Here is a 144,179-nt window from a genome sequence, read left to right on the forward strand (position 1 = left end):
CAGAGGAAAAAGACGCCCCCACTTCCTGCAGAGGCAAAAGATCTGCCCCAGCTTACTGTACAAAGGAAAAAGACCTGCCCCGCTTACTGTACAGAGGAAAAAGACACCCCCACTTCCTGCAGAGGCAAAAGATCTGCCCCAGCTTACTGTACAAAGGAAAAAGACCTGCCCCAGCTTACTGTACAGAGGAAAAAGACCTGCCCCGCTTACTGTACAGAGGAAAAAGACGCCCCCACTTCCTGCACAGAGGCAAAAGACCTGCCCCCCCTTCCTGTGAAGAGGCAAAAGACTCTCCCCCCACTTCCTGTAGAGGCAAAAGACCTGCCCCAACTTACTGTACAGAGGCAAAAGACCTGCCCCCACTTCCTGCAGAGGCAAAAGACCTGCCCCCACTTCCTGCAGAGGCAAAAGACCTGCCCCCACTTCCTGCAGAGGCAAAAGACCTGCCCCCACTTCCTGCAGAGGCAAAAGACCTGCCCCCACTTCCTGCAGAGGCAAAAGACCTGCCCCCACTTCCTGCAGAGGCAAAAGACCTGCCCCCACTTCCTGCAGAGGCAAAAGACCTGCCCCCACTTCCTGCAGAGGCAAAAGACCTGCCCCCACTTCCTGCAGAGGCAAAAGACCTGCCCCCACTTCCTGCAGAGGCAAAAGACAAGCTCCCACTTCTTTCGCTTCCTGTAGAGAAGCAAAAGACCCGCCCCCACTTCCTGTAGAGGCAAGAGATCAGCCCCCACTTCCTGTAAAGGCAAAAGACCCACCCTCACTTCCTGTGGACAGGCAAAAGACCCGCCCCCACTTCCTGTGAGAGGCAAAAGACCCTCCCCCCACTTCCTGTAGAGGCAAAATACCTGTCCCCACTTCCTGTAAAGGCAAAAGAGCTGCCCCAGCTTACTGTACAGAGGAAAAAGACCTGTTCCCATTTCCTGTAGCGAGGCAAAAGACCCGCCCCCACTTCCTGCAGAGGCAAAAGACCCGCCCCCACTTCCTGCAGAGACAAAAGACCCGCCCACCCACTTGCTGTAGAGACAAAAGACCTGCCCCAACTTACTGTACAGAGGCAAAAGACCTGCCCCCACTTCCTGCAGAGGCAAAAGACCTGCCCCCACTTCCTGCAGAGGCAAAAGACCTGCCCCCACTTCCTGCAGAGGCAAAAGACCTGCCTCCACTTCCTGCAGAGGCAAAAGACAAGCTCCCACTTCTTTCGCTTCCTGTAGAGAAGCAAAAGACCCGCCCCCACTTCCTGTAGAGGCAAGAGATCAGCCCCCACTTCCTGTAAAGGCAAAAGACCCACCCTCACTTCCTGTGAAGAGTCAAAAGACCCCCCCCCCACTTCCTGTAGAGACAAAAGACCTGCCCCCCCACTTACTGCAGAGGCAAAAGACCTGCCCCCACTTCCTGCAGAGGCAAAAGACCTGCCCCCACTTCCTGCAGAGGCAAAAGACCTGCCTCCACTTCCTGCAGAGGCAAAAGACAAGCTCCCACTTCTTTCGCTTCCTGTAGAGAAGCAAAAGACCCGCCCCCACTTCCTGCAGAGGCAAAAGACCCACCCTCACTTCCTGTAGAGACAAAAGACCTGCCCCCCACTTCCTGCAGAGGCAAAAGACCTGCCCCCCACTTCCTGCAGAGGCAAAAGACCTGCCCCCACTTCCTGCAGAGGCAAAAGACCTGCCCCCACTTCCTGCAGAGGCAAAAGACCTGCCCCCACTTCCTGCAGAGGCAAAAGACCTGCCTCCACTTCCTGCAGAGGCAAAAGACAAGCTCCCACTTCTTTCGCTTCCTGTAGAGAAGCAAAAGACCCGCCCCCACTTCCTGCAGAGGCAAAAGACCCACCCTCACTTCCTGTGAAGAGTCAAAAGACCCCCCCCCCACTTCCTGTAGAGACAAAAGACCTGCCCCCCCACTTCCTGCAGAGGCAAAAGACCTGCCCCCACTTCCTGCAGAGGCAAAAGACCTGCCCCCACTTCCTGCAGAGGCAAAAGACCTGCCCCCACTTCCTGCAGAGGCAAAAGACCTGCCTCCACTTCCTGCAGAGGCAAAAGACAAGCTCCCACTTCTTTCGCTTCCTGTAGAGAAGCAAAAGACCCGCCCCCACTTCCTGCAGAGGCAAAAGACCCACCCTCACTTCCTGCAGAGTCAAAAGACCCTCCCCCCCACTTCCTGCAGAGGCAAAAGACCTGCCCCCACTTCCTGCAGAGGCAAAAGACCTGCCCCCACTTCCTGCAGAGGCAAAAGAGCTGCCCCAGCTTACTGTAGAGGCAAAATACCTGTCCCCACTTCCTGTAAAGGCAAAAGAGCTGCCCCAGCTTACTGTACAGAGGAAAAAGACCTGCTCCCATTTCCTGTAGAGAGGCAAAAGACCCGCCCTCACTTCCAGCAGAGGCAAAAGACCTGCCCCCACTTCCTGCAGAGGCAAAAGACCTGCCTCCACTTCCTGCAGAGGCAAAAGACAAGCTCCCACTTCTTTCGCTTCCTGTAGAGAAGCAAAAGACCCGCCCCCACTTCCTGCAGAGGCAAAAGACCCACCCTCACTTCCTGTGAAGAGTCAAAAGACCCTCCCCCCCACTTCCTGCAGAGGCAAAAGACCTGCCCCCACTTCCTGCAGAGGCAAAAGACCCGCCCCCACTTCCTGGAGAGGCAAAAGCCCGCCCCCACTTCCTGTAGAGGCAAAATACCTGTCCCCACTTCCTGTAAAGGCAAAAGAGCTGCCCCAGCTTACTGTACAGAGGAAAAAGACCTGCTCCCATTTCCTGTAGAGAGGCAAAAGACCTGCCCCCACTTCCTGCAGAGGCAAAAGACCTGCCCCCACTTCCTGCAGAGGCAAAAGACCTGCCTCCACTTCCTGCAGAGGCAAAAGACAAGCTCCCACTTCTTTCGCTTCCTGTAGAGAAACAAAAGACCCGCCCCCACTTCCTGTAGAGGCAAGAGATCAGCCCCCACTTCCTGTAAAGGCAAAAGACCCACCCTCACTTCCTGTGAAGAGTCAAAAGACCCCCCCCCCACTTCCTGTAGAGACAAAAGACCTGCCCCCCCACTTCCTGCAGAGGCAAAAGACCTGCCTCCACTTCCTGCAGAGGCAAAAGACAAGCTCCCACTTCTTTCGCTTCCTGTAGAGAAGCAAAAGACCCGCCCCCACTTCCTGCAGAGGCAAAAGACCCACCCTCACTTCCTGTGAAGAGTCAAAAGACCCTCCCCCCCACTTCCTGCAGAGGCAAAAGACCTGCCCCCACTTCCTGCAGAGGCAAAAGACCTGCCCCCACTTCCTGCAGAGGCAAAAGACCTGCCCCCACTTCCTGCAGAGGCAAAAGACCTGCCCCCACTTCCTGCAGAGGCAAAAGACCTGCCCCCACTTCCTGCAGAGGCAAAAGACCTGCCCCCACTTCCTGCAGAGGCAAAAGACCTGCCTCCACTTCCTGCAGAGGCAAAAGACAAGCTCCCACTTCTTTCTCTTCCTGTAGAGAAGCAAAAGACCTGCCCCCACTTCCTGCAGAGGCAAAAGACCCACCCTCACTTCCTGTGAAGAGTCAAAAGACCCTCCCCCCCACTTCCTGTAGAGGCAAAAGACCTGCCCCAACTTACTGTACAGAGGCAAAAGACCCGCCCCCACTTTCTGTAGAGGCAAAAGACCCGCCCCCACTTCCTGTGGAGAGGCAAAACACCCGCCCCCACTTCCTGGAGAGGCAAAAGACCCGCCCCCACTTCCTGTAGAGGCAAAATACCTGTCCCCACTTCCTGTAAAGGCAAAAGAGCTGCCCCAGCTTACTGTACAGAGGAAAAAGACCTGCTCCCATTTCCTGTAGAGAGGCAAAAGACCCGCCCTCACTTCCTGCAGAGGCAAAAGACCCGCCCCTCACTTCCTTTATTTTGTTTCAGACGGTGAATTGCATGTTAATAGGGAGTCGCTTGGATTATTTTGCAGGTAAACAGGCTGCCAATCACCCAATGAAATTACAGCAACTATTTAAATATTTTTCAGACTATAAGATACACAAAAAGTTTAGGTATAAGAATTCATCCCAAAGCCTCCATGAACCATAAGGAATTTTAATTTAATAACCTGTGAACAGTGGCTGACCGTCATGCTGCTCATAGATTCCTCCATGGGAGCGGGTTGCATATTGAAGAGAACATTTCTTTAGCATAATGGCCATTAATTTGTTTGAGTCGTTTCATAGACATTTAGGTATGATAGGGTAATTAATGCTTTTGTTACATAAAAAATAAAGGAAATCTGTCAGCACAAAATAAGAGAGTACAGAAGTCCTGTGTGATGGCACATACCGTATGATATGCATTACTGACGGATTTATTTCTGAATTATCTGCTCTCCGCTGAATCATTCAGTCTCTGCATTACTACAAGAGTCAAATCAAGAAATACCGAGAAAGTGACTAAAATGCTGTGATTTAGAGTGGATCATACAGCGGGTGACCAAAGCCAAGCAGATAATGCCATGGGTAAGAAATTATCGTCATTACTGCCATCCGTACAGTGCCGCAAGATATGTTATACAAGTACCGTATATTCCGGCGTATAAGACGACCTGGTGTATAAGACGACCCCCCTACTTTCCTGTTAAAATATCGAGTTTAGGATATATTCACCGTATAAGACTACCCCTTTTCCAACGCATACCAAACACCGGTAAAAATTAAAAAAAAACAGATTTGAATTTAACATGGTCCTTTTTTAATTTAAATTCTTATGACATGCAGGTATATAGCAGGAAAACTGTCACTCATAAACATATTAAAATAGGGGGGACCCCACGTCATTTTTTGGGGGGGTCCCCCATTCTAATAGCTAGTAAAGGCTAGGTATTCAGCTGGGGGCTGATATTAGTAGCCTGGGAAGCTCCGTGGGTATTACCCCCTTCCCAGGCTTCAAACATCTGCCCCAGCCGTCTGCTTAACCTCCGCTAGAGACTATAATGATGGGGGATCCCACGCCAATTTTCTTTTTAAAAAATCCTTTATTTTAACACTAAATGACAATTGAGGGGTTAATAAAGATGCAGTCCCTAAATTATTATTAATTTTGTAATTAATTTTTCCCAAAAATGTTGACGTGGGCTTCGCCATATTTTTGTGTCCAGCCAGGTACAGCAGGCAGGAACGGGCTGCCCCCAACCACCAGCTGCCTATTTGTACCTGGCCGGACACAACAATATAGGGAAGCCCTTTTTTTTTTAATTATTTCATTAAATAATTTAAAAAAAAAGACGTGGGGCTTCGCCCTATTTTTGTGTCCAGCCAGGTACAACTAGGCAGCTGGGGGCTGGAATCCGCAGCGCAGGGAGGCCCAAGCTTTCTGGGTCCCCCCCCCCGCTGCAAATTGCAGTCCGCAGCCACCCCAGAAAATGGCGCGTTCATAGAAGCGCCATCTTCTGGCGCTGTACCCAACTCATCCAGGGCCCTGGTGCGGTGGCTCACTGGGTAATAAAGGGGTTAGGGCCAGCTTGGCATTATCAGCTGGCCCTAAGCCTGAAATTCATGGGGTCACGCCAATATTAGACATGACCGCCATGAATTTCTAGTAAAGTAATTAAAAAAACCACAACACCCAGAATAAAGTCCTTTAATTGAAATAAAGACACAATTTTTTAATGTTCTAAATTAAACCATACTTACCATCACGCCCATTCCAGCTGAAGCCAACGATCTCCTGCAATAAAAGTAAAATAATAAAGCAACCTCATCCTTACCTCTCCATGGTTCCCAGGACCGGTCCAGCTCTGCTACATCGAGATGACAGGCTGGACCGCAGCAGAACGCTGCCATCCAGCCTGTCATCCCGCAGACACTGAGAAGCGCAGGCATGCTTGTGCTCCTCAGTGTCTGACTGTGACGGCATCCAGATGAGCCGAGATCATGTCCAATGAACTCAGCTCACCTCATGCACGTCACTGACAGCGTGGGAAAATTCTCCTGCTTCCCGCATGCGCAGTAGAAGTTTCCCACGCTGTCAGTGACGGACGTCCAGGAGGTGAGCTGAGTTCATTGTCGGCTCATCTGGATGCCGTCACAGCCAGACACTGCAGAGCGCAAGCATGCCTGCGCTTCTCAGTGTCTGCGGGATGACAGGCTGGATGGCAGCGTTCTGCTGCGGTCCCGCTTGTCATGTCGATGTAGCAGAGCTGAAGCTGTCCTGGGAACCATGGAGAGGTAAGGATGAGGTTGCTTTATTATTTTACTTTTATTGCAGGAGATCGTTGGCTTCAGCTGGAATGGGCGTGATGGTAAGTATGGTTTAATTTAGAACAATAAAGAATTGTGTGTTTATTTCAATTAAAGGACTTTATTCTGGGTGTTTGTGTTTTCTTTTAACTTTGACTATGGGGTTAGTAATGGGGGCGTCTTATAGACGCCTCTCCATTACTAACCTGGGCTTGATGTCAGCTGGCATTATAAGCTGACATCAACCCCAACCCTATTACCCCACTGCCACCGCTACAGGGCAGTGGGAAGAGCGAGGCTAAGTGCCAGAATTGGCGCATCCTAAGGATGCGCCATTTCTGGGGTGGCTGACGGCTGGTGTTTCTAGCCTGGGAGGGGGCCAATATTCATGGCACCCTTCCTGGGCTATTAATATCAGCCTCCAGCTGTCTGCCTAGCCTTTGCTAGCTATTAAAATAGGGGGGACCCCATGTCATTTTTTTGGGATCCCCCATTTTAATAGCTAGTAAAGGCTATGTATTCAGCTGGGGGCTGATATTAGTAGCCTGGGAAGCTCCGTGGGTATTACCCCCTTCCCAGGCTTCAAACCTCTGCCCCAGCCGTCTGCTTAACCTCCGCTAGAGACTAAAATTACGGGGAACCCCACGCCAATTTTTTTTTAAATAAATCCGTTATTTTAACACTAGATGACAAGTACAGTAACCAGCACTGTCACTGTACTTCATATATATGTGACTGACATGTTTCTATCTATCTAATCTATGTGTGAAGCTCTATTCTGTCTGTTATAAATTGTCGGGTACCGCTGCTGAATTGCCGGCCGGCTTTTTTAAAGAGACAGTGCATTAAAACACTAATATTTGTTTTAATAAATCCTTTACACTAAATGACAAGTACAGTAAGCAATACTGTCACTGTACTTCATATATATGTGACTGACATGTTTCTATCTATCTAATCTATGTGTGATGCTCTATTCTTTCTATTCTAAATTGTCGGGTGCCGGCTTATGCCGCTGCTGAATTGCCGGCTTTTCATATATTGTCACAGAAGCGATGCGAACTTCCCTGCTCCGGACACAGCGCAGCGCTTCTGTGACAAGTGAAAGCTGTCGGCACAGAAGTCCTGCGCTGTGTCCGGAGCTGGGAATACGCAGCGATGTGTCAGTTTCAGCACAGAAGCGCTGACTGTCTGGACCTACCGCCGCCGTATTTTAACTCCCTCCACCTTATATGAACTCCGACATGGCAGGGATACGGCCACGGCAGCTTATTAACACCCCCAGAGTATCCCCGCATGTCAATTTCTGAAAGTTCAAAAGCATTACTGGCGTATAAGACGACCCCAGACTAGACAGAAGATTTTTCAGTCTTCAAAAGTCGTCTTATACGCCGGAATATACGGTAATTGGAAACACTGAGACGTCACTGACGTACCATTCACAGGTTAATACGTTCAAGTATTTTTACAAGTTGTGTGTTCTTCAATATTCCTTGATGATAAAGAAGAATATGAATTCCTGTTTTCATAACCAAGGTAATAAAAATCCATTCCTAAAAGTTAAAGGAACACATCAGGAAAATGTATCTACTGTGTTGTGTCTAGTGCTGGATTCCTCCTTTCGGGCTCTGTACTGGGTATAACTTGTGGTATTGCAGGTCGAGCCCTGGTTCAGTCGCATTGACTATAAAATCAAAAAGAGTGGGGCTGATTCTGATAGAAAACAATCATGAATAATAATAATGATTTTTCCAGTCTCAAAGATCCCTTTCAAGGATATGGATACATTTGGAGGATTTTTTTTTTATTTCTACTTAAATGCATTTGTATTTTGAGCTAAAATCATTTTGCACTTGGGTTTGATTCAGTATCTTGTAGTGTTTTACAGGCTTTTATCTGGATACAGAACGAGTTATTGAAGGCTCTGTCAGTGAGCTCGTTTTGGTCTGATGAGGAATCTATTATATACAGTGGTGGCCAAAAGTATTGGCACCCCTGCAATTCTGTCAGATAATACTCAGTTTCTTCCTGAAAATGATTGCATACACAAATTCTTTGGTATTATTATCTTCATTTAATTTGCTTGCAAGGAAAAAACACAAAAGAATGAAGCAAAAATCAAATCATTGATCATTTCACACAAAACTCCAAAAAAGGGCCAGACAAAAGTATTGGCTCCCTCAGCCTAACACTGGGTTGCACAACCTTTAGCCAAAATAACTGCGAACAACCGCTTCCGGTAACCATCAATGAGTTTCTTACAATGCTCTGCTGGAATTGTAGACCATTCTTCTTTGTCAAACTGCTCCAGGTCCCTGATATTTGAAGGGTGCCTTCTCCAAACTGCCATTTTGAAATCTCTCCACAGGTGTTCTATGGGATTCAGGTCTGGACTCATTGCTGGCCACCTTAGAAGTCTCCAGTGCTTTCTCTCAAACCATTTTATAGTGCTTTTGGAAGTGTGTTTTGGGTCATTGTCCTGTTGGAAGACCCATGACCTCTGAGGGAGACCCAGCTTTCTCATACTGGGCCCTACATTATGCTGCAAAATTTGTTGGTAGTCTTCAGACTTCATAATGCAATGCACACGGTCAAGCAGTCCAGTGCCAGAGGCTGCAAAGCAACCCCAAAACATCAGGGAACCTCCGCCATGTTTGACTGTAGGGACCGTGTTCTTTTCTTTGAATGCCTCTTTTTTTTTCCTGTACACTCTATGTTGATGCTTTTTCCCAAAAAGCTCTACTTTTGTCTCAACTGACCAGAAAACATTCTTCCAAAACGTTTTAGGCTTTCTCAGGTAAGTTTTGGTAAACTCCAGCCTGGCTTTTTTATGTCTCAGGGTAAGAAGTGGGGTCTTACTGGGTATCCTACCATACAGTCCCTTTTCATTCAGACACAGACGGATAGTACGGGTTGACACTGTTGTACCCTCGGACTGCAGGGCAGCTTGAACTTGTTTGGATGTTAGTCGAGGTTCTTTATCCACCATCCGCACAATCTTGCGTTGAAATCTCTCGTCAATTTTTCTTTTCCGTCCACATCTAGGGAGGTTAGCCACAGTGCCATGGGCTGTAAACTTCTTGATGACACTGCGCACGGAAGACACAGGAACATTCAGGTCTTTGGAGATGGACTTGTAGCCTTGAGATTGCTCATGCTTCCTCACAATTTGGTTTCTCAAGTCCTCAGACCGTTCTTTGGTCTTCTTTCTTTTCTCCATGCTCAATGTGGTACACACAAGGACACAGGACAGAGGTTGAGTCAACTTTAATCCATGTTAACTGGCTGCAAGTGTGATTTAGTTATTGCCAACACCTGTTAGGAGCCACAGGTAAGTTACAGGTGCTGTTAATTACACGAATTAGAGAAGCATCACATGATTTTTTAAACAGTGCCAATACTTTTGTCCACCCCCTTTTTTAGGTTTGGTGTGGAATTATATCCAATTTGGCTTTAGGACAATTCTTTTTGTGTTTTTTCATTGAAGACAAATTAAATGAAGATAATAATACCAAAGAATTTGTGAATGCAATCATTTTCAGGAAGAAACTGAGTATTATCTGACAGAATTGCAGGGGTGCCAATACTTTTGGCCACCACTGTATGTCTACTTCTGCTGCTCTTAGTTTAAAGAGAATCTTTCAGACTCTTGGATTTTTTGTGACTTGGTGCAGCTGTTGCAATGCGATGCCCTTCACTTCTATAACGCCGTGATGTGGCAGTGACCCCGAGCAAGCTTCGTTCGCCCGCAGACTGTTTTGGTCAATGTTGGCTTGTAGTCCTAACCTAATGCTGAAAGTATAGTTATTCTGGTGATAATTGCTTACTGAGCCAAAGGTGTGTGGGCTGAAGTCCCTAAACAGTGGAGAGGCGAAAGGGGTAATCTCATTCAATCATGAAACGCAGAGGAAAAACCAGAACACACAGAGGGAGAAGAATTCTAAGATGGCGACTGCATGGTTGGAAGATAAATGAGGCAACAGGAAGTCAGAAGAGACACTGTGGTGACCAAGGCTGTGGAGTCGGTAAGCCAAACCTGCGACTCCGACGCCTCAATTTCCCTTACACCGACTCCACGACTCCCACCTAAATTGCTTATATTTAAGTGAAAAAATTATTGTAGTACAATGTGAACATCAGACATTTAATCATTTTTATGATACAATAATCAAGATATTTAGATAGAACATAATATGTATTTATTGGAATACAACTTTAGAACACAAAAAACTAATAAATTGTAAATATGTAATACACAATGTAATATCGATTACATATATATATATTGTGTATACTATGTAATAAACTATGTAAGTGGCAAAAACAGTTTTCAACAAAAACATACTAAATAACATTTGTGCAGTCTATGAATTTTTTCTAAGAAATAGAATTGCCTCCATCAGATCCTCCTTCATAGATGACCTCATATCTGACCTAATAATTTTAAGGCTGGAGAACAACCTCTCTACACTAACTGGGGTGGCGGCAAAGCCGTAACCACATGGGCAACATCTCTAACAATTTCCGGGTATAAAGGAATTGCCTCATGCACAGTCATTTTTGATGAACGGTTGAATTTTTCTATTTCTTTGAGAGCAAGTGAAACATTTTGCTGAAATATGGTCAATCTGCTTGCTATAGGAGGCGGAGTGAAATCTTTTTCCTTGTGGCAACGCTTTGCCTGCTCCATGTCGTCCAAATACTTGTTTATTGAAAGTTTAAATATGCTTTAAGAAGTAATTACCTTATTCTTGTTATCCTGTTCACTCTAGCAATTCTTCTGAGATGAGTGCAGGCCTTCCTTCTTTCTGAGTGTTTACTCTTTACCCTTGGCTGTAGAGGAGGAGCTTCACTGGTGCTGGAGTGCAGCACTGACTTAGCTAAGACAAAGCCTAGATCTTCAGGCTACATTCACACCATGGGCGTAACCAGGATCAAAACTAGGGGGGGCAGAACCTCATACTGTTCTGCAGAACCTCATACTGCACACCTCAGCTGCTGCAGAACCTCATACTGCACACCCCTACACTTGAAAATAAAGCCTGCACCTTAACAAGATTTGGTGAATGTAGTCTATTTATTCCAACTATCAATTGATGTTGATGTGTTACTGAAGACGAGCAATGCCTGTCCTGGGCGTCCTTTTGGGCAGCTATGAGGTATACCTGACTGGTGCTAAAAAAAAGGACTGTTAGTCTGTGTGCTACCTGGCTCAAAAACGGATCCTCACAAAGAATGAGCATGTCAGTTTGTGCGGCATTTTTCTAATTTGCTTTTGCTATTGAAAACATTATCTATAAGCTCAAAAACCTTTCAGGTGATGCGGTTTTTTAAAAAGCTAATCTGCTTTTGCAGCTGAAAAACGTATCATCAAAAAACGCAGCAAAAACGCTGTGTGTGAATGTAGCCTTAGATCAGGAATAGAACAGCCATTTATAGGACATTTCTTTCCCAAATTCCTATGAAAAAATATTCAGCACATTCTGCATTGAACTACTGTACCCAATTTATTATATATTTTAGGAGTCCGAGTCGGTCCATTTTATACCGACTCCAACTTCACCAAAATGAGCACCAACTCCGACTCCACAGCCCTGGCGGTGACGCTGAGACAATTTGCCACAAACTACGGACGTCGCTTGTCTCTCGGCAGCGGGTTCTCCCGCGGTCAGAAAGACTCGCTAAGTGGATCCTGAGCCAGGAGGGAGAGGAGGAGAGAGAGTCCCATCCGCCACTGATGACACCGGCCCTAGCAGGTGAGAGGACATGCAACAATATCCCGTCAGCAGTGAACATGTGCAATTCCCCCCCTAGTTAGGGTATGTGCCCACGTAGAGTTTTACAAGCGTATATGCTGCGGAATTTCCGCAGCGTAAATGCTTGTGAAATGCTTGGTAATCCGTCCCCCATGGTCCCCAATGAGAATCCACAATTTCAATGCCCATGCTGCAGATTTTTCCGCAGCGCTTTTGATGCGCTCAAAAATCCGCAGCATGTCCATTAATTTTGCGTTTACGCATGCGGAATTGCCTTGTCAATGCAATAAAAAACGCAAGGCAATTCCGCATGTCCCAAACGCATCATAAACGCGTGAAAAACGCTTGTCAAATTACGCAAGCGTTTTTCCGGGGAAGGACATGCAGAAATGAAGCAGAAATTTTCTGCTTCATTTCTGCAACGTGGGCACATAGCCTTACTCTGACTGGCCATGTTGGTCATGTACAGGAGTCTATATCCAATAGACGGTAAGATTTACAAAAGGTGGCAGAACGCACTACAGTGCGGTGGAGGACAGAGAAATCGAGTTAGGGGGCAACATTCCTCCAATACCCAGAGATGTACAGGCGCAATCGCAAGCAGTAAGGACACTATGAGCTAAAACAGACTGAATGATATCAGTCTGGTCGGAGAGCCTGAAAGGATCGAAAGAGGTCACCTCTTGGCTGATTCACCTGTTTTGGAAAGAAGTTCTTACCCCATTATTCCCTGTAGACCGAGCACATAGCGTCACTATGAGGCCTTAACCAGTGGGACAACCCGCAAGACATTTTGAGAAAGGTGAAGAATGCCAAAATATCATGCTAAATGGGCAACGTATATTCTTCCCAGATTACTCAGAGAAGTCCAACGTAAGCAGTCCCTATTTCTGGACATAAAAGGCTGGGAGCAAGTGGTGTTCAGTACTCAATTATTTATCTTGCCTAACTCAGAGTGGTGGCACTGGTGTCCCCTTCATTCTTCGAGACCCCCAAGGCACTTAGGTGGTTGGATTGGTATGACCAGCAACTTTGACAAGCGGTGGCAACTCCCATGTGAGTCACCCATCAAGCCAATTCTTGCCTTTGTGGCGCAATGTTTCTCGTAGCCTTTATCTCTTCACTGTATTATACTTGTTTGGGGATGATGGGGAGAGGAGGAGTATAACGGATACACCAGAATTCATTGACACTGTTATTTTGTGGTGGGCCTCTTTGTCACATGAACATTCTCAGAGGGGCTTATCTGGTAATACCCACGGGGCCCAAGAGGTAAGGAGGCCACTTATACCTTCAAAGCAGCAAACCATAATCCTTTCTTGCACAGGGGCCCTCTTATATCCGAGTCTACCCCTTGAAGATACCTTTCATTGTCCCAGCTGGTCCACAGAAAGACTTTGGTCAGGGCCCCTTTGCGTATAATGAAAAGTTTATTGATGTTCTTCTGTTGGGTTACAAAGTTGTGGGTGGTGTTGAGGGCGAGGGAGAGTTATGCAACTCATTTTGGGGAGTGATGTTCATTGGTGGAGGGGGCCTCTAAGTGATCAATTTATGATAAACTAGAAGCTAAGGGGACTCTGGTGAAGTTTTTGTCTGGGAGTTGGGGAGATCACCAAATGGCATGCTATTTTTGAGTACCTTAAAAAATAAATTCCACGGGTGATAAGTCTCCAGAAGCCACACTTAACCCAGGAATCACTTTATCTAGTTCAAGAGACGTGGCTTTCCACTCATATTATTTCGGCTACTCTAGAGGGGCGAGTCTCTTTATCCATAGACATATTCCTTTCCATTTGACTTTCAGGGATTGTGAGTGTTGTTGTGTTGGGGTGCGTTGTACACTAGCGCACTTTGCGTCTATAATTGTGATCTATGTGCCTTCTCCTTATTCTTATTTCAAAATACTAGGTTCCGAAAAATCATGCTGGATTGCCGACGGTTAATACTTTATGGGTAGTTTTAATAATGTCATTGATAAACAGGTGGATAAAATTCCAGATTAAAGTGTGGACTGATGGGGGAGGTTTATACGCCATTTAGCCGTTTGATACATGAGAGAGGTTTTGTAGATGTCTGGAGAAAACAAGCTCCCGAAACGCGATGTTAGTTGTGCACCTCAGCCACTTTTCTGTCCCTGTCAGGAATAGATATGATGCCTTGTTCTAAACCCCTAATCTAACTTATTACTAAAATGGAATATCTTCCTAGGTCACTTATTTTACACTTCATATAGCTTCTTTAAGTTTACATTCCCCTTAGGCTGAAAATTGAATCCAGTTTGGATTAAATTGATTACAGAAAATCAAATTAGAGGGAAACCAGTAGAGCACTTTAGAGTTTTTGTTATGTAATCTGAGAGCAGCATAATAAAGAGGCTGAGACCTTGAATCCAGCAATGTGTCACTCACTAGGCTGTGTGTTGCTGTTTCAATACAATCAGTGATTTATCAGCAGGAGATTATTACTACAGGACTAGGTGTCTTGTGCCTCCTGGTCAACTGCTCGGTGTAACCCTGCCCCCATCACTGATTAGAAGCTTTTTACGTATGCAGTGTTCACAGAAAGAAGCCAATCATTGGTGTGGGCGGGGTTATACAGGGCTCTGCTAGATCCGCAGCAGAGAAAACTGTGATTTTATCAAAATTACAGCATGCAGACCAGCAAGTGAACATCACTGGAATCACAGTCTCTGACCCGACATCACACTGCTCTCAGATTACATGGTAATGCTGAAAGTATTCATACTCCGTGAAGTTTGTACTGGAAAACGGGGGAAAAAATTCCAAGTGCAGTGAAATTGCAAAAAAAAGTGCAATTCCACAATTGGTTTTTTTTACCATGTTCACTAAATGCTAAAACTGATCTGCCATTATGATTCTCCAGGTCATTACGAGTTCTTAGATACCAAACATGTATAAGTTCTTTTTATTTAAGTGGTGAAAAAAAAATCAAAGTTTAAAAAAAAAAATAAATAAATAAAAAAAAAAAAAAAAAAATGGCGCCATGTTTCGAGACCCGTAGTGTCTCTATACTTCGGGATCTAGGGCCGGGTGAGGGCTTATTTCTTGCGCGCTGATCTGATGTTTTTATTGATACCATTTTAATATGATACCAGTAGATACAATGTTTTGATCGCCCGTTATTGCATTTCATTGGGCGATTCCAAATATGTGTATTTTTTTGTTGTTGTTTTATTCTGATTTGGGCAAAATGGGGGTGATTTGAACTTTTATATATTTTTTTTAAAAAAAATTTTTAATTGCTTCAATAGCGATTCCACCCAGGGCTGTTAGAGGCGCTGATCAGCTGATCAGATCAGCTGTCATATGCTTGAAAAGATGCGGGCTGTGATTTTCATGGACCCATTGACTTTGTCCATTTTTTATTTGTACTATTGACCGTCGCCAAAAAAAATACAGACATGTAAACAGTTTCATAGATTATAATGGCCACATGTCGTATCCATGAAAAACACTGATGTGAAAAACGGACAGGTCTGCATGAGGCCTGAGCTATAGATATATATTACACAGAACCTTCAGGCATTAAGGTGTCGGATTTATTGTTTTCTTTCTCTAAGCCTCCGCCTGTCAGTCACTATGGATTGTCCCTCCGCTCCTTGCAGGGTAATGGGATCAGATACAGGAGCAGCAATGTAACCTAAGAGATCTGGAGAAGAAAGGTGCAAAGTCATATGGGGGGATCCTGTCGACACTTATGTTGGGCAACCCCATATTCCTGATTTTAGGGTATAACCTAGAGCAGTGGATCATTATTCTTTCTTTTCAGCACAGCTTTGGAAAAAGCGAGGATTCTGGATTACTGTTGTCTACGTCGTTCCAATAAGGGAATATAAAAGGAAGGGCCCCCAGCTTCTTCTCCAAGAGGGGCCATAATTTGGACTCCAGGAACTGGTTGCCTTCATCTGATAAATGGAGCCCATCAGACAGGTACAGCGTGTAATCCTGAAATCAACACAACAGAATAAACAGGCTACAAGTGACAGATATGTACGAGGATTTCACGTCGGCTACCCCAGAAATCAAAGTCCATATAAACCCCTTCTTATAGTTGTATAATGAGAAAACCTTCCGTTCTGCTGCCAGATGATAAGAATGTCCTGTTGGGTTTCACAAATCTTCAGATTCCCATTTAATTAACATTTATTTTATATAAAACTCAACATTAGAGTTGAGGAAAACGATTCGCAGGAGCCTGATACAGCGGCCACATGAATTCACCCTAATGCGTTACTGTTTTTCAGCCACTAGATGGTGGTATAATCTTTGAATTCTCATTAACCCTTTTCCAACAAGCACTGTATATGTATGGCATCTGCCTCATGTAGGTGTATGTGTCTGACTGCGCTCGCTTCATACAGGACGGGTGCCGCCTGTGTTATACAGCCAGCATGTGCCTTTTAGTTGTAGGCTTGTTGCCCAAAAGTGGCATGGAAGGCAGAGTAGTTACCCATCAGGGGGAGGTTACCTCGTCGTGGTTAATGGGCACACATGAATTGGTCAATTTATGCGCTAAAAACCTTCGTTTTTTGTAAGTACTTGTTGCTGAGCAAAACAGTATAGATCTAATATTTTCATTGTTAAGAGGCATCTTGGCCATATGGAGTGCTGCTGCATTCTTTTGATATATATCTATATCTATATATACAGTACAGACCAAAAGTTTGGACACACCTTCTCATTTAAAGATTTTTCTGTATTTTCATGACTATGAAAATTGTACATTCACACTGAAGGCATCAAAACTATGAATTAACACATGTGGAATTATATACTTAACAAAAAAGTGTGAAACAACTGAAAATATGTCTTATATTCTAGGTTCTTCAAAGTAGCCACCTTTTGCTTTGATGACTGCTTTGCACACTCTTGGCATTCTCTTGATGAGCTTCAAGAGGTAGTCACCGGAAATGGTCTTCCAACAATCTTGAAGGAGTTCCCAGCGATGCTTAGCACTTGTTGGCCCTTTTGCCTTCACTCTGCGGTCCAGCTCACCCCAAACCATCTCGATTGGGTTCAGGTCTGGTGACTGTGGAGGCCAGGTCATCTGGCGTAGCACCCCATCACTCTCCTTCTTGGTCAAATAGCCCTTACACAGCCTGGAGGTGTGTTTGGGGTCATTATCCTGTTGAAAAATAAATGATGGTCCAACTAAACGCAAACCGGATGGAATAGCATGCCGCTGCAAGATGCTGTGGTAGCCATGCTGGTTCAGTATTCCTTCAATTTTGAATAAATCCCCAACAGTGTCACCAGCAAAGCACCCCCACACCATCACACCTCCTCCTCCAGGCATGTAGAGTCCATCCGTTCACCTTTTCTGCGTCGCACAAAGACATGGGGGTTGGAACCAAAGATCTCAAATTTGGACTCATCAGACCAAAGCACAGATTTCCACTGGTCTAATGTCCATTCCTTGTGTTCTTTAGCCCAAACAAGTCTCTTCTGCTTGTTGCCTGTCCTTAGCAGTGGTTTCCTAGCAGCTATTTTACCATGAAGGCCTGCTGCACAAAGTCTCCTCTTAACAGTTGTTGTAGAGATGTGTCTGCTGCTAGAACTCTGTGTGGCATTGACCTGGTCTCTAATCTGAGCTGCTGTTAACCTACAATTTCTGAGGCTGGTGACTCGGATAAACTTATCCTCAGAAGCAGAGGTGACTCTTGGTCTTCCTTTCCAGGGGCGGTCCTCATGTGAGCCAGTTTCTTTGTAGCGCTTGATGGTTTTTGCAACTGCACTTGGGGACACTTTCAAAGTTTTCCCAATTTTTCGCACTGACTGACCTTCATTTCTTAAAGTAATCATGGCCACTCGTTTTTTTTTTACGTAGCTGCTTTTTTCTTGCCATAATACAAGAAAATTCTATAATTCTAACAGTCTATTCAGTAGGACTATCAGCTGTGTATCCACCTGACTTCAGCAAAACACAACTGATGGTCCCAACCCCATTTATAAGGCAAGAAATCCCACTTATTAAACCTGACAGGGCACACCTGTGAAGTGAAAACCATTTCCGGTGACTACCTCTTGAAGCACATCAAGAGAATGCCAAGAGTGTGCAAAGCAGTCATCAAAGCAAAAGGTGGCTACTTTGAAGATCCTAGAATATAAGACATATTTTCAGTTGTTTCACACTCTTTTGTTAAGTATATAATTCCACATGTGTTAATTCATAGTTTTGATGCCTTCAGTGTGAATGTACAATTTTCATAGTCAGAAAAATCTTTAAATGAGGTGTGTCCAAACTTTTGGTCTGTACTGTATGTATATGTATGTATATATATATATCGTATTTTTCGGACCATAAGACGCACTTTTTTCCCTCCAAATTTGGGAGCAAAATGGGGGGTGCGTCTTTTGGTCCGAACGCAGAGCTTACCTGATAGTTGCGGTGGTGGTGCAGCGGGATCACAGGGCCCTCCGTTCCCTCCCTCCTTCAGGAACCCAGCGGCGGCAGAAGAGGTGACATGCTGCGGGCTGGTGTCTGGCTGGGGGCCAGTGAGCGGCGTGGCAGAGCGGCGTGCGCGGCCATCTTCCTGAAGCTGTGATCTACAGGAAAATGGCGGCAAATGCGCAGACTGGTAGCTCGGGTGGCCACTTTACTGTAGATCACAGCTTCAGGAAGATGGCCGCGCACGCCGCTCTGCCGCGCCACTCACCGGCCCCCAGCCAGACACTGGGCCTCAGCCATCTCACCTCCTTTGCTGCAGCCGCCAGGTTCCTGAGGGTGGGAACGGAGGGCCCTGTCATCCTGCTCCACCACCACCGCAACTCCTTGCTGTTGGAACACCGGCTTCCTGAAGGACCCTGCCTCCTGTGACCCTCGCTCCACCGCCCCCCAGGTAAGATACCTATTCAGACTATAAGACGGACCCCCATCTTATAAAAAATATATTTTTTCCCATATTCCACCCCAAAATTTGGAGTGTGTCTTATGGTCCGGTGCGTCTTATAGTCCGAAAAATACTGTATATGTGTGTGTATATTATAGTACTGTAGTGTGTGTATATATAATCTTATTATATATGTATAGTATTACAATATATATTTTTTTAATTTATTTAATATTTATTTATTTATAAATATAATGTTATAACATTATAATATAATATTTATAAATATAATATTTATTTTCTATATATTTATAATTATTAATTATAATATTGTCACATGCGATATTAATAAGGTCCCGATTCCTCTTACCGAGCCCCCATCCTGCATCAGTGTCCACAAATCCACAACATCTGCCCCGTATTCATTGCCAACTTGAGCACAGGCCTTGGCATAGGCCCCGGTCACAGAGTTCAGACGATTTAGCTTGGAACCTTTAAAATTAATGAATGGACAGAGATATCAGCGAGGGTAAATCTATGTAACCTGTACGCATCTGGTATTAGGGTTAGGGTGAGACCAACGTTCTTCTATAGGGCTGCTCAGATGACAGTTTTTGCACACAAACCGAAAAATGTCAGCTATTCTGCGCTAAAATGCGCCATTCTCTTTGGTAGTTTGGATCAGATGCGCCCATTCAAATCTACGGGTGCACAAAAAAATTGGATCCCTAAGGATCATCCATGTAGAATGATTTTTACGGCTACGTTTCCATTAATTACATTGAGGTTGTAAATTTTAATCACAGCTGATGTATAAGAACAAACCCATGAAAAATCATCCATTTTTTTTTTCTGGATGAAAATTGGTGGATTTTTTTTATATGCACATGTGAACTCAGCCATAACTTTGCAACTGTCCCAAAAGTTTGGAACCTCTGCGATACATACACGGCTGCTTGCATCTTTTCCTATGTGACTAACGGAGCCGGGGAAGCAGCATGGCAGCAATCAGGCTGCCATGTAAATTAGATGGAGAGCCTACTTTAAGAAGCGTGAAGGAGGATTGATGGCGCTCAGCGGTCTCATCTTGACGCTAGTACCTTTCGCGAAGCACTGCTTCTCCCAAGACGGTTCATGAATAGGTGGCGGCGTAATCAAAACGATCTTCTCCTGCTTGATACTGACGCTCATCAAATACTGGATCATGCTTCTCAGATTCTCGGTGTATTCTTCTAGAGGGACATGCTGCTGAGGGTTTTCTTCTAAGTAAATGGAAGTAAAAGAAAAGAAAATGAAAAGTAATTGTGTATTATTGCCGGCATGGCGCTGAGCGGTGGAGCGATGTTCCCAGCAAGGGGCGTCCTCATTACTTGTGAAGGACGTTTTGCAGGCAGAGTCTGGAGAGATGAATAACAGAGAGTAGAGGAGAATGGAGCAGAACAGAAGAGACATTTTTGGGGATTATCAGTAAAGTCGGACAAAATTGGACGCATAATGTGAAAACATTGGACAATGGTGGAGGTTGACCATTCCCGCACTAATCATTTTTGGATATTTGAGTAACTCTCCTTGAAGCAAATAGGGAGAACCAGACACATGGGTATTTAATTTGCTACCTAAGTTACCGGCCACTGCTGCAGCCTATGAGAGGTGGCCCGTCTTCTAAGCAAGGAGCTTGCGCTTGCTGATGGATCTGGCCAGGTTCCGTTTCTCTGCGCTCTTCCAATGCTGCCATTGGTTGCAGAATCAGCAATCACACATTTTGGGTCAGCAGTATGACCCTGCCACTGGTCTGAACTGTCAATCATCAGGAGCACGGCGCGCCCCGGCAGGCAGGAAGTAGAGGCTGGGGAGCAGCGTGCTCCTGATGAGAGATGAGGAGATCAACACTTCAAAATAATTCTATAGGTTATTACGGTCATATAGACACCTACCTAAGTTCAGGATTTTGGGGCTTTTTTATGTAATGATTGGGGAAAAAGTTATTTTATACTTTTTGCGTTTTTTTTTTTATACTATTATTATATTTCATCTTTGATCACGGATTATGTAGAATCCGTAAATACATCGCATCAGGTATTACCATATTTTGTGCTCTAGATTATAATTAGTGTCATTGTGAGACAGGGTGGTATTAGATTAACAGTTAAGGTTTATCCACGCGTAGCGTTATTACTGCATTTTTTCATTCAGAACAAACGCAGAGTTTTACAGTAGCAGCAAAATCACCCGAATGCTTAAAATAATCGCATAAAAAAAAATGAAAAACGCATGCAATGTACGCAGAATTTTTCCTGCTAACACTCAGTTTTTCATGCGGAATAAAAAGCTAAAAAAAGCAGTATGTTTGTATACCCTTATACAGACAGTCCCCAGTTGGTGAGGGTATATAGATGCCCCAGTCCCTAATCGAGTTATTGGGAAACCCGGTGACCTGAAGAAACGCCAGAGACCCCCTTTGATCATGCTGTGGTCACTCTTGAGCAAAGAATTAAATGGCTGGGATAAGAGATTTCCCCGATCTTGGCCATTAGAACAGGGGTTCAGCAATCAGTAGACACCGCTGGGGCACCGATGCAGTATCTTTAAAAAAAAAAATAAAAATGGGGGTTTCACTAGCAGAAACTAAATAGTCGATACCAGCATTGCAAAACAATTGTTGTTTTGCTGTATGGTAGTCGGCCACATGGCACAGTACGACAGCCCGTGATCCCAGCCTGCGCCCTATATAAGAAGCCATATACAATGATGTCACATAAAGTGAACTTACCTTTTACAGAACCGTCATTGGCGCCGAAGAAAATGGTAACGGCTGCAATGTTCTCAGCATGGGAACTATTAGGGATGAGTTTGGGCAGGATGTGTTTAGCCCACCTGGTGTTGTAGCCCGACAGACCACGGTTGAGGACATCACACTTTCTGCAAAAAGAGAGAAACCGCATTATATACCCGTCCAGCATATGGATGAGGTCACAAATTGTCGCATTTATTGAGCTTTTTCCATCAATTGCGCCGGTTTGATAAAATGAGGACAGGGCTTCAGAACGGCACAACTGATGCATACGGTAAATGCTGCAGGAGAGGAAAGCACGGTAAATAGGCTGCCATGAGAATAAGTCGCCCTCTTTATGTCCTAGGTAACCTGTACTCACCTTACAAGCTTATTAGCCAGTGTTGCTCCCCAGCCATTTGTTTCAAAGGCAAACTACAAATAAAAAAGGAGAATATTACAGATTCGTGTTAATAGCTTAGATATCCTGCAAACAAAGAGACAATATGCTTCATACAGCTGGGACTGCACAATTTTATGGGACTACGTCAATGTATTAATATTGCCTGAGGGTTCAATCCTAAAACATATGAACACCCCCAGAGGCAATTTTTTTGGTAAAACGCATGAATTTTGGGCAAAAAAATATTTTTTGCAATTGGGTTTTAATAAGACTTTTGCATTGTTTGTATTTTATAAGCTTTATTTTGCTGCAGACAGAATGAGTTAACTAAGAATCTGTCAGTAAGCTCTGATGAATGTTTGTAAAGGCTCATTCCGATGTTCGATTTTCATGTACGAGTGCTATCTGTGGTTTTCACAGAAAGCACTCGTACCTGTGATAGTCTATGGGGCCATTCACATGTCTGCGACTTTTCATTTTCACATCAAAATCAGCCATGCAAGTCAATGGGTCCAGGAGCAAATTTGACCACACTCAGATGACATCCGAGTGTTGTCCGATTATCACAACCGTCAGAATGGAGAAACTTTTTTTTTTTATTCCTCCGCATATGAGAAAAACTGATGACCACACTCTGATCAAAGTCTGATCAGAATAATCAGTCCATTTCTCTCGTACATGGAAAAATCAAACATGTGAATGAGCCCTAACTCTTCTATCTTTTTTGAGCTCCTCTCGACTGATCTATGACCACATTAAAGTTCTGCTCTGCTTTGATATTGTCATAAATCAGTACAAAAGAGATCAGAAATGAACTTCCCATCAGAATAAGCTCACTAACGGATTCTCAGATAACTCATTCAGCAGCCAGCAATGTGCAGGAAAACAAAGAGCCTGTCAAAGCCAAATGGAGCAATTTTTTTTAATAAAATCGAATTGCAAATTTTGCACTTCTGTACAACAAATATAAAACAAGAAATCTGCATAAGTGAAGTATGCCAGTCAGTTGCTCTGTAAAAACTCATACTAGGAAGCCCCCTGTGACCAGTGGAGGAAGACCGCGGCTGCCCACACCGTTCTACTGTAGTTGCCAAACATCGGGTATTAGCACCTATCAATGGGATAGATGATAACTGTTAAGATCTTTGTGGGCACCTATCAATAGGATAGATGATAACTGTTAGATCATTGTGGGCACTTAGCAATAGGATAGATGATAACTGTTAGATCGTTGTGGGCACTTAGCAATAGGATAGATGATAACTGTTAGATCGTTGTGGGCACTTAGCAATAGGATAGATGATAACTGTTAGATCGTTGTGGGCACTTAGCAATAGGATAGATGATAACTGTTAGATCGTTGTGGGCACTTAGCAATAGGATAGATGATAACTGTTAGATCGTTGTGGGCACCTATCAACGGGATAGATGATAACTGTTAGATCGTTGTGGGCACCTATCAACGGGATAGATGATAACTGTTAGATCGTTCTGGGCACCTATCAACGGGATAGATGATAACTGTTAGATCGTTCTGGGCACCTATCAACGGGATAGATGATAACTGTTAGATCGTTCTGGGCACCTATCAACGGGATAGATGATAACTGTTAGATCGTTGTGAGCACTTAGCAATAGGATAGATGATAACTGTTAGATCGTTGTGGGCACCTATCAACGGGATAGATGATAACTGTTAGATCGTTGTGGGCACCTATCGATGGGATAGATAACTGTTAGATCTTTGTGGATCTGAGCACTGGGAACCCCACAGATTTACAGAATGGGGGTCCCGTGGTGTGAAGACAATGAAATGGAAACTTTCTACTCCGGCTAATAGTAGGGCCCAAAGACATATAGAAAGGGGGCGTCTGTGTTTAAAGTCAGAGCTGTGGCGGTAGATTTTCATTGCCAGGGAGAGGTGCACTGCGGGAGCTCAGATAATCCGCCAGCGATGTCTTTATAGTGACACGTTGAGGCTGCAGAGCGGTAATGATTATAAATGACGCTCTCCGGACAGGACGGGGTTTATACATTGAAGCGACATCTCAGCACTTTCTCCCACTTACAGCGACTGCAAATCACGTTCAGTATGAAGACTGCGGATGCAAGCAAGCGGAAAATCTCCTTACCTGGGTGATTGAATCTCCGAAGAGGAGGATGAGTGGCCAAGAAGTCATCTCGATGTTCAGGGTTGAATTCTACAAGACGCAGAGGATGGAGATTAATAACGGCCGCTGGCGGGTCTGCAGCGTTATCAGTGTACCACATATTCCCAGAAATCTTCCATGCAAAAGACCGGCGAGCAGAATAAGTCATAATGAAGGGGTGACACCGGGCACCTCACAAGGGGGTCATGTGAAGACCCCGCATCCTCATCCAAACCCTGAAATAGATTCTCTGACTCCTCGATGCTGCAGGGCGACATCGCCCGACATTCACTAATGCACCAATTTATGACGGTGCACACTAGCTGACCTGTTTGGTACTTGTTACATGTAGTTAGGGACTTTGTGTGTTAAAGGGGTTCTCCGACTTACAAAGAAATAAGCAAGAAAGGTTATCTAATAATGAAAGAAGGTACAATCACTGCGTCTAACCCACGTGGTCTCAGCACAGGCCGCTATGGTGGTCTCCACCAGGCCTGATGATGTCTTAATAGCTGAGGCCTGAGATTTACTGCAGTCTGGTAACTGGGAGGTTTTGTCGTCAGTGTCGCATCCAAAGAACTGGACGTTATCCCCCCTGGACCAGTGCAGATCACCGGAGAGACGGGGATGGGACAAGACATTTTCCAAGGACAATCCCTTCTAGGCACCTGACAACTGCAGCCAATCGCAGCCCTGATAGATCACGTGACTGAAGAACCGAATGTCTTTGCTCCGCTGGGGCATCTGGGGTAAGAGCAGATCCGTATTACTTCATATATATTACATGCTCTGCTTTTTCGGAAAAAAAAAATGTAATTCAGACTATCACTTTAAGGAGATTTTCCAGCCAAGAACAGTCTGGGCTTCTCTTAGTTGCTGGACAGTGTGGGGTTAGTGACGGCTGACCCATGGGGTGCCCGTTGCAAAGGGTTAAGTTTGGGTAGCAAAAGGCAGTGATGGGGTTGAGGCTGCTGTTCCAGGTGAGCAAACCCAAATTTCTACCTTGGTAACAGTGGGTCATTGGTTTAGGAAAACCCCATGTGACCCACTGCTACCCAATAAAAGAATGTGTATGGGGGATTTGGACTTTCATTCCCAAAATTCTCAATTCATGAGTAAACTCAGTCTTCGGTGAATACAAACTTTACAATTACATATATAGGGAAAAAAAATCAGTTGGTGCTCATAAGGTTCTATGGAACTTCCAGCAGAATGTCTGTGTTCTGCTAGCTCCTCCCCCTCCATAGAATTGTAAAAGCACCAACTGTCATCTCCTATCTTAGTAATGGGGAAATCTTTCTTCACCAAATACACATTTTACCCCTGAATTGAAATAGAAACATTAATCAAGGAGGAGACAGAAGCGGATTTATCTGATAAGATTACAAAGTTTGGTGGTGATGTAAAAAGGAGTGGGGGGTGACGTATAACGGAGCAGAGGATGGCGTATAACGGAGCCGGGGTGACGTATAAAGGACTGGGGGGTGATGTATAAAGGAGTTGGGGGTGACGTGTCAGGGCTGTGGAGCTGGTAAGCCAAACCTCCGACTCCTCAATTTCCACGACTCCGACTCCCTCATACATGGCTCATGTGTAAGAGAAGAGAGAAATTTACTGTAGCACAGATTCATCTCAGCTAAAAGTCTAGACCAGGGGTCCTCAAACTTTTTAAACAGGGGGCCAGTTCACGGTCCCTCAGACCATTGGAGGGCCGGAATATAGTTTTTAAAAAAAACTATGAACAAATTCCTATGCACACTGCACATATCTTATTTTGTAGTAAAAAAAACAATACAGGAACAAACACAATATTTAAAATGAAGAACAAGTAAAGTTAAATCAACCGGTATTTCAATAGGTAGGTAACTGTACCCAATAGGCAGGTAAATGTCCCCAATAGGCAGCATAGGTCCCCAATAGGCAGGTAAATATCCCCAATAGGCAGGTAAATGTCCCCAATAGGCAGCATAGGTCCTCAATAGGTAGGTAAATGTTCCCAATAGGCAGCATAGGTCCTCAATAGGTAGGTAAATGTTCCCAATAGGCAGGTAAATGTCCCCAATAGGCAGGTAAATGTCCCCAATAGGCAGCATAGGTCCTCAATAGGTAGGTAAATGTTCCCAATAGGCAGGTAAATGTCCCCAATAGGCAGGTAAATGTACCCAATAGGCAGCATAGGTCCTCAATAGGCAGGTAAATGTCCCCAATAGGCAGGTAAATGTCCCCAATAGGCAGCATAGGTCCTCAATAGGCAGGTAAATATCCCCAATAGGCATGTAAATGTTCCCAATAGGCAGCATAGGTCCTCAATAGGCAGGTAAATATCCCCAATAGGCAGGTAAATGTCCCCAATAGGCAGCATAGGTCCTCAATAGGCAGGTAAATGTCCCCAATAGGCAGCATAGGTCCTCAATAGGTAGGTAAATGTTCCCAATAGGCAGGTAAATGTCCCCAATAGGCAGGTAAATGTACCCAATAGGCAGCATAGGTCCTCAATAGGCAGGTAAATGTCCCCAATAGGCAGGTAAATGTCCCCAATAGGCAGCATAGGTCCTCAATAGGCAGGTAAATATCCCCAATAGGCATGTAAATGTTCCCAATAGGCAGCATAGGTCCTCAATAGGCAGGTAAATGTACCCAATAGGCAGCATAGGTCCTCAATAGGCAGCATAGGTCCTCAATAGGCAGGTAAATGTCCCCAATAGGCAGCATAGGTCCTCAATAGGCAGGTAAATGTTCCCAATAGGCAGCATAGGTCCTCAATAGGCAGGCTGTTTCCCCCTTATAATGCCCCATGCAGGATTTCCCTCCTTATTATGCCCCATGCAGGATTTCCCTTTCTCCCCCCATATAATGCCACATGCAGCATGTCACCCCCCCCATATAATGCCCCATTCAGGATGTCACCCCCCCATATAATGCCCCATGCTGGATGTCACCCCCCATATAATGCCACATGCAGCATGTCACCCCCCCCATATAATGCCCCATTCAGGATGTCACCCCCCCACATAATGCCCCATGCTGGATGTCACCCCCCATATAATGCCCCATGCAGCATGTCACCCCCCCATATAATGCTCCATTCAGGATGTCACCCCCCCCCCCATATAATGCCACATGCAGGATGTCACCCCTAATATTATGTCCCATGCCTCCATACATTAAAAAAAAAAAAATCCAATACTCACCTCCCTCCTCACCTGCTGCCGCTGCTCAGGTCTGGACTCCAGCGTCTCCGGCGTTGTCCCTCTCTGCGCTGCCTGTGACGGCACTCGGGAGGGCGCGGTGTAAAGACGTCACCACACCCTCTGACCTGAGACGTCACAGGGAGCGCGCACCAGGAAGACAGTGGATCTGCGAAGGCACGGGGAGAGGTAAGTACCGGGCTGCCGGGGCTCTGAGCAAGCGGCGGAGAAGGGCGGGCACTGACACCGCTCTTCTCTGCCCACAGCCCGGCGGGCCGGATAAAAGTCCTCCGCGGGCCGCATGTGGCCCCCGGGCCGTAGTTTGAGGACCCCTGATCTAGACCCTTAGATCAGGAATAGGACAGACATTTATAGGACATTTCATAACTTTCCCAAATTCTTATGAAAAAATATTCCCCACAAACTGCATTGAACTACTGTACCCAATTTATTATATATTTTAGGAGTCGGAGTGGGTCCATTTTATACTGATTCCTACTTCACAGCCCTGTGACGTATAATGGAGGGGGAGTGAAGAGTATAACGGAGAGGTGGGTCACATATATAACGGAGTCGGGGTAACGTATAATGGAAAGGGGGTGACGTACAATGGAGCGGGGGGTGATGTATAACAGAGAGGGGGTGACGTACAATGGAGCGGGGGGGTGATGTATAACAGAGAGGGGGTGACGTACAATGGAGCGGGGGTGTGTGATGTATAACAGAGAGGGGGTGACGTACAATGGAGCGGGGGGGTGATGTATAACAGAGAGGGGGTGACGTACAATGGAGCGGGGGGAGAGGGGGGTGATGTATAACAGAGAGGGGGTGACGTACAATGGAGCGGGGGGGTGATGTATAACAGAGAGGGGGTGACGTACAATGGAGCGGGGGGGTGATGTATAACAGAGAGGGGGTGACGTACAATGGAGCGGGGGGGTGATGTATAACAGAGAGGGGGTGACGTACAATGGAGCGGGGGGGTGATGTATAACAGAGAGGGGGTGACGCACAATGGAGCGGGGGGGTGTGATGTATAACAGAGAGGGGGTGACGCACAATGGAGCGGGGGGGTGATGTATAACAGAGAGGGGGTGACGTACAATGGAGCGGGGGGGTGTGATGTATAACAGAGAGGGGGTGACGCACAATGGAGCGGGGGGGTGATGTATAACAGAGAGGGGGTGACGCACAATGGAGCGGGGGGGTGATGTATAACAGAGAGGGGGTGACGTACAATGGAGCGGGGGGGTGTGATGTATAACAGAGAGGGGGTGACGCACAATGGAGCGGGGGGGTGATGTATAACAGAGAGGGGGTGACGTACAATGGAGCGGGGGGGTGTGATGTATAACAGAGAGGGGGTGACGTACAATGGAGCGGGGGGGTGATGTATAACAGAGAGGGGGTGACGCACAATGGAGCGGGGGGGTGATGTATAACAGAGAGGGGGTGACGTACAATGGAGCGGGGGGGTGATGTATAACAGAGAGGGGGTGACGTACAATGGAGCGGGGGGGTGTGATGTATAACAGAGAGGGGGTGACGTACAATGGAGCGGGGGGGTGATGTATAACAGAGAGGGGGTGACGCACAATGGAGCGGGGGGGGTGATGTATAACAGAGAGGGGGTGACGTACAATGGAGCGGGGGGGTGATGTATAACAGAGAGGGGGTGACGTACAATGGAGCAGGGGGGGTGATGTATAACAGAGAGGGGGTGACGTACAATGGAGCGGGGGGGTGATGTATAACAGAGAGGGGGTGACGCACAATGGAGCGGGGGGGTGATGTATAACAGAGAGGGGGTGACGTACAATGGAGAGGGGGTGATGTATAACAGAGAGGGGGTGACGCACAATGGAGCGGGGGGGTGATGTATAACAGAGGGGGTGACGCACAATGGAGCAGGGGGGTGATGTATAACAGAGAGGGGGTGACGTACAATGGAGCGGGGGGGTGATGTATAACAGAGAGGGGGTGACGTACAATGGAGCGGGGGGGTGTGATGTATAACAGAGAGGGGGTGACGTACAATGGAGCGGGGGGGTGATGTATAACAGAGAGGGGGTGACGTACAATGGAGCGGGGAGGTGATGTATAACAAAGAGGGGGTGACGTACAATGGAGCGGGGGGGTGATGTATAACAGAGAGGGGGTGACGTACAATGGAGCGGGGGGGTGATGTATAACAGAGAGGGGGTGATGCACAATGGATCGGGGGGGTGATGTATAACAGAGAGGGGGTGACGCACAATGGAGCGGGGGGGTGATGTATAACAGAGAGGGGGTGACGTACAATGGAGCGGGGGGGGTGATGTATAACAGAGAGGGGGTGACGTACAATGGAGCGGGGGGGGTGATGTATAACAGAGAGGGGGTGACGCACAATGGATCGGGGGGGTGATGTATAACAGAGAGGGGGTGACGTACAATGGAGCGGGGGGGTGATGTATAACAGAGAGGGGGTGACGTACAATGGAGCAGGGGGGGTGATGTATAACAGAGAGGGGGTGACGTACAATGGAGCGGGGGGGTGATGTATAACAGAGAGGGGGTGACGCACAATGGAGCGGGGGGGTGATGTATAACAGAGAGGGGGTGACGCACAATGGAGCAGGGGGGGTGATGTATAACAGAGAGGGGGTGACGTACAATGGAGCGGGGGGGTGATGTATAACAGAGAGGGGGTGATGTACAATGGAGCGGGGGGGTGATGTATAACAGAGAGGGGGTAATGTACAATGGAGCGGGGGGGTGATGTATAACAGAGAGGGGGTGACGTACAATGGAGCGGGGGGGTGATGTATAACAGAGAGGGGGTGATGCACAATGGATCAGGGGGGTGATGTATAACAGAGAGGGGGTGACGTACAATGGAGCGGGGGGGGTGACATATAACAGAGAGGGGGTGACGTACAATGGAGCGGGGGGGGTGACGTATAACAGAGAGGGGGTGACGTACAATGGAGCGGGGGGGTGATGTATAACAGAGAGGGGGTGACGTACAATGGAGCGGGGGGGTGATGTATAACAGAGAGGGGGTGACGCACAATGGAGCGGGGGGGTGATGTATAACAGAGAGGGGGTGACGCACAATGGAGCGGGGGGGTGATGTATAACAGAGAGGGGGTGACGCACAATGGAGCGGGGGGGGTGATGTATAACAGAGAGGGGGTGACGTACAATGGAGCGGGGGGGTGATGTATAACAGAGAGGGGGTGACGCACAATGGAGCGGGGGGGTGATGTATAACAGAGAGGGGGTGACGTACAATGGAGCGGGGGGGTGATGTATAACAGAGAGGGGGTGACGTACAATGGAGCGGGGGGGGGTGTGACGTATAACAGAGAGGGGGTGACGCACAATGGAGCGGGGGGGGTGATGTATAACAGAGAGGGGGTGACGCACAATGGAGCGGGGGGGTGTGATGTATAACAGAGAGGGGGTGACGTACAATGGAGCGGGGGGGTGATGTATAACAGAGAGGGGGTGACGTACAATGGAGCGGGGGGGGGGGTGTGACGTATAACAGAGAGGGGGTGACGCACAATGGAGCGGGGGGGTGATGTATAACAGAGAGGGGGTGACGCACAATGGAGCGGGGGGGTGTGATGTATAACAGAGAGGGGGTGACGTACAATGGAGCGGGGGGGTGATGTATAACAGAGAGGGGGTGACGTACAATGGAGCGGGGGGGTGTGATGTATAACAGAGAGGGGGTGACGTACAATTGAGCGGGGGGGTGATGTATAACAGAGAGGGGGTGACGTACAATGGAGCGGGGGGGTGTGATGTATAACAGAGAGGGGGTGACGTACAATTGAGCGGGGGGGTGATGTATAACAGAGAGGGGGTGACGCACAATGGAGCGGGGGGGTGATGTATAACAGAGAGGGGGTGACGTACAATGGAGCGGGGGGGTGATGTATAACAGAGAGGGGGTGACGTACAATGGAGCGGGGGGGTGATGTATAACAGAGAGGGGGTGACGCACAATGGAGCGGGGGGGTGATGTATAACAGAGAGGGGGTGACGTACAATGGAGCGGGGGGGGGGGTGTGACGTATAACAGAGAGGGGGTGACGCACAATGGAGGGGGGGGGGGACACATAACCCCGGGGGCTCGTTAGCAGTAATGTTTCTGTGGGGTGAGGTTTAGGAGGAGTTTAGCGTAAATTAAATATTGTGTCATGAGGCGCTGCCGAGTATATCCCGAGGTGGGAGGTATGCACTCACCCTACAACTACAACTCCCAGCATGCCCCAGCCTCCTGTGGCTTACATGGCATGCTGGGAGTTGTAGTTTGATATCTAGGCACAAGAAAGTTCATTATATTCGGACTATAGCAGTGTGCTGCAGACAGGGGGCGCAGGGCCCGGTCACAGGAGGAAGTGGAGGGGAGTTTTCCCCGTTCGGTGCCCATAGACCACGTGTTTGCTCCATTCTGCAGATGGCGCCGGTCAGAGCTTTCCGCTGTCCGCAGTGCAGGCGCTGATCACACCTCACTTGGTGCTGTGCACTCACAGATCCACGCACAAATGTCGGTCCCGGCTCCGGGAGAGGACGTGTCACATGACCAGCTCTGCACACAGGCCACGCCTCCTCCACTCAGCTTCTTCCTCCAAGTTTTCAGTCAGAACAGCGACATCTAGTGTCTGTTACTGGGTACTGCGTGCAGACTGGCCACGATTATAGGTAAATGCTGCCTCCTGTTGTCACATCTCCTTTTGCACATTTTTATCAGCATCTTTTTATCAGCACATTTTACCTTTTTATTTTTTAATAAAAAGAAACAAAAATTCTGCTCTAACTTGCAAAATGCCACAAAATGAGCTTCATCTGTATGAATTACTGTCCGCTCCCTTGTATCTGATACATAGTGCACAATTTACAAAAGTAGGATGCCGAAAAGAAGTCTGATCTCTGCAAAAGGTAATTATAAAGTAGAGTTAGAGGGGCATGGTTGTCCCGGGCCCCTCAGAGATCCCTAAAAGGCCACTAAGGCCCATCCTCCACCATTTCTAGGGCCGCATACCTACACCCTGTTGACTTATTTTAGGACCTCTGAGTGCTTCCTCCCGGCTTTTGGCTTCTTAGAGTTGTGTTTTGTGCCCTTTGAGCAAACTGCTCCAATCTGGCCTCCACCTCCACTGATGTCTCGCCATCTCCTCGCACCAGGTGTATGGACGTCTTCCGGAGATTAGGGCTGCACTGCGGCTGCCTCCCTGACAGATCATTTACTGCGTATCATTTTGCCGTCCCTCCGGCCAAAGACCCCTTAACAGAAGGCCATCCTCTCTCACAGTAGGGATATTGCCAGAAGCTGGGGACAGGAAAAGCAGTGCATGTCCGGAAATGGCACCAAGTGGAGAGTGACCACCACACACTCACCCTCTCCTTTGGAAGGCTTCACCAGCAGAGTCACCCTTGTTACGTTGCAGACGAGGTCCCCCGTACCCAAGCACCTGCCTTGCCTGCGATCAGCACACTGACTATTAACTTTATGTACTTCGGCAGTTCTAGGACCCGACCCAGCGGCGCTTCTTTCTCCCGCCCGCTGAGAAGATATACAGTACAGACCAAATGTTTGGACACACCTTCTCATTTAAAGATTTTTCTGTATTTTCATGACTATGAAATTTGTACATTCACACTGAAGGCATCAAAACTATGAATTAACACATGTGGAATTATATACTTAACAAAAAAGTGTGAAACAACTGAAAATATGTCTTATATTCTAGGTTCTTCAAAGTAGCCACCTTTTGCTTTGATGACTGCTTTGCACACTCTTGGCATTCTCTTGATGAGCTTCAAGAGGTAGTCACCGGAAATGGTTTTCACTTCACAGGTGTGCCCTGTCAGGTTTAATAAGTGGGATTTCTTGCCTTATAAATGGGGTTAGGACCATCAGTTGTGTTGTGCAGAAGTCAGGTGGATACACAGCTGATAGTCCTACTGAATAGACTGTTAGAATTAGTATTATGGCAAGAAAAAAGCAGCTAAGTAAAGAAAAACGAGTGGCCATCATTACTTTAAGAAATGAAGGTCAGTCAGTCTGAAAAATTGGGCAAACTTTGAAAGTGTCCCCAAATGCAGTTGCAAAAACCATCAAGCGCCACAAAGAAACTGGCTCACATGAGGACTGCCCCAGGAAAGGAAGACCAAGAGTCACCTCTGCTTCTGAGGATAAGTTTATCCGAGTCACCAGCCTCAGAAATCGCAGGTTAACAGCAGCTCAATTTAGAGACCAGGTCAATGCCACACAGAGTTCTAGCAGCAGATACATCTCTACAACAACTGTTAAGAGGAGACTTTGTGCAGCAGGCCTTCATGGTAAAATAGCTGCTAGGAAACCACTGCTAAGGACAGGCAACAAGCAGAAGAGACTTGTTTGGGCTAAAGAACACAAGGAATGGACATTAGACCAGTGGAAATCTGTGCTTTGGTCTGATGAGTCCAAATTTGAGATCTTTGGTTCCAACCACCGTGTCTTTGTGCGACGCAGAAAAGCTGAACGGATGGACTCTACATGCCTGGTTCCCACCGTGAAGCATGGAGGAGGAGGTGTGATGGTGTGGGGGTGCTTTGCTGGTGACACTGTTGGGGATTTATTCAAAATTGAAGGTATACTGAACCAGCATGGCTACCACAGCATCTTGCAGCGGCATGCTATTCCATCCGGTTTGCGTTTAGTTGGACCATCATTTATTTTTCAACATGACAATGACCCCAAACACACCTCCAGGCTGTGTAAGGGCTATTTGACCAAGCAGGAGAGTGATGGGGTGCTACGCCAGATGACCTGGCCTCCACAGTCACCAGACCTGAACCCAATCGAGATGGTTTGGGGTGAGCTGGAAAGCAGAGTGAAGGCAAAAGGGCCAACAAGTGCTAAGCATCTCTGGGAACTCCTTCAAGATTGTTGGAAGACCATTTCCGGTGACTACCTCTTGAAGCTCATCAAGAGAATGCCAAGAGTGTGCAAAGCAGTCATCAAAGCAAAAGGTGGCTACTTTGAAGAACCTAGAATATAAGACATATTTTCAGTTGTTTCACACTTTTTTGTTAAGTATATAATTCCACATGTGTTAATTCATAGTTTTGATGCCTTCAGTGTGAATGTACAATTTTCATAGTCAAGAAAATACAGAAAAATCTTTAAATGAGAAGGTGTGTCCAAACTATTGGTCTGTACTGTACCACGGTATCAGAGACTGCAGAACCAACGGATTCACGATGATGCAGGTGGGTAACAGTGGAGTGACTTCTCAAAAACCCCCCTCCTCCACTTAGCGCCCCTCGCCTTCAAGCACTAGGTCCAGACCTCAAGATGGCTGTCGTCTTCCCCTTGGCAGGTAGCGAGGTGGAAGTTTTCAGACCGGAGCCGTCTCTTTTCAGCCCAACAGAGTCTTCTCACCCCCAGATAGGCTCAGCCTGAAAATGTGGATTCCTTTGCAGGTTATCATATCAGGATGATGGGAGTTCTGCTCCAGTACGACCGCCCCGCTCTACAGCATAACCACGCTCCTCCTACCCTCGCTGACCTGTAACCTGCATCCGCAGGACGAGATCGACCTGGACGGCAAACAACGACCATTGAGAACAATAGCTGAGGAACGTTCATCATACAATGAGAAGAATTAACCCTGGAAACGAGTGCAGCGAATAGTAATCCTATCGCGTGAGACGCAGCTTGTAAGTTTCCCTGCAGAACACACAATTTCCCCTATGGCATTCAAGAGGCACAGACAGAGTGTAGAAATAGAATCGGTTAATTGCAATTTATTTTTGCACATTATTACAATGATCTGCCATGTTTGCAGATATTGTTCTTGTGATTTACTGACCATTATTATCTTCGCTCCTCTACATACATCCAAGTGGAGAGCACGTTTTTTGGTTATTGGATATGGAACAAGATGCACAGGAATAAGAGACCATTTATAAAATATTTATTGTTCTTATTCACAGAGCCGGTTATCAGCGATTTCACCTATTTACATCTTGGGACGAGATTTCGGAAATCACCTCTTGAAAGGAATCGTGAGCGCAATCACAAGCAAGCGGTAGGAACATTTAAAAAAAAAAAAAAAAAAAACTAGGAAAAACAAATAAAACACAGCGGAGTGACAAGTTACAGACAGGCAGGGCTGAGGGCGTCGTACAGCCTTTGAGCCGCTGACTGCACCAGTTCCCGCAGGGACTCGTCTTCATCCAACCCTTCCTCACACTCCACCGTCTGAGGGGGAAAATAAAGGAGATTATTGTAAGGAAAACTGAAGTCATCGATAAAGCACACTCGTGTGATTGTCAAATGCAAACACAGGACCCCCTCCATTCCCCATGACCGGAAATGGCCGCCATATTGGTTGTGACCCAATCTTCACAAACTAGTCCTGCATGCAGCCCCCTCCATTGACGTTGATATAATTTGCAAAAAAAAACAAGCAAACAGCATGGCCACCTCCTCACTATAATGAATAAGGAGAATACGCCAGCTGGAAATTAGGTCCCAGATCTCCCGGGTCCCCGAGGTCGGACATGAACCTACCGGCCATAAGTGGCTGAGATAGAAAACCCCTTTAAATATTTTCAATCCTAGTCTTGGGGTTGGGAAAGGCTTAAGGAGCCTGGGTGGCTGAGGTCCTTTTCGAAAAAGCCCCTATATCATCTGTGCTGGCGTATATGGGTTTATGGCAAAGGTTTTTATACCAGTATCTCACATACCCGAGTTTCCAAAGACAAGTTGGCCGACTTCCCGTCCACGGTGACTGTGATAGTGGTGTCGCTGTCATTGCTCACACACTCCTCGCCAAACATGTCCCTGTAGGAAGAGGAGCATGTAAGACATAGCCTGTTTTTGATATTTTGGGGTTTTTCTACATCCACCCAATAATCCAGAAGATTTGATAATCTGGAATCAGGTCCACATTGAAGGGAATCTGTCAGAGTAGCATGATGTGATTCTGATAACAGTGATGTGTCACGCGTTGGGCTGATTGCTGTCATTTTGATACAATCCCTGTTTTCTCTGCCGCAGATCTAGCAGAACTCAGAATGCTGAGCTCTGTATAACCCCACCCACATCACTGATTGGCAGCTTTCTGTGTGCACTGGCAGAAAGCAGCCAATCAGTGATGAGGGCAGGGCTGGACCAGGAGGCACGAAACCCCTAGTCCTGTAGTGATAATCTCCTGCTGATAAAACACTGATTTTATTGAAACAGAAACACAGCCCAGTAAGTGATACATCGCTGGAATCAGGGTCTCAGCCCCTACATCATGCTTCTTTCAAATTACATTGCAAAAACCAGAAGACAGACTCCCTTACATGCTAGATAAAAGACATCTTAATGCATCAGTTGGAGGAAATGGTGCGGTAGTTCGAGGAGCGTTCATAAATTATAGCAAGGCACAGGAGTCGAATTCCCAGAACCTCAGAGAAAATCTCTGTAACCTGCCATACTTACTGCAGCATAATCTCCAGTCTCTTCTTGTACGCTTCCATGTCCACTTTACTGGCTCCATGGCTCACCGCTGGGGGAAAAAAAAAATACAGACATGGAGTCATTGCACAAACCAGGCACCAAGTAATATTTCCGTAGTTCTAGAACATGCAGGAGACATCAGAGTCCTCGAGAAACTAGAGAACCATGACTCTCTGATACTATTGCTGGCACCTGATCTTTCTATCCAGAGTACCTTCCTTAAGATTAGAGGCGGGAGATGGCGAGTGATCACTGGCAGCGGCAGCAAGGTGACAAAACTTGTCTATAATACAATCGCTAAGGCCGAACATCTGATAACAATTTGCAAAAGCAGCACATAATTGGATACTGTCAGCAAGCTCTAAAGCAATTACTGACTGATCCTTCCATCAGTGCGATAATAGTGGCTGGATGATAGGGAAGGGGAGAGATTGCCGTTTGATGACTCCACTTTTAAAAAGCTCTTTGTAAAATAAGGCTTTGGCCTCACAACTCACCAGAAATCCAAACCTGCTGGACTTTTTCCAAGAAGTGTGTTCTTTTCCTTACGGTGCAGTGTAGCATCGCCAAACTGTGATCTTTGGGTAAGTAATGTGTCTGTGTAGCCCCAACATAACACAGACAACTGCTCATACTGTAATAGTGTAAAGCTATGGGGTGTGTTACATAAAAAGGTGCACGGTGGTATAAATATTATATATGTGGCTTGGCCGGACATGTGAGCGGCCACACAGCGGGAGAGCTATGGTCCGGTCCTAATCAAGTTATGCTATCCTCAGAGCTGCCTGCAACAAAGGATACATCCCTTAAAGGCCATAACATATCCTTTTTCCCAGATTATTCAATTGAAGTCTCAAAACGGAGAGCGCAATTTCTGGATGGAAAGCGTCAGCTACGCAATCTGCAAATTCCCTGCTCCATCCAACAAAACTCAGCGTGGCCGCTCTGGGAGAGAGTTTCTTCTTTGATGGTATGTTGTATTTGGCCAGGTAATTAATAATGCAATACTGGATAACAGATTAGATCCCCACAATTCCCAAGATCATTTAGTTATTGAACTTGGAAATGAGGCATTTATTTATAAAGAAACGCCATTACTAAATATGAAAAGCTTTGGACCTCATGGATCAGGTTTGGCATCACGGGAATTGCAGAGATACCGTCTAGGTTTCTTCTAACTTCGTGTATTACAATAGTGCTTAGGGTCTCACATCTTACACGACCTTCTCAATATACTGACAATTGTCTGAATTCATTGAGAACTTTGACAAAGTGAATACAATTAACTAAATAAGTTATTTGTCCGCTTACTGAACCACAGCTTCACTTTTTGTATTTTGATACGACTTTCTCTTGTGTTGGGGGGAGATTGTATTATTTTATTCTGTAATGTCTCTAGTTTGAAAAATTTCAATAAAAATCATTTGACTGAGAAAAAAAAAAAAAAAGTTCGGCTAGAACTAGGACCAGGATATCCCGGCCTTCCTACCTTTCTGGATGCGAGGATTTGATTGCAGCTCCAGGACCACTGTGGCCACGGTGTCCGCATACATATCATTGGAAGGGTTTGCCACCCACTGGAAGGAAAAAGAAAATATGTCTCCAGAATAAACAGGTGGATAGTAAATCCGATAACCAAATAACCCCTATGTCCTAAACGTACAAATATATGTGACCACGTCTTCCACCAGAAGACTAATAGCTACACCAAGGTAAGGCAGCAGTACTAACCACCGTGCTGCCCTACTCACTGCTTACGTCACTTCTGCATTAACAATTCATTTATGTCCTATGGAAGTCACTGAGTGAAGCCATCATTACATTACCATGTGCAAAACTTCACTGCAGACCAACAGATATCAAGAATGCTTCATCTGTGCAGACACTTGTGCTTTCATAGTCTGTGTTGTACAGAAAATGCCCGAAAGTCAGAAGCTTCTGCTCACCTCCAGTATGACCATGCTTTGCTCCTTTACCACGGTGACTGCTTTGAAGACCCTCAGACACTCCTTTTCATTTACTTCAATTTCTGCCACTTCACCTAAAAGAGGAAAAGCACATTTAAAGGGATTGTTCATTTTTTGAAAAAAAAAAAAAAAAAAAAACTAGTACTAACTTCTTTAACCCCCCTACTAACACAGTGCATATGTGCGGATGGAACCAAGTTGATTTTTGTTCACAAGCTGATTCGGCACGCGGCGAGACACTGACCGTGATCAGGTACGCGGCGAGACGCTGACCGTGATCCGTCACGCGGCGAGCCGCTGACCTCACCAATTGGATACACCAGTAAGTGCGGTACGTCACCACTAAGGGCAAAGATTGGTGTTTGAGGGGTTATCACTGTAAACCAAAATTCGTGCACAATCGGCAGGTATTAGGCACACGTCCTGGCATATATGTGTAGACGCAGCATCAGCGCACAGTTCGCCTCCTAATGTTAAAGTGACAAACCTTTTAAGGAATTCTGCAGTCTGCTATGTACAGTGATACATGGAGGCTGTAGAAGCTAAACCGTTGAGTTATAGAGAAAACATATTGCAAAAATTATTTTAAGTAAAAAAATATATGAATAAAAAATATATATTAATTTAGGTCATTACAAGGAGAAGAACGGGCATTTGTAGTTTTTTTTATTTTCATATACTTAAGATAAAACTTCTCCTTGTTGGAGACTACAGAGTATAAAAAAACCTGCTACCAGAATACAGCTTCAGAGGGGATTGTGCAGTCCCATACAAACAAGAGTGCAGAGGAGGGATCACAGACCTGTGAGCTGCTGTAAGTGGTAAGATAACAGGTTGAAAGGGCCGGTGTAAGGGATGGCTTGTGTCTGGGTCACAGTGCTCATCGCCAGGTCTGTGTAACCTACAGGAAAGCAGAGACATGAACAGCGCAGTGTTAGGCAGAGTCCTCTGCAATGTTGCTCAATATAGAAACAGCTTCTACATGAGAATTATAAAGTATGTTATATACGGAGCACTCACTGGAGAGGTCACTTGGAGAAAGGATATGGTAGTTGAAGTTTCTTTTTACGAGGATCCCCGAGACTCTCTGACTTTGTTCTGGCTTCTTATCAGCAAGCAAACCCATCACCTGTGAGGAATAAAGAGAAATCTTAAAGGGGTGCTACCCAAGCAAAATGGGTACAGCATAATTTCAAAGTGGTTGTAAAACCAATCATATTTTTCCCGTTCTCCCACAGGCCGCATTTTATTTTTTTTACCGCTCAAAGCAAGGTAAGCAAAGTACCACTGAGGTCCAAGAGCGCTGGCCAAACACGTGCAATGCTAGCAAGCTCTTTCTGTTAGGGCTTGTAAGTACTGCACAGAGGCTGGCTGGGCTTGCTGGAGAGCAGTCAGATCTCGATCCCCGGCAGCTTCAGCCCCTCTTAGCGTCGGACAGTGCAGACGTGAAGCTGCCTAATATAACGTCATCTGGGCGCGCACAGGCCGGCAAGGCAAGGACGTCACAGGCATGAACAGTCACATAATCAGGGAGTCAGGAGGTTGGGGTACCGAACACCTTAAGACAAAGCCCCCTTTAAGGCACAGACAAGCATATCCCATACACTGGGGCTCACAAGACTGCCGTTAACATGCAGCACTGGTGTAAGCCCCAGTATCACGTTGCATCGATGAATTGAGGCTTCTTACCTTAGCAAGCTTTTCTCCTCTGAAGTTCAGGGTCACAGCTTCTGTATTCCTGGGATTGTGAACCTCAATATCGACCTCATCGTTGTCTTCATATTCGCGGATAAGAGCAGCTTTAAGACGTGCCATCTCATTCTGCTCACCATGCACCAGTATCTGGATGTCACCGCAGATGTACATCGTTATGCTTCATTCATTGCATTAATGTTCAAAAGTGTGCAATTTACTAATAATATATAATTTCTTGCAGTTCTGTGTAATTTTTTTTATCACTGAACCCATGACACCTTGATAGCCCAGCTCTCTGTGCTGTCTGTATAGTGATAAGTGAATAAGATGGCAATCGGTGAGCATGTGACCTTAATGGTCATGCAGCCTCACCCCCCCAGCACCTGCGCTAGTTACCTGTGCACAGGGTGTGTCAACAGAGGAGATGACCCTCCATCAGCGGCCACCATGCAGACGACACGGGGGATGAGGCAATCAATGGGACATGACCTCAGTATAAGAAAATGGTGTGAAACTTAAATCTGAATGCCTTACCACATGAGGCGGCTTTAAAGCTCGGATAAACTCGCTGGTTTGCTGGTAATCCGTATGCGCAGAGAAAGAAATGTAATCCACAGACATCTTCAGAGGCAGCTTCTGGCCAGACATGGTGGTGATCTCCTCAGGCTCCGACATGATGTGCTGGGAAGAGAGGGGGCCATATGGTAACTGGTATGAATCAGCCATGAGTAGTAATGGTTATTTACCCATGCTCTTTTCCTCCTCTTACAGTACACAAAAGTATTGCTTTCCAATACTTCTTGGAAAAAAAAAAGTCACATACACCGGGTATCATGCACCGGGAGGCAGGGGGCCAGGGGACCTGAATGATAAACCTGAAATCACAGATTATCCACTTCCCGACCGCCCACTGTAGACAAACGTCGTGGCTTGCAGGGCTCTGTGAAGCGCTGACGTTTGTCTACGTTCGGCGGTCTTGCAGTGCTCAGGACCCCCAGGGTCTTGCAAGCGCTGCGATTCCAGAGCAGAGCAACAGCTGACAGGTGACATCATCGGGACCTGATTGGATCAGGTCCCAATCATATTAACCGGTTGCCATCTCCTAGATGCCGCGATCAATAGCGATCGTGGCATTTAGAAGAAAGTGAGAGGGGTCTTCACTCACCTCTCAAGACGCCCCCGTGATTTGATCTGAACACATCACGGGGGTTCCAAGCATTGTCATGGCAGCCGGAGGTCACATGATGACCTCCGGGTCTGCCAGCTATGGTGGCCTGTTATGCTCAGCCAGGAGCTGAGTCTAACAAGCGAACTGCCAGTGTAAAACTGACAGGTCTCATGCAATGCAATACATACATATCTTTAAAAAATTTTTAGAAAACTATTAAAAAAAATTTAAACCAATAAATACGTATATTTATTTAAAAACAGAAAAAGTACACATACTTGGTATCGCTGGGTCCGGAAAAACCCGATCTATAAAACTGGCATACTAGTTAACCCCTTCTTTGCACACCATTAAAAAAAAAACATCTGAAAAAAAGCTTTTACAACATGCAGCCGAACAAAAAGTGGAATAAAAGGAGATCAAAAAGTAAAATGAACATAAAAATGGTACTGCTGAAAACTTCATCTTGACCTGCAAAAAAAACAAGCCGCCATACAGCTCCATCAGCAGAAAATAAAAAAGTTATAGTTCTCAGAACAAAGCAAAAAACAATTACAAAAACAATAGTTTTTATTGTGTAAAAGCGTCAAAACACAAAAAAATTATATAAATGAGGTACCGCCGTAAACGTACTGACCCGAAGAATAAAGCTACCTTATCAATTTTACCACATGCGGAACAGCATAAAAAAATACCCCCAAAATACAATTCCTGAATAGCTGTTTTTTGTTTACTCTGCCTCCCAAAAATCGGAATAGAAAGCGATCAAAAAATGTCACATGCCCGAAAACGGTACCAATAAAAAAATTAATTCGTCCCGCAAAAAACAAGCCATCATATGACTCTGTCGGCAGAGATATAGAAAAATTATAGCTCTCAAAATATGGCGATGCAAAACTAGTTTTGTAAACAAAAAAGCATCTTTTAGTGTGTGACAGCAGCTAAACATAAAAACCCGATATAAATCTGGTATCGCTGTAATCGCACCGACCCGAAGAATAAAGTCGTCTAATCACTTATATCGCACAAAGAAAGACGTAAAAAATAAATAATTCTTCACCTGCTGATGATTTGTTTATTCTGCCTCCCAAAGATCGTGGTAAGGCTCGGCTCACGTTTATCCTGTTTTCTGCGTTTACACCGGGGTTTCCGTGTAAATCTTTGAAATACTTGATTCAGACAGAACCCCTGGAGGAAGATTCCCTATAGTGAGGCAGATGGAGGCACTGTTGACGCCGTCTGGCCTGTGATCCGACGGTGTCTGTCATTTTAGGCGTACATAAAATAGCAGTCGGCCACAGTTTTGTGCACCACTGGAAAAAGAGGACAGCACTGAGCAGAGGCTGGATGGAGTCTAGAGTAACTCTGCTGCCTCATTATAGTGAATGGATCCCTCAGGGGTTTCATCTGAATCATGTCACTCAAAGATTTAGATGGAAACCCGGATGTAAATGCTCAGAGTAGAGCACAGGATAAATGTGATCCAAAATGTTATGTAAAATGTTCCCAACAAAAGCTTCAACTCAATCCACAAAAAAAGTCCCCACTCAGGTCCATCATCTGTTAACGGACATATAGGGACTTCCACATAACTGGTAGCACAAAGGCTCTGGAAAAGCGCAAAGGCTCCTCGCCCCCAAAAGAAATTCAATGAATTCTGAGCTGCCAAATCCCCCACAGTGTGCCTAAACCACATTTAGAGTGCACATGTTTGGAAGTCCTGTAGCGATGAGAGACCACCTAATTTATGGGTGCATGTCTCCAGATGAGCTGGGCATAACGTACTGGTCACTACAGCGTACTGGTCACTACAGCGTACTGGTCACTACAGCAGCAGTTTGCAATTTTCACTCCGCAACATCCACTGCTGCTTTTTTCTGGAAAACACCCATGAAGTCAAAATAATCAGTACACCAGTAGATAAGTTCCCAAAGGGGTGTAATTTCCAAAATGGGGTCACTTGAGGGGGGATTCTGCTCTTTTAGCACTTACGAGCTCTGTATATGGAGTCTTCATACTATTCTACCATAATTTGTTCTCCCAAGAGTCAAATATATTTTTTTCCCTCCCAAGCCTCGCCGTGTGGCTAAGCAGGACTGTACAGCCACATATAGGGTATTGCCACGTTCAGCAGAAATTGTGTGACACATTTTGGCACCATTTTTACCCATTGCCCTGTGTGAAAATGTAAAATCTGGGGCTAAAACAAATTTTGGCTTCCATTTTCTCTGTTACCCTTGTGAAAAAAAAAAAATTGGGGCTGAAACAACATTTTTGTGGAAAATATATATATATATATATATATATTTTTTTTAATTTTCACGGCTCAACATTATAAAATTCTATGTAGCCCCTGAGGGTTCAAGGTGCTCAACATACATCTAGATAAACTCTTTAATGGGTATAGTTTCCAAAATGGGGTCACTTGTGGTGGGTTTCCACTGTTCTGACACACATTCCAAAGCTCAAATGGCACTCCTTCCCTTCTGAGCCGTACTCAGAAGAAATTGCACAACAAATTTTATGGCGCATTTTCCCCTGTTAACCTTGTGAAAATGAAATATGAAAAATTTGGGGCTAAAGTAACATTTTTGTGTTTAAAAAAAAAAAAAACCTTTCATTTTTTTCTTCCACATTCCATTAATTCCTGTGAAGCACCTGGAGGGTTATTAAACTTCTTGAATGTGGTCTTGAGCACGTTAGGTGCAGTTTTTAGAATGATGTCACTTTTGGACATTTTCTGTCATATAGACCCATCAAAGTTACTTCAAATGTGATGTGGACCCTAAAAAGAGGGATTTTTGGTACTCACCGTAAAATCTCTTTCTTGGAGCCTTCATTGGGAGACACAGGACCATGGGTGTATGCTGCTGTCGTTAGGAGGTTGACACTAGGCAAAAAAAAAGGAAAATAGCTCCTCCTCCGCAGTATACACCCGCCTACAGGCATCAAGCTCACCAGTTAGTGGCTAAAGCAGTAGGAGAAGCATAAAGCAAACAACTATGCAATGCCCAAACGGGGCACAACCGTGAAAACTGAATGAGATGCCCAACAGGGCCAACTGGACATATGCCCAAAATCAGGGAGGGTGCTGTGTCCCCCAATGAAGGCTCCAAGAAAGAGATTTTACGATGAGTACCAAAAATCCCTCTTTATCGCTTCATTGGGGGACACAGGACCATGGGACGTCCCAAAGCAGTCCCCTGGGTGGGAGAACAGAAGATAGTCACAGACTAGGTCAGACTTCGGCAACTGCCGCCTGCAGTACCTTCTGTCCAAGACTGGCATCAGCCGAAGAAGTGTGGACCTTGTAAAACCTTGAAAAGGTGTGGAGTGAAGACCACGTTGCGGCTTTACAGATTTGAGAGGCCGAAGCCTGATGGCGGACCGCCCAAGAGGCCTCCACCGCCCTGGTGGAGTGAGCCCTTACTCCGGGAGGGGGAGGTTTGTCCGAGATGCGATAAGCCTCCAAAATGGTCGAACGTATCCAACGGGCGATGGTTGACTTGGAAGCAGGAAGACCCTTGCGATGGCCCTCAGGGATGACAAAAAGGGCATCCGAGCGCTGAAGGGAGGCCGTTCTAGAAAGGTACACACGTAGAGCTGTGACCAGGTCCAGTTTGTGCAGGGACTTCTCCCGTGGATGCACTGGAGTCGGGCAAAAGGAAGGCAAAACAATGTCCTCATTAATGAGAAAAGCGGAAACCACCTTTGGCAAAAAGGAAGGCACCGGCCTGAGCACTACTTTGTCTTGATGGAATACCAGAAAAGGCGACCGGCAAGAGAGGGCCGCGAGTTCTGCAACCCTTCTAATAGAGGTAACAGCCACCAGAAAAACCTCCTTCCAGGAAAGAAGAGAGGCTGTAATGTCCTGAATGGGTTCAAATGGAGACTGTTGTAGGACGCTTAGGACCATATTAAGGTCCCATGGTTGCACTGGAGGGCGGCTAGCTAAGTTACGTTGGAATAGAATGGACAAGGCCGAAACTTGGCCTTTAAGAGTGCTGAGAGAGAGTCCCGCCTCTAGGCTAGACTGAAGAAAAGCTAAAATAACTGGCAAAGAAAAAGACATAGGAGCTAGCTGATCCTGTTCGCAGTGACGAAAAAAGGCTCTCCAAGTTCTGTGGTATATGCGCGAGGTAGCGGGATTTCTGGAGTTAATTAGGGGCTGAATGACATTGTCAGTAAAGCCTGCCATCTTCAACACCGCGGCCTCAACGGCCATACCATTAAATTCAGAGAACGAGAACTCTGATGAAGAATAGGACCCTGAGAGAGGAGATCTGGACGGTCTGGTAGTCTCCAAGGGGAGTCAACGAGCAGATTTACCAGATCTGCGTACCAGACGCGTCTGGGCCAATCTGGGGCTACTAGAAGAACTGGTACTCCCTCTGTCTTGATCTTTTTGATGACTCGAGGGATCAAAGATAGAGGTGGAAAGAGATAGGGCAGTTGGAACTGTGACCATGATATAACTAGCGCGTCCTGGGCGATTGCTAGCGGATCGCGGGACCGAGCTACAAAGGACGGAACCCTGTGGTTTAACCGAGGTCGACGTCCGGCGTGCCCCACCGTAAGCAAATTTGGTGAAACACCTCAGGATGTAGAGACCATTCTCCTGAGGCGAGGCCCTGCCGACTGAGGAAGTCGGCCGCCCAATGGTCGACCCCTGGAATGTGGACTGCTGAGATTACTGGAACAGTCATCTCGGCCCAAAGTAGCACTCTTGCCACCTCTTTTAAAATGGGCTTGCTGCGCGTTCCTCCCTGATGGTTTATGTATGCCACGGCCGTGGCATTGTCCGATTGTACACGGACTGGGAACCCTGTCAGGATCCTCCGCCAGTGACGCAACGCCAGGTAAATCTCCCTTATCTCCAGAATGTTGATGGGTAGGAAGACTTCGTGTGGAGTCCACCAGCCCTGGACCGTGTGTTGCAGAAAAAAACTGCCCCCCAACCGATGAGACTGACATCAGTCGTGACCACCTGCCAGCGAAGCGGAAGGAATGACCTCCCGGGTTTGAGGGAAAGAGGGCGGGACCACCAGATTAGCGACCGTCTTACTTGACGAGGTAACCTGAAGCGTCGATCTAGAGATGACGGATTCTTGTCCCAAGCTGAGAGAAGGGCTAGTTGAAGGGGCCGGGTATGGAACTGGGCAAACGGAACTGCCTTCATGGCTGCTACCATTTTTCCTAGGACACTCATGCATAGGCGAAGGGAGTGTGGACTTGGGTCGGAGAGGATGTGGATCCCCTGCCGTGGAGAGTTTATATTTTCCCTCGGAAGGAGGACCCGGGCACGAGTCGTGTCGAACTGCATCCCTAGAGCGTTGGGATGGGACCAGGGGTCTGTGTTGATCAGCCAGCCTTGTGATGCGCAAATTGGGATGTGACGGTACGCATCCTGAAAGTCCACTGAACATAGATATTCCTCGGTTTCCATCGAGGCTATTACCGACCTGAGGGACTCCATCCTGAACTGTCGGATGCGTACATGTCTGTTTAGCTGTTCGAGGTCCAGAATCGGACGTAGTGAGCCGTCCTCTTTTGGGACGACGAAGAGGATTGAGTATAAAAAAAAATAAATAAAAAAAACGGAAAAAACTTTTCCTGAAAGGGAACCGGGACTATGACTCCTGAGCGCAGAGGGGAGGCGATGGCTTGAAGGAAACCGGGAAGCAGAGATGGCTGGGGGGGCGGGACCTGAGAAAACGCGATCGTGGGCTGGAGTTGAACTCGATCCCAGGCAGCCTCTATTTCCAAGAGCCAAGAATCTCGGAACAGAAGAAGACGGCCGCCCCCCCTGGGAGTGGCTCCAGGTAGGAGTGACCCGTCATGCTGAGGAAAACCTGTTGGATCGTGATCGTGATCCAGAGGACTTGGAGGAGCGATCCTTTGGGCGCCAGTTAGGTGTGGGCCTAAAGGAGGGCTTACGACTGTCCCTCCGTGCTGGAGTACGGTCCTGTTGAGAGGAGGGGTTCGGTTGAGCGAACTGACGAAAGGACCGGAACTGAAGGGGGCGTCTCCTAGGAAAAGGGCGTTTGGATCTGGGCTGGGGGAGAGAGGTGCTCTTACCCCCAGTAGCATCAGAGATGTTCTGGTCTAACTTGGATCCAAACAGCCTGGAGCCTTGAAAAGGAAGATTAGTTAGAGATCTCATGGAAGCCAGGTCGGCACTGCAAGCCTTAAACCAAAGAATTCTACGTAAGGCAACGAGATTGCTGGAAACCCGGGCTGAGCATGCAGCGGAGTTGAGGGACGCCGTAAGCAGATATTTCCCTGCGTGGCCGATTTGATCTGCTAAGTCGGCCAGATCGTCCGCGGAGGCCCCTGCTAGGATGCCCTGTCTGAGCTGTTTGGCCCATGCGGACACCGCTTTTGATACCCAAGTTGAGGCAAAGGAAGGGCAAAGGGAGGTGCCCGCAGCCTCAAAGGCTGACTTAGTGAGGGCCTCAACCTGTCTATCCGTGGTATCCTTAAGGGAGGAACTGTCCGGAAAAGACAGTACCGTCTTGGCCGAAAGGCGAGAGACGGGAGGATCCACAGATGGGGACTAAGTCCATTTGCTGACAAGGTCACGGATAAAGGGTATAGGATGTTTAACTGTTTCTTTCCTGTAAAGCGCTTTTCTGGATGCTCCCACTGCTTCTGAAAAACGCTGTCAAATTCTGCATGGTTAGAAAAAGTGCGTGGAACTGAGTAGTCCTGAGAAGGGGTCTCGTCTTCTGTAACATGCAGAGTCTGATTGACGGCCGTAATAAGGCAGTCAATCATGTCCTGGGTCCCTGAATACTGGTCTGAGACGGAACCAGAGTCTGAATCCGATGCCGGATTAGATCCCAGGGCGACCTCCGGGGAAGAGGTGTGAGATGCAGGGAGTATCTTGGAGTCTGGAGAGCTGGAGGATGAGCTTGTGTGAGTCCGTTTCTGAGAACGTTCCTTCAGTCTGCCCCTGTGAGGAGGGGGCAGGGGTGCTTGCGAATCGTCTGTGGAGACGTTCGGAGCACTGGTGGCCGTGGATAACATAGGCAAGCGTTCGGGCAAGCGTTCTAAGAGCTGCACCAGAGATTGAGAAACCTTGGTGAGGTCAGAGACAGACTGGGACATAGCAACAGCCCACTCCGGAGGGAAGGGAGTTCCTTTGTCCTGGGAGGCGGGGGCTTCGTGGGGAGTCCACCGATCCTGGGGTGCCAGCATGGCGGGAGGTTTGCAGGTCGAGCCGAAGGCTGTAGTGAGACCCGCGGGCCACTCAGTACCGCAAAGAGTACAGGCGTAGTATGTGACAATGTGAGAGGGACGGACTGAGAGCTCCCTGGGTTTGGGCATATGTGCCAGGCTAGGGATAACACAGAGGGAGGACGCCTGTGGTCAGGAAAGGGTGTGGGTTGTGTCAGGACAGAGCCTACCCGATCCTGCAGAGAAGCGGTCCCGTGTCCCCCTGAAAGGCTCTGAAGGTGAGGCTGGAGCGGGTCACAGTCAGGTGCCGACGGAGTAGGGAGCTGTGTGCGCAGAGTGATGACGTCGGTGGAGGGGAAGGAGCAGAGGACGCTGCCCTGATGACGGGGCACGTCGAGGCTCCGATAGGCGGATGGAAAGGGGAGGGCAGGCTTGAAAGACCCGTTGTTGATAGGTCCGCGGATGGCTCGAGGGCGTGACGGAAGCGTCACTATGCTCCTCGGCCCTGGTTGGTGAAATAGCAGGGGGCGTAAAGCCATCGGAGGGGGACCGCCCACCGGACGGAGAAAAAGCGCGGCACATCTGCCGCGCATAATGGGAGAAGAAGGAGGAAGTGGCCCAGGGAAGCGCCATGTTTGGTGAGAGGAGGAGGGGGGGGCAGGTAACGCCGGGGGACTGGGACCTACAGCTGAGAGACAGGGGAAATACCTCTCTTAGCGGGTCCGGCTGTCGTCTCTTCCGCTCTCCTTCTGAAGATGGTCTCAGGATGCTCTCCTGCATAGGGGGGGGAACCTGGCTTTTCCTCCTTCCCGCACTCTCCGGTCCTGGACAGTGCAGGAGACGGTGTCAACCCCAGAAAACTGGGGGAAGGTCACCCGCAGGGACCACCGCCTCCCTCCCAGGCCGCTCCGAGGAGGGGGCTGGGGTGGGGAACAGGCTAGGACTGGCCACCGAAATCACCCTGAGACACCCTAAGGTGACAGGGGATAAGTCCTGCCCAGCGGGTCCGAAAGTGGGCGATGTGGGGGTAGCCACATTGCTCTCTCGGTCGCTTGTGGGTTAACAGGGTACGCAGTGTTCCTTGTTAGCCTGAAGAGCTGTATCAGAAAGAGAAAGAAAACAAAAGTTAATAAACACAACAGGGTTGCATCTGATAGGATCCAGGTCTACCTCCTACAGACACTAAGCTTAAACTGGTGAGCTTGCTGCCTGTAGGAGGGTGTATACTGCGGAGGAGGAGCTTTATTTCTTTTTCTGCCTAGTGTCAACCTCCTAGTGACAGCAGCATACACCCATGGTCCTGTGTCCTCCAATGAAGCGATAGAGAAAAATGGTGAAAGAGCAGCGCTGAGGAATAAGTACCCTTAACAACCGCCGTGAAAAGGTGTATCGGTGGCTGTTAGGGGCATAAAAGTTAAAATTTGAAAATAGAGAAATTTTGCCAAATTTCCGATATTTTCAGAAATAAACACAAGTCATATTGAACAAATTTTTCCACTATCATGAAGTACTGTATGTCACAAAAAACTCTCTCAGAATCAGGGGGATCCGTTGAAGCGTTTCAGAGTTATTACCCCATAAAGTGACAGTGGTCAGAAGTAAAAAAAAATTGGCCTGGTCATGAAGGAGAAAACAGGCTCTGGCGTGAAAGGGGTTAAAACATGCATCCAGTTGCTATGTCCAAATAGTGTATTACAGATAAGAAGAGTTTGCGGATAATCTGCACTGCTGGTATCCCATATAATAAATCTAACTCCAGACCGAAAGTACATGCGGTTTTTCTTTATTTAGTCAATGCGTTTTGAAGTGCTACAGACTTCTTCATCAGGACAAGCGCGCCTTTCACAAATAATAGTACATGGCATTGAAAGAACGATCTACTGAGTAATGAATGTCTAGTAAGCCCTCTACAGCAGGGATACCAAACTCAAACACACAGAGGGCCAATATTAAAAACATGGACAAAGTCACGGGCCAAACAGTATACAGTATAACGGGCCCCACATAGTCCTCCATACAGAATAACGGGTCCCACATAGTCCTCCATACAGAATAATGAGCCCCACATAGTCCTCCACACAGTATAACGGGTCCCACATAGTCCTCCATACAGTATAATGGCCCCCACATAGTCCTCCACACAGAATAACGGGTCCCACATAGTCCTCCATACAGAATAATGAGCCCCACATAGTCCTCCATACAGAATAATGGCCCCACATAGTCCTCCATACAGTATAATGGCCCCCACATAGTCCTCCACACAGAATAACGGGTCCCACATAGTCCTCCATACAGAATAATGAGCCCCACATAGTCCTCCATACAGAATAATGGCCCCACATAGTCCTCCACACAGAATAATGGCCCCACATAGTCCTCCACACAGTATAACGGGTCCCACATAGTCCTCCATACAGAATAATGAGCCCCACATAGTCCTCCACACAGTATAACGGGTCCCACATAGTCCTCCATACAGAATAATGAGCCCCACATAGTCCTACATACAGTATAATGGCCCCACATAGTCTTCCATACAGTATAACGGGTCCCACATAGCCCTCCATACAGAATAATGGCCCCACATAGTCCTCCATACAGAATAACGGGCCCCACATAGTCCTCCACACAGAATAATGGCCCCACATAGTCCTCCATACAGAATAACGGGCCCCACATAGGCCTCCATACAGAATAACGGGCCCCACATAGGCCTCCATACAGAATAACGGGCCCCACATAGGCCTCCATACAGTATAATGGGCCCCACATAGTCCTCCACACAGAATAACGGGTCCCACATAGTCCTCCACACAGAATAATGAGCCCCACATAGTCCTCCATACAGTATAATGGGCCCCACATAGTCCTCCACACAGAATAATGGCCCCACATAGTCCTCCATACAGTATAACGGGTCCCACATAGCCCTCCATACAGAATAATGGCCCCACATAGTCCTCCACACAGAATAACGGGCCCCACATAGTCCTCCACACAGAATAACGGGCCCCACAAAGTCCTCCATACAGTATAACGGGTCCCACATAGTCCTCCATACAGAATAATGGCCCCCACATAGTCCTCCATACAGAATAATGGCCCCACATAGTCCTCCACACAGAATAACGGGCCCCACATAGTCCTCCACACAGAATAACGGGCCCCACATAGTCCTCCACACAGAATAGCGGGCCCCACATAGTCCTCCACACAGAATAACGGGCCCCACATAGTCCTCCACACAGTATAACGGGTCCCACATAGTCCTCCATACAGAATAATGGCCCCACATAGTCCTCCACACAGAATAACTGGCCCTACATAGTCCTCTATACAGAATAATGAGCCCCACATAGTCCTCCATACAGAATAATGGCCCCACATAGTCCTCCATACAGTATAACGGGCCCCACATAGTCCTCCACACAGTATAATGGGCCCCACATAGCCCTCCATACAGAATAATGGCCCCACATAGTCCTCCATACAGTATAACGGGTCCCACATAGCCCTCCATACAGAATAATGGCCCCACATAGTCCTCCACACAGAATAACGGGCCCCACATAGTCCTCCACACAGAATAACGGGTCCCACATAGTCCTCCATACAGAATAATGGACCCCACATAGCGGTGGTGGTTCTGGTGTCGTGAGCCAAATATAATCACCCTGCGGGCCAGAGTTTGACATGTATGCTCTAGACTGAGAGTTGTACTTTGTGGGGTGTTTCAGCTCTGGTTATGGGGGATTCTAAGGAGGAAACATACACGTCTATTATGCACATATGCTACAGAGGGACAAGTCTTAGATTTCACTATCCCATAATTGCACTTGTAGAGAGTTCGGCACAGCTAGAGGTGGGGTGGCCCCTTACCTTGGCTAGCGTTCCCTCCACACAATACCCAGCGATGATCACTCCGTTCCTCTTATCGGTGCACCAGCTCTCGAACAGCTCTCTGGACAGACCGCTCTGCATCATACCCGGGGAAGCCATCACCACGCTGGGGCCAATGTCGTCAAAGTGATCCATGCTCTGAAATAAGATGGGACGTGCTCCTCTTGTGAATATAAAGTACTTACTGTATTTATACGATGTCTACATAGCACACAATATAAGATCAGACCTTCAGGTTGCTGATGTGCTTGAACACAAAGGGGTTATTGATGTTGATCTGCTTGCGGATTTTGTCATTCATGGCGTTGACGTAGGTCTGGTAGACGGCCATACATTTCTTAGCCAGCGATGACGCATAGTATATGGGGATGTCGTGCAGCTCTGGGTGGTTCTGCCAGTATTCATCTGTAGGGAAGATTAGGATCAGTCCATCATTAGAGGTTGGCACACAACCTCTCCGCATACAGGTATGAGGAAAGTTGTGCCGACGACACTCCACCAGGAGTTGTGAGCGAGGTGGAAGACTGGCTGAAGGGATTGGTCTCCTTACATACAAGTACAAAATTATTGCAAAATAGATTAATAACATTTATAAACTTTCTGCTGTTTGCAGTAAAGTAGAGTCATCAGGAACGCTGCCAGAAGATGGTGTCCGACTATACATCCCAACTGCATATAGACCAAGTACTTGATGCTCGACATGAAGGAGATGAATCATTCTGAGACTCCAGCGATCATTAAAGGGAGTCTGTCACCCCCAAAATGCCGAATAAACTACTTAAACAGTTATATAGGAGACTTCTTAAAAATAATACTAGCAGTGTACATTTCTATATTTGGCCGTGGCCAAGGACTTCATGCACAGTTACGATCCCACGATTTGGCCGATCCTGACTGATAACGCTCACTTTCCTACAGCGAGCACTGCATGAACGTAATCCAGATTACACTGACAGAGCCCAGGGACGTTCACACAGGGTCAGCATAGATGCCGAGCACAGTGTTGGTGCCGGCACGCTCTCATACCTGGCTCTTGTCTGCAGCCAACGTTCACAGCACTTGCAGTATCAGAGTAGCGAATAGCAGCCATAGACTGGAGACAATTGTCATGCAAGGTGTAGGAAAGACAAAGTGCAACACGAAGGAATGAGGGTAAGGGAGCCCAGACACTAAGGACAGAGGGGGTGGAGACCTCCTAGGCTGATCTGATATCACCCTGTCCTTCTCTACCGTCACCAATCGCTGAGCAGGAACCTAAAACCCTGTCTCTCCCTAGAGCTAGGGTCTGGCTAGGGGCCAGGGGGGGGGAATGAGCGCTAGTCAGTCCCCACTAACACTAAAGACAGCAAGGGGAGACAGACACGGGGGAAGTAGCTTAGCTTGAGTCGACTTCAGAGAGATTGCACACACGTCTCTTAGCACCAGAGAGGAAGTAAGAACTGCACTTGCTCCAAGCCTTCACAAGGAGTCATGTGAATATCACCGGCACCTCCCTATTGCAAAGTGAAGGTATTTATACAACCAGGCCAGGGTGTTAATTAGCAAGAGGAATGTAGCTGCTGGGTCCTAGAGTGAGACAGATCTAAGAAAGTGTCTGTAATTCCAAACAAAGAGATCTCCTGCAAACAACTGTGGGGTTACTGTCTGTCACATTTGAAATACCCGTGACACCAGGTAAGAGAACGGGTCAGCACCCACACTATGCGCAGCATCTATGCTCATCCAGTGTGAGTGCCACCCGGCTCCTTCAGGGTCTGCAGTTTGGTTCCATGAAGCGCTGTCAGAAAGCGAGAACCATCAATAAGGATCAGTGCAAAGTGAGGCAATGAAAAGGGCCACGCCGAGTGTGCACCGAAGATCTCCCACTTACATGTGAAATAAAAGTCGATTTCTCAGTCACCAAACTGTATCCTGCTGGTATAATTTTTATAGGGGCCAAGTCCCTTACATGCTTGGTGTGTGACAGACTAACTTTTATAAGTGTCATTTTGTGCTGAATTTGGAGAAACCACTTGTGTTGATCTATTTAGGTTGCAATAAACCAATGACACGAGAACAAACAGCAGAAAGTTTGTAAATTTTGTTAATAAATTGAATTTGCAAAAGGGGGCAAAGAACTTCCATTGCACCAGTATACAGGCTGGGAGTGAATCAATATTATTTTGTGAAGATTTTTTTTTACCCAAGATTAACAGAAGTTCTTGCGCTCGTCCAAGAGCAAACACCGGGATGAGCCCCCGTCCTCCTCGGTTCACAATGTCATGCACGGTGTTACAGAACCGGGCTTCTCTTTCCTCCCGCTTCTCGTGTATGTGCGTTCCGTATGTAGACTCCTATAGAAGATGGAGAGCAAAAACAAAGGTTTTAAAGTGTAGACACGACCAAGGCAAAAAATCACAACGGCATCATAGTTTCCAACGTGTTAATATTTTATTCGAGACGCTGCCTAGCCCATTTCTCTAAACCAGTCGTACAGGATAAAGTGTAGATTCACCGAACCTTCTTGGTGAAACTAACTGCGTATAGTAGAAAACAGGATATATAGCAATTCCCTCATGTATGTGTTTACAATCAGATGCAAGCAGGGACTAGAATCTCACAGCAATGTTATAATTCCCCTGCGATACAGTCAGCAGAATACAGGCTGGGCTATTTACATCTTAAAGGGATGATAGAGAGGAAAAAACTTGGGCTTTAGGCCACAATCGGCAAACTTTGACCCATACAAGGGAGCAAAACTGCTGATAAACGCAGAATGAGGAAGTATATGCAATTCACCAATGCGTAAGCACAGGTCTATGTTATGCTTTGGGAAAGGGTCTCACTATAGGGGGTCTCTTAACTCAAGTAAAAAGGGGGAGGAAATAGAGAATAAGGTTAGGATGACTGAACGAGAATAGTTTAGATAATAGGCCTTGATGGAAGGGGGCTCAACAAAGATTAAGAGCATACATTGGAGCAGGCGGACAATGAATGCATGTTCTTAAAACAGTTCTATGAGGAGGGGGAAACTACTGATTGCAAGTTTGGCCAACAACCTCAGTCACAACGAGATATATAAATGCACCCAGTTAAAAAGACAAGGAGGGTAAGGTGTCTACTCAAAATTCTAAAATCTTGCAAATCCTATATGGATTGTATATGAGCCTTTACTCTTCTAGGGTGGATTACTCTCAGGGGAGAGTACTTATTCGAGATTGGTCTTTCTAGAATTTCCCAGTCCTTGTTACTCAAGGTGGGAAGACCAATCACAGAGGAAATCCAACAGGCGTTGGGAAAAGTGACAAACGATAAAGCGCCAGGATCGGACGGCCATCCAATAGAAATCTTTAAACTGTTTGAGGGAGAACTAAAGCAACATTATTCAGATATGATAAATGAAGCATGTGAGTCCGAGGAGTTACCCAAATCTATGTACGAGGCAATTGTGGTTTTGCCAAAAGAAGGTAAAGACAAGGAGTTAGCAGATTCTTATAGAAGTATTTCTCTGCCGACGTCAGACATGAAAATATGGTCACGAGTACAGTGGTCACTATGGTAGTTCACCCGGACCAGATGGGATTTACGCCCTCAAAATCAACAGAAATGAATCTGTACCTCAATATTCAAGCAGCAGAGACAAATCCTAGGCATAAGGCCACTATAAGGGTCTCTATAGATCAGTCTTTGTTTGTCATTAAACCTAACCTGAATATTGAATTTCCCGGTTTGTTATATTGTCATAGAAATGAAACTTACAATAATAAGAATATCTGGCTTAATGTTTGGAATTTCTGCCGCCATGAGATGTCTGTCCTCCTGTCTGGAGAAATCACCAGTGTACAGCAACTGTAAAACAAAGAATTGTAGGGTCACAAACACCACCAGTATTGCTGAAAGAAGACTTGTGCTTGGATTTTGCATTGCATAAACCATCAAGATCCTGTTCGCGCGCAGAGATCAGGACTTGTAGAGGGGCTATATAGCACCCACCTTTATACTGTGCCGTAGCCCCAGAAAAAGTGCCTGTTCTATAACATGTTCATTGGAGCAGAGGTCAACACCACAACATAAGGAATAAGAATTTGGGTCGGCAAATTATTCTAGCAGATTTTCATATTAGTAAGTACAAGACTCCTTTAAAAGGAGAAGGACTTCTCAAACCAAGCACAGGTGCTCGCTACATCAAGGCAGGGAGAAACATTTAACTGCACCTTCTCACCTACTTGTTTTCCATCTATCTCCACCCCCACCTCTTATTTGATTGACAGCTCTGGATTATAGAGCCAGAGAGGAGCAGAGATAGATGGAAGACAAGGAGTTGATAAGATGCACTTAGTGTTTGGCCATGCCACAGTGCACTGAGCGCCTGTGCTTGGTTTGTACAGTCATTCTGTGCTGTCAGAGTCCCTTTTACTACATGGGATTAAGCATTAAATGTTTAAGACAACGGGTACGCACTTTGACACCTGCGATCTCGATCATAAACATGGCAGCTCCCAAGACATGTCCAGCATGGTAACACCAAAACTTGATTCCTGCTACTTCTTTCACTTCATGGAAGTTGATGGTCTCAATTTTGTCCATGCTTTCTTCTAAGTCTGTCTCTGTGTAGAGCATGTCATCTGCAGAGATGTTACTGAGGGCAAGAGGAAAAGAAACAAAAGTATGTTACAAGCGATGTCGGTGTTTGGAAAAAAAAAGCTGCAATTTAATTATTCGAAGTCGGACATTTCACAGATTAGGAGATCAATCTATGATCACAATGGTCCCTGGGGGCCGAGACCCAGCTTTCCACAGAGTATAATTATGCCATTATATTCGTCACTCCAGCTCAGGGAACACACCACAATAGCTTCTGACAACTACTACAGAACCGGCCGAGATGCAGGAACCAGCATTATACATCTGCAAAGTACCTGACCATTTTATAACCCAGTAAAATTGAAAATTACTATCAAGGGGCACAATCTGATGGTGGAAAGGCAGACTGTAAAGATAAGGTTGGCACTGACAAACTGGTTTGTCATAACTTTTTTATTTTCCCGTCAGTATAGCCGTATAATTGTTTGTTTTTTTGCAGGACGAGTTGTACTTTGAATGACACGATTATACCACATAGTATACTGGAAAACGGAAACAAAAATCCAAGTGCAGTGAAATTGCAAAAAAAAAAAAAGTGCAATTGAGCAACAGTTTTTTTTTTTTTTTCTTTTACACCATGTTCATTATATGGTAAAAATGACCTGGTAATATGATTCTCCAGGTCAGTACGAGTAAGCAGATACCAAACATGTATGATTTCTTTTTTATTTAAGTGGTGAAAAATATTTCAGAAATTTATATGAAAAAACATTTTTGAGTTTGTCACCATTTTCTGAGACCTGAAGCGTTCTCATTTTTTGGGATCTGGGGCTGGATGAGGGCTTATTTTTTGCATGCCGCATAGACATTTTATTGATACCATTTTGAAGTAGATCTGATGTTTTGATCGCCTTGTATAGCAATTTTGCTGCAGCCAAAAGAGGGATTTTTGGCACTCACCGTAAAATCTCTTTCTTGGAGCCTTCATTGGGGGACACAGGACCATGGGTGTATGCTGCTGTCACTAGGAGGCTGACACTAGGCAAAAAAAGAAATAAAGCTCCTCCTCCGCAGTATACACCCTCCTACAGGCACCAAGCTCACCAGTTAGTGGCTAGAGCAGTAGGAGAAGTACAAAATAACCAACTATGTAATGCCCAATGGGGCACAACCGTGAAAAACTAAATTAGATGCTCAACAGGGCCAACAGGACATATGTCCAAACACAGGGAGGGTGCTGTGTCCCCCAATGAAGGCTCCAAGAAAGAGATTTTACGGTGAGTACCAAAAATCCCTCTTTCTCTATCGCTTCATTGGGGGACACAGGACCATGGGACGTCCCAAAGCAGTCCCTTGGGTGGGAGAACAGAAGATAGTCAAAGACTAGGTCAGATCTCGGCAACTGCCGCCTGCAGGACCTTCCGTCCAAGACTGGCGTCGGCCGAAGAATAAGTCTGGACCTTGTAAAACCTTGAAAAGGTGTGAAGAGAAGACCATGTTGCGGCCTTGCAGATTTGAGAGGCCGAAGCCTGATGGCGGACCGCCCAAGAGGCCCCCACCACCCTTGTGGAGTGAGCCCTTACTCCGGGAGGGGGAGATTTGCCCGAGATATGATGTGCCTCCAAGATGGTCGATCGTCATCAGGGATGACAAAAAGGGCATCAGAGCGCCGAAGGGAGGCCGTTCTGGAAAGGTACACACGTAGAGCTCTGACCAGGTCCAGTTTGTGCAGGGACTTCTCCCGTGGGTGCACTGGAGCAGGGCAAAAGGAAGGCAAAACGATGTCCTCATTATTGTGAAAAGCAGAAACCACCTTTGGAAAAAAAGAAGGCACCAGCCTGAGCACTACTTTGTCTTGATGGAATACCAGAAAAGGTGACCGACAAGAGAGGGCTGCGAGTTCTGCGACCCTTCTAATAGCGGTAACAGCCACCAGAAAAGCCACCTTCCAGGAAAGAAGAGAGGTTGGAATGTCATGAATGGGTTCAAACGGAGGCTGTTGTAGGACGCTTAGGACCATATTAAGGTCCCATGGTTCCACTGGAGGGCGATAGGGGGGCGCCAGGTGGGCCACCCCTTGTAGAAAGGTCCTGACCTGAGGACAGCTAGCTAAGTTACGTTGGAATAGAATGGACAAGGCCGAAACTTGGCCCTTGAGAGTACTGAGAGATAGTCCCGCCTCTAGGCCAGACTGAAGAAAGGCCAAAATGACTGGCAAAGAAAAGGACATAGGAGATAGCTGATCCTGTTCGCAGTGACGAAAAAAGGCTCTCCAAGTTCTGTGGTATATGTGTGAGGTAGCGGGTTTTCTGGCGTTAATTAGGGTTTGAATGACATTGTCAGTAAAGCCCGCCGTCTTCAACACCGCGACCTCAACGGCCATACCATTAAATTCAGAGAACGAGAATTCTGATGAAGAATAGGACCCTGAGAGAGGAGGTCCGGACGGTCTGGTAGTCTCCAGGGGGAGTCGACAAGCATATTTACCAGATCTGCATACCAGACTCGTCTGGGCCAATCTGGGGCCACTAGAAGAACTGGTACTCCTTCTGTCTTGACGTTCTTGATGACTCGAGGGATCAAAAGGTAGAGGTGGAAAGAGATAGGGCAGTTGGAACTGTGACCATGATATGACTAGCGCGTCCTGAGCGATTGCTAGCGGATCGCGGGACCGAGCTACAAAGGCCGTAACCTTGTGGTTTAACCGGGACGCCATGAGGTCGACGTCTGGCGTGCCCCACCGCAAGCAGATTTGGTGAAACACCTTGGGATGGAGAGACCATTCTCCTGAGGCGAGGCCCTGCCGACTGAGAAAGTCGGCCGCCCAGTTGTCGACCCCTGGGATGTGGACTGCTGAGATTGCCGGGACCATCTTCTCGGCCCAAAGTAGCACTCTTGCCACCTCTTTTAGGACGGGCTTGCTGCGCGTTCCTCCCTGATGGTTTATGTATGCCACAGCCGTGGCATTGTCCGATTGTACACAGACTGGGGACCCTGCCAGGATCTTCTGCCAGTGACGCAACGCCAGGTAAATCGCCCTCATCTCCTGAATCTTGATGGGGAGAGAGACTTCGTGGGGGCTCCACCGGCCTTGGACCGTGTGCTGCAGAAAGACTGCCCCCCAACCGATGAGACTGGCATAGGTCGTGACCACCTGCCAGCGAAGCGGAAGGAATGACCTCCCGGGTCTGAAGGAAGAAGGGCGGGACCACCAGGTTAGCGACCCTCTTACTTGGCGAGGCAACTTGATGTGTCGATCTAGAGATGACGGATTCTTGTCCCAAGCTGAGAGAAGGGCTAGCTGAAGGGACCGGGTATGGAACTGGGCAAAAGGAACTGCCTCCATGGGTGCTACCATCTTTCCCAGGACACTCATGCATAGGCGAAGGGAGTGTGGACCTGGGTCGGAGAGGATGTGGATTCCTTGCCGTAGGGAGTTCATCTTTTCCCTTGGAAGGAGGACCCGAGCACGGGTCGTGTCGAACTGCATCCCTAGGAAGGTTAAGCGTTGGGATGGGACCAGGGAGGATTTGTCCGTGTTGATCAGCCAGCCTAACCGGGAGAGAATGTTCAAGGTGATCTGGAGACTGTGGAGACAGTCCCTGAACGTGGGGCCTTTGATTAACAGGTCGTCGAGGTAGGAGATGATTACAATTCCCCTTGTTCGAAGAAGGGCCATCACTGTAGCCATCACCTTCGTGAAAACCCTCGGGGCTGTGGCAAGGCCGAAGGGGAGGGCAGTAAACTGGTAATGTGCGCTCCTGAAGAAAAAGCGAAGGAACCTCTGATGTGACGCGCAGATTGGGATGTGAAGGTACGCATCCTGAATGTTCACTGAACATAGATATTCCCCGGCCCCGAGGCGATTACCGACCTGAGGGACTCCATCCTGAACTGTCGGATGCGTACATGTCGGTTTAGCTGTTTGAGGTCCAGAATCGGACGTAGTGAGGCGTCCTTTTTTGGGACGACGAAGAGATTTGAGTAAAAACCGGAAAACCTTTCCTGAACGGGAACCGGGACTATGACTCCTGAGCGTAGAAGAGAAGTGATGGCTTGGAGGAAACCGGGAAGCAGAGATGGTTGTGGGGGGCGGGACCTGAGAAAACGTGATTGTGGGCTGGAATCGAACTCTATTTTGTAGCCGGAAGTCACAATTTCTTTGACCCAGGCATCCTCTATTACCGGGAGCCAAGAATCTGTGAACAGAAGGAGACGGCCGCCCACCCTGGGAGAAGTCCCAGGTGGGAGTGATCCGTCATGTTGAAGAAAACCTGTTGGATCGTGATTGTGATCCAGAGGACTTGGAGGAGCGACTCTTTGGGCGCCAGTTAGGTGTGGGCCTAAAGGAGGGTTTACGACTGTCCCGCTGTGCTGGAGTACGGAACTGTTGAGAGGAGGGGTTCAGTTGAGCGAACTGACGAAAGGACCGGAACTGAAGGGGGCGTCTCCTTACCCTCAGTAGCATCAGAGATGATCTGGTCTAGCTTGGAGCCAAACAGCCTGGAACCTTGAAAAGGAAGATTAGTTAGAGATCTTTTGGAAGCCGGGTCGGCGTTCCAGGCTTTGAGCCAAAGAATTCTACGTAAGGCAACGAGATTACTGGAAACCCGGGCTGAGCATGCAGCAGAGTCGAGGGACGCCGTAAGCAGATATTTCCCGGCGTGGCCGATTTGATCAGCTAAGTCGGCCTGATCGTCCGGGGAGGCCCCTGCTAGGATGCCCTGTCTGAGCTGTTTGGCCCATGCGGACACCGCTTTTGATACCCAAGTTGAGGCGAAGGAAGGGCAAAGAGAGGTGCCCGCAGCTTCAAAGGCTGACTTAGAGGGGGCCTCAACTTGTCTATCCGTGGTATCCTTAAGGGAGGAACCATCCGGAAGAGACAGTACCGTCTTGGCGGAAAGGCGAGAGACGTGGGGATCCACAGATGGTGACTCCGTCCATTTGCTGACATGGTCGTTGTTAAAAGGGTATAGGACGTTTAACTGTTTCTTTCCTGTAAAGCGCTTTTCTGGATGCTCCCACTGCTTTTGAAAAACGCTGTCAAATTCTGTATGGTTAGAAAAAGTGCTTGCGGGACGCTTAATATTTTTGAAGGAAACTGAGTAGTCCCGGGACGGGCTCTCGTCTTCTGTAACATGCAGAGTCTGATTGACAGCCGTTATAAGGCTGTCTATCATGTCCTGGACCTTGGAATGCTGGTCAGAGTCAGAACCAGAGTCTGAATCTGAAGCAGAGTTAGATCCCGGGGCGACCTCCGGGGAAGAGGTGTGAGACGCAGGGAGCATCTTGGAGTCTGGAGAGCTGGAGGATGAGCTTGCGTGGATCCGTTTCTGAGAACGTGCCGTCAGTCTGCCCCTGTGAGGAGGGGGCAGGGGTGCCTGCGAATCGTCTGTGGAGACGTTCGGAGCACTGGTGGCCGTGGATAACATAGGCAAACGTTCTGACAAGTGTTCTAAGACCTGCACCAGAGATTGAGAAACCTTGGTGAGGTCAGAGACAGACTGTGACATAGCAACAGCCCACTCCGGAGGGGAGGGGGTTACCACGTCCTGAGCGGCAGGGGGGTCTTGGGGTGCCAGCATGGCGGGAGGTTTGCAGGTCGAGCAGAAGGCCGTAGTGAGACCCGCGGGCCACTTAGTACTGCAAAGAGCACAGGCGTAGTATGTGACAATGTGAGAGGGACGGACTGAGGGCTCCCTGGGTTTGGGCATATGTGCCTGACCAGGGATACTGCAGAGGGGAGATCTGTGAGCAGGGAGGGATGGGGGGCTTGTGTCAGGACAGAGCCTACCCGATTCTGCAGAGAAGCGGTCCCGTGTCCCCCTGAAGGCTCCGAAAGTGAAATTGGAGCTGGTCACAGTAGGTGCCGTAGGAATAGGGAGCTGCGTGCGGCAGAGCGATGGCGCCGGTGCAGAGGACGCTCGTTGATGATGGAGCGCGCGAGGCTCCGATAGGAAGATGGGAAGGGGGGCGGGCTTGAGAGGCCCCCCGATGATAGGTCCGCGGAAAGGCACGAGGGCGTGACGGAAGCGTCACTATGCCCCTCGGTCCTGATTGGTCAGATAGGAGGGGGCGTATGGGCGTCGGAGTAGGACCGTCCACAGGACACGCCCCCCGTCAGAGAAAAAGTGCGGCAGATTTGCCGCGCGTAAGGGAAAAGGAGGAGGAAGTGGCCCAGGGAAGCGCTGTTAAGTGCAGTGTTGGGGGGGGGGGGGGACCGGGGGGGCTGGTACCTGCAGCTGGAAAGGCAGTAGTGAGTCCGGTAATCGTCCGTTCCTTCACCTCCTGAGGATGGTCTCAGGATGCCTTCCTGGATAGGAGGGGATCCTGGCTTTTCCTCCTGGACAGTGCAGGAGACGGTGTCAACCCCAGACAACTGGGGGGGAAGGTCACCTGCAGGGACCACCGTCTCCCTCCCAGGACGCTCCAAGGAGGGGGCTGGGGTGGGAAACAGGCTAGGACTGGCCACCGAGATCGCCCTGAGACACCCTAAGGTGACAGGGGATAAGTCCTGGAGACAACCAGCAGACCCACAGCCCCCCTAAAAAATAACTTTTATTAATAATCTCTAAAAAGGACCTAAAAGTCCATAGACAAACAACAAGAATACTCTAAATGATAGGACATATAGAATCAGGTAATACACCGACCGGGAGGGAATACAAATTAAAGCTGTCCCTGTTATGTCCCTAAATCCTGTCCCTACCTGACAGCGGAGGTTGGCACCCTAATTTGTACTTCGTGGCGCCCCCGCTCAACGTCGGTATCCCTAATGTCCCTACAAGGACCCTTGTCTTAAATTAAAAAAAAACACAATAGTGAGAAAGGGTAGAAAAAGTGAACGTATAAGTACAGAAGCCGATAATAAGTCAATGATTATAGATGGCCAAATTCATTTGGTCGGGTAAACATAAATGCTCTAGGGTAGAGGAGCACAGTGCTTGTTTTTCCATAGCCAAATCAAATCAAATAGCAGCCAGAGCAGTCAAATATGAACACATGCTCCACTTTGATAATCCAGCTATATACCTCAAAGGGGGCTCCAAAAACAGAATCCCACCCAGGTAAATGTCTCCCCATACATCAAATGGGATTTAAGTATTGGTATTTGAAAAAGCATAATATCTATATCAGAGTATCGGGTCCAAACTCTATCTGTCATAGATGTACATAATAGTAGACAGAAAGAAAGACACTTATCATTATTAGTCCCTATACCTTTTCAAATAACTAGAAAGTAGTAATCAGAATATAAATATCCATTAGTAAGTAAACAATAGCACTTAGCCTTGATGGTCCCTAGTCCCAAAAGTCAAATAATAGATTATCGAAAGAGAGACACTCATCATTGTTAGTCCCTATTCAAAAGACTAGAAAATGGCAATCAGAATATACATTTTCATTAATAAATAAACAGTAACACTAAACCTAAATGGTCCCCAATTCCAGCAGGTCAGAAAGTAGATATCATTAATAAGTAAAAAAATGACACTTATCCTTAGTAGTCCCTAAGTAGACACTTATCCTTAGTAGTCCCTAAGTAGACTACTAAGGATAAGTGTCATTTTTTTACTTATTAATGATATCTACTTTCTGACCTGCTGGAATTGGGGACCATTTAGGTTTAGTGTTACTGTTTATTTATTAATGAAAATGTATATTCTGATTGCCATTTTCTAGTCTTTTGAATAGGGACTAACAATGATGAGTGTCTCTCTTTCGATAATCTATTATTTGACTTTTGGGACTAGGGACCATCAAGGCTAAGTGCTATTGTTTACTTACTAATGGATATTTATATTCTGATTACTACTTTCTAGTTATTTGAAAAGGTATAGGGACTAATAATGATAAGTGTCTTTCTTTCTGTCTACTATTATGTACATCTATGACAGATAGAGTTTGGACCCGATACTCTGATATAGATATTATGCTTTTTCAAATACCAATACTTAAATCCCATTTGATGTATGGGGAGACATTTACCTGGGTGGGATTCTGTTTTTGGAGCCCCCTTTGAGGTATATAGCTGGATTATCAAAGTGGAGCATGTGTTCATATTTGACTGCTCTGGCTGCTATTTGATTTGATTTGGCTATGGAAAAACAAGCACTGTGCTCCTCTACCCTAGAGCATTTATGTTTACCCGACCAAATGAATTTGGCCATCTATAATCATTGACTTATTATCGGCTTCTGTACTTATACGTTCACTTTTTCTACCCTTTCTCACTATTGTGTTTTTTTTTAATTTAAGACAAGGGTCCTTGTAGGGACATTAGGGATACCGACGTTGAGCGGGGGCGCCACGAAGTACAAATTAGGGTGCCAACCTCCGCTGTCAGGTAGGGACAGGATTTAGGGACATAACAGGGACAGCTTTAATTTGTATTCCCTCCCGGTCGGTGTATTACCTGATTCTATATGTCCTATCATTTAGAGTATTATTGTTGTTTGTCTATGGACTTTTAGGTCCTTTTTAGAGATTATTAATAAAAGTTATTTTTTAGGGGGGCTGTGGGTCTGCTGGTTGTCTCTATTTATTAGGCCCCTCATGTGATATTTTGTCTAGGTGTTTAATTTAGGGGATAAGTCCTGCCCAGCGGGTCCGAGAGTGGGCGATGTGGGGGTAGCCACATTGCTCTCTCGGTCGCTTGTGGGTTAACAGGGTACGCAGTGTTCCTTGTTAGCCTGAAGAGCTGTATCTGAAAGAGAAAAAACAAACATTAATAAAACACAACAGGGTTGCATCTGATAGGATCCAGTCTACCTCCTACAGACACTAAGCTTAAACTGGTGAGCTTGATGCCTGTAGGAGGGTGCATACTGCAGAGGAGGAGCTATTTTTCTTTTTCTGCCTAGTGTCAACCTCCTAGCGACAGCAGCATACACCCATGGTCCTGTGTCCCCCAATGAAGCGATAGAGAAAAAACATTTCTGGCGTTTTTTTTTTTTTTTTCTTGTTACACCGCTTTACTGATTGGATTAATTTACTTTATATTTTGATGGATCAGACATTTTATGAATGCAGCGATACCAAATATATGTATTTTTTTTAAATTGTTTTATTTTTAATGGGGCAAAAAGAGGGGTGAATTGAACTATTGTGGGTTTTTTTTTCCATTTTATTTAATAGTCCCATTAGGGGACTTGAAGCTGCGGTCGACCGATCGCTTTCGCTATACATAGCAGGGCTTCAGCAGTGGCCATGGGCTGGCGTTCACAGGAGGATCATGATAGGCACAGGGGTCTTCTGCAGACCCCCGGCTGTCATGACAACCGATAGGCGCTCCAATGGGACGCACTTCCAGCCGGCGCGTGTTAAATATTGCTGTCAGTGATTGACAGCTACATTTAACTTAAGAGCCACAGCTGTTAGAGGCACTTGATGGCTGATTAACTCAGCAGTCATGTGCTGGGAAAGATGCGGGTTAAGGCAGGGACATGGCCAATGACGTAAGTATACGTCATTGGTCGTGAAAGGGTTGAAAAAGCATTCGGGAGTACATAAATTATTACCCCAAAAATATGATGAGGTCACATTAGAAGGTCCCGGGCTCCTGATCGCCAGAATCAGAAGACTTCTGTCTCCACTCTCACCCCTGGACGCAAGCAAAATAAATAAAGCAGCTAGTGAGCACGCAGGCGGCCATGCCATCCTAAGACTATGGCACTAAATATACGAAATGAGCAGAGGGCAGTGCTGGACTCCATTGTCTGCCAGTGCCAATGACTTGGGAGTAATGTAGCAAGGTGCTGGGAAGAGCCTGGCCACAACTGCGAGGGTCTGAGCCGACAGATATTACCGATCCAGTGGATGTGTTATCATTTATAGGAAAAATAAATCACTCCACTCAAGCGTCACAAGGCCTAGCATGAAAACAGAGCCCCATGGTTTCCGGTGTCCCCCAATGAAGCGATAGAGAAACAGAGTCCTACAGTTCAAAAGCAAAGTGCAGCAAGAAGCTCAGGTGCCCAGTCACAGACACGCAGAAATACTAAAAAGCAGAGTCAGCGCTCTGAGGAGGAGACTGTGGAAGGATAAATATAGAAGCTAATAGATAAAAGATAGTAAAGGTAAACGTCTGTAAGTAGATCACAATAAATGCAGTCAGAACATGTGACCATATGAGTAGTACTCGAAAAGACAGAGGAGAGTCAATTATACTGGGGCCAGAGTCAATATTAACCTGAAAATTGGGTTAGTGGTAGTGATGAGCGAACGTGCTTGGATAAGGGGTTAACCGAGCACGCTCGGGTGCTTACCGAGTATCTTCGGCATGCTCGTATATTATGTTGGAGTCCCTGTGTCTGCATGAGTTATGGCTGTTAGTCAGCCTCAACACATGAAGGCATTGCCTTTTTGTTAGGGAATCCTCACGTGTTGAGACTGTCTAACAGCCGCAAATTATGCAGAAGCAGGGACTTGAAGAGAATATATGAGCACGCTGAAGATACTCGGCAAGCCACGTGAGCGTGCTCTGTTAAAAGTGAGTCTCTTTCTTAATAGTGACAAATGTCCAATTGAGAGTCCATCCAATTCCCCATAAGGAGGGGGCATCTACTATCCTTCACTAGTCCTTGACTAAGGAAAGCAGAGTTGGAGGCTTTGTGGACTATGGAGACACCAGTACTGGCGTTTACAGTCACCTCATATTCCACTGACGACACTCCACCAGCAAAACTTTCAGGTGCTGCTAGCTCCGGCCCCAATTGAATTGACACCCTTTTTTCTTTTCGGTACTATACTCATACGGTTGCATGTTCTGATTTACTTACAGATTTTCACCCTTACTATCAGCATCTCTGTGTATCCTTACGCAGCCTTGTCCTCCGACGCTTTTTTGTATTCATGTTGTAATTTATGTCAACCAGAAAACTCCTTTAAGGGCTCACGCACATGAGCACGATATACAACGAGATTGGATCCTATCCTACTAAATCAGGAGAGATTCTTTTTTGATGTCTCAGACAGGATCAGGTCATGTTCTTGGCTCTAAAAATTCAGTTCATTCAAGCCTGGGACAGATGAATTAATGATCGGCAACATGATCTCTTGTGTGTTCAGCTGCAGTCATATTTTAAGACTATAAACAATGAGAATTGGTGGTTACTTTTCTAACAAGTGTGTGTCATCCACCGCGATAGTCATCCAAATCTTTTCGATTATAGTATGACAGCAATTCCCATAGCTACAACACATAGAAAAAAATTGCTGAATGTAGGACCTTATCTAACTGCCTTCTAAGTCGTGTGTGATCTAGATTACCTGACTTTGACATAATCCGACAGCAGCCATCTGTAAATTGCCTTGGTAGCGTGTGTCATAAACGTCCTGCCTTTAAAGCTCGTCTTCTGAAGAAACCACGGCAGCGCCCCGCAGTGATCTAAGTGAAAGCTGAAGTGGGGAAAAGAAAATAGTGAATTAAAAATGGACGACTACGGAATAAAAATAACTTGCTTATGATCTCGCTGACTTTCTCATACAGCAGCGAAGAACGACCGAAACAGATCAAACTGGTGTATTAAATCCCCCCAAAAAAGTGAATGTAGTAACACTCCAGCATATTTAAAAGGGGCTTTCCAACATTTTAATTTTTTTTTTTTTTTACTCTTTAGGCTTGCCCTATGTAAAAATAATAAAAAAAAACCTTACTCACCCCCACCCCTGCCTCTGTTCTTTATTAATATAGCATGTGACTGCAGCAGCCAATAAATAGGCTTAGTGATCTTGCTGATGTAGATGGCATGAGACCACTAAGCTCAGCAATTGGTTGCAGCAGTTATATGTTGTAATCATGACGTCAGCCATGTCAACAAAGCTTGGGACAATGGAAGAGGGGCAGGGCTGGAGCATAGAGCAAAGCACCAGAGAGAAAACACAACCTGTATAACACATTAAAGGGAGTCTGTCAGCGCAGAATGACTGTTCAAACCAAGCGCAGGTGGTCGGTACACCCTTGGTGTGGCCAAAAGGTTCTGTGCACCTTGCCACTTAGTTGTTTTCCCTCTATTGCCGCCCCTTTCTTGCTCTATAAAGTCAGAGCTGCCAATCAAAGAAAAAGGGTGTGGAAACAGAGGGGAAAACAAGTAGGAAGGAAGGTGCCCTTAACTGTTTGGCCACACCAAGGGTGCACCAAGAGCCTGTGCTTGGTTTGATCAGTCATCCTATACTGACAGAGTCCTTTTAATAATGCAATTGGGACAGTTTTCTGGAGCTGTTGCACTCAAAGGAAATGTGGTTGACATTTAAGCAGTGAACCCTTTCATCAGATGCTTGCAAAGTGTCAGAAAATAATGGGGCAAGGCTGTAAGTTTTCATGCAGTGCGTCTTATTGGCAACATCACTTTCTTGTCCTAAAAAATGTCTGCGAGTAATGAAAGGAAAGACCCAGTCATCAAACAGGCAAACCTGTCACAGCTCAGCAGCGGTGCCATATTCATTAATACGGTCTGCGCTGTTGAGAAATAAAACAAGGGGCATTTACAATACACAATGGTGCACCACTCCACGTTATGCCAGTGTTAAAAAAAGAAATTTCCAAATTATATTTAGCAGGTGGTGGGAATTCTGCCATTTTTGTGATACAAATACTGATCGTATCAACTAGTGCCCGTGGGTTCTGGAAGCAGATTTCAAAGGTTTTGGAATTGTTTTACTGACACGTGTGGTCTGCAGGGCTGTGGAGTCAGTAAGCCAAACCTCCGACTCCTCAATTTCCACGACTCCGACTCCCTCATACATGGCTCATGTTTAAGTGATAAATTTACTGTAGCACAGATTCATCTCAGCTAAAAGTCTAGATCCTTAGATCAGGAATAGGACAGACATTTATAGGACATTTCATAACTTTCCCAAATTCTTATGAAAAAATATTCCCTACAAACTGCATTGAACTACTGTACCTAATTTATTATATATTTTAGGAGTTGGAGTCAGTCCATTTTATATCGACTCCGACTCCACAGCCCTGGTGGTAAGTCCACAGATGATGAAATACTAACCACACAACATAGTAATTGTAGGACTCCATACTGTACACATTACTTATACCTAAAAAGGCAGCTCAATATCTTAGCTGTATTCTCTGCTGAATGTGTTTATGGTGTGATATGAACAATTTGCTTAAAGGGAATCTGTCAGCAGGTTTTTGATATGTAAGATGAGAGCAGTGTGAAGTAAGGACAGAGACCCTGATTCCAGGAATGTGTCACTTACTGGGCTGTTGATGTAATTTTAATAACATAAAAGTTTTATCAAAAGGAGATTATCACTACAGGACTTGTAAAACTTGCCCACATGTAGTCCTCCATATTCATGAGCTCTGTATAAACCCACCCCCAACACAGATTGCTTCTTTCAGCCTATGCACAGTGTACACACAAAGCAGCCAATCAGTGGTGAGGATGGGGTTACACAGAGCTCAGCATTCAGAAAACTGCTAGATCAAACCAGATCAGTAAGTTACATGGCAGGAATCAGGGTCTCTATCCCTACATCATACTGCTCTCTGATGACGTAGTAAAAACCTGTGAAAGATCCCCTTTAATGGGTTCATCAGTATGGACTTTACTTACTGACTTATCAGAAGGAGATCAATCTCTGCAGGATCAATCAAATCAATATAAGGAAGGGCGTCCATTCCTTCCAGCCCGGGGTGAATGCCACAGTCCAGCTAACGTGAAGAAAAAAAAAAAAAAAAAAGGATGGTCAGTAATGATAAGGTATAAAATCAGACAGTGCAAGTTTCTTCTGTTCCACAGGCTGGGCAGGAAGATGTGTATTCAAACATTCATGAATACTCAGCGATAGCCTTAAAGGGGTTGTCCGGTCTAAAACTCCAAGTCTGCAGTCACTCTATGTGACTGCAGACTTGTGAATCCTCACCACAGCGCGCTGTGAGGATTCTCCAGTGCCAGGAATGGCGGTCATGTAACTGCAAGTGTGTGATAAGCATATTCCCAGCCACAATCTGACTAGACGTGTCTGGCCTTGCTCAATGCAAGCGTACTGAGCGAGGCCGGATACAGTCCAGTAGGAACATGGCTGGGAACATGCATATCACACATTTTCAGTCACATGACCGTCATTCCCGGCATCGGAGAATCATCACAGCGAGCAGAATAATCAGACCACTTTTTCTCGCACGTGGAAAACACTGAAGTCTGATCAAGCCGTTAGAATAGGTCATCAATATAAAAGTACCGGACAACCCCTTTAATCTCCGGGGACAAAATTAACAACTAAATCACAATAAAAATAAGAAAGTTCCTGATGCCGGAGGTAGTCACTCACCATGATCTTTCTTCCTTTGAATTCTAAGATGATACATGATCTGCCGACCTCCTGACCAGCCCCACTAGAAAAACACACAGAAAAGCCATTAGAGTGCAACTGTCATTGAAGGAGAACCTGCAGCAGAAGGTCTGTGAGCGCCTCTCCATAGAATCTTATGAGCACCAACAGTCACCTCTCATCTCAGTGATGGGAAAAATCTGTCTTCACTTAAGTTAGAGTTTATCTGTGAATTAAAAGTGAGTGATCAGTCCAGGAGGAGAAAGAAGCAGATTTCTCTGATAAGATATATTACAAAGTTGCTTATATTCATGTGTATTAATGATTTATGAAATAAAAATTAAAGTGACGGTCACTCTTTATATATGTGTAATCAGAAATCTGGAGAACTACAATCAGTGAGACGCCGCGGAATGGACATCAGCAAGATGGACAGAAATGAGCGATTTACAGGCCGGTGACCTGATAGGTCAATTCTGGAGGTAAATGTCCGTGTAACAGGGAACATATAGGAGTAAGTTCACACTGCGCGGAATAGACACTGATTATGCATCTGGGACAAATCCCAAGACAATCTGCTCCAACGCCGGCGACCCGCGGTCCTGAAACCCAATTTAAGAGCAATCAGAATTTTTCTGGGTGGATTTTTGTCACAGCTGAGAAAAAAAAATCTGAATCAGACATAAGTGGCTCTATTTAATTTTTGGGGGAAAAGCTGAGGATTGGCCATAGCTGAATCATGAGGCAGACATGCTGAGACTTGTAGTCACACAGCCATAGAGGCCGCACTCACAGCGGTCTGATCAGCAGCTGGTCGCTCTCCTCCGCCGGGATCACACTCTCCGCTTTCCTTTTCACAGACATCTTTACATCAGCCTCATTTCCAGCTAGTCAGCCCGACTTCCGGTTGTTCTCCTTTCCCTCGATCAGTCCGTGTCTGAATATCCTCCGCCACTTCCGGTGAACAGTCTTCTTCACTGTAAGGTTCCACATTCTTTTTACTCCCCGGCGCGGAGACGAGGATATGCCCGTTCTACGCTAGAGTGAGGGGCAGGAGAGGCTCGGTAGGCGAGCGGTGGGGGAAGGTAAAGTGCTGAATGCTGGGCAGGTAGCCATAGCGACCAATCAGGTTGCGGCTCTTATCTTTGCAGCGCAGATTAGAACATGAAAGAAGTGATCCTATTGGTCCCGAGAACAGTTACAGCCACATTCAGATTGCAGCTCTTTTCTTTGCAGCATAGGGTAGAACATGAAAGAAGTGATCCTATTGGTCCTGATGGCCTTTACCCATAGAAACCAATCAAATTGCAGCTCTTTTCTTTGTAACGCAGGGTAAAACATGAAAGAAGTGATCCTATTGGTTGCTCTGGGTAATCAATGCCCTATTTATGAGAAAGGCCTGGTACACTAGCTGGTGAGTTGCGTTCAAGAGCACGGGTCCGGGAATGTTTGTGAAGAGCGGGAGGAAGAATAATCCTCTCAGATTTTAATATTTTAAGTATTCCTGCAATATTTGAGGAGGGGTGTGGCCCCGATTCCCAATCTCCCAACAGGGCCCCCAACTATCACGGGTCTAACAGAATTGGATTCATATGGACCAAAGAGAGCTGCCCATAGGCAGGAAATTGCAATAATCCCAGTTTGTTTTAGCATTGTGTTGTGTCTCCCGACACAGACTGATGTGCTGGTAAAATCCTTTTTTTTCCCTGAAAGTTCTGATGTAAAATCCTTTATTATGACAGTCATGAGGGTCCTGGCATTCAGACCCTCAACTATTAGATGGTGATGGCATATGCCAGTGACAAACCCTTTTACAATGAGGGTGTTTGCAAAAGGTAGCATGAAAAAAGGAGAGAAACAAAAAAACATGTACACTTTTTCCTTTAAAAGTAACCCAAGTTAAAGCCCATTAAAGTGGTCGAAATAGAACAATATTTAAGACACAAAGTTATGCAGCAGAAAAAAAATATATATATATACAAGAAAAGATCTGGAACTATTTACAGGGATTGCAAACAGATAATACATAATAAATACCGTATATTCAGTGTATACACTGCTGAGCGCAGGGATATTCACAATCCAAATGTCTTTTCCCCACAGGACTTCCGGATGGACCTGAGATAAGAGAATGTTCCGCAAGGGGAAAAAGAGGCACAGCAGCAGCAGCTCCCAGAGCAGCGAGATCAGCACCAAGAGTAAGGTCTGTGCTCCGTATCAGAAGCTTCCTTGTGTGTCAGGCTGCACAATAGAAGAAGGATTCGGTGCCGTGTTAGCTACAGCTAAACAGAGGACTTCCGCTACTTCTTCTGTTTATTTTTTTTAAACCTTTTTTTTCTTTAGCCGATTAAAAAAAAAATCCATGTTATTATTATTATTATTATTTATTATTATAGCGCCATTTATTCCATGGCTCTTTACATATGAGAAGGGGTATACATTATAAAAACAAGTACAATAATCGTACACCATAGAAGTCGCTGACTGGTAAAGGAGGAGAGAGGACCCTGCTCGCGAGGGCTCACAGTCCATAAGGGATGGGTGAGGATACAGTATAAAAAATATCTTAAAAAATATTCTGCTTGCAGAACAGATTGACGCATTTCTGGCATCCACAGAGACGTTAAGTCATAGGCTCAGCCTATGATTAAGGGTTCGCTCACACGATAACAAATCAGTCCCATTCTCATCCAGGAGAGTGGGACAATTTTTCCTCACTTGACATCTGTTTATAATCCATTTTTTTTTTTACTCAGCAGCTATTAATCTTGTACAGGACCATTTATAGTTTCCTATGTTACAGAATTGTAATGTATCCTTAATAATCGGATGCCATACTGATGGTCCGTATGGCATGCAATTTTTCTCTCGCACTCATCCGATTTCGGAGTGAAATTGCAGCATGTTGAGATTTTTTTTCTGATATCTAATACAGCTGAGATAAAATACTGCCTCATTGAATAACATTGGTGCAAGTGCAATCCCTTTTTTTTTGCATTGCATTGTTCCGATTTATACACTAGTGTGAGCGAGCCCTAAGGTTACATTCACACATCCGCGTGCTGTCCAATTTTTTTTCTCAGACAGCACTTGGACCCATAGAGTTTCATTGATCCATACACACATCAGTTTTAAAAATTAATCCGAGTCCTATTCTCATCTGTTTTGCGGCTCAGGCTCAGCCATTAAAGTCTGGATGAAGCACAGAAGACAGATTTTGTACTTGAGTTTTACATCCGAGTTTCATTCATTTTTAACTGATACATCATTAGGAGTCCATCGGTAAAAAGCTCAGTCAGTCCACCTGCCTCAGTGAAAAAAAGAAACAGATGAGAAAAAAACTAGGTTCAACACTGAGGTAATATGGATGACAGATAAGAAAAATTGGTTCATTTTACACAGATGTAAAAGTAAACGAGGCGCTGTAGAGGCCAGAAACGTATCAGTCTGTTCTTCATGTAGAATATTATTTTAAAATTGATTTTTTTTAATCAATTGTTGAATAAAGAAGAAAAACTGGACACACATTGTAATAATGGCTGCAAAGCTAAATAAACGATTTTCTTTTTAAAATTTTGCCTCTCTGTTGTGAGGATATTAATAATTAAAGTATTTTGCACCTAATGAATTAACTTTTGTTAAGTCCATGTGGGTGTTATCAGATAGTTTTCACTGGGGGCGTGTATTTCTCCCTGTATGATGCCGACCAATCAAAAGCAGGCAGCAAAACAGCAGAAAAATAACACACCCCCACCATAGCTTAGGGCAGAGTTGTCAGTGTGTGAGATGTAATGCTACAGCTCTGATCTCCTCTACCACTGCAGGGAAAATGTAGTATTATGTGGCGCACAACAGCTCGCCAAATCTGGAGCCCCTTTTATGAAGTAACTCACACAGGAAGGTCCTGAGTGATGGGCTCTACTCTATGACTGTAATAGTCTATGTAGTTGGGAGTTATCTTCTTTAAGCATTACACAGTTCTCTGGTTGGGCTAATAACTTTAGTCAAGTTGCAAGGCTTGTTAAAGATTTATATATTTATGTATCGGGTTGCTGCCTTCATCAGTGGCTCAAGAAAAACAGCTTTCTTCCTTCTGGAGGAGAACTTATTTCCCCAGGAACCATTGCCTGTCCTGTAAGAGACCAGCTCCTAGTCTCTGCAAGAAGAAGCAGTAGTCCCCTCCACTATTATACTCTAGCTGGTGCAATAAACAGCTCCACTCTGATCCACAGGTTATGTCAGGAATTACAATGCAGCTCTATTCACTTGGAAAATATTTTAGTCGATGGTTCAGCAGCTGCTCTGATGTGTTTATATGGCCAGAGTTTTGCATGAAAGTCACGGTGTCTATAATGAGGGGAAAGGATTTATTTGCAGGGTTTGTGGTTTTTGACTGGTAACTCTGGTTTCTTAGTCTGTAGATTCCAGCCTGGGCGGCCTCTCCAGATCCAGCACCGTGGCTAGCCTGGATACAGACTCTACTAAAAGCTTTGGTAAGTTACTTTCTGAGCCCTTCAAGGGCGATCGAGCTGCACCTCCAGGTCCTTCTGAAGACCTGTTATGAGCTCATCTGTGTTATGTTCACATGTTCAATATTCGGTCAGTATTTTACATCAGTATTTGTAAGCCAAAACCAGGAGTGGAACAATCAGAGGAAAAGTATAATAGAAACACGTCACCACTTCTGTATTTATCACCCACTCCTGGTTTTGGCTTACAAATACTGATGTAAAATAGTGACCAAATACTGAACGTGTGAACGTGGCCTTAGGGTATGTTCCCAACGCATCTTTAAGATGTCAGTGGAACAGCCAGCGGTCTTTTTCCTGAATCGGCTCTGCCATCGTCTTTTGCCGTGGCTCTGCCGCCTGCATCTTTGTTCTATAATGTCAAGTGCATAGTGCGGGTGGCTTCCAAAAGAAGCCACCCGGAGAATGAACATGTCACTTCTTTTAACCACTTCAAAGTTTTCCAAATTCTGAATCGGTTAAAAGACGTGACATAGGATGAAACATGCGCACAACAATGTCGTTTTGATACTGCTGTGCACTATGTTCATTTCTTGCGGCGCCTTTTCAGGCAGATTCAACCTCTAGAAGATGTCGTGTGCAAGTGAATAAAAAAAACTGTAAAAGGTAAATTTAAAAAGAATTGTAAAAAATATAAAAAAAAAAATATATAGTTTCAAATCCTTCCCTAGTTCCCCCATTAAAATAAGGATATTAAAAAATAGTTGCATTTAGAAAAAACAAAGAAACTCCAAAATTGTATTTTTTAGTTGCCAAACCTCCTCACAAAAAATACAACAAAGTCGTTATGTACCCCAAAATGGTGTCAATAAAAACTACAGCTCGTTACGTAGGAAATGAACCTGCACTCAGCTCCAACGATGGAAACATAGCAAAGGTACAGGACTCAGAAAATGGCAACACAAATCAAACATTTTTTTTTCCCATCACTAAAACAAAATATTACAAGTTTGGTATCGCCGTGATTGTACCGTCCTAACAAATCATCTTGCCAGGTTTTTGTTACCTCTTAATGAACGCTGTAAAAATCAAACTTAAAAAAAACAATTTCGGAATTTCAGTGTTTTTTTTCTTCTCCATTTGATTCCTGGTCTCCAGCGCCGGTTCCTGGACATCAGCGCCGGTTCCTGGTCACCAGCGCTGGTTCACCAGGGTACAACAATCACAGATTACACATAATTGACCTATCCTAAAACACAAAAAAGTCTTGCTTAATTAAAGCAAGACTTTTTGGTTCTCCTGTGGGGTATATAAAGCATTGGTGGAGAATAAAAAAGAAAAAAAAACCTTACCCTACTCAGTTCCCTTTGTTTTGTGTTTTGCATCTTCATAGTTTTTTATTATACCAGTTAGCAGGGGATTTGCCTCCGCTGTCTGGCCCATACTATGCTCTGCACAGTGGTAAATGTGAGCTTCTCCTTTAACAAGACGATTGCATGACACAAGCTCACAGGAAGTGCGCTTCCTCTCCCCGCTGCAGAGATCGCTCCGAGCCACCATGCAGCAGGACACCAGGGCGCACAGGAGAAGTAATCGGGCACTGTCGGCGCGGGTGAGGCTTATATGTACATCTGTATATTAACATCTTTATCTCTGCTCCCGACAGGACAAGCCTCAAGTAATTCAGAGCCTTGTGCCGAGTTCAAGGTGAAATATGTTGGATCCATTGAAAGAGTGAAGCCGGAGGAAAGCAAAACATTGCAAGGATCGCTGGACCTAATCAACTACATTGATGTTGCGCAGGTAATGGTTATAGCAATCAGACGTATAACATAAATATATTTATTGTTAATAATGAGATTCATGTATATAAGGGCTCATGCCGATGACAGAGCCATGTGCAGCCCTGTCAGACATATCTGGGATCTGTAAGCGCATAGTGTCCTACCATATAGCACTTTTCTCCAGCTCTATACACTGCGCCGCCTCACTGGTGCCAAAATCTGTGTATGTCCTAAACAGTGTATTACCAGACATGTCAGATTGCCACAATCACAAAGATCTGTGTTTTCCGTTGTGTCTGGGCTCTCATTGCACATTGCTGCCTTATTGACCTACAGCGCCATCTTCAGGAATAGCATCATAGTTACAGCATGCTTTTATAAGAGCACGTTAGCACTTGCACCTATACAATGATTTAGAATTCATCATTTAATTTTCTATTTTAGCAAGATGGAAAACTTCCTTTCGTGCCTTCGGATGAAGATTTCATTATGGTCGTTTCAAAATATGGCATCAAAGTGACCACCTTGGATCAGTATGTGAGTAATCGTAGATGTCTTGTATCTTCCTTATGATGCCAGCTATAAAATCCCACATCCCGGAGATCACTGCGATGGTGGAAAGACACAATTGTAAAGGAGTTTTCCACTAGTAGAAAAAAAAAAAAAGAGTACTCACCCTCCCTCTGTCCAGCGTTGGCTCCCCCTGTCTGTGTTTTGGCTCCAGGAGCGACATCAAGACTACAGCGCACATCACCGCTGCAGTCAGTCTTTAAGTTGTTGTTGACAGCTCGAGCCACAATGATTTCTATTGTAGTTGTGAAGTCACTGTGACAGTTAAAACACAGACACCGGAGCAGCGTCAGGAGCCAGCGATGGACCGAGGGAGGGCGAGTACTGTCTTTATCTCAGTGAATTGAGATGTATTTCCAACCTGTATGATCTTTTAAATTATTTTGTAATAAATTGAGGATTTTAATTATTTTTGGGACTCACCAAAATTATTTTCTACTGTCTTTATTTGTTTTTGTTTATTACTATCTGATCAGATGGGCTCCACTTTTTTTAAAAGAAGAAACCTCTTTAATAATTCTATGGCAGATAAACAAGGGGTTTGCAGGAAGTAAGTGTTTTGCAGGCATGCTCTTCTATCCGATCTGGCATCAGATGTGGAGAGATGCCACTGCACGCTGGGCGGTACAATTCTCCAGCCGCCAGAGAGTAATGTGCATGGATCCTATTCTAATTAATGAGACCCGGGCATGATATTAGCTAGGCATCAAAGTGGCCTTGTCAACTGTACTACCCTGCGAGTACCCCCGTGCCCGGTGTCAAATCACCTCCACGATGCATACAACTTTGATGCCCTTAGGCTTATTGTATGATCTGTGTGCCCAACACAGCGGCGTCCAGGTTTCCTTTTGCATCTCACCACGATGAAACTGAATGGGGCTGAGCAGCAAAAAGCTGAGATGTGTTGGGCTCTGCTGCAGTTGAGGGTCCCAGGTGAAAGACCCCATTGATTACACAATGATGGCCTATCCTTTGGATACACCAATGCCAAGAATACCCCGTTATCACACTGCTGAGCACCTCCGCTCCGTTACTGTTCCCAGGGAACTTTTGCTGTTCAGTGGGTGAATCCTATACCCAGACATGGTTTTCCCTGTATAATTGATGTTTGCAGCCTCTTCTTAGTAAGTTTCTGTTTTACATCTTGATTTTCAATTGATCACTATTAGGTAAAGGGTTCAAAGGTGTTTTTCATGCACCTTTTAAATCATTAAGTTCAGGCATGTAGACGGCTCAGCCCTCAATAAATGTTGGAAGCCGTAATGTGTATTCACCTGTTCCCTGTGGTCTCAGGATGTGTTGCACCGGCACCCCCTCTATCTCGTCGTCTCCATGGTGTGCTACGATGACGGGCTGCTGCCTGGAAAGAGTTTGCTAGCTCTGAAGACCAAGGATGCCAGTGAGGACCAGTGTAGCCTTTGGGTTTATCAGTGTGCCAATCTGGTGAGTGCAGCTTTTTTCCATAGAGTCAGATCCATACAATCTCTTCATTTCTTCAGCTTTGTGATAAATCTAAGGTGTCACAGCACTGTTCTGCATTACATTTAGCCTGTGAGTTACGGATAACACTGTACCTTCAGGAGTGCCAGCGAGCTTTTCTGTGTCCCGCTCTGACCCTGCGTACGCTGCCCTGACCCTGCGTGCGCAGCCCTGACCCTTGACCCTGCGTGCAGATCCCTGACCCTGCGTGCGCAGCCATGACCTGCAGCCTCCTGGGATCACCATTGAAGGGATTTACAGCATTAACACTGTCAGCTTGGATTCTGTGTCCATTGGCAAGACTAGTGGGGAATACACATAAATCTCCTATTTTTCCTCATGCTTTAGCGAGGCATGATGGCTTCTATTATTTTACATTCTCCAATGCATACAGGGTCCGGCTTTCAGGAAGGAACAGGCCTGGATATGCCGAACCAGCAGCTACAGAAGGGTTAATAGTGTTGAACGTCTGTACACTGATGTCATGGCTGTGCCGCCATACACCTGCTTTTCTATGATGACAGAGTACATGACTGTCCGGCGTGGTAAACATAAGAGGGCCGATTCATCAGAGCTTTATTCTAGAAAAGTGGCGCAAAAGCTTTGAAAAGTTGCAAAATTTTTGCAGTTTCTTTGACTTTTGGCGTTTTCATGCCAGTTTTTCTCGGCTCTGCTGAAATTGCCGGAGCTGGGTACAGGGCATGGCAACTCCTGCCTGTCACATTCATCAAATTTATGGCGGGGTGAACGCCACTTATAAGATGCAACGAATTCATTAAAGGGAATCTGTCACCCCCCTGAGTGATATCAGACCACTACTATGGCCATACAGGGTATAGAAAAGTAAATTTATACATACCTGTATGGCCCATAGTAGAGGTCTGATTGCAGAGAAATCTTCTTTAATTAAATCCGCCAAGCCAACCCCTCCTATCTACTTATTGTACACGTAATTTGCCTCCTCTTTTGGAAATTACCCCCCCCCCCCCCCGTCACGTCACAGGGCGCTGTGACAGGCCCTGTGACGTTCCCTGCCCTGACACCCATTCGGCGCATGCGCAAAGCGCGGCTCCGACCCTGTTTGGCTGCGCCCTTGTGTGACAATGCGAGGCTGCATCAGCGTCACACAAGTGTGCAGCCAAACAGGGCCGGATGGAAAGAAAGCGCGGCTCCAAGAGAGCGCGGGATGGGTGTCAGCGCAGGGAACGTCACAGGGCCTGTCACAGCGCCCTGTGACGTGACAGGGGGGGGGTAATTTCCAAAAGAGGCGGCAAATTACGTGTACAATAAGCAGATAGGAGGGGTTGGCTTGGCGGATTTAATTAAAGAAGATTTCTCTGCAATCAGACCTCTACTATGGGCCATACAGGCTTGTATAGATTTACTTTTCTATCACCTGTATGGCCATAGTGGAGGTCTGATATTACCCAGGGGGGTGACAGATTCCCTTTAAGTGGATTGTCGTGTGCGATTTAGTGAATTCAGCACCTTGTACTTTAGCAAGACTGCCTTGGCGTGAACCTCTAGGCCACTTTGAATGAATCGGCCCGTCAGAGTGCGGACCATGGGACCAGCTGCTGTGTAGGTAATGTCCGCACTCTGTGTAGGGCTGGAGGTTATATTGGCAGATATTTTGCATCCTCTGAGGTATGTCTGGTGTTGTCCCTTCTAAAAGAAGGCTCCAAGCGCAATTTAAATAGGTGCCAACCTGTCGGATGAAGAGACAGCCTGGAGAATTATATACAGTGGGTACAGAAAGTATTATTAGCGCTTATTGAAATATGTCTGAAACCTATTTGATGTTGTGAAGTGCATTTGTCGATGCTAAAAGCTACAGATTTACCTGAGTAAGCAAGATGTGGAGTGTGCGAGGCCGAGGACAGCTGTAAAAAGGGGTTGGAAAGAACTGTTAATAACTTAATATAAGACGACTTGAGGACCGGAACTAACAGATGTTTGTTTTTAGGAATTATACACTGGGTACGGAAAGTATTCAGACCCCTTTACATTTTTCACTCTTTGTTTCATTGCAGCCATTTGGTAAATTCTAAAAAGTTCATTTTTTTTCTCATTAAAGTGCACTCAGCACCCCATCTTTACTGAAAGAAAACAGAAATGTAGAAATTTTAGCAAATTTATTAAAAAAGAAAAACTGAAATATCACATGGTCATAAGTATTCAGACCCTTTGCTCAGACACTCATATTTAAGTCACATGCTGTCCATTTCCTTGTGATCCTCCTTGGATTGGAGTCCAGCTGTGTTTAATTAAACTGATAGGAATTACCAAATGGCTGCAATGAAGCAAAGAGTGAAAAATGTAAAGGGGTCTGAATACTTTCCGTACCCACTGTATATAGTGTGCAGTTACATTAATGGAAGTTTCCAGTACTTATCCGTGTGCTACATTCTTCATACAGGAACATGCGCAGTCCATCTGTAAGGTCCTATCCACAGCATTCGACTCTGTTCTCACTGAGAAGACACGAGTGCCTACAGAATGACCACCTGCTGGGACACAGATGACCCGACCAGGACCACCTGCCGGGACACAGATGACCCGACCAGGACCACCTGCCGGGACACAGACGACCCGACCAGGATTATTCCGGAATGTCTTATGCAGTAGAAGTCGCAGTCCAGGATTTGTCAGGACGATGGAACTATATTTTATATGCACCCATTGCTGCCGTTACAATCCTGTGATATCTTTGAGGTTCAGGTATGAAGCTCCGTCCCCTTATTACACGGGTGGAGGAGCCACGGTACAATATTTATCAGTGTGTATAGACTTACCTGTACAAGTGCGGACTCTGAGCCGGGGCTACAAGGTGACATATGGCAGAAGCTCATTGAACCCCATGAGTAACTTAATTCGGCCTCTCCAGCTGTGAGAAGACTACAAGTCTCAGAGCAACCAAGAGCCAGCTTCTCGTTACAGGATGGCAGCCACTTTTGTAGTCACAAAACAATGGTGGGTTCTCCCATCCTGCACTAATATCGCAGTGCTGCTAAAAGTTATCTGTACCCGATGTTTAATGCTTTGTTCCTGTCCTGAGTTTAGTAAAATTCGGTGTTAATGAACAGTTGCAGTATCCAATATCGAAATTTCCAGGGTACTTTCATGGCCCTTGTGGGATAAAATCCATCTCCGGTGCTGCCCCCATCATTGAATATTTTTGCAGGTTAGCTTTTATCCTGTATGCACACCATGGGAAGATTGGTCAAAACCGATGTAAAAGAGAAATGAAGCAGTTATTCTTGGCAACCTATTTCCAAAGTGCCTATGAAAAATAAGGGGTAAGGTTTTTCTTTGTGGGGAGTGGCATTCCAGGCCTGGCATGCCAGTATGAGGAGACTTATAAGGTTTGGATGCTCCTCTGAGAAATTAAATATGCATATTGTCTCTTCAGAGAGGAAGAGGACTTGAACTCTAGCGCCACCTATTGGAAGTAACAATCCTACAAGTCATTATCGACTCTTTAACGAGCCTTGAAATATGACTTAGGATAAAAGCCAAACCAGAATCTCAATTTGTAAACAGTGTTTCTTGGTATTGCTCCTCATCAGTACAAAGTTGACAATTTGCATATTTAATTTCCCAGAAGAGCATGCAAGGCATTTAAGTCTCATCATACTGGCATGTCCCTCTCCACAAGGAGAAACCTTACCCCTTAGATCCCAGACTTAGCCTTTCACCAAGCCAAATCAGATCTCATACTTTGCACTGATGAGGGGGCAATACCCCAAAACACCAGCTTCTGCCAAGGATACTGCTCCAGGTACATGTGTATAGTCTATAGAGGGCATATTAGATTTCTTGTGAAATCAGCGCTGTGTGAGGTCTCTGGCAGCTGCTTATCCTCCTCTCCATATTGAAATACGCAAGAGATAAACATGTAGTAGGGTGTGTGCACACTTTATCAGACGGATTTCAATCTGGAATCTGTCTGAAAAAGAGTACCATAAAACGAACATAATGCACAGCAATGTCAAAACAACGTTCCTGTGCATGTTCCTTTTGGTTTATGCCACTTTTTTTAAAATAAAACTTAAAGGAGTATTCCCATTTCCAAGATCCTATTGCAATATGTAGTAGGTGTAATAATAATAATAGCAAATATCTCCAATTAGAAATGTAGTATAGTTCTTCTGATTCGCTCTGTATCTTTCCTCTTGTGCAGGCATTGCAGGACCTTGGGTATCCATGGTTACAACTGCTGATATAGTGACAGCTAGTTGTTAGTGGTCGCAACCAATGTTACCTAAGGTCCTACAATGCCTGCACATGAGGAAAGAGACAAAGCGAATCAGAAGAACTATACTACATTTCTAATTGGAGATATTTGCTAATATTACTATTACAGCTACTACATATTGGGATAGGATCTTGGAGATGGGAATACCCCTTTAAAGCGGTTAAAAGAAGTAACATGTTCATCCTTAGGTTTTTCAGGTGGTTTCCGCACATAGAAATGCAAAAAGTTCATTCTTTTGATTGGCTATGTAAAAAAAATAACTTGCTGCGCAGATGTTCAGGCTCTTGAACGTCTTCTAACCACTTCAGGTTTCTAAAAACGCCAAGCAAGTGACCTGCCCATTCTTTTGCCATTTACCACTTGGAAGATGCTCTGTACTTTACAGTACCAGTCAATGGGAAAGCTCAAAGGACGATGGCGCGTTGCCATTGTTTTTGCTTAAAAGAAAAACAATAGTGGTTTCACCATTATTCAGTGGAGTGAACAAAACTACAGCAAAAAAGCCTTCATAAAAATAGTGGGAAACCCCTGCAAAAAAACACCAGCAGCCAAAACAGTTGGAAAAACACTCAGGAAACAAACAAAATACATAAGACGTCTAAGGACTAAAACCCTCAAGTTTCCTGAAAGCACCAAGCCAGTGTTTTTTTAATTTATTTAGGCACTGGAGTGGTGCTACTAATAATAATAATAATAATAATAATAATAATAATAATAATAATAATAATCTTTATTTTTATATAGCGCTAACATATTCCGCAGTGCTTTACATACATTATCGTCGCTGTCCCCATCGGGGCTCACAATCTAGATTCCCTATCAGTCTGTCTTTGGAGTGTGGGAGGAAACCGGAGAACCCGGAGGAAACCCACACAAACACGGGGAGAACATACAGACTCCTTGCAGATGTTGTCCTTGGTGGGACTTGAACCCAGGACCCCAGCGCTGCAATGCTAACCACTGAGCCACCGTGCCGCCCACTTCTAAGTACCCTGACCCTGGTCTTCTACTTAGAAGCCGCCATCTTCAGCTGTTCCCAGTGCGTCTCCGGTCCTGCGCCGCCATATTGTGACCGTGACTTGTGACTGACCGGAAGTCAGAGGTAATGGTCACCAGCTCTCAATGTAAGTCAGGAGAAAGCCAGACAGTCGTAATCCAGCATTAAAGTGTGCGGTTTTGATGCGTTTTTTTGCCGCTCAGCTTCATTGATTTTGATGGGAAAAGATGCAGTAAAAACAGTAAAGCGACAGGCTGCATTTATAATAAAACAAAAACGCACCCGGGAAATAAAAGCAACATGTGAATGACATTGTAGTCATATTAATTTTGCTCCTACTGTAAAATACTGCATTTTTTTTTCTGCCCTATAAAACATGTAGCAAAAAAACGCTCCGCGCTGACAAGCCCTTTTGCACAGTAGTTTGTTAGTCGAATGCTGCACTGAGCGTGCACGGTGGGAGTTGTAGTGTTGCAGATGAGTAAACTACATTTCCTAGTCTGCAATGCAAGATGTGTCTTATAGGATCTCCGCTAAGATAATCAGGTTATTTCTGTCATGCCACAACAAGCGCTCGGACTCGCAGTGTGGAGGCTTCTGGCTACTGACCACACTGCAGCCACGTATAGGATGGCCACGCTGGCAGACTACCACATGGCATTCCCATATTACAGGGCGTCTTCGCCTCCATAGTGATGTGATTTAGGCATGTACTGTACATCTTAATGCTGCATTTCACATTGTGGTACTTCTTATTTATCTGATTTTTTGCTGTTACTTTTATGTAATTGCTTTATGTCTGTTAGAAAAGGTCATTAATACTTATTCTGCACTTTAATAAACTTATAAAAAAAAAAAACTTTTTGCTTGTGTATAGAGTCCCATGTTTAATGCTCGTATCGCCATCAACCTTTTCCTTTCCCGTTCAGTGCAGCATTGGGTTTTGGTTGCAGAAATCTCCATCAGGGGTTCCCCATACACACGGCTGCCCGGTCATCACCCAGGAGAGGATCTGTCCGTCTAGTAGGACTGTGACTAAGAAGAGACATGATGTGAGGAGGGAAGATCTGTATATGGAGCCCGGTCTGTAGCTGAGGATACACTGTTGTAAAAGGGCTCATTTATGGAGTTCAGGAGAACTTGTTAGGCCCTATTCTCATCTGTGTTGAGCCCTGGTCGCAGATTCTGTCATAAAGAAGCATAGAGCAACCTGCAATTCTATCTCTGCCATCAAATACAAAACCCGATGGACCCCATTATAACTCAGTGGGGTCCTTTTCTCCTTATGGAGGGTGACAAGCCAGGCCTGGCATAGTAACATAGTTTTTAAGGTTGAAGGAAGACTAAGTCCATCTAGTTCAACCCATAGCCTAACATGTTGATCCAGAGGAAGGCAAAAAAAAACCATGTGGCAAACACTAAGCTCCACATTGGGGAAAAAAATTCCTTCCCGACTCCATACGACAATCAGACTAGTTCCCTGGATCAACGCCCTATCAAGGAATCTAGTATATATAACCTGTAATATTATACTTTTCAAGAAAGGCATCCATGCCCTTCTTAAATTTTAACAGTGAATCACTCATTACAACATCATGCGGCAGAGAGTTCCATAGTCTCGCTGCTCTTACAGTAAAGAATCCGCGTCTGTGATTATGATTAAACCTTCTTTCCTCCAGACGTAGAAGATGCCCCCTTGTCCCCGTCTCTGGCCTCAGAGTAAAAAGATCAGTAGAAAGGTCTTTGTACTGTCCCCTCATATACTTGTACATAGTAATAAGATCACCCCTAAGCCTTCTTTTTTCCACAGTAAATAACCCCAAGTGTAATAACCTGTCTTGGTATTGCAGACCCCCCAGTCCTCTAATAACCTTGGTCGCTCTTCTCTGCACCCTCTCTAGTTCAGCTATGTCTTTCTTATACACCGGAGACCAGAACTGTGCACAGTATTCTAAGTGTGGTCGCACTAATGACTTGTATAGAGGTAAAATTATGTTCTCCTCATGAGCATCTATGCCTCTTTTAATGCATCCCATTATTCTATTTGCCTTTGCAGCAGCAGCCTGACACTGGCCACTAAACATGAGCTTGTCGTCCACCAATACACCCAGGTCTTTTTCAGTGACAGTTTTGCCCTGTGTTTTACAATTAAGCATATAATTATACATTTTATTTCCTCTGCCCAATTGCATTACCTTACATTTATCCCCATTAAAGCTCATTTGCCATTTATCAGCCCAAGCTTCTAGTTTACATAGATCCTCCTGTAATATAAAATTGTCCTCCTCTGTATTGATTACCCTGCAGAGTTTAGTGTCATCTGCAAATATTGAAATACTACTCTGTATGCCCCCTACAAGGTCATTAATGTGTTAAAAAGAAGGGGGCCCAATACTGACCCCTGTGGTACCCCACTGTTAACTGAGACCCAGTCTGAGTGTTTTCCATTAACCCCTTTAAAGCCCATGACATACTAATACGCGTCAGTGCCCTGGGCTTTAAGAGTCTGACCCGTATTAGTACGTCATCGCGATCGCGCGCGCACAGAGGCTGTGCGGGCGCGATCGCCGCCGGGTGTCAGCTGATTGTCACACTTGACACCCGGTACTATGTGCAGGGAGCGGTCCCTCACCGTTCCCAGCACATTAACCCCCGCAATGCTGCGATCGCAGCATTGCGGAGGCAAGGGGAGGTGATTGCAGATACTCACCTCCTCTTCCGGCCTACAGCGCTGTGTGCCGCGGCTTCCCGGGTGTTGCCATGACGACCCGATGTCGTCATGACAACATCCGGGTCACCAGACAGCAGGAAGATTGTTTGGACATGCGTAGTGCTGCTGCACATAACACATCTGCATCTCTGGCTGCTATGGGCATAAAAGGGGACAAACTTATGGTGTGACCCCCATGCTCCCCTGACCTCTACCCCATTGAGAACCTCTGGAGCATCATCAAAAGCAGTGTCTATGATGGCGGGAGGCAGTTCACATCTAAGCAACAGCTCTGGGAGGGTATTCTGTCCTCATGCAAAACAATTGAAGCAGAAACTATCCAAAACCTGACAAATTCAATGGATGAGAGAGTTCAGAAGCTCCTTTCGAACAAGGGTTCCTATGTGCAAATGTAACATCACCTAGAATAAAGTTTTGAGTTGAAAACTGTTTGATTTCAGTTTGTAATAACCTGCTAATGCTTATAATTTCAAAAATGACCATTTTTTTGTTCTTTATTAAAATGAAAAGGTTGAAAACTCTGCTGTGCATAATAATCTGGAACATGCATTTTGAGTGCAGTTTGAGTTTTTTATTTTTTTTTAAATATACTGTTATCATAGGCAGTTTGTACAAAAACCTTTCAATTGTACTCTAATAGTTATTTGACTGGAAAATTACAATGACTGCAATTCATATAGGTAATTTGGGAAAATCTGAGAAAATATTATTTGCATAATAATTTGGAACACAGTGTAGTGAGCACTTGGAACACCCAAGTGCTTCACAAATTGATTCGTAAAAATGAAAAAGTGTTTTTTTTTTCCACTTTTTCATTTTTACGAATCAATTTGTGAAGCACCTGAGGGATCCAAGTTCTCACTATGCATCTAGATAGGTTCCTTGGGGGGTCTAGTTTCCAAAATGGGGTCACTTGTGGGGGGTTTCCACTGTTTAGGCACATCAGGGGCTCTCCAAACGCAACATGGTGTCCGCTAACAATTTGAGCCGATTTTCCATTCAATTTGTTAGCGGACACCATGTCGCGTTTGGAGAGCCCCTGATGTGCCTAAACAGTATAGCTCCCCCACAAGTGACCCCATTTTGGAAACTAGACCCCCCAAGGCACCAATCTAGATGCATAGTGAGCACTTGGAACTCTCAGGTGCTTCACAAATTGATTCGTAAAAATGAAAAAGTGGAAAAAAAAAAAAAACGTTTTCATTTTTACGAATCAATTTGTGAAGCACCTAGGGGTTCCAAGTTCTCACTATGCATCTAGATAGGTGCCTTGGGGGGTCCAAAATGGGGTCACTTGTGGGGGGTTTCCACTGTTTAGGCACATCAGGGGCTCTCCAAACGCAACATGGCATCCGCTAATTATTCAAGCAAATTTTACAATCAAAAAGTCAAATGGTGCTCCTTCCCTTCCGAGCCCTGCCGTGCGCCCAAACAGTGTTTTTTCCCCACATATGGGGTATCTGCGTGCCCAGGGGAAATCGCACAACAAATTTTGGGGTCCATTTTTTCCTGTTACCCCTGCGAAAATAAAAAAAATTGGGTCTAAAGTAACATTTTTGTGAAAAAAGTTAAATGTTCATTTTTTTCTTCCACATTCCAAAAATTCCTGTGAAGCACCTGAAGGGTTAATAAAGTTCTTGAATGTGGTTTTGAGCACCTTGAGGGGTGCAGTTTTTAGAATGGTGTCACTTTTGGGTATTTTCTGTCATAAAGACCCCTCAAAGTGACTTCAAATGTGATGTGGTCCCTAAAAAAATGGTTTTGTAAATTTTGTTGGAAAAATGAGAAATCGCTGGTCAACTTTTAACCCTTATAGCTCCCTCACAAAAAAAAATTTGGCTCCAAAATTGTGCAGACGTAAAGTAGACATGTGGTAAATGTTATTTATTAACTCTTTTGCGTGACATATCTCTCTGATTTAAGGGCATAAAAATTCAAATTTTGAAAATTGCGAAATTTTCCAAATTTTCGCCAAATTTCCATTTTTTTCACAAATAAACGCAAGTGATATCGAAGAAATTTTACCACAATCATGAAGTACAATATGTCACGAAAAAACAGTCTCAAAATCAGGGGGATCCGTTGAAGCGTTCTAGAGTAATTACCTCATAAAGTAACAGTGGTCAGAATTGTAAAAATTGGCCTGGTCATTAACGTGCAAACCACCCTCGGGGGTAAAGGGGTTAATAACCACCCTTTGTTTCCTATCACTGAGCCAGTTCTTAACCCACATACATATATTTTCCCCTCTCCCCATTGTTCTCATTTTATGTGTCAACCTTTTGTGTGGAACCGTATCAAAAGCTTTTGAAAAATCCATATACACAACATCCACTGCATTTCCTTGGTCCAGTCCAGAACTTGCCTCCTCAGAAAAACTGATCAGATTAGTTTGACAGGAACGGTCCCTCGTAAACCCATGTTGATATTGGGTCATGAGGTTATTCTTCAGATACTCTAGTATGGCATCTCTTAGGAAACCCTCCAGGATTTTACCCACAGTAGAGGTTAAGCTTACCGGCCTATAATTTCCAAGTTCGGTTTTTGTCCCCTTTTTGAATATTGGCCCCACATTTGCTATACGCCAGTCCTGTGGTACAGACCCTGTTATATGGAATCTTTAAAGATTAAAAATAATGGTCTATCTATGACGTTACTTAATTCCTGCAGTACTCGCGGGTGTATCCCATTCGGGCCCGGGGATTTGTCAACTTTAGTGATTTTTAGACACCGCCGTACTTCCTGCTGGGTTAAGCAAGTGGCATTTAATGGAGAATTTTTGTTATCACTGATCATGTTTTCTGTCATGCGATTTTCTTGTGTAAATACGGTTGAAAAAAAAATCATTTAGCATATTGGCTTTTTCCTCATCCTCATCCACCATTTCACCCAGACTATTTTTAAGGGGGCCAATACTATCATTTTTAAATTTTTACTATTTATGTAGTTAAAGAATATTTTGGGATTATTTTTACTTTCTCTGGCAATGATTCTCTCTGCCTCAATCTTTTCTGCCTTGATTTTGGTTTTTACAGAATTTCTTTAATTTTCTGTGTTTATTTAATGCCTCATCACTACCTACTTGCTTTAGTTCTCTAAATGCTTTTTTTTTGTCACTAATTGCACTCCTTACAGCTCTATTTAACCATAGTGGTTTCCTCCTATTTCTAGCATGTTTATTCCCATAGAGTATATATTGTGCACAGGTCCTATTCAGGATGATAATAAATGTCTCCCATTTGCTTTGTGTAGCTTTATGTCTCAGGATATCGTCCCAGTTTATTGCACTAAGATCATCTCTCAACCATTGGAAATTTGCCTTCCTGAAGTTTAGTGCCCTTGTAACCCTTCTGCTACACATCTTATTAAAGGATACATGAAAGCTTATTATTTTGTGATCACTATTACCTAAGTGACCCCCAACTCGTATATTTGATATGCTATCTGGCCTGTTGGTTAATATTAAGTCTAGCAGTGCCCCCCTTCTTGTTGGGTCCTGAACCAGTTGTGAAAGGTAATTGTCTCTCATAGTTGTCAAAAACCTATTACCTTTGCTTGAACTACAGGTTTCTGTTCCCCAATGTATTTCAGGGTAGTTGAGGTCCCCCATAATAATGACTTCTCCTTGAGTCGCTGCTTCATCTATTTGTGTTATGAGGATATTCTCCGCTGCTTCCATTATTTTTGGAGACTTATAACAAACCCCTATCAGTAATTTATTATTTTTTCCCCCTCCCCTTATCTCCACCCACAGGGACTCTACATTTACATTAGATTCGCATATATTCTCACGCAAGACAGGTTTTAAGGATGATTTTACATATAAACACCCCCCCCCCCTCGCTTGTTTGTACGGTCATTTCTGAACAGACTATAGCCCTGTAAATTAACTGCCCAGTCATGGGTCTCGTCCAGCCACGTCTCAGATATCCCTACCATGTCATAATCATTTTCCAACAAAATGAATTCTAATTCTTCCATTTTGTTGGTGAGGCTTCTGGCATTAGTGTACATGCATGTACATGTATCTCTCTGTACCTCTATTCCATCTTACTATATTGACTGTTCTAACCCCACCCCCAATTTCTTTATTAGTGCAGATAGTGACCTGGGCACAGTCTTCCTCACCTACAACCCCTGGCAAAAATTATGGAATCACCGGGCTCGGAGGATGTTCATTCAGTCATTTAATGTTGTTGAAAAAAAGCAGATCACAGACATGGCACAAAACTAAAGTCATTTAAAATGGCAACTTTAGGGCTTTAAGAAACACTAAAAGAAATCAAGATTAAAAATGTGGTACTCAGTAAGGGTAATTTTTTTTCAGACCAAATAGAGGGAAAAAATTATGGAATCACTCAATTCTGAGGACAAAATTATGGAATCGTGAAAAACAAACACAAAAGAACACTCCAATACATCACCAGCACTAGCCACCTCTGGCTTTAATAACAGCTTGCAGTCTCTGAGGCATGGACTTAATGAGTGACAAACAGTACTCTTCATCAATCTGGCTCCAACTTTCTCTGATTGCTGTTGCCAGATCAGCTTTGCAGGTTGGAGCCTTGTCATGGACCATTTTCTTCAACTTCCACCAAAGATTTTCAATTAGATTGAGATCCGGACTATTTGCAGGCCATGACATTGACCTTATGTGTCTTCTTTCAAGGAATGTTTTCACAGTTTTTGCTCTATGGCAGGATGCATTATCATCTTGAAAAATGATGTCATCATCCCCAACATCCTTTCAATTGATGGGATAAGAAAAGTGTCCAAAATATCAATGTAAACTTGGGCATTTATTGAAGATGTAATGACAGCCATCTCCCCAGTGCCTTTACCTGACATGCAGCCCCATATCATCAATGACTGTGGAAATTTACATGTTCTCTTCATGCAGTCATCTTTATAAATCTCATTGGAACGGCACCAAACAAAAGTTCCAGCATCATCACCTTGCCCAATGCAGATTCGCGATTCATCACTGAATATGACTTTCATCCAGTCATCCACAGTCCACGATTGCTTTTCCTTAGCCCATTGTAACCTTGTTTTTTTCTGTTTAGGTGTTAATGATGGCTTATGTTTAGCTTTTCTGTATGTAAATCCCATTTCCTTTAGGCGGTTTCTTACAGTTCGGTCACAGACATTGACTCCAGTTTCCTCCCATTCGTTCCTCATTTGTTTTGTTGTGCATTTCCTGATTTGGAGACATATTGCTTTAAGTCTCCGTTCTTGACTCTTTGATGTCTTCCTTGGTCTACCAGTATGTTTGCCTTTAACAAACTTCCCATGTTGTTTGTATTTGGTCCAGATTTTAGACACAGCTGACTGTGAACAACCACCATCTTTTGCAAAATTGCGTGATTTACCTTCTTTTAAGAGTTTGATAATCCTCTCCTTTGTTTCAATTGATATCTCTCGTGTTGGAGCCATGATTCATGTCAGTCCACTTGGTGCAACAGCTCTCCAAGGTGTGGTCACTCCTTTTTAGATGCAGACTAACGAGCAGAACTAATTTGATGCAGGTGTTAGTTTTGGAAATGAAAATTTACAGGGTGATTCCATAATTTTTTCCTCAGAATTGAGTGATTCCATAATTTTTTCCCTTTGCTTGGTCTGAAAAAAATTACCCTTACTTAGTACCACGTTTTTAATCTTGATTTCTTTTAGTGTTTCTTAAAGCCCTAAAGTTGCCATTTTAAATGACTTTAGTTTTGTGCCATGTCTGTGATCTGCTTTTTTTCAACAACATTAAACAACTGAATGAACATCCTCCGAGCCCGGTGATTCCATAATTTTTGCCAGGGGTTGTATAAAATGAATACCCCCCCCCCCCCCAATCCCTAGTTTAAACACTCCTCCAACCTTCTAGCCATTTTCTCCCCCAGCACAGCTGCACCCTCCCCTTTGAGGTGCAGTCCGTCCCTAGCGTAGAATCTGTAGCCAACTGAGAAGTCGGCCCAGTTCTCCAGGAACCCAAACCCCTCCTACCTACACCAGTTCCTGAGACACTTATTTATCTCCCTAATCTCCCGTTGCCTCTCTAGCGTGGCACATGATGTAGGCAGTATTTCAGAGAATACCACCTTGGAGATCCTTGCTTTAAGCTTGCAGCCTAATTCCCTGAAGTCATCTTTAAGGACCTTCCACCTACCTCTTTGTCATTTGTGCCAATGTGCACCATGATCGCTGGGTCTTCACCAGCCCCTCCCAGTAACCTGTCAACCCGATCAGCGATGTGCCGGACTCGAGCGCCAGGTAGGCAGCACACTGTTCGAAGATCCCTGTCTTTGTGACAGATTGCCCTATCTGTTCCCCTAGTAATTGAGTCCCCCACTACCAGCATCTGCCTGGCCTGCCCTGCTCTCCTATTTCCCTTCTTACTGGAACTGACACTCCTCCGGCTTTCAGAGGACATGCCTTGCTGCAGCAGTGCTATCCCTGTACCGACACCCCCCTCATCTGCCAACTTTGCAAACTTATTGGGGTGTGCCAGATCAGGACTAGCCTCCCTGGCACTCTTCCCTCTACCCCCCCTTCTAACTGTCACCCAGCTAGCTGCCTCACTGTCCTGAAGCTCCCTACTACCACCCTCCCCACGTCTACCCCAGTGAGCAGCAGCAGACTCCTTTCCATATTGTCAATGGATCTCAGTGTTGCCAGCTGCTCATTTAGATCCAGTACCTGGGCTTCCAAACGCTCAACGTGCACACATCTCGCACAGCAGTATGCACCCACGACCGGCTGTTCAAGGATTGCATACATGTGGCAAGATGTACACTGGATAGCATTGTCAATAATGGAGCTCATTTCCTAATGGAAATGTCAGAGTGAGGAGACTTATAAGCCATGCATGCTCCTCTGGGAAATTGTTCAAATTGTCTCTTCAGTGAGGCTTGGCTTGTCACTCTCCACAAGGAGAAACCTTACCCCTTGGACCTCAGTCCAGAGCATATCACCTTGCCAAATCAGATGTCATACTTTGCACTGAGGAGGGGCAACACCCCGAAACCCTGTCTGCAAGTTCAGATTCTGGTTTGGCTATTATCCTGAGTCACATTGGAAGGCTCGTTAAAGGGTCGATATTGACTTTTAGGATCATCAGTAAAAGGGTTCTCTAGGCATTTGATACTGATGACCTATCCTTCATAACAGCTGATTGGTGGCAGTACCAGGTGTTGGACCCCCATTGATCTGATATTGATGCCCCTTCCTAAAGAAGAGTCATTAGTATCAGTTTAACATACATCCACTTTTATGATTGTTTGCGGTTTATGGGATCACAGTTGAGGTCCTTGGAGATGCTCCTAAAATCGTTTGTGTGGAAAACACTTGTTATAAAATATTTAAAGTGACAGAAGGATTTGTGGAAGCCATGAGGATACACAGAAGATCTGTGGTTAGTTCTCTTAGATGTTTGGATGCATTCTGCTGGAGTTTGATTTCTTATGCTAATGCTAAGTTATGCTAGACAACAGCGGTGTCTTATATGCGGGTAGTTTGGAGATAATGGGTGACCTGCTATCCGATCTAGGAGTCAGAATCAGGCAAAAGTATTGGCAGTACGGTTTATTTCCTACGCGTTTTGAAGTATTCCAACTTCTTCAGGAGAACCACAGAGATTGTACATGGCAGCATAAGGAACAGTCTTAAATAGTGTGAAGTTCCTGTAGGCTTGAACCTATGATGAGACGAGAGTTCTCCCGCTTGTGAATTGTAGGTCTCAGTGTGGAGACCGACAGCAAAGGCTGTTAGAAGTGTGTAGGAGGGGAAAATAAATAAGATTAAATATAGGATTGTGGAAAGAAAATGTGTAAGTACAGTACAGACCAAAAGTTTGGACACACCTTCTCATTTAAAGATTTTTCTGTATTTTCATGACTATGAAAATTGTACATTCACACTGAAGACATCAAAACTATGAATTAACACATGTGGAATTATATACTTAACAAAAAAGTGTGAAACAACTGAAAATATGTCTTCTATTCTAGGTTCTTCAAAGTAGCCACCTTTTGCTTTGATGACTGCTTTGCACACTCTTGGCAGTCTCTTGATGAGCTTCAAGAGGTAGTCACCGGAAATGGTTTTCACTTCACAGGTGTGCCCTGTCAGGTTTAATAAGTGGGATTTCTTGCCTTATAAATGGGGTTGGGACCATCAGTTGTGTTGTGCAGAAGTCTGGTGGATACACAGCTGATAGTCCTACTGAATAGATTGTTAGAATTTGTATTATGGCAAGAAAAAAGCAGCCAAGTAAAGAAAAACGAGTGGCCATCATTACTTTAAGAAATGAAGGTCAGTCAGTCTGAAAAATTGGGCAAACTTTGAAAGTGTCCTCAAGTGCAGTTGCAAAAACCATCAAGCGCTACAAAGAAACTGGCTCACATGAGGACCGCCCCAGGAAAGGAAGACCAAGAGTCACCTCTGCTTCTGAGGATAAGTTTATCCGAGTCACCAGCCTCAGAAATCGCAGGTTAACAGCAGCTCAGATTAGAGACCAGGTTAATGCCACACAGAGTTCTAGCAGCAGACATCTCTACAACAACTGTTAAGAGGAGACTTTGTGAAGCAGGCCTTCATGGTAAAATAGCTGCTAGGAAACCACTGCTAAGGACAGGTTACAAGCAGAAGAGACTTGTTTGGGCTAAAGAACACAAGGAATGGACATTAGACCAGTGGAAATCTGTGCTTTGGTCTGATGAGTCCAAATTTGAGATCTTTGGTTCCAACCACCGTGTCTTTGTGCGACGCAGAAAAGGTGAGCGGATAGACTCTACATGCCTGGTTCCCACCGTGAAGCATGGGGGAGGAGGTGTGATGGTGTGGGGGTGCTTTGCTGGTGACACTGTTGGGGATTTATTCAAAATTGAAGGTATACTGAACCAGCATGGCTACCACAGCATCTTGCAGCGGCATGCTATTCCATCCGGTTTGCATTTAGTTGAACCATCATTTATTTTTCAACAGGACAATGACCCCAAACACACCTCCAGGCTGTGTAAGGGCTATTTGACTAAGCGGGAGAGTGATGGGGTGCTATGCTAGATGACCTGGCCTCCACAGTCACCAGACCAGAACCCAATCGAGATGGTTTGGGGTGAGCAGGACCGCAGAGTGAAGGCAAAAGGGCCAACAAGTGCTAAGCATCTCTGGGAACTCCTTCAAGATTGTTGGAAGACCATTGCCGGTGACTATCTCTTGAAGCTCATCAAGAGAATGCCAAGAGTGTGCAAAGCAGTCATCAAAGCAAAAGGTGGCTACTTTGAAGAACCTAGAATATAAGACATATTTTCAGTTGTTTCACACTCTTTTGTTAAGTATATAATTCCACATGTGTTAATTCATAGTTTTGATGCCTTCAGTGTGAATGTACAATTTTCATAGTCATGAAAATACAGAAAAATCTTTAAATGAGAAGGTGTGTCCAAACTTTTGGCCTGTACTGTATATATTAGAAATTGGGAGATGATATACAGGGTGTCCCTAAAGTCTGGACACAGGAATTCTCATTAACTATAATAGAATTTTGCAGCGCACATCAACTTTTGAATCGCAAATGATGGAAATCACATTAATTTAATATTCCCATTTAATAAAATGTTAATACATTTCATTTCTTAAAAATATGTATTTTTGCCTATGCGTCCAGACTTTATGGACACCCTGGAGATAGAATATAGGAGTGTGATGTGAATCTGGGAATATCACATTACGTAAAGGCAAAGTGATTCTGTGGAAATGGGGGAAATTATTCAAATAAGAGTAAAATAACGAGAACACAGAAAAAGAAGAGATTAATAAATTGAAGATGCTAATAGTGTATTTAATAGTAAGTGTCCAAAAATGAAAGCCATTAGATGGAATGATAGAAATAAGTGAAAATGAACGATTTTTTTGTGAAAATAATACCTTATGAATTGTGTAGAAAGGGAGCAGTGGGATAAAGCAGAAGGGTAGGCAAGATAATGAATATGGTGATGAGGAAGGTACATGGGTCAATGTGACATTGCCGGTTAATGTGTCGAAAGGCCAGTAGGAGGAAAAGTTTTATTTAGTTTGAAAATAATTTGGGGGTTGATTTAGTTTAGTGAAAAGACAGAACAAATTAAGAATAGAACCAAAGTTAATATTGCGGAATAGTGAAGTACAGAGAGGATAGAAATAGTGCCAATTAAATCCGTGCTCCTCCACACATGGATAAGGACTCAGAGGTTCAATTAAAGTCCATATTTACTTCAAGGCTAAAAATACGCGTTTCGTGGATGTCCTGTCCACTTCCTCAGGTATATAGCCAATACTGACCACATGGTAATGCTCCGATATGTTTGTGAAGACTCAAACTTCTAGGTTAGATTTCAGAAAGGCAGATTTTAAGCGACTCAGAAAGAGAATAGGAGGGATCCAATGGCTGGATGTCCTTAAGGACAAAAATGTCCAGGAAGGATGGGAAATTTTTAAAAATGAGATTCTCAAAGCACAATCGTTAACAATCCCGAAAAGTAGGAAGAATGGGAAGCATTTAAGGAAACCAGGATGGATGAACACAGAACTTAAACACATGCTAAAAAGAAAGAAAGAAATGTTTATCAAATGGAAAGAGGAAGGCATATCTAAAGAAGATTATAATGCAGTCTGCAGATCCTGTAAGGCACGTATCAGGTTAGCTAAAGCTGACAATGAATTAAGGCTTGCAAGAGATGTCAAAAGCAATAAAAAAGGATTTTGAGGCTATGTCAAAAGTAAAAGAAAAGTCAAAGATGCTATAGGATTTTTACAGGATGAAAATGGTGAAATGGTAAGAAAGGATGTTGAGAAGGCCAAACTTTTTAATTCCTATTTTGCATCTGTTTTCTCTCAGAAAGAAAATGTAACATCAACTGATCTTCACTGTCCTATTAAAGGAATAGAAGAATCCAAGTTATCTGTAAACATAGAGATTGTGAGGGAATATTTAGCTAACATAAATGAGTTCAAGTCTCCAGGTCCAGATGAATTACACCCCAGAGTACTGAAGGAGATTGTAGAAGAAATTTAAAACCACTCTCCATAATCTTTGAAAATTCTTGGAGAACAGGAGAAGTCCCAGAAGACTGGAGAAGAGCAAATGTTGTTCCTATCTTCAAAAAGGGGAAGAAGGTGGACCCAGGGAACTATAGGCCGGTGAGTCTGACTTCTATACCAGGAAAGATCTTTGAACAAATTATTAAACAACATGTATGTAAGTACATGGATAAGAATGAAGTGATTAACCAGAGTCAGCATGGGTTTGAAACTAACAAGTCATGTCAGACTAACCTAATTTCCTTCTATGACTGAATCACTGACTGGGTGGATCATGGAAATGTTGTAGATATAGTATATCTTGACTTCAGCAAAGCATTTGACAACGTATCTCACACCATCCTTATTGAAAAAATTACCAAGTATGGAATGGACAAGGCAACTGTTAGGTGGATTCATAACTGGCTTAGTGATCAGACTCCAAGAGTGGTCGTAAATGGCTTCACATCCAGTTGGATGAATGTCTCAAGTGGGGTACCACAGGGCTCTGTCCTGGGACCTGTATTGTTCAACATCTTTATCAATGATTTAGATGAAGGAATTGAGGGTAAACTGATTAAATTTGCTGATGACACAAAGCTAGGAGGGACAGCTAACACTAGAGAAGAGAGAGAGAGGATTCAAAAAGACCTAAATAAACTGGAGCAGTGGGCAGCAACCAACAGAATGGTTTTTAACAGGGAAAAATGCAAAGTACTACATCTGGGCAATAAAAATGCAAAAAGCATATACAAAATGGGAGGAATAGAGCTAAGCAACAGTACATGTGAAAAAGACTTAGGTATACTAATAGATCATAGACTGAACATGAGTCAACAGTGTGATGCAGCAGCAAAAAAGGCAAATACAATTCTGGGATGTATTAACAGAAGCATACAGTCTAGATCACGTGAAGTCATTATCGCACTTTACTCCTCTTTGGTCAGACCTCATCTGGAATACTGTGTACAGTTTTGGGCACCACATTTTAAAAAAGACATCGACAAACTGGAGCAAGTTCAGAGAAGAGCGACCAGAATGGTGACCGGTCTGCAAACCATGTCCTATGAGGAACGGTTACAGGATTTGGGAATGTTTAGCTTGAAAAAAAGAAGACTGAGAGGAGACTTAATAGCTGTCTACAAATATGTCAAGGGCTGTCACATTGTAGAAGGATCATCTTTATTCTCATTTGCACAAGGAAAGACTAGAAGCAATGGGATGAAACTAAATGGGAGGAGACACAGATTAGATATTAGAAAAAAACTTTTGACAGTGAGGGTGATCAATGAGTGGAACAGGCTGCCACGAGAGGTGGTGAGTTCTCCTTCAATGGAAGTCTTCACACAGAGGCTGGACAGACATCTGTCTGAGATGGTTTAGTGAATCCTGCTTTGAGCAGGGGGTTGGACCAGATGACCCAGGAGGTCCCCTCCAACTCTACCATTCTATGATTCTATGATTCTATGATATACAGAGTGGAATGAGCAAAAAAAAAAAAATCAACAGAGGCCAAACTCATTTGGCTTCCTGTGCAAAGCAGTTACATTTAAAATACAAACATGGGGAAAATGTGAGCTCACAGGATATTATAATTAAATAAAAATGATACTAATAGATTCTGACATGAAGTCATACACATGGCTTACATAATAAAGATAGAAACCTACAAACAGGTACAGAAATAGTGAAGTAGGTAGATACAGTAGGTACAGAAAGTATTCAGACCCCTTTAAATTTTTCACTCTGTTTCGTTGCAGCCATTTGGTAAATTCTAAAAATGTCATTTTTTTTCTCATTAAAGTACACTCTGCACCCCATCTTGATTGAAATAAACCATAAATGTACAAATTTTTGCAAATTTATTCAAAAAGAAAACCAGAAATATCACATGGTCATAAGTATTCAGACCCTTTGCTCAGTATTGTGTAGAAGCCCCCTTTTGAGCTAGTAAAGCCATGAGTCTTCTTGGGAATGATGCAACAAGTTTATCACACCTGGACTTGGGGAACCTCTGCCATTCTTCCTTGCAGATCCTCTCCAGTTTCGTCAGGTTGGATAGTGAACGTTGGTGGACGGCCCTTTTCAGGTCTCTCCAGAGATGCTCAATTGGGTTTAGGTCAGGGCTCTGGCTGGCCAGTCAAGAATGGTCAGAGTTGTTCTGAAGCCACTGAAGTATATAAATGCTGGCGTACCAGATGCCAGTGTGTGCAGAGATAGTGATTGTGTGTGGAAAGGTGGAGAGGGGTGTGATAGATTACCAAGTTTTTGCTACCTTTGGAAGTGAATTGAGGTGAAGGGTACATTGCTGGAAAAGGAAAAAAAAAAGAAAAAAAACCTCTTTAAATCTCTTAGTTTGCGAGTGTGAACGAGCTGCGTGTGTCCGGAGCGTAAGTGCGAACGAAAGTAAGTGTGTGACTTGTTTTTCAGTGACTTTGTATTCAGGGAGTTTGGAAGGGAGGACTTAGGACTGAATTGCTGACTGTATTTCATTCTTTCTTTACTTTTTACTTAATTAATCCACCTGACCTACTTATCTGATTCCCCCGTCCATACTTGATACTTAATTGATCCCCCGTCCATACTTAACTGATCCCCCGCCGATATCTAATTGATACACTTGCACATCCCTAATTGATCCCCGTCCATACACCTATATATAAATAATTGTGTTTTGTACTTGTGTATATATATACTGACTGTATCCCCATATTTAGAATGACGTCCATGTTGGCCGGAGCCGTGCAGTGTACATCTTGCGCAATGTATGCATTCCGTGAGCAACCGCTCGAGGATCCATACTGCTGCGAGAGATGTGAGCATATCGTGCACTTGGAAGCCCAAATTCTGGATCTAAGTGCTCAGATAGCGATACTGAGGAGCATCGACAACATGGAACGGAGTTTGCTGCTCACCGAGCAGACACTCAATGGGTCAATACTGGGGGTGGAGCATAGAGGGGAAGTGCAGGCTGAACAGGCAGGGAGCTGGATAACAGTTAGGAGGGATAGAGGGAAGAAGTATAGGAAGACTGGTTCAGAACCGGCATTATTGGAGCACGACAGATCCTCTGACCGCCGGGGGAGTGTATGCTCCAGTAATGAGGGGGAGGGGGGAAGTGTAGGGCAGGCAAGACAGGTTCTGGTAGTGGGTGACTCTATTATTAGGGGGACAGACAGGGCAATCTGTCACAAAGACCGGGATCGCCGAACGGTGTGCTGCCTCCCTGGCGCTCGAGTCCGGCACATCGCGGATCGGGTTGACAGGTTACTGGGTGGGGCTGGCGAAGACCCAGCGGTCATGGTCCACATCGGCACCAATGACATAGTGAGTGGTAGATGGAGGGTCCTTAAAAATGATTTCAGGGACCTAGGTAGGAAGCTTAGGGCAAGGACCTCCAAGGTAGTTTTCTCAGAAATACTACCAATCCCGTGAGCCACACAGGAGCGCCAACGGGAAGTTAGGGAGGTGAATAAGTGGCTAAAGAGTTGGTGCAAGGCAGAAGGGTTTGGGTTCATGGAGAACTGGGCCGACTTCGCGGTCGGCTACAGGCTCTACCGTAGGGACGGGCTGCACCTCAATGGGGAGGGTGCAGCGGTGCTGGGGAAGAAGATGGCTAATAGGTTGGAGGAGTTTTTAAACTAGAGACGGGGGGGGGGAAACCAAGGAAATAGGTGGGATGTGAGGCAAGCAAGGGGGAAGGGGAGAAGTGAATATAATGAGGGTGGAGAGGGGGGTGGGGATAGTACAGTTAGATCGTTAGAGAAGAATAGGATGCTAAATAACCCCAAAGTTTTATCTTGCATGCTGACCAACGCAAGAAGCCTGACCAATAAGGCGGATGAGCTGCAGGCGCTTATATCGGAGGAGAGGTATGACATCGTAGGTATAACAGAGACTTGGCTAGACGATAGCTACGACTGGGCGGTAAATTTATTAGATTATAGTTTATTTAGAAGGGACCGGAAACAGGGGAAAGGCGGAGGAGTCTGCTTATATGTAAAGTCATGTCTAAAACCCAGACTAAGGGAAGATATAGGAGAGGGAGAAGAGGGGGTCGAGTCCATGTGGGTAGAGATAGAGGGGGCAAAAAATAATAATAAAATATTACTGGGGGTCTGCTATAAGCCACCAAATATAACAGAGGAGAATGAGAATCTGCTATTAGGACAAATAGACAAAGTAGCAAAACATAATGAAGTGATTGTAATGGGGGATTTCAACTACCTGGATATTGACTGGGAAACAGAAACCTGTAGATCTCAGAAAGGAAAAAGGTTCTTGACAAATATTAAGGATAATTATCTCTCCCAACTAGTGCAGGAACCAACGAGAGGGAAGGCCGTGTTGGACTTAATATTGACTAATAGGCCTGATAGAATAACTGAGGTACAGATAGGGGGGCACCTAGGTAATAGCGACCATAATATTATCGACTTCAAAATGCCCTTCAGTAGGGTTATCAATAAGGGAACAACAAAAACATTAAACTTTAGGAGGGCGAAGTTTGATCAGCTGATAGAAAACCTTCAACTTATTGACTGGGACAAAGTACTTAATCAAGGGAATACGAATAGTAAATGGGAAACCTTCAAAAGAATTCTGAATACTCAGTGCGAGAGGTATATACCGTATGGGAATAAAAGGGCCAGAAATAAGAGGAAACCAATATGGTTGAACAAGAACGTAAAAGGGGCGTTAAATAGCAAAAAAGAGGCATTCAAGAGATTAAAACAGGAAAACAGTAAGGAGGCACTAATGTGTTACAAGGAAAAAACGAGAACCTGTAAAAAAACAAATAAAAATAGCGAAGGAGGAAACAGAGAAACGTATTGCTAGGGAAAGTAGATCAAATCCCAAACTGTTCTTTACGTATATAAATAGTAAAAGGATTAAATCAGATAATATTGGACCGATAAAAAGTGAGGAAGGCAAAATCATAGAGAAAGATGAGGATAAAGCTAATCTATTAAATAATTTTTTTTCAACAACTTTCACAAAGGAAATCGAAGTAACAGGAGAAATGAGAGGTGACAAGCTTAATCCTCCACTAAGTATGACAAATCTAACCCAAGTTGGGGTACAGAAACGCCTCAGTAACATTAAAATAAACAAATCACCAGGACCTGATGGCATACACCCACGGGTACTAAGGGAACTAAGTAATGTGATAGACAGACCGTTATATCTTATATTTAAGGACTCTGTTGAGACTGGGTCTGTGCCACTTGATTGGCGACAGGCGAATGTAGTGCCAATATTCAAAAAGGGAGCGAAAAGTGACGCCGGAAACTATCGGCCGGTGAGTCTGACGTCCGTTGTGAGCAAAATTTTTGAAGGCTTTATTAAAGAGGCAATTACGGAGCATCTTGATGCTAATAATCTTTTAATCCCGAACCAACATGGATTCATGAGGAATCGCTCCTGCCAAACAAACCTGATTGACTTCTACGAGGAGGTTAGCTCTCGAGTAGATCAGGGGGAACCAGTGGATGTCGTGTATCTCGACTTCTCAAAAGCGTTCGATAGCGTGCCACATAATAGGTTGGTATACAAAATGAGAATGATGGGGCTGGGGGAAAATGTCTGCAAGTGGGTAGCTAACTGGCTAAAGGATAGAAGGCAGAGGGTGGTTATAAATGGAATATACTCAGATTGGGTAAGTGTCACTAGTGGGGTACCACAGGGGTCTGTACTAGGCCCAATGTTATTTAACATCTTTATTAACGACATAGTCAACGGGATAAATAGTAAAATATCAATATTTGCAGATGACACAAAGTTATGTAAAACAATTAATACAAAAGAGGACAGTGCAGACCTACAGAGGGATTTGGATAAGCTGGGTAGGTGGAGCATTAAATGGAAAATGAGGTTTAACGAGGAGAAATGTAAGGTCATACATATGGGAAGGAAAAATGGAAGTCACCAGTACTCACTGAATGGGAAATCATTGGGGAATTCAGAGATGGAGAAGGACTTGGGCATCTTGATTGATAGCAAACTAAATTGGAGTGCCCAAAGTCAGGCCGCTGCTGTAAGGGCAAACAGGGTAATGGGATGTATCAGAAGAGGTAAAGCTGCAAAGGATGAGAACATTGTTCTTCCACTGTACAAAGCACTGGTCAGACCACACTTGGAATACTGTGCTCAGTTATGGGCCCCAATATATAGAAAGGATATAAATGAGCTTGAAAAGGTACAAAGGAGGGCAACAAAATTAATAAGGGGAATGGAGGGACTGCAATACCCAGAGAGGTTGGCAAAACTAGGACTATTCAGCCTGGAAAAGAGAAGGTTGAGGGGGGACATAATAAATGTGTACAAATATGTTAGGGGACAGTATAGAGACCTTGCCCGGGATTTGTTCAAAAGGAGGAATATTACGGTAACAAGAGGGCATTCACTAAGACTGGAAGAGAAAAGGTTTCAGCACCAGCATAGGAAGGGGTTCTTTACGGTAAGAGCAGTGAGAATATGGAATTCACTGAGTGAGGAGACGGTAATGTCGGATTCACTACACCAGTTCAAGCGGGGACTGGATGCATTTCTAGATACCAGGCAGATTTCTGCATATACTTAAAAATAGAATAAAATAGTAGGTTGATACAGGGATTTATTCTGACTGCTGGTTTCAGAGTCGGGAGGGAATTTTTCCTCAGGTGAAGATTGGCTAAATCATTTGGGGTTTTTGCCCTCCTCTGGATCAACTTTAGCAATTACAGAACTAACAGGTTGAACTTGATGGACGCAAGTCTTTATTCGGCTTTACAAACTATGTTACTATGATACTATGTTACCTCATGTCAGAGCAGCATAATGTAGGTAAAGAAAAGCTGAATCACTTAGATTACTGGGTGCTGCCGTTCTGACACAAACAGATCTTTTAGATGTAGAGTGAAACAGAGCTGAGAAAGCTAACCCCGCCCACGCCAGACTCTCCAGCAATGTTAATCTTTTAGTAATAAGTAGTGTTGAGCGAACATGCTCGACACTGCTCGGTACTCGCCCGAGCATCACGCTACTCGGGATGTTCGGCGAGCACCGAGCATTTCCGGGTTACTCGGGCGGGAGCTCGGGTCTCCGCCCTGCATGTTTGGCGCTCTTTACAGAGCCAATGAACATGCAGGGATTGCCAGCCAGTCACTGTAATGCTGCAGCCATGTTGGTTGTGGGCATTACAGTGATTGGCTGGCCGCACAGCGTCACCTCGAGTATTTAAAACGGGGCGCCGCCATCTTGGACACAGTCGCTCCGGATTAGACAGTGTAGGGACAGCGCTGCTGATTTAGGGAGAGATATAAACTGCAAAATAGTTAGTGTAGGGTCTGTAAAGGCTGCCAGAACAAACAAACAGTCCTTTTCAGGACTAATATCCATCCCAGATATCAGGCAGGCAGGCTGTATAGGACAGGGTTCCCCAACTCCAGTCCTCAAGGCCCACCAACAGGTCATGTTTTCAGGATTTCCTTAGTATTGCACAGGTGATAATTCCATCATCAGCACAGGCAATAGTTACATCACCTGTGCAATACTAAGGAAATCCTGAAAACATGACCTGTTGGTGGGCCTTGAGGACTGGAGTTGGGGAACCCTGGTATAGGAGACACAGTGGTTATACCAGCAAACGCTGCATTACAGTCCTGTGTGCTCCTGTTGCTGAAATTGCTGGACTTAGCACCAGGTGTCGGGGGCCAGGAAAAATCCTTTTTTTTTCATCTAAATCCTCCTTTTTTTCTCCTCCTTCACACTGTACAAATACCCGTCTTATTAACCTTTTGGTGTGTCCCCCCCCCCCCCCCCAAAAAAAAAGCGTGTCTCTGATTTTTCAGACACAAATATAACTGTTGAAAATAGTCTGGTGTAGGCTAGAGAAACAGAAGTGTTGTTTTGCACTTCCACGGTTCAAACCTCTGTATTATCCATTTTGGGCCATTTGTATCTTAAAAAAAAAGCAGTTTGAGTGTGTCGCTCACTGTTCAGCCGCAAATATCTCTATTTAAAAAAGTGTGGTATACCCCAGTAAACAATAACTGTGGTTTTGCCATCCCACGGTAAAAAATCTCTATTATTCAGCTTTTGGTAGTTTTTTCCGTAAAGAAAAACAGTAGTGTCTCCTGACTGTTGTGACACAAAAATATATCTGTTGAAAATAGTCTTGTGTAGGCCCGACATCCCAGTGTGGTTTCGCAGTTCCACGGGTCAAATCGCTGTACTATCCAGTTTTGGGCCTTTGGTATCTAAAAAAAAAAGCAGTTTGAGTGTGTCGCTCACTGTTCAGCCGCAAATATCTCTATTTAAAAAAGTGTGGTATACCCCAGTAAACAATAACTGTGGTTTTGCCATCCCACGGTAAAAAATCTCTATTATTCAGCTTTTGGTATTTTTTTCCGTAAAGAAAAACAGTAGTGTCTCCTAACTGTTGTGACACAAAAATATATCTGTTGAAAATAGTCTTGTGTAGGCCCGACATCCCAGTGTGGTTTCGCAGTTCCACGGGTCAAATCGCTGTACTATCCAGTTTTGGGCCTTTGGTATCTAAAAAAAAAGCAGTTTGAGTGTGTCGCTCACTGTTCAGCCGCAAATATCTCTATTTGAAAAAGTGTGGTATACCCGAGTAAACAATAACTGTGGTTTTGCCATCCCACTGTAAAAAATCTCTATTATTCAGCTTTTGGTAGTTTTTTCCGTAAAGAAAAACAGTAGTGTCTCCTGACTGTTGTGACACAAAAATATATCTGTTGAAAATAGTCTTGTGTAGGCCCGACATCCCAGTGTGGTTTCGCAGTTCCACGGGTCAAATCGCTGTACTATCCAGTTTTGGGCCTTTGGTATCAAAAAAAAAAAAGCAGTTTGAGTGTGTCGCTCACTGTTCAGCCGCAAATATCTCTATTTAAAAAAGTGTGGTATACCCCAGTAAACAATAACTGTGCTTTTCCTCTTCCACGGTTCTAATCTACTCTTTATTACCCTTTTTCCATTGATAGTGCAAGTGTAAGCTATTTTACTTCATTTACAATGGGCAAGGCGCGTGGCAAGGGACGTGGAAGTGGACGTTCTGGTGATGGTTCGTGCAGAGGACGGGGCCGTGGCCAAGGTGAAAATGTGCCACAACCAACAGCCACATCTTCTCGCTCCCACTTCTTGACCGAATTACTAGGGAAGCACAGAACAACACCAGTATTGAGAACTGATCAGTGTGAACAGGTTATTAATTGGATAGCAGATAATACTTCCAGTTACCTGGGCACCACCACCTCCGGTCTGTCTTCCACACGGTCAACTCTTAGTAGCCGTGAGTCTCGACCGCATACTCCTCCTCACCCTGATGCTCCTTCCTCCCACCATGCCGAGTGTCGTCAGACAGCAAGTGATCCCACACTTGGACACTCTGAAGAGCTGTTCACTGGTCCATTTCCATATTTGGGCCCCTCACCTGATACGCTTGAAGTGGTGGAAGAGGAGATCCCATGTTGCGATGCCCAAATATTTGAACAGCCACGGCCACAGGAAGTCGATGTTGGCAATCTGTCACAAGAGGTGGACGATGACGAGACACAATTGCCAGGAAGTGAGGAGGAGGATCGTGGTGCGCAAGTGGAAGAGGAGGGGGTGGTGGATGATCTAGTAATTGACCCAACGTGGAAGGAGGACATGCAGAGTGAGGCCAGCAGCACACAGGGGGAGGGAGGCAGAGTACCCCAACAGGCAGGAAGAAGCAGTGTGGTGGCCGCAGACAGAAGGCAGGCAACCGTTCCCCGTAACACCAACACGAGGGACGTTGCCAGTACAGGCGGTAGGTCTTCCAGAGTCTGGAATTTTTTTAAAGACTCTGCTGATAACCCCAAAAAGGCCATATGTTCCACCTGCCATGCCAGCATTAGCAGGGGTGACAAAACTACCAGCCTGACCACCACCAGCATGATCAGGCACATGGCAGCAAAGCACCCGACTTTGTGGGGCGAAACTCAGGGTCCACGACCAGTGTCAGCGGGTGTCACCACTGCTTCTTCCACTGTTGTGCGTGCAATAGAACCCCCTGTTGTGTGTGCAAGGCAATCCCCTGTCCATACTGCATGTAAAGATGCCCCCTCCTCTCAGTCTTCACTTGTTATGGCAGTTTCTCAAGAAACAGCATCAACGTCCACGTCCACGTCCCACCGCAGCGTTCAATTGTCCATATCCCAGACCTTTGAACGAAAGCGGAAATTCGCAGCTAACGCCCCACAGGCCACAGTCCTAAATTCGCACATTTCACGACTGCTTGCATTGGAAATGCTGCCTTTTAGGCTGGTGGAGAAGGAATCCTACCGCAATCTTATGGCAGTGGCCGTCCGTCGGTACTCGGTCCCCAGCCGACACTATTTTGCCCGGTGTGCCATCCCCGCACTACACAAGCACGTGTCCCAAAGCATCTGCCGTGCCCTCAACAACGCAGTTACTGGGAGAGTCCACCTGACATCGGACACGTGGACAAGTGCTTGTGGCCAGGGACGGTACATCTCTCTGACGGCACACTGGGTAAACATAGTGGAAGCCGGGACCCAGTCGGACCTTGGGACGGAACACATCCACCCCACACCGAGGATTGCGGGCCCTATGTCAGTCAGAGTTGCCCCCACAGTGTACAGCTCCTGCGCATCCTCCTCCTCCTCCATCTCAGATATCACCACATCAGTTACAAGCTGGAAGCATTGCAGTACTGCCTCCGCCAAGCGGCAACAGGCTGTGCTGAAACTCATAAGCTTAGGTGATAAACCTCACACTGCTTGTGAGTTGTGGACAGCTGTGAAAGAGCAGGCAGATCTGTGGCTGAGACCGCTGAACCTACATCCCGGCATGGTCGTGTGTGACAATGGCCGTAACCTGGTGGCGGCTCTGAGGCGAGGTGAGATCACACACGTACCATGCCTGGCTCATGTGCTTAACCTCGTGGTTCAGCAGTTTCTTAAATCGTACCCCGAGTTGCCAGATCTGCTCGTGAAAGTACGCCGCCTGTCAGCTCATTTTCGCAAGTCGGCTACAGCTTCCGCCGCCCTTGCTGTGTTGCAGCAGCGTTTGCAGCTTCCGTCACACCGACTGGTGTGTGATGTCCCCACACGTTGGAACTCTACCCTCCACATGTTGCAAAGGATTTGTGAGCAGAAGAGAGCAGTTGTGGAGTACCAGCTGCAACAAGGCCGTCGATATTCAGGTCAGACTCCACACATAAGACCTCCGGAGTGGACCTGGATGTCTGACATATGTACCATCCTGACAAACTTTGAGGAGGCCACAAAGATGGTGAGTGGCGATGACGCCATCATTAGTGTCAGCATCCCACTTGTCTGTCTTTTGCAACGCTCTCTGCAGAGAATTAAAGAGGAGGCATTGCAGCCAGAGTATGATGAGATGGATCAAGAAGCCGTAGCGGGCGATTACACACAGCCCAGCCTCATCTCATCCCAACGTGCATTGGGGGACAATGAGGGAGAGGAGGAGGCGGAGGAGGAGGAGGAAGAACAGGAGCTGATATCATGCGTTGTAGACGGTAGTACCTGTACAAGTGTCATACCGTCGGTTCAGCGTGGGTGGCCTGAGGACAGGGGGGAGGAGGAGGAGAGCATGGTCAGTCGTCATCTTGGTGAGGACACGGAAATCTTCCCGTCACCAGTCTGGCACGCATGGCTGACTTTATGTTACGCTGCCTTAACCGTGACCCTCGCGTTGTCAAAATGTTGGGTGACAGTCATTACTGGTTGGTGACACTTGTAGACCCCCGCTACAAGGAGAACTTTCACTCTCTTATTCCTGAGGTGGAGAGGTCTACAAAAATGGGGCAATACCAGAAGGCCCTTGCTGCAGAACTCTTAAAAAAATTCCCATCTGAACACGCTAGCGGCAGAGGTCACAGTTCGTTGCCAAACCAAGGCGTACAGGCGAGAGAGATGCAACTCCAATCCAGCAGAGGCAGGGGAACACTGTCAACGTTCTGGGACAGTTTTTTGAGACCCGCCCAGCTTACAGGCCCTGAGGCTTATAATAGAGCTAAATCTGCTTCTCGACATGAATTAATATATGGCAGTAAAAATATAAGGGATGGCAATGAGAAGGTGAGGTTTGTAACCAATTTCCACTCCCAATTTTCACGTATGAGGAAGATCTTGGCCCGTTCATGGCATATCCTTAAAGCTGATAATATTTTATCAAGATGTATTCCAGATAGACCATCTATTTCGATTAGGCGTTCTAGGAATCTACGTGATTACCTGGTACATTCACACTATGAGGGTCCAAAGGTTTTTACCTTTTTGGATGGGCAGACTAAAAAAAGTGGATGTGCTCCTTGTGGTCGGTGCGTAGCATGCCCGAACATTGTTAAATGCGACACTTTCTTCAAATCTGACGGGTCTAAAATCTATAATATCAACAGATCAATAACCTGCACCACAAAGCATGTGATATATTTTGCTACCTGCCCTTGTGGACTGATATATGTGGGCATGACCACCCGTCAGTTTAAGGTTCGTGTTCGTGAACATGTTTTGGGAATTATGGCTGCGGCCGACCAGACGGACACGTCCACCTTAAAGACCATACCCCGTCATTTCAGGACCCATCATAATTGTGATGCCTCTGGATTTAAAGTTAGGGGTATAGATTGTATTATGCCCAATATACGAGGTGGTAGAATGGGACTTAGACTTGCCCAAATGGAGTCTCGTTGGATCTGGACTCTTGATACCTTGCATCCCAATGGATTAAATGAAAGTATTAGTTACTCCTCCTTTCTGTAGTCAACTTATATACTCATGGATGCATGATATATTTGCATGTGCATGTATTGATGTGTATGTTTTTGGTACTTTACACTGATAACTGGCCCAATATGCTTGAGGTTTTGTTTTTAATTTTTTAATTTTTATTTGTGTTCTATTTTTACTTACCTATTATCTTTTTCTGCATTATGTAGGACCTCTTTTCTTCTGTTAGTATTGTGGTTCTTTGCCGGGATCGTCGCCTTCTTTTCATCAAGTCTTCATGTCCGGATGTGACTATGAGAGAGCATACATTATGGATGAATACGGACAAGATAGTAACATATACACCAATGCTTTATGTGGCGTATACACTCATAACCTTTCTGTATAACTGTTCCATTGTATAACGTTGAGTTAAATGACATAGATGGCATATAATTAAATAAGTATATATATCTATGTCTGCGTAAAGGAATGTGGTTGTATTGGTCCATGTGAATATTGTTGACTATCTAGATATTTATATTTTCATATTCAGACCTAAATAGGGATTCTCTCTGATTTTGATGTAGGTTGACCTGCTGGTGACCCCATATATATTGATGTGATATGTTGAGACTAATAATTCCATTTGCGATTGACCCTATAGTTATATCACTCGTCCTGGTACTATGCACGTAGTCTTAATGGTATTTCTATTACTTAGACCTGGCACGCATGCGCATTATGTGGGTCTCGGCGCTCTCCGGCTCTCCGTGTCTGTATTGGCGTTCGGCGCCGGGGCTCGTTGCCCCGCCTCCGGATGTCATGTGACGCGGACGCCGGCCGGCGTCTTGATTCCCATGGTGACGCATGCGTCACTTCCGGTCTTTAGTGCCGCCCGGCACCTATAAATTCTAACACAAAGTTTCTACTATACGCCCCCTGACGAAGGGAAGACCGAAACGCGCGTCGGGGCTTTTCCTGCCCCACGTGTACACTCCTTGGACGGACCCTTATCTTTCCCTGTGACTGCCTAGTGACCTTTGGTATGTACATCACTACCATACTATGAATGATTAGAGATTGGAATTGGAGGTAGTAAAGGGCAGTAGTCACTAATAGGTGCAATCATTTAGCCGAATTATTAATGAATATGGATATGTTGCGTTTTAAATTGCGCAATTGAGGATCTGTCGTTAAGTTGTGTCATGTGGGGTGGGATATTTTATACTTCGCATATTTTGCACACATTACCCCCTTGTCTGTTGTATGCATATTTATAATAAACTTATGAATTTAATATGTTTATAATTTGAGGCTCTGGTTTCGTCTTTTTTTCTCTTTTTTTGTTTTGTATTCCAATCCAGCAGAGGCAGGGGAACACTGTCAACGTTCTGGGACAGTTTTCTGACACCCGCCCAGCTTACAGGCCCTGAGGCGCGGGGTACTCTCACAAGGAGTGGAAAGTTTCAAAAGATGGTGAGGGAGTACCTTGCCGATCGTACCAGCGTCCTCTGTGATTCCTCTGTGCCTTTTAATTATTGGGTATCCAAGCTGGACACTTGGAATGAACTCGCTCTGTACGACTTGGAGGTCCTGGCCTGCCCTGCCGCTAGCGTGTTATCTGAGCGTGTTTTTAGTGCCGCTGGGGGAATTATAACTGATAAGCGCACTCGCCTGTCAACTGACAATGCTGACAAGCTGACCCTTATCAAAATGAACAAGGGCTGGATTGGGCCAGACTTCTCATCACCACCAAATGACAGCAGAGTAACATAAAGTCAAATCCACTGTGTTATTTCGGGAGGTGTATTCACATGCACCGCTTCACACCCACACATGGGTATACGCTTCCTCGTTTCGGCTGTTTAATCTTCTTCTCCTTATCCTCAGCCTCCACCACCACTATACCACCAGGGTGCCAGCATTGCAAGTTCCTCCGTCCTTATTTTTGACAGCTTTTGCTTGCAAGGCATAAGCAAATACTATGGGACATCCACTCCCCAATAATGGGACTTATGTTTGTAATATGCTGTACTGCATGGCTCTTGTAAGGGGCAATGCAAGTTGCTCCGTCCTAATTTTTGGCAGCTTTTGCTGGGAAAGCATAAGCAAATACTATGGGACACCCACTCCCCAATAATGGGACTTATGTTTGTAATATGCTGTACTGCATGGCTCTTGTAAGGGGCATTGCAAGTTGCTCGGTCCTAATTTTTGGCAGCTTTTGCTGGGAAAGCATAAGCAAATACTATGGGACACCCACTCCCCAATAATGGGACTTATGTTTGTAATATGCTGTACTGCATGACTCTTGTAAGGGGCATTACAAGTTGCTCCGTCCTAATTTATGGCAGCTTTTGTTGGGAAAGCATAAGCAAATACTATGGGACACCCACTCCCCAATAATGGGACTTATGTTTGTAATATGCTGTACTGCATGGCTCTTGTAAGGGGCAATGCAAGTTGCTCCGTCCTAATTTTTGGCAGCTTTTGCTGGGAAAGCATAAGCAAATACTATGGGACACCCACTCCCCAATAATGGGACTTATGTTTGTAATATGCTGTACTGCATGGCTCTTGTAAGGGGCATTGCAAGTTGCTCGGTCCTAATTTTTGGCAGCTTTTGCTGGGAAAGCATAAGCAAATACTATGGGACACCCACTCCCCAATAATGGGACTTATGTTTGTAATATGCTGTACTGCATGGCTCTTGTAAGGGGCATTGTAAGTTGCTCCGTCCTAATTTTTGGCAGCTTTTGTTGGGAAAGCATAAGCAAATACTATGGGACACCCACTCCCCAATAATGGGACTTATGTTTGTAATATGCTGTACTGCATGGCTCTTGTAAGGGGCATTGCAAGTTGCTCGGTCCTAATTTTTGTCAGCTTTTGCTGGGAAAGCATAAGCAAATACCATGGGACACCCACTCCCCAATAATGGGACTTATGTTTGTAATATGCTGTACTGCATGGCTCTTGTAAGGGGCATTGCAAGTTGCTCCGTCCTAATTTTTGGCAGCTTTTGCTGGGAAAGCATAAGCAAATACTATGGGACACCCACTCCCCAATAATGGGACTTATGTTTGTAATATGCTGTACTGCATGGCTCTTGTAAGGGGCATTGCAAGTTGCTCCGTCCTAATTTTTGGCAGCTTTTGCTTGGAAAGCATAAGCAAATACTATGGGACACCCACTCCCCAATAATGGGACTTATGTTTGTAATATGCTGTACTGCATGGCTCTTGTAAGGGGCATTACAAGTTGCTCCGTCCTAATTTTTGGCAGCTTTTGTTGGGAAAGCATAAGCAAATACTATGGGACACCCACTCCCCAATAATGGGACTTATGTTTGTAATATGCTGTACTGCATGGCTCTTGTAAGGGGCATTGCAAGTTGCTCCGTCCTAATTTTTGGCAGCTTTTGCTTGGAAAGCATAAGCAAATACTATGGGACACCCACTCCCCAATAATGGGACTTATGTTTGTAATATGCTGTACTGCATGGCTCTTGTAAGGGGCATTGCAAGTTGCTCCGTCCTAATTTTTGGCAGCTTTTGCTTGGAAAGCATAAGCAAATACCCTGGGACACCCACTCCCCAATAATGGGACTTATGTTTGTAATATGCTGTACTGCATGTGACGCGCCCCCTGGGCCGTGTGTACACGTGTGTGGGATACCCGGTGCCGAGTCTCTGGGGTATGTAGTCTCTGTGGCGGTGACCCGGTCCCGTGGCTCAGGCTGGTCAAACCAGTGGCAGTCTTTCTTAGGTTTTGAGGTTAATGGTCTGACTGCGCCACCCGTGGATTGCGGTCAGGCAGTACCACCGCTGCGAGGCAGACCGCTGAGGCTGGTGTTGTGTGCGCAGCATAGAATGGGATAACTCCCCTCGGGAGGAGTATAGCCTCAGGGCAGTGAGTGTGGATGATGGGGGTGATGGTGCACGAGCGCAGCAGGAATGACTCAGAGTCTTTGCAGTGCAGTTCAGGGTCTTTACTGATGATTATAAGGTAGACCCTCCCGGGAGTACTGGCTAGCATAAGAGGCCTGGTCAGTCTGTGAGCAAGCAGGAGTTCCCCTGGCCAGGTGGTGTTGTAGGCCTCCCCGTCTGTCTGCACTCTTCCTGGCTACCTTGCTGTAAGCGGGTAGAAGTAGCCCACGTCCCTGAGTGTACCGTGTAGTGCTCACCCGTATGGCTGGTGACTTGGGGCCTTCTGTTAGCCTCCGCTCCACGACGGCGGTGCTGGTCCCTTGCTTGTGACTGAGCCTCCGGGCTTCTATGGCCAGAGGACCTGAAATCCCCTGCCGGCTGGTTTCTGCTGCTCTATATATAAGTCCTCACAGCTTCGGACTCCTGTGTCCGGTTCCTATCGTCTTCTGGCAGGGCGAGCTCTGCTCAGCTTCCAGCCCCTGGTCTTTAGCTCCTACAGAGCTCCTTGCTGTTACTTTCCCTTGCTCTCACTCTGACTCGGACTGTTCCCTGACTCACTCAACCCCGCCCCAGATCCAGTTTATAAGGGCAGAATTCTCCCCTCCCAGGATTGGGGCAGGAGGATGTTGCATGTTTAAGGGATCCTGACCAGGAAACCTCCCACTTGCTCTCCGACGTAATATCTCTATTGTTATGCACACGCCCGGACTGACTGGCGTGTGCGGGTGTTGTGGTTCCACTGGACCATGAACCGGAGAGTGCCTGGAGGGGCGTGACTAAGTATCTGGCCGATCCGACCAAGATGGCACGACGGCATACGACGCCAGTGCACCAGGGAGAAACCGGGCAGAGGGACCAGGTGCTACTCCAGGTCAAACTCCGGACACGGGGGTTGACCCACACAGGGATTACTGGAACAGGCTGGTTAGGCTGGCGCACAGACTGGAGGGTATAGGCAGGCACGACTGGTATGCAGGCAGGCGGGTAAAGGCAAGCGCAGCTAGAGTGCAGACGGGGAGGCACTAGCAGGTAGGAACACAGGCGGGATAGGACCCAGTACACACTGGGACTCAGGAACAATACAGGCAGAGGGGTACAGGCAAGCACAGCTAGAGTGCAGACAGGGAGGCACTAGCAGGTAGGAACACAGGCAGGATAGGACCCAGTACACACTGGGACTCAGGAACAGGCAGGTTAGGCTGGCACAGACTGGTGGATGTAAGCAAACACGGCAGGTATGCAGATGGGTGGATACAGGCGAGTATGCAGGCAGGGAGGTACTGGCCGAAAGGACGGGCTGGAGCACAGAAAGGTTAAGACCCAGTACAGACTGGGTCACAGAACCGCAGATGCGGTAGACAACCACAGCAGAGAGGGAACGCCCGAAGCGGTGGGCAAGAACAGAGCAGGACGGGGCTGCCGGAGCAGCGAGCACAAGCAGGGCAGGACAGGACTGCCGGAGCAGCGGGCAGAAGCAGGGCAGGACAGGACTGCCGGAGCAGCGGGCAGAAGCAGGGCAGGACAGGACTGCCGGAGCAGTGAGCAAAAGGGACAGAGCGGAGCAAGGCTGCCGGAGCAGTGAGCAAAAGGGTCAGAGCGGAGCAAGGCTGCGGAGCAGTGAGCAAGGAGTCAGAGCAGACTAGAACCGCCGGAGCGGTGAGCAAAGGAGTCAGAGCAGGCTAGGCTGAGTAGGGGGGCCAGGGCTCTGTTCAAGGCTGCCGGAGCAGTGAGCAAAAGGGTCAGAGCGGAGCAAGGCTGCGGAGCAGTGAGCAAGGAGTCAGAGCAGGCTAGAACCGCCGGAGCGGTAAGCAAAGGAGTCAGAGCAGACTAGAACCGCCGGAGCGGTGAGCAAGGAGTCAGAGCAGGCTAGAACCGCCGGAGCGGTAAGCAAAGGAGTCAGAGCAGACTAGAACCGCCGGAGCGGTGAGCAAAGGAGTCAGAGCAGGCTAGAACCGCCGGAGCGGTGAGCAAAGGAGTCAGAGCAGGCTAGAACCGCCGGAGCGGTGAGCAAAGGAGTCAGAGCAGGCTAGAACCGCCGGAGCGGTGAGCAAAGGAGTCAGAGCAGGCTAGAACCGCCGGAGCGGTGAGCAAAGGAGTCAGAGCAGGCTAGAACCGCCGGAGCGGTGAGCAAAGGAGTCAGAGCAGGCTAGGCTGAGTAGGGGGGCCAGGGCTCTGTTCACACGGAACAGACAGGAAGGGAAAGGCAGAGCCAGACACCCACAGGGTACTAGCAGAGAAGTAGCGAGTGGACCACAAACTCACAAACGGGAGTACAGAGACAACAAGCAGGAGTTAGGTACGAGTTCAGACTCTGCAGAAAAAGGAAGGGAACGGACATAGAGGCAAAACAGGTAAAGGATAGGAGAGAGTTCAGACTGGAACTGAGTGTACGGAGGAGACCGACACTGCAGCGGAATACAGGAGCGGGTCTGGGAATACGGCCCCCAGAGAGGCAGGACGAACAGGCAAGGAGCGTGTTCAGACAGGACAGACAAGATACAGGAGCGGGTCTAGGTAATCAGCCCCTAGAAGGCGGGAGGAACAGGCTAGGAGCGTGTTCAGACAGGTCAGACAAGATACAGGAACGGGTCTAGGTAATCGGCCCCTAGAAGGCAGGAGGAACAGGCTAGGAGCGTGTTCAGACAGGCCTGGAAATACAGCCTCCAGGATAGGCAGACAAGAGAACACAGAACGGGACCTGGCACCTTCAGAGTGCAAGCACACACTGAATGAAACACTATGCTCAGGCAGGAATAGATGGGAGCAGCTGAGCTATATACCAGGTGACAGACAGCAATAGGCTGAGGACGCACAAGGGGTGTGACCCACAGCAGGTACAAAAAGCAGGAAGTGATCGGGCGCCGCCCTTAAGCAGCAGAAACAGACACAAACAGACAGCATGGAGGGAAGCCAGAGAGACATTCTGGACTAGAGATCAAGTGCGCGCTCTTGCACAGTGGGAGATGGACCACCATGCAAGGACGCCGCCAGGTATGTTACAGTACCCCCCCCCCTTACGCCCCCTCTTCTTCAGGCCTGCCAGAATCTTCCGCAGGGAATTCGAGGACCAGTCGTTCACTTCAAGGAGATCACTTCCACTGTCCACATGAAAAACTGATCTCATCTGGTTAGCTAGGATGCTACCTCCTATCCAGCCATCCTCAGCAACAGACGAAACGGGTGGAGTACCAGGAACAGCACACAAGGAAGTCTCTCTCCACATATTTTCAGGTGGCACCCCAGAGGGTACAGGAGACAACTGGAAGTCCTTCACCGGGTTGGAGGGGGACAGAGACTTGGGGGTAATCTCTGCTTCGAGGTACATCTTGTCAAGCTCACAGGAAGAAATAGACGGGTTATCAGGTACATAATGAGGAAAAGTCACTGTCTCTTTGTTATCTGGTGGTACCCCGGAGGATTCAGGAAACAACTGGAGGTCCTCCGCCGGGTCAGAAGAGTGCAGAGGCTCAGAGAAAACATCTGCTTCAGAGTACACTAGGTCGGACTCACTGGACGAAGCAGGCGAGGTATCGGGTACCGAGTATAGGAAAGTCTCTGTCCATTCACCACCAGGTGGCACCCCGAAGGGTTCTGGAGACAACTGGCGGTCCTCCGCCTGGTCAGAAGGGTGTAGAGACTCACGGGTAACCTCTGCTTCAGAGTACACTAGGTTGGACTCACTGGACGAAGCGAGCGAGGTATCAGGTACAGAGTAAAGGAGAGTCTCTGTCCTTTCGCTACCAGGTAGCACCCCGAAGGGTTCTGGAGACAACTGGAGGTCCTCCGCCTGGTCGGAGGGGTGTAGAGACTCGGGAGTAACCTCTGCTTCGGAGTACACTAGGTTGGACTCACTGGACGAAGCGAGCGAGGTATCAGGTACAGAGTATAGGAGAGTCTCTGTCCTTTCGCTACCAGGTAGCACCCCGAAGGGTTCTGGAGACAACTGGAGGTCCTCCGCCTGGTCGGAGGGGTGTAGAGACTCGGGGGTAACTACCACTTTGGGGTACCGATTGTCAGGCTCACAGGACGAAGCGGACAAAGTATCGAGTACCGAGTGTAGAGAAGTCTCTCTCCATTTGTCATCGAGTGGTATCCCGGAGGATTCAGGAGGCAACAGGGGGTCCTCCGCCAGGTAGTAGAGGTGCACAGACTCAGAGGTAACCACAGCTTTGGAGCATCCTTGGACATGCACACCGGTTAAAGTGGGTGAAGCATCTGATGCCGGGTGCAGGAAGTTCTCCTGTGTGGAGTCTGGATGGGCAGAAGTCTCTTCGGGCAGGAGAACCGGAGCACTACCCACGCACATTACCCGTTGGGGCTTCTCCGGGATACAGGGAGATGAAGCTTCAGTAGGGACTTCAAGGTTGGGGTCAGGAGGTCTCAGGGAGGACAGACCCTGGCGTGACGGCTTGCCTCTACGTCTAGCACGTCTGGACTGCCTCTTGAGGTTGGGAGATGTATTCCGGAAAGCGTAGTCACCCTGTGAAGATTCTGGGTGGACAGTAGTCTCATTGGGCTGGAGGACTATTGCGCTACCCACACACATTACCCATCGGGGCTGCTCCGGGATATTGGGAGGTGAAGCTTCAGCAGGAGCCTCCGGGTTAGGATCATCGAAGACCATTAGAAAGGCCACCAGGAAGGCCATTAGGTCCAGGAGGATCGGATCCTGTGTTTCATATAGGGGGTTGATCCATTCCAAGGCATCACCCGCCAGGTAAGACATAATGAATGCCACCTTAACCCGATCGGTGGGAAAACATAGAGGGTAGAACTTGAAGTGTAGCATGCATTGCTCCACAAATGCACGACTTTGTCTTGGATCCCCATAGTAACGTGGCGGATCCGCAGGAACGAGAGCAGATAGATCCATCTGGACGGGTGCGTAATTCGCCTGGAACTCAGCTGAGAAAAAAAAAAAAAAAATTTTATTTATTTATTTTTAATGCATGTATTCGTTGGAAAACTTCTCAGAGAGCGAAGGCCGTGGGGCTCAACGGGAACCATGGCCTGAGCATGCTGTTATGCACACGCCCGGACTGACTGGCGTGTGCGGGTGTTGTGGTTCCACTGGACCATGAACCGGAGAGTGCCTGGAGGGGCGTGACTAAGTATCTGGCCGATCCGACCAAGATGGCGCGACGGCATACGACGCCAGTGCACCAGGGAGAAACCGGGCAGAGGGACCAGGTGCTACTCCAGGTCAAACTCCGGACACGGGGGTTGACCCACACAGGGATTACTGGAACAGGCTGGTTAGGCTGGCGCACAGACTGGAGGGTATAGGCAGGCACGACTGGTATGCAGGCAGGCGGGTAAAGGCAAGCGCAGCTAGAGTGCAGACGGGGAGGCACTAGCAGGTAGGAACACAGGCGGGATAGGACCCAGTACACACTGGGACTCAGGAACAATACAGGCAGAGGGGTACAGGCAAGCACAGCTAGAGTGCAGACAGGGAGGCACTAGCAGGTAGGAACACAGGCGGGATAGGACCCAGTACACACTGGGACTCAGGAACAGGCAGGTTAGGCTGGCACAGACTGGTGGATGTAAGCAAACACGGCAGGTATGCAGATGGGTGGATACAGGCGAGTATGCAGGCAGGGAGGTACTGGCCGAAAGGACGGGCTGGAGCACAGAAAGGTTAAGACCCAGTACAAACTGGGTCAAAGAACCGCAGATGCGGTAGACAACCACAGCAGAGAGGGAACGCCCGAAGCGGTGGGCAAGAACAGAGCAGGACGGGGCTGCAGGAGCAGCGAGCACAAGCAGGGCAGGACAGGACTGCCGGAGCAGCGGGCAGAAGCAGGGCAGGACAGGACTGCCGGAGCAGCGGGCAGAAGCAGGGCAGGACAGGACTGCCGGAGCAGCGGGCAGAAGCAGGGCAGGACAGGACTGCCGGAGCAGCGGGCAGAAGCAGGGCAGGACAGGACTGCCGGAGCAGCGGGCAAAAGGGTCAGAGCGGAGCAAGGCTGCCGGAGCAGTGAGCAAAAGGGTCAGAGCGGAGCAAGGCTGCGGAGCAGTGAGCAAGGAGTCAGAGCAGGCTAGAACCGCCGGAGCGGTAAGCAAAGGAGTCAGAGCAGACTAGAACCGCCGGAGCGGTGAGCAAAGGAGTCAGAGCAGGCTAGAACCGCCGGAGCGGTGAGCAAAGGAGTCAGAGCAGGCTAGAACCGCCGGAGCGGTGAGCAAAGGAGTCAGAGCAGGCTAGGCTGAGTAGGGGGGACAGGGCTCTGTTCACACGGAACAGACAGGAAGGGAAAGGCAGAGCCAGACACCCACAGGGTACTAGCAGAGAAGTAGCGAGTGGACCACAAACTCACAAACGGGAGTACAGAGACAACAAGCAGGAGTTAGGTACGAGTTCAGACTCTGCAGAAAAAGGAAGGGAACGGACATAGAGGCAAAACAGGTAAAGGATAGGAGAGAGTTCAGACTGGAACTGAGTGTACGGAGGAGACCGACACTGCAGCGGAATACAGGAGCGGGTCTGGGAATACGGCCCCCAGAGAGGCAGGACGAACAGGCAAGGAGCGTGTTCAGACAGGACAGACAAGATACAGGAGCGGGTCTAGGTAATCAGCCCCTAGAAGGCGGGAGGAACAGGCTAGGAGCGTGTTCAGACAGGTCAGACAAGATACAGGAACGGGTCTAGGTAATCGGCCCCTAGAAGGCAGAAGGAACAGGCTAGGAGCGTGTTCAGACAGGCCTGGAAATACAGCCTCCAGGATAGGCAGACAAGAGAACACAGAACGGGACCTGGCACCTTCAGAGTGCAAGCACACACTGAATGAAACACTATGCTCAGGCAGGAATAGATGGGAGCAGCTGAGCTATATACCAGGTGACAGACAGCAATAGGCTGAGGACGCACAAGGGGTGTGACCCACAGCAGGTACAAAAAGCAGGAAGTGATCGGGCGCCGCCCTTAAGCAGCAGAAACAGACACAAACAGACAGCATGGAGGGAAGCCAGAGAGACATTCTGGACTGGAGATCAAGTGCGTGCTCTTGCACAGTGGGAGATGGACCACCATGCAAGGACGCCGCCAGGTATGTTACATCTATTACTGTGGTGACCAGACCCCTGGGGTGCCACACATGGCTCTTGTAAGGGGCATTGCAGTTCCTCATAATTTTTGGAAAGCCTTCCATTCACTGCTTAGGCCAACAGTGCACGGGAGACCCAGTTGCTATAAATGGAAAAAAAGGTTTAGTTAACACCCTCTGACCTCCATGTCATTTCCAAGGGGCATTCGAGTGGCTCGAAATTTTTGGTAGGCATTGCACTCACTGTATGCCCTATAACTTTGTAGCCGAACCGCTCCTTTTGTTACAGAAACATATCCTACAAGACATATCTGGTTGACTGGCCTGATATTGATGTGAATGGTCCCTGTTCCTCCGGCTCTTTCTCCTTTGCCACTACCTCATCCATCATTTATCACCTGAAGCTTTGTTTTAACGGGAGCCATAGAACTTGGATAGTAGCAGGAAAACATCCAGCAATCCTCGGAGGAGGTAGGATATGCGCCAAAACGCTGACCACCTCAGGCCTAGCCGCTACTACATACATGCGCTTGCATTACAACAAAACAAAGCAGATGCTAACTTCTATCATCCTCATCATGCTCCTCACCTTGGCACTCCCCTGATGGAGAAGCCAGGGCCCACCGGAGGAGTCTGATAGTCCGGTGGGCTCGGCCAATGCTGCCCTAAAGCAGGCCAGGCTAAGAAAAGTGTGGGAAAGGTTACCGGGACAAATAGGGGTGGCTGGGGACAGAGTATGGACACCCGGCCACCCCCTGGAGGCTGGGGAGCAAGTGGGGACACCCGGCCACCAGGTGGCTGGGGACTGAGTATGGATACCAGGCCGCCGACACAGCCATGGCGTGGTGGCCAGATTCCGCCTCCACATGCCTAAACGGCCCAATTTAAAGTGCAAGCAAGCAAGCAGTATGGTATTGCAGCCTGGGGGTGCGTGGGTGGCAGGCTGCATACTTGCGCTTGCATTGCAAGGAATGGGAGAGGTACAATTGAACACTGCCCTGGGACAAGGACTTGAATGGGGATAGTTGCAAGTGTGCAACGACAGGTGCAAGGTGGGAGGCATCTTCGCATGTACCATGAACAGGGGTTTGGCATGCACACACTACAGCGGAATAGGCTCTCCTTCCCACTAAATGCACTGGGGAGGGCACAGGTAATGTTTTGGTATACGCGCTTAATCTTATGTATAAGGCACACCAGGACAAATATGGGCGGCTGGGGACTGAGTATGGATACCTAGCTGCCGAAGCAGCCATGAGGTAGTGGCCAGCTTCGGCCTCCTCCAAACTAAAAGGCCCCATTTCAAGTGCAAGCTAGCAGTATGGCATTGCAGTCTGGGGGTGGGTGGGTGGCAGGCTGCACACTTACACTTGCATTAAAAGAAAACATAGCAGATGCTAACTTCTGTCATCATCATCATGCTCCTCACCTTGGCACTCTCAACTCCACCGATGGAGAAGTCAGGGCCCACCGGAGGAGTCTGGTTCTCTGGTGGGCTCGTCCAATGCTGCCTAAAGCAGGCCGGGCTAAGAAAAGTGTGTGGGGGGATGTTCCAAGGAGAAATAGGGGCGGCTGGGGACCGTTTATGGACACCCGGCTGCCCCCAGGCGGCTGGGGACCGAGTATGGACACCCGGCCGCCGGGCGGCTGGGGACTGAGTATGGATTCCAGGCCGCCAACACAGCCATGACGTGGTGGCCAGATTCCGCCTCCACATGCCTAAAAGGCCCAATTTCAAGTTCAAGCAAGCAAGCAGTATGGTATTGCAGCCTGGGGGTGGGTGGGTGGTTGGCTGCATACTTGAGCTTGTATTGCAAGGAATGGGGGAGGTACAACTGAACACTGCCCTGGGACTAGAACTTGCATGGGGATAGTTGCAAGTCTGCATTATCTGATGCGGTAAGGATCACTTCTGATGGGCACACTTTTAGACAGTGACCTGGGAGTCAGAGATGCTTCCAGGGGTCTTCCCCATGCTGTTCCCTTGTCTTTTCAGCACTTTATGCATGTGTCACACAGCACATGGCCAGATAAGGTTGTAAAATGTTAAAATGACATTTCACAGTGAATGCATTTGTCATAGTTGAAAGCAATGCAAAAGTGCAAAAACGCATAAAAAATGCTACTTGTGAACATAGCCGAAGGTGTGGAGGAGTATTTTTGTTTTTGGTCATTTATTTTAACTTATACAGAAGTCTTTACCCTGGAAAGGATGTTCCTTAACATATTTCACAGGAAAAAGTTTCACTTTAGTTTTTGAACGTTTTATTGTGAGCCTGTAAAAGTGGCTTAATACCTCTGACCACGTTGTTGACAGCAGTGACCTGGGGGTCAGAAATGCTTCCTGGTGCGATCCCCATGCTGTCCCCGTGTCATTTGAGCACTGTCACTATCGTTTTGGGCACTTGTTAGGCTTTTAAAAGACTGCCGGGGGTGCCACCGCAAAGACGGATTTTGGTAAGACCTTACCTGTAAAATCCTTTTCAGCGAGGGAAGGAAGGGAGACACAGTCATTACTAGTGGGTAGGCGGAGCCCACATAGGATAGAACACCTCAGATTAAAAAAGAGTGTTGTCCGGCCCCTCCAGCTTGGGCTCCTCCTACTCCAGCTCTCCAGTCCGTACACAAGCTAAGGAAGAGCAAATATCACCAGCGGAGCAACATAACCCCTTCTGAAGAACTTCAGAGAAAAAACAAGAGACAGGTTATGCATATAACAGAAAAACCACACAGTCCCAGGTACTACTCACTGGACCTGACCACTGCGATGAGCTGGCAATGCTGGAACAGAGCCTTAGCGCGCCGACCTCAGCCCAGATAATCGCTATCAGAGAAGGGTCACGCTGCATCTGAAAACACAACAACACACTTCTGCCATGGGAGGGAGCTGTGTCTCCCTTCCTTCCCTCGCTGAAAAGGATTTTACAGGTAAGGTCTTACCAAAATCCGTCTTTCAGCAGCAGATGGAAGGAAGGGAGACACAGTCATTACTAGTGGGACGTCCCAAAGCAGTCCAAAAATTAAGGGTGGGAAAAAACCAACAGAGGCAGAATCCCAACAACCTAGAAAAATGCGCAACTAGCGCTAAATACAAGTTAACGATAACTTAAACTACAGCCGCCTGCAGGACCCTACGTCCTAAGGCTGCATCAGCGGAAGCACTGACGTCCACCTTATAAAACTTTGTAAAAGTGTGGACGGAGCGCCAGGTAGCCGCCCGGCAGAGTTGAGCTGCCGAGGCCCCTTGATGAAAAGCCCACGATGAACCCACAGCTCTCGTGGAGTGAGCTCGAATCCTAATTGGACAAGATTCGCCCTTGAGTCGGTAAGCCTCTAAAATGGCCGACCGAATCCATCGAGCTATAGTGTCCTTGGAAGCTCGTTGACCACGCCGACGACCTGCTGGAATCACAAACAGAGAGTCCGATTTCCGAAAACCTTGAGTAATAGACAAATAGAACTTCAAAGCCTGCACTAAATCCAATGAGTGCAAGGCCCGTTCCTTCGCATTCCTCGGTTCCGGACAGAGCGAGGGCAACACAATATCCTGGTTAACATGAAATTGTGACACCACCTTAGGTAGAAAGTCGCCCCGTGTGCGAAGCACCACGCGATCCGGGAGAAACTCCAGAAAAGGAGGCGAGCAAGAAAGAGCCGCCAGTTCAGAAACCCTTCTCAAAGAGGTGACTGCCACTAAAAAGGCAACCTTCCAAGAAAGCAAAGAAGGGCCTTTTGAGCCTATGGACTCCGTTAGCCTATGTTGAAGAGCCTCCAAGACCAGATTGAGCCGCCAAGGGGACACAAGCGCCTTCCGCGGCGGAAACTGACGGGTTACCCCGCGAAAAAAGGAACGAACGTCCCTACGCGAGGCGATAGCCTTCCGAAACAGCAAGGACAAAGCAGAAACCTGACCCCTCAGAGTGCTAACTGCCAAACCCTTGTCCAGGCCATACTGCAAAAAGGCCAACAAATTGGGAATGGAAAAAATCCTCGGGTTCCTTGAAGAACCCGAACACCATGAAAAGAAGGCCTCCCAAGTCTTGTGATAGATCCTAGTAGTGGCAGGACCCCTGGCAGCTCGCAGAGTGGCAATGACTTCGGCTGAAAAACCTTGACGAGTCAAGATTTCTGTCTCAAGAGCCACGCCGTCAAACGCAGAGACTTCAGGTCCGGATGACGAACGGGCCCTTGGGTTAACAAGTCCGGGCGAAGAGGGAGAGGAAGTGGAGGCGCAGCCAGAAGCGACACCAGCGTCGAGAACCACGTCCTCCTTGGCCAGTCTGGGGCTAGATGCAAGCAGGTGTAGTGTTATAGAAACTTAAAACTTAACATTTAATACCATAGAATAAAATATGTGCAAAATACAAGGACATAAAAACACACAGATGAACTGTCTGTGATATACAATAGCCAAAAAACTTCGGCCGTGGCACCCACTGTGCGGTTTTGACCTATGAAGTATCTCCAGCTCCTGAACCACTGGGGCAGAACAGACGCGGTTAGTATATACCGCCGCATATATGGTATGTTCCTGGATGAGTGTCAGCTACTGTATGGTCTGGATACTCGCCCTGGTTTGGGGTATTTGTGGATGGGAGGGCTTCTTGGCACCATCCAACACAAGATGTCAGTTGGCTACCTTGTGTGCCCCTTAATCGTCGCTCCGTAGTGTGCGGTTTCTTCCTTGTATGTGATGCGCACACCGGAAGTGACGCTTGCGTGTCACAGCCGGCATCTGCGTTCCACATACCGGATGTCAGTTGACCGGAACCGGAAGTGACACGATCGCGAACATAGCGCGACCAGGATTTAAAAGAGGACTTATCAAAGTGTCAGATGGCGCTGTCTGGTGAATGAGCTGCGCGATTTTGGGCAGCGTGCATACCGCATGTCTTCTCTCCTTTTCCCCTGATGACGAGCTAAGGCTAAGAAACGCGTCGGGAGCGGTATTTTGTGATGGGCTGGTGACCTTATGAGTTTTGGTCTGCCCCCATCATATGGAGCTACTCTGAAGTCTGAGAGCGTGAACGGATATCAAAACTGGTGAGGATGTTCCATTTCTATATATAGTAAGGTTAAATGGTCACCATTGATAGGGCTAACGTTTCCATGTTCTCACATATTTGAGGCACAACCAGTTGGTATAGTGTACCGCAGGCTCCATTTTTTCTTATTGCCATTTTTCCCTTGGTTGTGTCAGAGATATAATATGCTTATATGACATATATCTTTATCTTTGGAAGCAACAATATATGGAAGTTTTTTCCAGTCTGGGGCTACTAACATAGCCGGGACTCTTTCCAGTCTGATCCGACGCAACACCAGAGGAAGTAAGGATATCGGCGGGAACACATAGATTAGCTCGAATTGGTCCCACGGAGCCACCAGAGCATCCACCGCCACAGCCTTCGGGTCCTTGTACCTGGACATGAACGTCGGTAACTTGGTGTTGAACCTTGATGCCATCAAATCCACTTGAGGAGTTCCCCAACGGGAGCACAGCTGTGCAAAAATTTCTGGGTGAAGACTCCATTCTCCGGGATCCACCTTCTCGCGACTGAGGAAGTCTGCCGTGATATTCTGAACTCCCGGAATGTGAATCGCAGAGATGGCTGGCACCTTGGCCTCGGCCCATACCAGGATCCGAGACACTTCCATCATGAGCCTGGAGCTCCTCGTTCCACCTTGATGGTTGATATACGCGACCGCCGTCGCGTTGTCTGTCTGCACTCGGACTGGCAGACCGTTTAAAGGGACCGTCCAGTGTTGGAGGCAAAGGAAAATCGCCCTCAATTCCAGGATGTTGATCGGCAGGACAGACTCTTCCGACGACCATACTCCCTGAATCCAGAGATCGTTCCAGACACCCCCCCAGCCTGACAGGCTGGCATCGGTGGTTATGACCGACCACCTCGGAAGGAGGAAGGACTTCCCCAGGGATAACGCTTCCGGACGTAACCACCATTCTAGAGACTCTCGCACCCTGTGGGAGATGATGACACTGCGATCCAGCGAAGCCTGTGATCGATCCCAACGGTTCAGAATGAGCATTTGGAGAGTCCTGGAATGAAATTGGGCAAACGGAAGTGCCTCCATTGACGCCACCATCAAACCCAAAAGGCGCATACACCTTCGAAGGGACATTGCTGTCGAAGACTTCATAACCTGTACATGTCGAAGAAGACTTGCTTGCTTGTCTGGAGGCAGGGACACCACTGCTCGTACCGTGTCGAAATGCATCCCCAAAAACAGGATTGACTGCGACGGTTCCAGAGACGACTTCTTCCAATTGACCAGCCACCCGAAGTCCTCCAGGAGCTGAAGGGATAGATTGCGAGCCGTCACCGCCTCCTCCTTTGAGGACGCCACAATCAAAAGGTCGTCCAGGTAGGGAAGAACTGTAACCCCCTGTCTTCGAAGGATCGCCATGAGAGGTGCCAGAATTTTTGTAAAAACTCTGGGCGCCGAGGCCAACCCGAATGGTAGGGCCACAAGCTGGAAATGGTCCTGACCTATGGCAAAACGAAGGAAGCGTTGGTGGGCCCTTCCGACGGGAACATGCAAATAAGCGTCGCGAATGTCGATTGACACCAAAAAGTCGTTCTGCGACAGGGCCGCCACAACCGAGCGAAGCGACTCCATGCGGAATTTCCGGGTGCGGACATGCCGATTCAATCTTTTGAGATCCAGAATGGGGCGAAATTTGTCCTCCTTTTTGGGGACCACAAAGAGGTTTGAATAAAACCCTCTTCCCCGGTCCTCCGGCGGAACCGGTACCACCACACCCTTCTGCAGAAGGGAATCGACCTCCTGCCGTAGAGCGGCAACTAGCTCGGGCTCTGACGGAATGCGAGATCGGCAAAACCTGTCCGGGGGTCGAGAAAGAAACTCTATGAAGTAGCCTGCTGACACAACCCGCGTCACCCAGGCGTCCGAAACGCGGGACGCCCAAGTCGATTCGAATTGGAGCAGGCGACCCCCCCACTCGAGAGCCCTCGAGAGAAAACCTGGCATCAGTCCGCCTTAGCGGGCTTTTTGTCAGCTTCCTGCTTGTCTTGACGGAAGCTCTGTTTCCAGGGAGTGCGGGATTTCTGAGAAGCCTTTTTTCCTGAAAAAGAGGGACGACCCGATCCCCAAGAGGGCTGACCGGACTGTCCCCTGGACCGAAAGGGCCGCCGACTACTACCGGCACTAGGCCTGCCCGACACAGAAGCCACAGTTCTTCGCTGTGGTAAGGCTGCTTCTTTTGCCTTTGCCTTGACAATCAGCTCCGTGAGGTCAGATCCAAATAACTGACCACCCTTGTAAGCTAAAGATAGCAAACCTTGCTTGGAAACCGCGTCCCCGGTCCACTGTCTGAGCCACAGTGCTCTTCTGACTGTGACCGCCGAGGATTGCGCCCTGGACAGCAGTGACGCGGTATCCAAACCTGCATCACTGCCATATCGGGCCGCATCCTCCAACAACTTGAAAAGCCCATCTACCTCGGATAGCGGGGATCCATCCTGCCACGCCGTCCGTAGACGGTCCAACCAGCTTAGGGAAGCTTTACAAGCACACATCGATCCTAGCACCGCTCTGAATCCATGACCCGCGGCCTCGTAGATGGATTTCGCCGCCATCTCCGTTTTTCTGTCCAGCGGATCCTGCAGACTCGCCTTCCCTTTAACAGGCAGTAATGAGGATTTGCTCAGCTGGGATAAAGGGACATCCACTTCAGGAGAAGGAATCCAATTATCAATCAACTCCGTGGAACACGGATACAGTGCCTCAAAAAACCGTGTCCCCTGAAAACGTTTATCTGGACACAGGCGTTCCTTCTCCACTGCCCCATTAAGCTCATCCAGAGATGGTAATGCCAAGTGCGACCTATGCGACTCCTGAAACATCCGGGCCGACTTACCAGGACGTCTAGTTACCTCCTCCGGAAACTGTAACGCCTCCCTCATGGCTCCAATAAAAGCCTCTGCACGGCCCAAAGAGGCAGAGTGCCCCTGCCGATCCTCCTTATCCGAATCGGACATCTCCCCATCTGAGCTTGAAGGGGAACCCTCCATAACAGAGATCTCCGAGTCGCTGCGCGGGGAGGGCAGTACCGGCCTGTGGCGCTTCCTGCCATGAGAGGATCTAGCTGACACCCAATAACCTAGAAGGTCAGACAGGCCATCACTAGAACGAGTAAGGGCCTCCATTTTGACCACTGCCCCATCACCGAAACCCCCGACCGCTGCGCTTGACGCAGTCGAGGACTCCTGCGTGTCAGACACGCGAGACTGATCCTGTAGCGGACCTGGGAGACGGTCCGCACCTCCTGGACCCTGATCTGACATGCCCTCACACAGTATATGGCAGGTTAAACCTGTCAGTAAGTAGGACAGTGTGGTTTCTTAAAAGAAAGCTGAAGGGTTAAAGCTCTTAAAGAGAGAGCTACCCCAGCTGACCCCCAATTAAGGGATAACCGCCTAATAAGGGGTTAATGTTGCAGACTCCCCACAACCTCTGTGAAATGAAAAGGATGTGCGAGCCCCAGACAAAAAAAAAGGAACCTCTACATGAGGTAATAGCTGCAGGACAGCACAGTCTGCCACCTTATTGTGCCTCAGAAAGGTGCCCTGCGCTGAGGGGGTGAGGGGTTAAGCTTCTGCCCTGACAGGCAGAAGCGACTCACCCAGCTGGCCGCGGTGCAGTGTTCCTTCGGTCTGTCGGGAGGAGAGGAGAGTGAGGAGCCCGATGGAAGCCGTTCAGTAATGGCCGCCGCGCTGTGAGGAGAGAGAAGCCGGAAGAGGAGGGGCAGGAGAAAGCGCGCGCTCAGAGCGCTTCCTGCCCGCGAAAGACCGGGAAGGCGCGAAGCCACGCCCCCCGCCGGCTTCAAAAAAAGCGCGCACGACTCCTCCGCTCTCCGCTCCTGCCCCGCTTCCATGTCCTGCAGGCATCCACCTGCGGACAAAAAAACACAAGTCACCACCTGAATACATGTAGCAGCGGCTGCCGCAGCAGCCGCTGAAGCACTCAAAACACATTAACATGCTGAGTACTCACCCAGCTGAGCGCCACAGGGACCCCCAGGGATTTGTGGCGCTGTGCCCAAGCTTCCCCCCAGGGTGGAGAGCGCAGTGACCCCAGATGCGCGGTTTGCGTCCCCTCCAGGGAAGCATCCCTCATCCCCCGGGGCCGGCAGGGTTCTGCAGGGACCTCTCTCAAAGGGTAATGCAGATCCGCCAAGGGAGGGGTGGGGGTCCAGCAGCGCTGAGACCTCAAGACCACGGGGGTCCAAGTCTCTGTCCGATAAAAATAAAAAAATTTTCTGAGGAGCTGCTTCCAGCAGCGACCATCCTCTGTGACCTCAAATTTTAGACTGGAGAGCTGGAGTAGGAGGAGCCCAAGCTGGAGGGGCCGGACAACACTCTTTTTTAATCTGAGGTGTTCTATCCTATGTGGGCTCCGCCTACCCACTAGTAATAACTGTGTCTCCCTTCCTTCCATCTGCTGCTGAAAAATGCTCGAGTCTCCCATAGACTAACATTGGGCTCGTTGCTCGGGTCGAGCACCCGAGTATCACAGTGAGCTCGGCCCGAGCTTCGTGCACCCGAGCATTTTAGTGTTCGCTCAACACTAGTAATAAATCCTTCACAGTTAGTACACAACAGCACGCACTTTGACAAGTGACACATCCCTGAATTCTGTATTTCAGCCTCTATCTCCTGCTGTCTTCAGATTACATAGCAAAAACCTGCTGACAGATTCCCTTTAAATGCAGTGGGAAGTGAAAATAAGGAACTAAGAATAATAAATAAAACTTTTAGTGGAGACAAGAAGAAGGAGGTAATACTATATTTAAGGGAAATACACTGCTCAAAAAATAAAGGGAACACTTAAACAACACAATGTAACTCCAAGTCAATAACACTACTGTGAAATCTACCTGTCCAGTTATGAAGCAACACTGATTGTGAAGCAATTTCTCCTGCTGTTGTGCAAATGGAACAGGCAACTGGTAGGAATGATAGGCAATTAGCAAGATACCCCCTATAAAGGAGTGGTTCTGCAGGTGGTGACCACAGACCATTTCTCTGTTCTCATCCTTTTTGGCTGTTTTGGTCACTTTTTCATTTTGCCATTGCTCTCACCCCTAGAGGTACAGTAGCATGAGGCGGTGTCTACAGTAAAACCCACAGAAGTTGCTCAGGTAGTGCAGTTCATCCAGGATGGCACATCAATGCGAGCTGTGGCAAGAAGGGGAGCAGCGTCTGTCAGCACAGTGTCCAGAACATGGAGCAGATACCAGGAGATGTGGAGGGAGCCATAGGAGGGCAACAACCCAGCAGCAGAACCGTTACCTCCTCCTTTGTGCAAGGAGGAACAGGAGGAGCACTGCCAGAGCCCTGCAAAATGACCTTCAGCAGGCCACAAATGTGCATGTGTCTGCACAAATGGTTAGAAACCAACTCCATTAGGGTGGTATGAGGGCCCAACGTCCACAGATGGGGGTTGTGCTCACAGCCCAACACCATGCAGGACGCTTGACATTTGCCACAGAACACCAGGATTGGCAAAGTCGCCAATGGCGCCCTGTGCTCTTCACAGATGAAAGCAGGTTCACACTGAGCACATGTCACAGACGTGACAGAGTCTGGAGAGCGATCTGCTGCCTGCAACATCCTTCAGCATGACCGGTTTGGCAGTGGGTCAGTAATGGTGTGGGGTGGCATTTCTTTGGAGGGCCGCACAACCCTCCATGTGGTTGCCAGAGGTAGCCTGACTGCCATTAGGTACCGAGATGAGATCCTCAAACCCCTTGTGAGACCATATGCTGGTGCGGTTGGCCCTGGGTTCCTCCTAATGCAGGACAATGCCAGACCTCATGTGGCTGGAGTGTGTCAGCAGTTCCTGCAAGATGAAGGCATTGAAGCTATGGACTGGCCCGCCCGTTCCCCAGACCTGAATCCGATTGAGCACATCTGGGACATCATGTCTCGCTCCATCCACCAACATCACATTGCACCACAGACTGTCCAGGAGTTGGCGGATGTTTTAGTCCAGGTCTGGGAGGAGATCCCACAGGAGACCATCCGCAACCTCATCAGGAGCATGCCCAGGCGTTGTAGGGAGGTCATACAGGCAGGTGGAGGCCACACACAATACTGAGCCTCATTTTGACTTGTTTTTAGGACATTACATCAAAGTTGGATCAGCCTGTAGTGTGTTTTTCCACTTTAATTTTGGGGGTGACTCCAAATCCAGGCCTCCATTGGTTAATAAATTTGATTTCCATTGATGATTTTTGTGTGATTTTGTTGTCAGCACATTCAACTTTGTACAGAACGAAGTATTCAATGAGAATATTTCATTCATTCAGATCTAGGATGTGTTATTTGAGTGTTCCCTTTATTTTTTTGAGCAGTGTATATAAAGTGCAGTTACTATGCTGCCCATGTGTCAGAACAAGAAAATTTTTTTTTTCCTCTTCTTAGATTAATCAGTAGTTTAGTAATGGCACAAATACTACCAAATATACAGTACAGACCAAAAGTTTGGACACACCTTCTCATTTAAAGATTTTTCTGTATTTTCATGACTATGAAAATTGTACATTCACACTGAAGACATCAAAACTATGAATTAACACATGTGGAATTATATACTTAACAAAAAAGTGTGAAACAACTGAAAATATGTCTTATATTCTAGGTTCTTCAAAGTAGCCACCTTTTGCTTTGATGACTGCTTTGCACACTCTTGATGAGCTTCAAGTGGTAGTCATCAGAAATGGTCTTCCAACAATCTTGAAGGAGTTCCCAGAGATGCTTAGCGCTTGTTGGCCCTTTTGCCTTCACTCTCCGGTCCAGCTCACCCCAAACCATCTCGATTGGGTTCAGGTCTGGTGACTGTGGAGGCCAGGTCATCTGGCGTAGCACCCCATCACTCTCTTTCTTGGTCAAATAGCCCTTACACAGCCTGGAGGTGTGTTTGGGGTCATTATCCTGTTGAAAAATAAATGATGGTCCAACTAAACGCAAACCGGATGGAATAGCATGCCGCTGCAAGATGCTGTGGTAGCCATGCTGGTTCAGTATGCCTTCAATTTTGAATAAATCCCCAACAGTGTCACCAGCAAAGCACCCCCACACCATCACACCTCCTCCTCCATGCTTCACGGTGGGAACCAGGCATGTAGAGTCCATCCGTTCACCTTTTCTGCGTCGCACAAAGACACGGTGGGTGGAACCAAAGATCTCAAATTTGGACTCATCAGACCAAAGCACAGATTTCCACTGGTCTAATGTCCATTCCTTGTGTTCTTTAGCCCAAACAAGTCTCTTCTGCTTGTAACCTGTCCTTAGCAGTGGTTTCCTAGCAGCTATTTTACCATGAAGGCCAGCTGCACAAAGTCTCCTCTTAACAGTTGTTGTAGAGATGTGTCTGCTGCTAGAACTCTGTGTGGCATTGACCTGGTCTCTCATCTGAGCTGCTGTTAACCTGCGATTTCTGAGGCTGGTGACTCGGATAAACTCATCCTCAGAAGCAGAGGTGACTCTTGGTCTTCCTTTTCTGGGGCGGTCCTCATGTGAGCCAGTTTCTTTGTAGCGCTTGATGGTTTTTGCAACTGCACTTGGGGACACTTTCAAAGTTTTCCCAATTTTTCGGACTGACTGACCTTCATTTCTTAAAGTAATGATGGCCACTCGTTTTTCTTTACTTAGAATTTGTATTATTGCAAGAAAAAAGCAGCTAACAGTCTATTCAGTAGGACTATGAACTGTGTATCCACTAGACTACTGCACAACACAACTGATGGTCCCAAACCTATTTATAAGGCAAGAAATCCCACTTAATAAACCTGACAGGGCACACCTGTGAAGTGAAAACCATTTCCGGTGACTACCTCTTGAAGCTCATCAAGAGAATGCCAAGAGTGTGCAAAGCAGTCATCAAAGCAAAAGGTGGCTCCTTTGAAGAACCTAGAATATAAGACATTTTCAGTTGTTTCACACTTGTTTGTTAAGTATATAATTCCACATGTGTTAATTCATAGTTTTGATGCCTTCAGTGTGAATGTACAATTTTCATAGTCATGAAAATACAGAAAAATCTTTAAATGAGGTGTGTCCAAACTTTTGGTCTGTACAGTATAATTACATTACCAAGTGGGGTAAAATGTGGAAAAACCATTATTATGAAATGGATGAAAAATGTTTTCACATTTATTTAGTAAAGGGGGAAGAGCAACTTTTTAAAATACAAACCCAACTGGAATAAAAAAGGAATTTTTTTAATGTTATAATAGAAAAAATAAAAATCATAAGAAATTAAAAAATACAGGAGATCGTGAAGGACAAGTATGCTGCTTTAATAAGAAAGAATATATTTACTGTAGGAGCAAATTTAGTTAGACATTTTGCTTAGAGGGACAAAGACCCCTGTATCATGCATGAGGCAAAACAGCTGGGGCAGTTACTAATCCCGACAAGTGAACTTAGCGCTGACGGCCTGAAAATGCAGCAGATTTATTATAGCGGCTCATGCGGGACGATACGATTGGTGCATTTTTTGATCCTTTTGTCTACACAATGGATCAGTGGACAGCCCTCTCTCCTGACTGTACCTTGCACAGGAATAAATGGCTCAGCCGAGCGCTCCTGTGTTCTCTATAAGAGAGACGCTTTTCTCTAAAAGAACAAGACGATCAGCAGTGTGAAATCGGCCATACTGGACTCTTCTCGCCACCCCTGACATCATCTGTAGGGGAGAGTAAGGAGGCCCCCAGGTACATTAAGACTGTCGGCCATTCCTGCCATTATTGGCTAATGTTAGTCTGAGGAGTATGGGGGCCCTTAACAATACATCACCTATTAGACGTCTTACCACTTCTTCATACATAAATCATGACAAGTTCTCACATTTTATAAGACTGCCTCCTTGAAGATACACCTTTTAGCTATATCAATGTGTAGCAGAAAGAAGAAAAGCAGCACCCACCAAATCCTTTTCTTAAAAGTCCTTTAATCCATCACGGCAGTTTCGTGTCTTCACGTTGCTTCTACGGATCCATGGTCCTCTCTCCCCCGTATACACCCCCTGCGCACAGCAATAACGTCCCACATGATGGATTAAAGGACTTTTAACAAAAGGATTTGGTGAGTGCCGCTTTTCTTCTTTCTGCTACACATTGATTTTCCTGGATCAAAGCAGAGCACCACCATCAACCTGGCATTACTGATGTCATACAATATGGAGGTATAGGATCTTTACAAGCGCTGAGTAGCCTGGTGGCTGAAAACTTCTTTCTTGCATGTACACCTTTCAGCTGCAGTACTACGCTGCTTACTCTCCACGCATCGGAGGAATGCATTGTACAGATGGTTTACAGATACTGATGAAACATTCACAAAAACACCCTGACGTGATGAAGTCGGCATCAGGCCAGGCAGGCTGAGTCATGATCTGGTCAAAAAGCATGTGGTTTATAGACAATATCTGAGCTCCTCTCAGCTGATTCATGGCCGAATCACATCATAGTTGAATGTGTAGGGAAACAAAGAACCTGTAAAAGCCAAAACGGTGCAACATTTTTCATGAAACCCAAAAGTGACTTTTAGACCCAAATACATGTATTCAAGTAAAAAAAAAAAAGTCCCCAAAAGGTGGACAACCCTTCACAGCATGCAGTTTCTTATTTTATTGCATAGATAGACTTTCTTGTGCAATTTTTGACTGTAAATTGCTTCGCAGGCTCTAATAAATTTGGGTCATGCAATCACAAAATGGTCAATCTATGCAAAAAAAACCCATTCAGTGGTTTCCATTCAGCCTTCCACGAAGACGGATTTCTAAGAAGCACGTGTTTGTGTCGAGTCCCTTGAGGAGGTCAGACATGACCACAATGAATGGTGCCGCCGATAAAGAAACTGCAATGTACAAACTAACTTCCAGGTAGGCAGTATAGAGATTTATTGGATTGGTCTGGTTATTTATTAGCAAATCACATAGAGCTAAACGATTAGTTCCATAAAAAAAGTAAAAGTTAATTACAGTACGTAGAAAAACAAAAATGTATTCCTATGAGTCATTAACCATTTAGCTGCAGGTGAGTGTACAGTGCATTGCCCTGCAATGTAAGTCAGTTCCTCTGTAACGAGAGGAGGATCTAGGAGGAGAGACAGCTTTTATAAACCACTGGTCATATAAAGCTGGGATGGTACAAAAGAGACGGCGTATGAGAGGGAGAAGACGGCGGAAATCTCTAGTGTTTAACAGGAATATCTACATCTGATTGGCAACATATTTCCTCAAAAGGAAGAATAAATATACATTGGATGGGAGAGTCCCAGCGTAAGTCAGTGCATAGGAGTATTCGCAGTGGTGGCTGGTCACAGGCTCTGGTGTGGGGGTGTCCGTGGCTCCTCCGGGAAGGCTTTCTGCTGGGCACAGATACGCCCGCAGCACTGGATGGCTTATTCAGCAAAGAAGTGCACGAAAGACACAGGAAAGGCTCCTCTGCGGGACGGCTCGCCGTCTATGTGTCCAATCTGTCAGCGAGGCAACAATAATGGAGATATTAGTCCATAATGTACATAGCACGTGATTTCTCATGGTGACAATATTGGCAAAATGGATAAAAATCATAAATGGGGGAAAAAAAATGTACGTTACTGAGCGTTTTCCAGCATTAGGAGAAAGGGAAGGGCCAGTCCACTAAACTTAGCTCAATTTTCACTGAAATAAAGCCATGGTTTGTGATATATCTTTTGGGGTAGATTTATCAAAACTGGTGCAAAGAAAAAGTGGAGCAGTGAGAACCACTCAGATCCCAGCACTAATGTTTCAGAGGCCCTTTAGAATGAGTAAACAAGCTGATTGGTTACTTTACATTCCTTATATGTTTTTTTTACATAAATACTGTATATCTCATAAATTGTGAGCAGGGCCCTCACTCCTCTTAGTATCTGTTATGCTTATTCTGTAAAGTCTTTATTGTCTGTACAAGTCCCCTCTAAAATGTAAAGTGCTGCGGAATATGTTGGAGCTATAGAAATAAAAATTATTAGTATATCTCCATGGAGGTGCAGAAACTAATATTTTTCCTTTTTGATCATCATTTCAGTAGGTGTGATCTGTGTGATCTAACGCTCCATTTCAATAAAAAACAAACAGATCTATTAGAAACAGAAGCCTTGATACTATTGGGAAGAAAACCTGAAGCACACAAATATAATGTACAGCCATAAAGGGGTTGTGCCACCATCAGAATACATGTATGAAAAAAATGGTTTGTTTTATTTTTTTCAATTTACTTCTATTAAAAAATAATGCCTGGTTATAAAGATATCAATGTTTTATCTTAAAGCTGATGCCCTGAGTTACTAGTAATCTAGTAATGCCTGAACTGTAGTTGGGTGTATTTTACTGTCTCTAGGTGGCCGAGCATGCTCAGCCATCATTAAAGAGGTTGTCAACTACTTTTTCATTGATGACCTATCCTTAGAAATTTCTCACGGTGACAGTGGTGATGTCATTGAGGTCACCGCAGGGAATCACAGCTTCAATGACCTTCAGTAACCTCAATTACGTCACCGCAGGTCACGGAAGCTGTGTATCAAGTGCAGCTCAGCGTCTCCTGGATTCATGACTGAGCGGTCGCTTCATGACACCGCTTAGCTGTGAAATCCAGATGTCGCAGAGATGGATTACAACATGGGATATAGGGTTTCTCTTATGGATCATCTCCTCATCAGACAGGTGAGGAATATGGTTGTTTTATAATTTTACCCTAATAAATGGGAAAAATAGGGCTGGGGAGTGTTTATTGCAATAAAGGAGTCTGTGTCATTATTTCAATAGGGGCATCTTATCATATATTAAGAGAAAGGCGTCTGCTATAGACTTCAGTCTGTGTCCATCGCCTTAAGTGTCCCATTGCTTAAGGTTGAGATATGAATTATACCTGAATTGAACCTGAAGGGAAATGAAGGGAACTGGATACTTGGACACTGTAAACAATGTTTGTTTTCACTCTCACCCCCTTAATCCTTCACTTCTTACAACCACCCCTAATCCCTACACCTAGCAATGAACTCTTCACCTCTCCCTCCATCCTCCCCATTCATCTCACCTCCTCCTCAGAACTATTCCTCAATATTCACTCATGTGTCTCCAAGCACAGACTGCCACCTCACGCTCTCTCCTGCTCCCACCTACTTACACTTTCTCTACTCTTTCTCACTGCTGGCAATATCTCCCAAAATCCTGGCCCTCATCACCATGTTCTCACAGTCACTTCTACCTCCTATCCACGATCTATCCCAAACTCTCACAACCCTTCTAATCTCATACTCATCCGTCCAGCCCCAGCTTCCTCAGTCCCACTCTGGAACGCTCGCTTCGTCTGCAACCAACTTTCCTACATCCATGATCTCTTCATAACTAACAAACTTTCCTTCCTCGACATCACCGAAACCTGGCTCAGCCCTTCTGACAGCCTCTCCAGCTGCACTTTCATATGGTGGATTCCACCTTTCCCACACCCCCCACCCCATTGGCAAGCATGGTGGAGGAGTTGGCTTTCTCCTGCCAGAAAACTGCTCCTTCACCCAAATCCCGATGCCACCCTCCATTACTATCCCCTCTTTTGAAGTGCACTGTGTGCGCATCTACTCCCCCCTGCAACCTCCAACTGGTTGTCATTTACCACCCCCCAGGATCAGCCACCACCTTCCTAAACCATTTCACCACCTGGCTACTGAATTTCCTTTCCGCTGACATCCCCACTGTCATCATGGGTGACTTCAACATCCCCATTGACACTTCTCTCTTAGCTGCCTCTAAGCTTCTATCCCTCACTTCCTCCTTCGGCCTTACTCAATGGTCTTCCGTAACCACTCACAAAGATGGCCACACTCTGGACTTCATCTTCACCCGCCTCTGTTCCCGGTCTAATCTCTCTAACTCACCCCTCCCGGTTTCTGACCACAACCCACTTACATTCTCCACCCTCTCCTCTCTAGGGCAACAATCCCCACTCCACAAACTTGCATACCCTCGCAGAAATCTTAAACACCTTGACCTACACTCGCTCTCTGAATCCCTCCTCCCTCTTATAGACATCAGTTCCTTACATGACGCAGATGCTGCTGCCACATTATATAACACCACAACAACTGCAGCTCTCAATTTGGTCGCCCCCCCCCCCACACACATACCAAAGCTTGTACAATCAACAGGCAACCCTAGCACACCAGCCTAACCAAGGAACTGACGTGCCTCCAGGGTTGCTGAGCGTAGATGGAAAAGGTCCCACTCCATTGAGCACTTCATTGCATTCAAACAGTCCCTCACTACCTTCAAGTCCACACTCACTACAGCAAAACAAACATACTTCTCATCTCTCATATTCTCCCTGTCTCACAACCCCAAACTACTATTCAACACCTTCAATTCTCTCCTCCGCCCCCCAGCACCTCCTCCCTCTCCTTTCAGCTGAAGACTTTGCCTCATTCTTCAAGCAGAAGATTGACACCATAAGACAAAGTTTTTGCCTAAAGTCCCCCCAGACCCTCCTCACACCTACTCAATCTTCCTCCTCCAAAACCAGCTTCTCCACCATTACAGAAGACCAACTTTCCTCTTTACTCTCCAAATCACACCTCACCACCTGTGAACTTGACCCAATCCCATCCCACCTCATCCTCAACCTTACCACTATTTTCATCCCAACCCTAACCCACCTTTTCAACCTGTCACTAACAACTGATGTCTTCCCCTCATGCTTGAAACATGCCTCGATCACACCCATCCTCAATAAGCCCTCCCTTGACCCATCCTCTCTGTCTAGCTATCGCCCCATATCATTTCTCCCCTATGCCTCAAAACTACTGGAACAACATGTCCACTTTGAACTGTCCTCCCACCTCTCCTCCTGCTCTCTCTTTGACAGCCTCCAATCTGGCTTCCAACTGCACCATTCTACTGAAACAGCCCTGACTAAAGTCACCAACGACCTACTAACCGCCAAATCCAAGCGACACTACTCTCTCCTCCTCCTCCTAGACCTGTCATCTGCCTTCGACACAGTGGACCATTCCCTCTTAGTACAGACTCTCATCTCTCGGCATCACAGACTTGGCCCTATATTGGATCTCCTCATATCTAACAGACCGGACATTCAGTGTCTCCCACTCACACACCACCTCCTCATCTCGCCCCCTATCTGTTGATGTTCCCCAAGGTTCAGTTCTAGGGCCCCTCCTCTTCTCCATCTACACCTTTGGCCTGGGACAGCTCATAGTCTCTCGGCTTTCAGTATCACCTCTATGCTGATGACACACAGATCTACCTCTCCGGACCCGACATCTCCTCCCTACTAACCAAAATCCCACAATGTCTGTCCGCTATTTCATCCTTCTTCTCTGCTACATTTCTAAAACTTAACATGGACAAAACAGAATTCATCATCTTTCCACCATCTCATTCATTCCCCCCACCCACCCTATCTATCAACGTCAATGGCAGTTCACTGTCCCCATTCCCGCAAGCTCGCTGCCTTGGGGTAACCCTGGACTCGGATTTCTCCTTCAAACCACATATCCAAGCCCTTTCCACGTCCTGCTGACTCCAACTCAAAAATATCTCCCGGATAAGCACATCCCTCAACCACGAATCGGCAAAACCACTAGTGCACGCCCCCATCATCTCCCGCCTCAACTACTGCAACCTCCTGCTCTGTGGCCTCCCTTCCAACACTCTTGCACCCCTCAAATCTATCCTAAACTCTGCAGCCCAACTAATCCACCTGTCAACCCGCTATTCCCCGACCGTTCCTCTCTGTCAATCCCTTCACTGGGTCCCCATTGCCCAGAGACTCCAGTTCAAGACTCTAACCATGGCATACAAAGCTATCCACAAACTGTCTCCTCCATATATCTGTGACCTAGTCTCCCGGTACATACCTACACGCAACCTCCGATCCTCACAAGGTCTCCTTCTATACTCCCCTCTTATCTCCTCTTCCCACAATCGTATATAAGATTTCTCCCATGCATTCAACCTACTCTGGAACGCCCTACCCTCAACATATCAGGCTCTCGCCTACCATGGAAACATTCAAAGGGAACCTGAAGACCCACCTCTTCCGACAAGCCTACAACCTGCAGTAACCCTCGCTCCACCATACCGCTGCATGACCAGCTCTGCCTACAACTACTGTATCCTCACCCATTCCTTGTAGACTGTGAGCCCTCGCGGGCAGGGTCCTCGCTTCTCCTGTACCAGTCGCCGTCACGTTTTGTTCAAGATTATTGTAATTGTTCTTGTATGTATACCCCTTTTTCACATGTAAAGCGTCATGGAATAAATGGCGCTATAATAATAAATAATAATAATAATAATACTCTTATAGACGCCTCTCCATTACTAACCCCTGGGCTTGATGTCAGCTGGCAATACAAAGCTGACATCAACCCTAGCCCTATTACCCAACTTGCCACTACACCAGGACAAGTGGGAAAAGCGAGGCTGAGCGCAAGAATTGGTGCATCTTATTGATGCGCCATTTCTGGGGCAGCTGACGGCTGATGTTATTAGCCTGGGAGGGGGGGGGGGCAATATTCATGGCCCCTTCCCTGGCTACTAACATCAACCCACAGCTGTCTGTTTAGCCTTTGCTGGTTAGAATTTATAGCCAGTAAAGGCTAACATACAGCTGTGAGCTGTTATTAATAGCCAGGGATCATTTTGGGCTAATGGCTTTTTTCCCTGGCTATTAATATCAGCCCCCAGCGGGCTTCATACTGAAGCGGCACATGGTTGCCACAGGTATGAAACAAACGGCCATGGATATCTCCAGTACTGTTTTTTGTGTGAAGGAGCCCTAAGGAACAGGAGAAGACCTCTTTGATCAGAACTTCTTTCTCCGACTGCATTAATACAATTTTGTCTACCGTTAAGCAGCTAATTGTCCACACTGATTATGGCGATGACTGATGGGGCAGATAAATTTATACCAAGTCTTTCACATACCAATCATTATTACCAGTCCAGCCCTAGTCTCCCACATCTCAGGCATCCACCATATAGCTGTGGTGACAGACGTGACCACTTACCCACCACTCATGGTCCTCTTCTCCATCCACCACAATGATCTCTCCCTCTGTAAATGTCAGTTCATCCGGGTTGTCAGCGGAACAGTTATATATTGCTTTCACCCTCTTCGGCTTTACCTTCGCCTATAGATAGAGAGAATATGAAATTATAACTAGCGCCGATAACCCAAGAAGAAACGAAATTACTCAATTCTATGCATTTATATATTTCGGCGACTTCATGTTTGGCAAGGGAATTCTGTGATCCGTGATAGATGTGACAAAGGAGGAGGATGAAACTACAACATAAGCCTCTCTTTTTTCTTTAACCCCTTCCTAATTAGCGTGTTTTTTTTTTATGCGCTTTTATTTTACATTTCCAGCAATATAGCCATCTGAGGGCTTGTATTTTTTTTGCACGATGAGTTGGAGATTTGAATGGCAGTGCAATTGTGACGATAACAAACTTGTATAGTTTCTTTTAATATTTAAGTGGTTTAAAAACTTTGTAAAAA

The 144,179-nt window shown here is 46.3% G+C and overlaps 4 protein-coding genes across 9 annotated transcripts in view; 1 reads left to right on the forward strand and 3 right to left on the reverse strand.

Annotated features, from left to right (window-relative positions):
• Positions 1-13,705: 13,705 nt before the first annotated feature.
• Positions 13,706-31,936, reverse strand: IAH1 (isoamyl acetate hydrolyzing esterase 1 (putative)). The gene is made up of 7 exons (XM_073674176.1): positions 31,818-31,936; positions 24,085-24,153; positions 21,932-21,984; positions 21,550-21,698; positions 19,880-20,041; positions 19,150-19,271; positions 13,706-15,894 (listed from the first exon to the last, which is right to left on the reverse strand). The coding sequence occupies exons 2-7, from the start codon at positions 24,130-24,132 to the stop codon at positions 15,715-15,717; spliced, it is 714 nt and encodes a 237-aa protein (XP_073530277.1). The 5' UTR covers positions 24,133-24,153; positions 31,818-31,936; the 3' UTR covers positions 13,706-15,714.
• A 3,116-nt stretch (positions 31,937-35,052) lies between these two features.
• Positions 35,053-72,627, reverse strand: CPSF3 (cleavage and polyadenylation specific factor 3). The gene is made up of 18 exons (XM_073674175.1): positions 72,350-72,627; positions 71,557-71,620; positions 70,839-70,936; positions 68,530-68,658; positions 57,136-57,313; positions 56,434-56,523; positions 54,878-55,028; positions 52,925-53,100; positions 52,675-52,833; positions 40,980-41,126; positions 40,440-40,592; positions 39,771-39,879; positions 39,553-39,651; positions 38,730-38,824; positions 38,273-38,360; positions 36,766-36,832; positions 36,024-36,120; positions 35,053-35,535 (listed from the first exon to the last, which is right to left on the reverse strand). The coding sequence occupies exons 1-18, from the start codon at positions 72,418-72,420 to the stop codon at positions 35,431-35,433; spliced, it is 2,076 nt and encodes a 691-aa protein (XP_073530276.1). The 5' UTR covers positions 72,421-72,627; the 3' UTR covers positions 35,053-35,430.
• ITGB1BP1 (integrin subunit beta 1 binding protein 1) lies at positions 72,482-82,941 on the forward strand. Of its 3 annotated transcripts, none has more exons than XM_073674178.1 (7): positions 72,482-72,620; positions 73,660-73,759; positions 75,971-76,049; positions 77,692-77,828; positions 78,254-78,346; positions 79,673-79,822; positions 82,278-82,941. In XM_073674178.1, the coding sequence occupies exons 2-7, from the start codon at positions 73,688-73,690 to the stop codon at positions 82,359-82,361; spliced, it is 615 nt and encodes a 204-aa protein (XP_073530279.1). In that variant the 5' UTR covers positions 72,482-72,620; positions 73,660-73,687; the 3' UTR covers positions 82,362-82,941. The 3 variants fall into 3 exon arrangements, with proteins under 3 accessions (XP_073530279.1, XP_073530278.1, XP_073530280.1); XM_073674177.1 differs by having other exon boundaries at positions 72,490-72,641; XM_073674179.1 differs by lacking the exons at positions 72,482-72,620; positions 73,660-73,759; positions 75,971-76,049 and adding an exon at positions 77,531-77,614.
• Positions 82,942-137,515: 54,574 nt separating this feature from the next.
• ASAP2 (ArfGAP with SH3 domain, ankyrin repeat and PH domain 2) overlaps positions 137,516-144,179 on the reverse strand; it is a 238,801-nt gene continuing 232,137 nt past the window's right edge. For all 4 annotated transcript variants that reach the window (XM_073674184.1, XM_073674180.1, XM_073674182.1 and 1 more), the window contains 2 exons: positions 143,686-143,808; positions 137,516-138,117 (listed from right to left, as the gene is read on the reverse strand). In XM_073674184.1, the coding sequence (XP_073530285.1) occupies positions 138,043-138,117; positions 143,686-143,808 (198 nt within the window). In that variant the 3' untranslated portion in view covers positions 137,516-138,042. The remainder of the gene's footprint in view (positions 138,118-143,685; positions 143,809-144,179) is intronic.

The sequence above is a fragment of the Phyllobates terribilis genome, unplaced genomic scaffold (assembly GCF_046119375.1).
Source record: "Phyllobates terribilis strain yellow unplaced genomic scaffold, ASM4611937v1 Scaffold_3__8_contigs__length_932513732, whole genome shotgun sequence".
Classification (NCBI taxonomy): Eukaryota; Metazoa; Chordata; class Amphibia; order Anura; family Dendrobatidae; genus Phyllobates; species Phyllobates terribilis.

Excerpts from the sequence above, each read along its gene's own strand:
- IAH1 (XM_073674176.1), bottom strand. The coding sequence starts at position 24,132 with ATGACTTCTTGGCCACTCATCCTCCTCTTCGGAGATTCAATCACCCAG. Across the intron at positions 21,985-24,084 it reads TCGGAGATTCAATCACCCAG|TTTGCCTTTGAAACAAATGG; the intron begins GTAAGGAGATTT and ends TTTTATTTGTAG. Across the intron at positions 20,042-21,549 it reads CAATGACGGTTCTGTAAAAG|AAGAAAACCCTCAGCAGCAT; the intron begins GTAAGTTCACTT and ends CCATTTACTTAG.
- CPSF3 (XM_073674175.1), bottom strand. The coding sequence starts at position 72,420 with ATGTCTGTGAAAAGGAAAGCGGAGAGTGTGATCCCGGCGGAGGAGAGC. Across the intron at positions 71,621-72,349 it reads CAGCTGCTGATCAGACCGCT|TGGGGCTGGTCAGGAGGTCG; the intron begins GTGAGTGCGGCC and ends GTGTTTTTCTAG. Across the intron at positions 41,127-52,674 it reads TGGAGGGAACGCTAGCCAAG|CACATCATGTCGGAGCCTGA; the intron begins GTAAGGGGCCAC and ends CTCTCTTCCCAG.
- ITGB1BP1 (XM_073674178.1), top strand. The coding sequence starts at position 73,688 with ATGTTCCGCAAGGGGAAAAAGAGGCACAGCAGCAGCAGCTCCCAGAGC. Across the intron at positions 73,760-75,970 it reads AGATCAGCACCAAGAGTAAG|TCTGTAGATTCCAGCCTGGG; the intron begins GTCTGTGCTCCG and ends CTGGTTTCTTAG. Across the intron at positions 78,347-79,672 it reads TGACCACCTTGGATCAGTAT|GATGTGTTGCACCGGCACCC; the intron begins GTGAGTAATCGT and ends CTGTGGTCTCAG.